Raw genomic sequence first — 128,811 nt, forward strand, 5'->3', positions numbered from 1 at the left:
CGTGGGCCACCCTGTATTTATGCTACATTTTCTATTGTTTTTAGTTAATGGTGACAAAGTGGTTAGCACTGCTGCCTGAATATCCTCAGTTCAGATCCTGCGCCCGGTCTTTATCTTTGTGGATTTTGTAGGTTCTTCCCTTTTCTTCTGTTGATTTTACTCCTCATCCCAAAATTGTACATGTAAGGTGGATAGGTGACTCTAAACGGCCTCCAGTGTTTGTGGATGTGTCCATGACAGCACCCTGCTATTCTTCTTTCAGTGAGCAGTGTTTTGTTAATTGTAGCTGATCAGGAGAAAAGACGTGGTCAGAACGGAGTGAAAAAGTGTCAAAAACTGGGAGATCGTAATGACCGGTGACAAAACTAATATGTTAGGCAAAACCCAAGTAAAAAAATTCAGGAACGAGGTTGTAACCAAAAGTGATCAAAAAGAATGTTTTATTGCTCAAAGGCATATGAGAGTTTATATGTGGACTTGTGTAGCAAAGTGTATTGTGTCTAATGTCATTTTTTTGTAGCTTTCAGTTACGAACTTCCCCAAAATCATTTGTTCCTGTATTTAGTGTGGTCATCCAAGGGATTGACAGATCATAACAATATAAATGTTGGAGCGCCAACCCAGCTGTTCCTGTTTACTTCAAATACTAGTAAAGAAAAGAGATGCACAATAGCATCAAATCCACAAAAAATGATAGCCTCCTTCAAGCTTGGGGCAAGAAATTCCGCTATTAGGTAAGAGAGGAGCGCTGTCGCTTCCTCGGTCCTGAAGTGATGGCTGCTTACTGGGCAGTTGTGCTTTTATGGCTCTGGGTCAGGAGGTGATGGAGTTAATTGCCCTCGCTGGGCAGATTTCCTGTACTGTGGGAGAAAAGCCAAGCAAAATGACACCTTTTATTGGCTAACTAAAAAGATTACAATATGCAAGCTTTCGAGGCAACTGTTGCCTCGAAAGCTTGCATATTGTAATCTTTTTAGTTAGCCAATAAAAGGTGTCATTTTGCTTGGCTTTTCTCTACATTCATAATGGCTAACACAGTACAACACCCTTGTACTGTAGGAGAAAAGGAAGACAACATAGCAGCACTCCCTCTCGCCCTAGCGTGGAACTACATACCTTGGAGGAACACGGAGAGTGATCCTCTGATGCACAAGCGTGACAGTAGTTAGTAGCATACCAAGTGTGTGTTGTAATACGGGTAGTAAATAATGTTACACCCCACCGACCACATGCACGGGGGGTGTCTCGGTTAAGCCGCCAGACGCTGGATGCTATACGGGCATTGGCAAGAAGGTGTTTGAATGATGCCCTGTTCTTTTTTTGTTTTGCATTTAGATAGGGAAATAAAGTTCTAGTTTTGCCTCTATATGCCTCTTGTTTGACATCTTTCCAACACAAAATGGAGTAGGACAGATTCCAGTTGGTTATGATGGCAACATAAAGCACCACATCGGGCAACTTTAAGCCTGGCACGAATTAACCATGGCCATCAACCACAAGACATCCGTAGCATCAAATAGACAAAATAGCAGCAGTCGCAATATGCAAAATGGTGCCAGAAATGGTTCAGAATAAAATTGCAAAATCAAAATGAGACTAAAAAATTTCATTGAAATAAGGATTCCCTGACCTCAAAACAGCTAGAGAAAGGCTGTGTGATGATAGATGTTCTCTCCAGAAAAAAAGAACAAAGCTTGATTAAAATAATTCTTCCATAAGACCTGTAATGGGCTAGCACCTCACTCCTGCCTTGACCCTGGTAATGCACTGCATAGATCATTTCAGAATGTTGTGCCAGTGCTTCATAGGGTGACCAACCCATTATCAAGGAGATAGTACTAATTAGGACAGTGCACGAGTGTCTATTGTTTTCTACAGAGAGATGATCCATTCATTGTCCCTCATTCCTGTGGTTCTATGGTACTGTATCTACTGATTAGACACCATTTTGATTGAAAACAAGTTGGAATAATATAGACAAAGCAGAGGAGTAAGTATCTCAGGATCTTGTTCATGAGTGAAGGGAGTGGGCGATCGAGAGGCAGATTGGAGCAGCATTAGCAGTTATGTGCACGTTGTACCAGTCAGTTGTGGTGAAGAGCTGAGCTGTAAGGCAAAGCTGTTGATTTACCGGTCAATCTTTGTTGCTACTCAGACTTATGGTTACAAGCTTTGGGTAGTGACTGAAGGAAGTAGATTGTGGATACAGGTTGCAGAAATGAGCTTTCTTCAAAGAGTGTCTGGCTCAGCCTTAGAGATAGGGTAAGGAACACTGACATTTGAGAGGAGATCAAATTTTAACTGATGCTCCTTCCTTTAAAAAGGAGCCAGTTGTAGTGATTCAGGTCTCTGAAATACAATGTCTCCATAGCGGGAGGTGTTTTTGGCCTTTCCAAATAGGAAGAGATCTGAGGGTAGACCCAGGACATGCTAGAGATATTATATCGTTTAGCTCGCCTGGGAACACCTCCGTATCTCCCCCAAGGAGTTGCAGAAGGTGGAGGGGAAAAAAACATCTGGATATTATTGTTCCTGTGACCTGGACCTGTATAAGCAGTAGAAGATGAATAGACGTATGGATTGACAAAGTGGGTTAGTAATGTTAGTATATCGTTCAAAAAATAAGGGACATGCTGCTAACATGTTTTCTAAATATTTTATTCCAAACAGCTGCTTTACAAGGTTTAAACATGTGGTAATTCAAATAAAAATCAGTTGGGTTCTTTCTCCCACTGATAAATTTGCTGGCATAAAGTGTTAAAAAATCTTTATTATAAAACTTGCAGCATTTCCCTTTTAGTCACCTTTAAAATACTCTCCTTGAAATTCAGTACACTTCTCTAATTCCCACTTAAATTTCATATACTCATATTTTGTTTCCATGTCTAGAGCCTCCTGCATTTTTTCCAGGATTTCTTACTTGGTAGCAAATCTAATTTCCCTTCTGTCTCAATTTTAATTACAGGAACAAAGAAAAGTCACAGGGAGCAAGATCTGGGGCCTTACAAAAATGTTGTGTATGCCTGTTTCCATGTTGACATAGCGATGTATAAAAGCTAAATTTGGCGAAAAGCCACACACATTTTCACGTCAATTCAATCCCTTGCATACTCAAGTTCTCTGTTCAGTTTTGCAAATGGGCAGCACCCAGCGTCAAAGCAGTGCTACTGCTTCTGTGTGGTTTCCCTTTATTTTTTAGATCCACATCCCTGACGCAGCTTTATCAAATACACTGAAATTAACTGCATATTGTTTATTAGTTTAAGGCACATGGTTGTAATCAACCCATAACTATATAATGGTGTACAGAATGGCCAAACTATTCCAAATACCATCGCTGCTGTAGCGTCACTCTCAGTGCACCACTCAGAATATTTAACCCACTGTATCAGAATGTGGAATCACAGCTGTACAGCAGCTTATCGGATTATCAGGATACAGCATCTAGCACACATTGCCTAAGCCATGCACACAGTCTATTTGAACTGCTTCCATACGGCAAACACTTCAGAGCCTTTCCTGTAGGGACCTCGTGGTTCAGAAACAGTTTCATCCCAAGAGCTCTAAACGCACTCAGTCAGTCCATCAAGTGCTCCTAGTAGAACTGTTTGTACTCACCTCACTGTAAACTTGCACTACAGTTATAATATTGCACAACCTGAGCCACTTTATAAAGCACGTATTTAGATTTACAAGCGCTTTCTTCTTGGAGCTCTTGATATCATTTTTAAGATGAAATGCAGTAAAATATGTATATTGCATTATACAGATACATTTTTAACTTAATTTTAATAATGTATTTTGTTAATAATTAAATATGTGAGGACACGGTGGCGCAGCAGTAGCGATGAGCTGGCACCCCATTCAAGGATTGTTCCTGCCTCGAGGTGTATGCTTTTTTTGTGCGTATGCACATTTTTTCCATACGCCATGTTTTAGTGTGAATTCTATGCACAGCGTTATGCATAAGGCCCCAGGTTAATGACAGGGGTGTAAAGCAATAGACACAGTTTTTGGTCAAAAACTTTTTGACTGACATTGAGGTGTGCACAGGTGTGTTTTCATTGTACAGAACCCTGAGCTGGGTGTGCCACTTCTTTGGATATTTTTTCCTGACGCCTCAGCAGTTCAATGTAATGTCACTGATTAACAATCTATAAATGGGGAACAAATTATTTATATTTATTATTTATATATCCAGCAATGTCGAGAAACACGATGATTATTATCCTTTGAAAATCTGTTATGGTGCACTGGAAGAAAACAAATTGCCCAAATCACGTGTACAATTGTGATAATGTCCCAGTGCCCTCTCACACTTGCTTTCCATTCCATTTTTTATGTTGCTTAACCCGATGCTGTTTAAAGAGATGACCAATATATCATGTTTTCATGAAGAACAGAGATGATAAAAGTTTTATATTGTAGATTTTTTGGCCAGTGATGATGAGCCAATACTGAAGGACAGCAAACAATATTAAAACATCCATGAAAAAATCTCAAGTTACTTGTGTTACCTAATCCACGTATCATTTATTTCACAATGTACAAGATACATACATTTTTTGCTAAAATATTGTTGAATAAATACTTTCTGAGGATCAGAGTAGTGCACAAGTAGGATGTGTGTTCATATGGGATCTGCTGTCTGAACTGAAGATCCTTTTCTCCATCTCATTCATTGGTTAAGAGTCTTGTCTTCAATTATGCCCATTGTGACCACACCTGTTAGTGCACTTCTCTGAATTTCTGTATTTCGTTAAAAATATTTTATCAAAAAAAAAATGCACATTTTTATGTCATGAATAATTGACTGGATAACTGATAGGTGAATTTTGTGACATGGGTAGCATCAGACCTTTTCATGAAAGTTTTAATTTTGTCGTTCAGTGTTTGCTCCCTGTGAATCCGATTGTATCATCAACTTTGTGATCTCTGTTCGCCATTAAAAACGTTAATATCTATTCTTGGCCATCCTTACAAACAGTGCAGTGTAGCAGCTATGAAAACATTTTTGGACCCTCACTTGTACTAATATTTAATTGCATGAAGGCAGGCAAAGTGCATCTATTGTATTATTCATGTGCTAATGAAATATTTTAGGACTTTGTGGTTAAACAATTTCAAGTGAGATCTTGTAGTGTGGTGCAACTCAGGATGCCTGTGAAATTTGGCACTGTAAAGAATGACATGATATTTCACTGTATTTATTGTTTTTACAGTGGGCTAAATGTAATTAACTTCACTTTCAGTATTCACTTGATTAGTTTTTATCTTATGACTAGTGAACTTTGTTACATATGGTAGTCTGTTTAAAAGTACAGCATTTCATCTTTGAAGAACCGATCATACTATAACTCGGAAGGAAGATCTTAAACTGGGTAGTCCTCATGCCACAACCTGACCAATTTGTCCTTGTGCTCAAGAGTTCACAAACATTTTGGTGCAATTCTTCAACAGCATAAACATTGAGTTTCTTTCTGATTGGCCAGAGGGAGCTAAAATTAAGAATCCACTTACATAATCTCTCACGCCTGACAAACTCAAGCTGACAGTAGCCAGATTTGTTTTTTGACATGTAAAAAACAATTGGAAGATGTATTGTAATGGACAGGCTTTGGCGCAAACTCTTCTTAATACATAAACCTCTTTTCAAAAGCCAAAATGATTTTCCTGTATGCTCACATTCATATGTCATACCTTTTTTGCAAGTTTCGTTTGCCTGTTCTTGCACTTACCAGGTTTTGGGGATATTCAGTTCACAGTTTCATTGCACTTGTACTCAAGACTCGATTACCTTTCTGTCCGCTAGCTCCTTCAGTCTTCACCCAGGTATGACTGTAAATGTAGCCCTGTGTCTGGAATGTCATCCTTCACTCCGATTGCCTTCGCTAAGAAAGGAACTCAGTACTCAGGCTTTAGCGGTAGAATATAGCAAACAGGGAAGCAGGCTGAATTACTATTAATGTTTAAGTATTGTTCAGATAGTTAGTGACATAAATAAAAGCAAAATAGAGTGTGGCTATTCACACCATACAACCCTATATTTCTGTTTGCAAACAAAAAACAACAACACATCTGTCCAAGTGGTGCAGTTGCTCGTAATCTTGGCAGTGAATTTGACTTTCTCCTTCTCCTCTCTAATCATCTTTTTATATATTCTTAGATAACTATACTTAGCTATGGTCCTTTCCCTTTATGTGAAGCTCATCAAATGAAAACCCTTGTTCCAAAATCAGCTGCTTCCAGAGCTCACACTTCTGAAATGAGAAGTAGGGAGGTATGTCACGGCATGCTAGCAAAACTTGAAAACAACCTGCTGAACCATAATTAGAATACAGTCAGGTTGATAAGTATTTGGAAAAGGACACAATTTTCCATAATTTTGGTTCTGTACGCCACTACAGCCTCCCTGGAAAAGTCTATTCAGGGGTCCTGGAGAGGAGGGTCCGTCGGATAGTCGAGCCTCGAATTCAGGAGGAACAGTGTGGTTTTCGTCCTGGTCGTGGAACAGTGGACCAGCTCTATACCCTTAGCAGGGTCCTGGAGGGTGCATGGGAGTTTGCCCAACCAGTCTACATGTGTTTTGTGGACTTGGAAAAGGCATTCGACCGTGTCCCTCGGGGAATCCTGTGGGGGGTACTCCGAGAGTATGGGGTACCGGCCCCCCTGATAAGGGCTGTTCGGTCCCTGTACGATCGGTGTCAGAACTTGGTCCGAATTGCCGGCAGTAAGTCGAACCCGTTTCCAGTGAGAGTTGGACTCCGCCAGGGCTGCCCTTTGTCACCGATTCTGTTCATAACTTTTATGGACAGAATTTCTAGGCGCAGCCAGGGCGTTGAGGGGGTCCGGTTTGGTGGGCTCAGGATTGGGTCACTGCTTTTTGCAGATGATGTTGTCCTGTTTGCTTCATCAGGCCGTGATCTTCAGCTCTCTCTGGATCGGTTCGCAGCCGAGTGTGAAGCGGCTGGGATGAGAATCAGCACCTCCAAATCCGAGACCATGGTCCTCAGCCGGAAAAGGGTGGAGTGCCCTCTCAGATTTGGTAGCGAGATCCTGCCCCAAGTGGAGGAGTTCAAGTATCTCGGGGTCTTGTTCACGAGTGAGGGAAGAATGGAGCGTGAGATTGACAGGCGGATTGGTGCGGCATCCGCAGTAATGCGGGCTCTGCATCGGTCTGTCGTGGTGAAAAAGGAGCTGAGCCGCAAGGCGAAGCTCTCAATTTACCAGTCGATCTATGTTCCTACCCTCACCTATGGTCATGAACTATGGGTAGTGACCGAAAGAACGAGATCGCGAATACAAGCGGCTGAAATGAGTTTCCTCCGCAGGGTGTCTGGGCTTTCCCTTAAAGATAGGGTGAGAAGCTCAGTCATCCGGGAGGGGCTCAGAGTAGAGCCGCTGCTCCTCCGCATCGAGAGGAGTCAGATGAGGTGGCTCGAGCATCTGATCAGGATGCCTCCTGGACGCCTCCCTGGTGAAGTGTTCCGGGCACGTCTAACCGGGAGGAGGCCCCGGGGAAGACTCAAGACACGCTGGAGGGACTATGTCTCCCGGCTGGCCTGGGAACGCCTTGGGATTCTCCCGGAAGAGCTAGAAGAAGTGGCTGGGGAGAGGGAAGTCTGGGCATCTCTGCTCAAGCTGCTGCCCCCGCGACCCGACCTCGGATAAGCGGGAGACAATGGATGGATGGATGGATGGATGGACGCCACTACAATGAATTTTGAAATAAAGCAGCCATTATGTAATTGAAGTGTAGAGTTGCAGTTTTAATTTTAAAAGCTTACCAAAAATATCATATGAGCTGTTTGGGAATGACAGCTTTTTTCCTGCATGTATCTCTCCCACTGTGAGCCCTTCCTTTTCAGGTGCTCAAAACTATTTGGACATTTGACTGACAAGCTGTTCCATAGCCAAGTGGCAGCAGTTCCTTCATTATTTCATTAACTATTAATTAGGTAAAAGATCTGGAATTGATTCCAAGTGTGGAATTTGCATTTGGAGGCTGTCACTGTGAACACTCAATATGAGGTTGAGAAAAAGCACAAAGACCTTCAGAAAGAGAGCAGACAGAGGGAGTAGTCAAATAAACCATTTGGCATATTCTTAAAACGAAGGAATGCAATGGTGAACTCGGTAACACCAGTAGGTCTGGAAAGTCACAGAAGACAACTGTGCAGAATTCCCCTTCTTAACATTTAGCCTAACCAACAACACTCTCTGGGAGGTAGACCTATCATTGCCAAAGTGAACAATCAAGAGAAGACTTCATGAAAGTAAATACGGGGGGTTTACCACAAGTCGATGACCACTGTTAAACCTCAAACATAGGAAGAACAGATTAGACTTTGTCAGAAAACATTTTTTAAAGCCTGTCCAGTTCTGGACAATTTTCTTTAGACAAAGGAAGCTAAGATCAAAATGTACCAGAATGTTGGGAAGAGCAGAGTATGGAGTATGATCTTATTACCACATCATCTGTGAAACATGCTGGAGGCACTTTTATGGCATGATCATGCAAGGCCATGAATGGAAATCAGTCACTAGTGTTTATCGATGATATGACTGCTGGCAGAAGGAGTTGAATGATTTGTTGAAGTGTACTGGGCTATACTATCTGCTGAGACTCAGCCCATTGCTGCAAAACTGATAGGGCAACATTTCACAGTACAGTTGGACAATAAGCCAAAACATACTGCAAAACCAAACCAAATGTATTCCAAAGTAGTGGAATATTCTTAAATGGCCAAGTCAATCAACTGATCTCAACCCAATTAGCCATGCGTTTCACTTGCTGAGGACAAAACTGAAGGCAGAAAGTCCAACAAACAAGCAGCAACTGAAGACAGAGGCAGTAAAGGCCTGGCAAAGTGGGAACCTAGCCGTTGTTGACGTTAAAGGAATTTCAACCAAATATTGACAATGATCATTATTTTTATAATTATGTCAGTTTGTCCAAATACATTTGAGCCCCTGAAAATAGGAGGACCATGTATAAATTTGTATTTTTCTAAACTGTTCATAGAATATTTTTGTTAAACTCCTTGAAGTAAAGCTGAAAGCCTATACTTCAATCACATCTTGATTGTTTTGTTTCAAATCCATTGTGGAGCTGTACAGAGCCAACATTATAAACTGTGTCACTGTCCAAACAGTGTGTATGCTTTGTAGTAACAGTTGGACTTGTACTGTTCATTTGATTTAAACTGTTTCTTATCTCTTACAAGCAAAATATGTTTAGGGAAGTGTCATCCTACACATCAACATTTGTAAAATTCTGCACTTACACTGCTGCAAAATCTTTGACACTTTTCAGTTAAACTAATTTGTACAATATTAAGGAAATTCTGCTGTGCTGCCTGCCGATGGTTTGTTGAAATCTTTAAGTAATAAACGTAGACCTCAGCATTAACAACCATGCAATACACATGTCTCTGTTACAAGCCATTGTGTTTGGGATTCATAAAAGCAGAGTTAATTTTAGTGATGTGCCATCTGTTGGAATGACAACTGCAATGCATTTTATTACTAAAAATGTTTTTGATTCGCCATCTTTTGGAATAGAGTAGCAACCGGCCAGACATGGAATCAGACACTTCATAGACACTTCTCTATTTGTTAAGGTGGACAAAAAAAATTCTGCTCTTGTTGCTTCCTTGTACAGGAGACCCTAAGCCACTGAGATAAATTCAGAACATATGCATACCTTTGTGAATAACAACATTATAACCTTCAGTGATTTTTTTCTCCTGGTTTTGTGTTAATTTGAAAGGAAAAATAATGCTTTGGTGGTAAAACGTGAATTAAAAATCTCATAGCATACACTCGCTCTTTGGTAGATTGGTGATTTCCAAGATGACGCTGAGTTACTGGGAGTGTAAGTTTGCTGATGAACTGCTGGCCAGCTACTTGCTTTTCCCTAACCCTAACTGAAACCCTGACTATGGGGTAGGTGTAGTCAATTAATTGAACATTAATTACAAAGCACTCTGAAAAGAAATATTTTTTCTTTATATACATAGTGTGACAGATAGGGGGTGCTGTCATCCCCTTGAACCCTCAGATTAGACGCCAGACACCAGATAAAAGTCCAATAATTAATTTTATTTAGACTATAATGTGCACCAAGCACCCTCCACTCCACAATACTCAATAATTAATCAATACTCAATACAATAACAATCCTCCACTCCCAGACACATTGCCACCCTTCCTCCGGACTCGGCTCAACCCTGGGATCTCCCTGTGACGATGCGGGTTCAGCTCCGTGCTCCCATCGGCTGTTAGGGAGCCCTTGAACCCAACACCGTCGGTAATGTTACAGATGAGCTAGACAGTGAGGCAATAACATTTGAGCAAGGGGATGATGTATAAATGTGCAAACAGTGCTTTTATTAAAACAGTCAACACAGTGTCCAAATCAAGTGCAGTGCATTCAAAGTTGCAATAAATAAATAATCCTTAAAACATGTGGAGGTTTAAAATACAAAACAACAATCCTTTAAAACGAGGTTAAAACGTTCATCAGGAAGCAGTCTTTAAAAACAAATGACAAGCCCGGTGCTTCTTTTCGTTAGCGTTAGCGTCTCACCTGCTTCTCCCATATGGGCCCTGCAACAGGTGAGACGCTCTCATTTCAGCTGACCTTCTGCCTACTCCTCCTGCTACTGTTGTCAGACTTGCCTCACCGATCCTTGGCTCCGGTCGGCTCCTCCAGACAACGATTTGGGACTTCCTCACACGGCCAAGGCTCTCACGTGGAGGACACCATATCCCATGTCCAGACTCCTGCTGCCATCCGCAGCATCATGCGGAGAGTCACCCGTCTCCTGGTCACTCCCGTCCTTCCCGAAACAAACTCTGTGGGAGCGACAACCACTACTACGCCCTGGGTGTCGGCCTAACCCCAGGCTGTCTGCTCAGCTGCCGCGAGCCTACTTTCGCTTGCTCACTCACTCGTACCGGCGGACGCTCTCTCTCTCTCTCTCTTTTGTTTGCTTGCTTGCTTGCTTCCTGCTTTCTTTCGCCACCTCCCGTTCTCTTTCTTTTCTTTTACTTAATCCTCGTTCTCTTTTTCTTCATTCTTTTTTTTTCTTAATAATCCTCTAACCGTCTCGGGCTTCTCTATATATGCAGAGAGGACATGGCAGCTGCAACACATTAGCCCCAGGAACAATCACGGATATGGGCAATATCTCACCTGTGCACTTAGGTGAGAAACACCCACACCACAGATCGCCCTGAGACGCTACAGCCACCACGCCTCGCTAAGCTGCGAGCGCGGTGATTATTAATTTAAAAACAAACTGGCCTTTGCTGGGAGAGCTGTGGACCCATAACGCCACACTCCCACAGTCCTTTTTATAGTTCTTGACCTGGAAGTGTTTCTTTTCTCACCGTCCATGTGACTGGCAACACTTCCAGGTTTGGATGAAAACTCCTTTTTTCTTCAACCCGGAAGTACGTCATTTCTTCTGTCCACGTGACTGGACGCACTTCCGGGCTGTAGGGAAAATAGTCCTTGATCCTCCCTGCAGCGTCCTCTGGCGGCCCCCATGGTATCCAGCAGGGCTGTGAATAAACACTGCATTGTCCATGATTCCCTGCTGGCATTCGGGGCATCTCCATGCCGATGGAGGGCTCCATCTAGCAGCCTGGGAGTATTGGCCGGGATGAATGGCCGGCCATATACCACAATAGCTACATATAAATCTAATTTCCTGTCATTTTCTTAACCTCCTTAGAGTTATGTTTACCCATGGAAAAACAAGAACATTTTGAATTTTTAAAACAAAAAAAAATTACATGCAACAGTTGCATGTAAACTCCGTAATGTCAACATAATTACAGTAGGAAAGGTATGTGTAGTGTCCACTACTGTATTGATTCAGATTTAGAACACGTACTTCATGTGACATGTTTTGAAACAGTCACCAACGCACAGGCCAGTTTTGTAATTGGAACAGTAAAAATGTGTTTCTTTGCACGCTTTTCTTCTAATAATTTTTCTGTTGCTTGTGCATGTGAAGGCCTAATGCCTAATCTGCTCGATGGACTTGCCCATTGTGTTATTGCAGGCTACCGCAGCACAAGGCTTAGTGACTTCCATATTTCCACAGCCACGAACATTGACACATCTCAAGGGTAATTAAAGCAAACAGAACACTCCCGAACACAAGGGTGACAGTAAAGGGTCAGAGTACTTGTATGAATGAGAGAAGTCAGTTTTTGATTATTAATACAAGTTGTTTTCACTTTGTGATTATGGGTTATTGGGTATAGGTTGATGGGCAAAAGTAGCAAAATGTATCCATTTAAACTTAAATCTACAACACAATAAATTGTATCAAAAGTAACGGGGTCTGAGTACTTTTCTGAATCCACTGTACAGAGAATACATTAGGAAAATGCTTGACCTTTCTGACTTGCATGAGGAAAATATGTGTCGTGATTTTTGCTACCTTTAATTTTAAATAATTATTTTGTACATTTTCTTTGTTTACTTGTTTTCTGTTGCAAAGAGTTGCCCCAAGACAATTTCAAGAGATATCTCATGATTCAGCCCAGATATGGCAGAGGAAATCCCAGTGAGGGTGGCAGTACGAATAAGGCCCCTGCTTCCAAAGGAGATCCTTCACAATCAGCATGTGTGCGTGAGGGTCGTCCCCAACAGCCAGCAGGTTATCATTGGCAAGGACCGGGCTTTCACTTTTGACTTTGTTTTTGGACAAAAGTCTGCACAAGATGAAGTGTATGCTTCCTGCATAAAGCCCCTGGTGTTATCTTTTCTTGAGGGCTACAATGTCACAATATTTGCTTATGGACAGACTGGCTCAGGGAAGACCTACACGTTAGGAGGTGGACATGTTGGTGAGTCTTGACATTTACTAATGGTTTGTCAGTCATGAAATTGCTCTATTTAGTAATAATGCATCCCTAACTTTCTTCTAGTTTGGTCTAATTATGAGATGTTGGAATTTGTAAAATGTTTGGTTTACTCCCTGAAGTACCTCAGAACAGGTAGTCCACCTGAAGCTAAGCATGTTGGAGCCCGGCCAGTACTAGAAGAGTAGATCATCTAGGAAAAGCATAGGTTGCTGCTAGAAGAGGTGTTGGTGAGGCCCAACTTACCCTGTGGTCTGTGTGTGGGTCCCAATTCCTCAGTGAAGTGATGGAGACATTGAATCCTTCAGATGGGATGTAAAACTGAGGTCCTGACTGTCTGTGGTCATAAAAGATCACTGGGCTTCTTTCTTAAAGAGTAGGGTGTAGACCAATGTCCTCACTAAATTGCTCATCATGGCCCAATCATTCTTGCCTCCTAATCATCCCGTCTCCAGTTGGCCATCTATCTCTCTCACCACTTTTACAGCCTAATAGCTAATGTGTGGTGAGCGTACTGATGCAAAATGGCTGCCATCACCATCATCCAGATGAATGCTAGACATTGGTGGTGGTTGAAGTGACTCCCTCCTCACTCTATGAAGCACTTTTGAGTGTCTTGAATTGTGCTATGTAAATGCAATCTCTTCCTCTTCTGAAACCATGAAAGCATTTAAGCAAACAACTTGTAGACAGAAGTTTTAAGTTTCTCAACTGTTGATGTTGTCTTGCACAATTAATCCAAACTCTCCATTTGCTTTACTCTTGATACACTCAGTCACCTGTTTTCACTTAACTATATATCACTATATTCCTAAAATGCTTATTTTCCCTATCTTTCTAGTTGCTGCCTCTGATGAGGAAAAAGGTATCATTCCACGAGCAATCCATGAAATCTTCCAAAGCATCGCTGAAAATCACAACACAGATTTTACAGTAAAGGTGTCCTACATAGAGGTGCACAAGGAAGAACTCCGGGACTTGCTTGAACTTGAAACGTCATCCAAGGACATGCATATCAGAGAAGATGAGAATGGAAACACGGGTAAACAGCGTGATCGGTCTCCAGTCTGTAGAAATGTAGACTTGAATTATGAAATTATTTGAGCGAATGGCGCCCTTCTGTATAGTTGGAAAAGCAGAGGGATGTTTTGTATGAGAAGTCACCTTCATTCACCTCCTTCTTATTAGTTGTAGACCAGGGGTGGCCAACACCAATCCTGGTTGCAGGTTTTTGTTCCAACCCAGTTGCCTAATTAGAAGCTAATCCTCACCAATAACTGGTCTTATTTAATTTCATGGCTTGTTAGTGTTGTAACTCGGTAATGTCAGTTCATTCTTAAATCATAGTTTTTTTTTTCCTTTCTAATGATACATGTATCATCCAACTGATTTGAAGCCTAAAATGGATGAGTAGTTTTCAGTTCAATTTCTCTTCAGTTTCTGATTTCTTAATTAAACCAAATAGTGAATTATGAAAACACACAGGTGGAAATGGAGACAAGCTAGATGAGGAACTGTGGTTTCTTTTGTCATTTAAATTTTATTGCTAATAAGGAGCAGTTAAAACAATGAGTACAGCTGTTTAAGACTAAAATAAGCAATTAAGGGTTCAAAATCATAACAAGCGAGACAACTAAAATTAAGCAAAAAAATGTCACTTGAGCAATAAGTGCTTCATCAGCAATGAACAATTTCTCAAGAAGCATTTGGGTTGGAACAAAAACCTGAAGCTACTGCGGCCCTCCAGGACTGACGCTGCTTAGCCCTGATTTAAAGGGTCTGAGTCAAAAATAGCAAATAAATGAAGTGAAGTTAATTAGTAGCAAAAACTAGTCACTAATTAAAAAATAGAATGAAAACCTGTAGGTACTGTGGCTGTCCAGGATCAGCGTTGACTACCCCTGTTTTAGGCATTTGTTACCTCCTTTCTTTTCAGATACTGTAGCCTACATGCAGAAAGTGTGTTTTAGTTTATTTATGGCTTGTTACTTGATTATTGTAGAAGATTAAAGACAAAGGAAAAAAAACACAAGTACTTTTGCTTTGTGCCCTCCCCTACCACAACCTATCGTCTATAGGGGAGAAACGAAAGCTTTAGATTCGTTAAAAATTTCGATCTCCGGTTTTCGACGGATGTCAGTGTTTTAGGGTCCCCTGATCTCAATGATGGGTGTGTGTCCGTGTGTCACAGTTTCTTGAGACCAGTCTAGTGTTAAAACGACTGGACAGAAAAATACCAAACTCGAACCTTAAGCCTGTTATAAGATGACAATGTGCTGATTAGTTTTTGAGCCAAGTCATGTCAGAGAAAGAGGCATTCTAGTGGAACCCTCAAATACCGTAATTCTGGAATTAATTATGAATTCTTCTCATCAATTGCTATCATAATGACCTGTATTATGATCAGAAAGATTAGCATCAGAGCGGTAAATAATTGCTAATATGTTACAGAATAGTTCAGGTACCTTGGTTCCCAGGAAGCAGAGCCTACTGATACTCATGTCCGATTTATTTTTTTCTTGAACAAACTATTATGTTGATAAACTGTGGCCAAACTTAGAAGTTGAGAGACAAATGCTGTATAGAATTTTGTGATTTTTTTTTATAAAATTTTGTGATTTTTGTTTAAAGTATTGGTACTTAAGGGGATACAGAATGTACTACAGCACCCTTAACAGGCAAATTTTAGTGTAGCTTCCTGTGTTAGCAGGCCATAAAGGCAAAACTTATACAAGGAATGGACCAGAGGCCTCATTTATAAAACTTTGAATGGATTTGAGTTGAAAATATGCACATGCCAACAAAACTAGGAACAAAATGTGCACAAAACAAAAAATGGCGTATGTACATTTCTACATAATTTACCGTTTATAAATCAGAGTGACCATATAAATATGCATGTACATCCGTGAATGTGCCTCAAACGCTGCCCTGAAACATCCATAATATGGAGCTTGCTTATCAACCTTACACATATGCAGTCACAATTCTGCAGAACTTCACTGGCTGATAAAGCTCTCTCGCTCCTGACACATCGAGACCCCACCAACTGCATTCAAGAGTATCTGGCTGAGCTCTGCAACTGAAAGTGCAAGATCATACGTGGCGTTACAGCAACTCTCCTCTGCGTTTTGGGGTCAGGGAAAAGTATAAGGCTCCATCGTCTGAGCGTGGAACTGCAATTACCTGGCTCAGGTTACAATGAATAGTACAGGCCATATGTAAAAATGAAGGTTGCGCCAGTTACTTTACTAAGAAGCTGTACAGTACCATCACGTCTGTCATTGCTACTTTACTTCAAAGTAAATGAATCACGGGTTGGCCAAGACCACCGAGCCACAACATTAGTCAGTCTCATTTTGGTACCACAGATGAATTTTGCATTGATGGAATGTCACTGCTAAAGTTTAACAAAAGCAACTTCATTTTCACTAGGTGTCCTTATTGCAGTATGAGTGCAGTAAAGTACTCCAATTGTGTCTGGAGAACCAGACACTGCTGGAAATGTTCACTTAAAGAAATGTGTGGTTTTAGGTTAATATTTGATTTAATACAATTCCTATTGTAAGCAGGTGTTGTCTTGAAACTGAAAGAGTTCCAAAAGCATCAGTTCAAAAAACACTTTGTAAACTTACCCACTACTGGGAGGAAAGCATCGTCAAAAACCCCTGACTAGAAAACCAAAGGGCCAAGAACAAATCTATATAAAAATAAAAAGCATTATTTTCAAAAAAGACTGCAATACATGAAGCTCTGAAGAACACAAGGAATTGCCTGAAAAAAGGCAAGGCAATCCACAGTGAACAAAGTCCCAAAGTGGAATCCAAAGGCTGTGGTCAAAACAGAGCATCAGTAAACACAGTTCAGAAACAGAATACAAAGCCGAAGTCAAAACACAGCACAGGGTTGAAATACCAGAAAGTCAAGAAGCAAAATATAATAAACACAGTAATCTCAAGTAATAGTCCATTCCCTAGCGCATTCGCAATGAACCACCAGGAACCTTGAGACGCCCTCCCTTACATAGGATGGAGAGCCGTCCCTGTTGGTGATTGGCAGATGGCCCCAACCCTTAGGGAGCCACCCACAAAACACGAGGGTCATAACATAAGCCACACCCACTCCTTTCCCAACCCACACATAGAAAAATGTATATTATAAACAAAGGAAACAGCAATACAAAAAAGTGATACAAATTTAAACAAAAAAGAAGAGAAACACAACTGTGAACAACAGCCAGGGGTGAAATGCTGTCTGAAACATGACAGGTGCTTTGTGTGTGTTCTTTGTAAACTAATCCAAAGTTCAATCATATCTAATGGCTTATCATGGCTTATCATGAAGGCAAAGAGAAATGTTCTCGTATAGAGTTTAGTTTTATGTATAGAGTATTAAGTTCTCAAATTTATGACCTATCGATTTTGACCAAAAAGTAGATATGAATAGTGAATGGAATGCCAGTCAATGGCACCTGCACACTCCCTTGCTTCAGTTAACCTATAATGTGTGTCTCTTGGCTATGGAAGGGAAACCCAGAGGTATCAGAGAAAAAAGTTATATTGTTGCCTGGCTGGGATTTGAATCTCGGCCTCCAGTGCTGTGAGGAAAATTACCCCATAGTTGGTTTCATTTAAGCACTGCTATAATGATGCACCATTCTTCTTTGTCTTAAATGTGACAGATTATGAAAAATATTATTTAGAAATACACAAAAATTTTCTACAGATTTTTAATACAGTGATCCCTCGCTATATCGCGCTTCGCCTTTCGCGGCTTCACTCCATCGCGGATTTTATATGTAAGCATATTTAAATATATATCGCGGATTTTTTGCTGGTTCGCGGATATCTGCGGACAATGGGTCTTTTAATTTCTGGTACATGCTTCCTCAGTTGGTTTGCCCAGTTGATTTCATACAAGGGACGCTATTGGCAGATGGCTGAGAAGCTAGATTGCTTACTTTTCTCTCTCTCTTGCGCTGACTATCTGTGATCCTGACGTATGGGGATTGAGCATGGGGGCTGTTCGCACACCTAGACGATACGGACGCTCGTTTAAAAATGCTGAAAGATTATCTTCACGTTGCTATCTTTTGTGCAGCTGCTTCCTGAAACGACATGCTGCACAGTGCTTCGCATACTTAAAAGCTCGAAGGGCACGTATTGATTTTTGACTGAAAAACAAACTCTGTCTCTCTCTCTCTCTTTCTCTCTCTCTCTGCTCCTGATGGAGGGGGTGTGAGCTGCCGCCTTCAACAGCTTTGTGCCGCAGTGCTTCGCATACTTAAAAGCCAAACAGCCCTATTGATTTGTTTGCTAGAGATTGTTTTCTCTATCTATGTGACATTCTGTGCTCCTGACACGCACTCCTTTGAAGAGGAAAATATGTTTGCATTCTTTTAATTGTGAGACAGAACTGTCATCTCTGTCTTATCATGGAGCACAGTTTAAACTTTTGAAAAAGAGACAAATGTTTGTTTGCAGTGTTTGAATAACGTTCCTGTCTCTCTACAACCTCCTGTGTTTCTGCGCAAATCTGTGACCCAAGCATGACAATATAAAAATAACCATATAAACATATGGTTTCTACTTCGCGGATTTTCTTATTTCGCGGGTGGCTCTGGAACGCAACCCCCGCGATGGAGGAGGGATTACTGTACTGCCTACCTCTGGTATAGGCCCTTAACCTTCAATTGCTCTAGGGGTGCTGTACAATGGCTGACCCTGCGCTCTGACCCCAAGGGGTATACGAAAAACCAAGTAATTTCATCCATCCATCCATCCATCCTCTTCCGCTTATCTGAGGTCGGGTCGCGGGGGCAGCAGCTTGAGCAGAGATGCCCAGACTTCCCTCTCCCCGGCCACTTCTTCTAGCTCTTCCAGGGGAATCCCAAGGCATTCCCAGGCCAGCCGGGAGACATAGTCCCTCCAGCGTGTCCTGAGTCTTCCCCGGGGCCTCCTCCCCGTTGGACGTGCCCAGAACACCTCACCAGGGAGGCGTCCAGGAGGCATCCTGATCAGATGCCCGAGCCACCTCATCTGACTCCTCTCGATGCGGAGGAGCAGCGGCTCTACTCTGAGCCCCTCCCGAATGACTGAGCTTCTCACCCTATCTTTAAGGGAGAGCCCAGACACCCTGCGGAGAAAACTCATTTCAGCCGCTTGTATTCGCGATCTCATTCTTTCGGTCACTACCCATAGCTCATGACCATAGGTGAGGGTAGGAACATAGATCGACTGGTAAATTGAGAGCTTTGCCTTATGGCTCAGCTCCTTTTTCACCACGACAGACCGATGCAGAGCCCGCATCACTGCGGACGCCGCACCGATCCGCCTGTCAATCTCACGCTCCATTCTTCCCTCACTCGTGAACAAGACCCCGAGATACTTGAACTCCTCCACTTGGGGCAGGATCTCAGTCCCAACCCTGAGAGGGCACTCCACCCTTTTCCGGCTGAGAGATAATTTAATTTTATCACCAAGTAATTTCCTTCAGGATTAATAAAGTATAATAAAATAAAAAATAAAAAAATATAGGTAAAAGAAAAGCTCAAACACATCAATTATAGGGAAATCCAAACCAAATCAATTTTTTTCTTACCATATGTTGTTCTGTGAGTTGTAAATGTGATTTCTGCATTTTAGATATTAGTCTACCCTGCATCATTTAAAGGCATACATTTTTGTTGTTTTATTTTATCTTTTCAAAATAGTGATTGTTGGAGCCAAAGAGTTTATTGTGGAGAGTGCTGATGAAGTAACACACTTGCTAGAAGGTGGAAATGCAGCTCGTCACACAGGGACTACACAAATGAATGAGTATTCTAGCCGGTCCCATGCCATTCTTACAATTATAGTTGATCAGCAGGTACGGAAGATTGATGGAGTTTTGAAAAATGGTTGGGATGTCGAGAAAGGCTCTCCTACATCTGTTCATCTGATCTCTTCAAAATTCCACTTTGTAGACCTGGCAGGCTCAGAGAGAGTCACAAAAACAGGCAACACTGGCGAGCGATTTAAGGAGTCTGTCCAGATCAACAGTGGCTTATTGGCTTTGGGAAATGTAATAAGTGCCCTTGGAGATCCCAAGCGGAAAAGCCAACATGTGCCTTACCGAGATGCCAAGATAACCCGCATACTCAAAGACTCTTTAGGTGGCAATGCCAAGACCTTAATGATTGCCTGCATTAGCCCTTCATCCTTCAATTTTGATGAGTCCCTTAATTCTCTTAAATATGCAAACAGGGCCAGAAACATCAAGAACAAACCAATAGTCAATTATAATCCAGACTGGGACCGCATGAATGAAATGGAGCAGGAAATTCAAGCCCTGAGAGAGGCTTTGCACAACCAGAGAGGGGGTATGGTGACACGAGGAAGTCAGGTATCTCAGGACCTAACAGGAGAACAAGAGAAAATGCGCATGGAGGAGAGGCTAGCCCAGCTTCAGGTGGAGTGTTACCACTACCGGACCTGCACCGAAGATGCTTTTCACATTCTGTTAGAGATGAAAGAGACTGTTGACCTCCCAAAACGGCAAATTCGTAAGCTTCAAGAATGGCTGGATGCAGCAGAGGAATTTCAAAGTGAAAATTTTACTACCAGAGTAGACATTGGTAGCAGTAGCACAAATGAAGAGACCCAACGCATTACCATTCTGCAGCTGAAGAGAGAGATGAAGAAGTACCAGGTAATATAAAGACTCTTCTCATCCTGTAGTCATCATCTTAGTTACCGTACTAGTACAAGGAGGCAGAGAAGGCGATATTGAAACTCTGTTACTATTTACTTAAGTTTAATTGGTGTTATGGAAGTATAATATTATCGTCTCTAAATGGAGTTTGTTACGATTTAAAGGCTTTGGACACTGCAAATTAATTTTTGCATTACTATCTCTCTATTATATAAAGAAATCCTGGGACATGATGAGACTTTTTCACAGAGATAATTTCAAGTCCCACGAGAACACAGTTTGTGGCAAGAGATTTAACCACACCCGGGGGCGGAAATAAAAGACAAAGAGTAGATGACAAAGTAGAATGTCATAAAGAGGTTCAAATACACATGCAGAGCAGGTTAGAGGTAATGAAAGTACTAAAATTCGAAAGTCTCAAAAAACTGATAGTAAAGATCGCATTAGCGCAAACAAATGGAAATTATTGCTCGGTGAAATAACAGAACAGCGAAAAGAGAGTGAATATATGGACATAGGTGATATGACAGAAGTATGCAGATATTGTTCCGCTTTAAAGTTTAAGTCGGAGACTTGCAGATCGTCTAATTCGTGTTGCCATCAGGGAAAAGTAGTGTTGCTTCCCAATGAAGAGGCATATCCACGAGAAATAAAAGATTTGTTATTTGATGAAAGTTAAATCCACAAACACTACAGGCAAAATATCCGAATCTACAATAATCTGTTTGCATTCACATCATACAATGCTCAAAACATAGATTTAGATGATTCAGGACCATACGCTATGAGAATCTGTGGTCCCTCAGGTCAGGTTTATATTTATGATCACGGACAAGCGATGCAACATAGAATCGAAAGAGTTAAACGATTGGACGTATTAGAAATTCTACAGCCAATAATGGATACAAATGCATACGTCCAAAAGTATAACACTTTACACAAAATTTACCTGAAAAACGCAAAGACGTTTTCTTGGATTTCTATATGATTCCAAAAGATTACGCTCGCATATATAATAAACTAACATGTGACGAATTGTCAGCGATAATAGTTTCGAAAGACAGTGATAACAAAGACAGAGTTGATATTCGTGTTTATCCAAAAGCACAGCACGATTCGGCGCAAGTGGTAGATCCGGGAAATGACTAGCACGTAGGGCACACACGGGGGTTGGTGAGCAAAGCAAGCAGGGGGCCGAGCCCCCTAGTATTCTATATTTTCATTTTCATTTTTTGAGTATGTAAAGTTTTTTTTATATGGTCACAACCCTATTATTGTTGCTGCTTTGTGGTGACTGGAAGTTGCGACATATAATGCCATTGGATCGATAATTTTTAAGACGACCTTGTGCTACCCTTAGTATCCAGTAAAAAAAAAAAAACTTTTGAGTGATTAGAGCTAAAGTCCATCTAGGAATTAGGAATTTGACATTACAGTAATTATAATGTCTATCGTGCTGGATTGTGCAATTTGTGTATTGTTATCTTTCTAGCTTTTGATTCTGCTTTTTATTGACTTAATACCCTCTGTCGTACTAATTATCTTGCCTTATGGTCTGCCAATTTCTGTTCTTTTGCCAGTACAGAATTTTACAAATGAGAGAAGAACATTTAGTCATTTAAGCATGTTTCAGAGGCCAGTATCCACATTTTCTCAGTATGTTACCCAGATATTGTCTCCACTTCATCCAGATTTCCATGATCACTATACTGTATGTGATTGACCGCACTGCTATTTAATTTCCAGATGTATCTAACTGTTTTAACTAAAAGAATCCAACATTGTTCTGTGATGGACTGGCACCCTGTCCAAGGTTTGTTCCTGCCTTGTGCCCTGTGCTCACCTGGATAGGCTCCATCACTCACCCCCCAAGGTGACTCTATTCAGGACAGAACAGTTTAGGAAATGTCTGACTGAATCCAATGGTTTTGAGAATGTTTAATACTTTGATTATGTCCTCATACATGCAGTCCCTGTTTAGTCTAGAAAGAAGTGGCAGGAAAAAGATTAGGCAGAAGTCAGGACCATGAAATGAAGACTGAATTCTTAGACTAGTAAATATACAAGAAGTATCGTTGACAAAACTTCCTAACCAAAGTTAAAGCCACCAACAGAGCTAAGATTCTTTAAAACCAATTTTCACCTCTGTGAATTTTTTTCCAAAAACTTGGACAAAGAAGGAAGCATGTTGCCATCATGCACAGTCACTGGTGTCACATGATGATCAGGTGGCAGCAATGCCACATCATAGCTAAAATAAAATGGCTGCAGCCATTTGAAAAACATACAAAATGTGCATTCTAACAGGTTATGCATCACAAACATTAGCATTGCTTTTAAGAATCCCGTACCAAATGTCATATCACAGACAGATTAATTGCATGATGCACTGCAAATGTTATCACTGAGGTCTATGTTGATTACTTAGACTTTAACCTGTCTTTGACGGGTGGCACCAGTAGTCTACTAATAAAGCAGTATTTTTTTAGGATCAGTTTTAGTTAACCTCTTGTTACAATTCAGAACCCACAATTGCCTATTTTAGTTTTAAACTGCTGCATTAAGGTTGTAATTGCTGCCTGTGTTCTTAACCAATCATCAGTTAATAGTGAGATGCAAATGACAAAAAGAACCAGCAGCTGTCCAACTAATGTGCTTGCATTTCAACCTGTGTACATGCATCATGTAATATCTGTGTTAATAAAATCTTTTGAAATAAATGAGAGAGAAAGGAATGACCACAAAACATGGATAAAGTTCTCTGAAAACAAACAAAAAAAAAATACATTTTTTTTTCTTGGAAGAATGAAAGCACTAGCATGACATATTAAATAGCAATTAAATGCCAAGATGCATTATCATTTAGGCCTGGCATCTAATTACGAAACTAGACAGCCACTGCAGTCCTCCAAGTCCATAATTGAGTTCCCCTGCTTTAGAATATTCAAGTGAAACAATCTGCTCCATCACAAACCCATAATGACTCAACCCAAACACAGCTGCACTGAGAATTAAATCCTCCATCATGGGAATTTATTTGCTTCTGACTCGTATTAACTTTTTTAGTCAACAGCTAAGAGTTTTCCTCATTAGATATATATGAAGGAAAGACCTGTGTGTGTGTGCATGTGCATGCGCGTGTGTGTGTATAAAATAAAAACATGTATCTACTGTATAGTGGGCGGCACGGTGGCGCAGTGGGTAGCGCTGCTGCCTCGTAGTTAGGAGACCCGGGTTCGCTTCCCGGGTCCTCCCTGCGTGGAGTTTGCATGTTCTCCCCGTGTCTGCGTGGTGTTTCGTCCGGGCACTCCAGTTTCCTCCCACAGTCCAAAGACATGCTGGTTAGGTGGATTGGCGATTCTAAATTGGCCCTAGTGTGTGCTTGGTGTGTGGGTGTGTTTGTGTGTGTCCTGCGGTGGGTTGGCACCCTGCCCAGGATTGGTTCCTGCCTTGTGCCCTGTGTTGGCTGGGATTGGCTCCAGCAGACCCCCGTGACCCTGTGTTCGGATTCAGCGGGTTGGAATATGGATGGATGGATCTACTGTATACATAGACTCAAAAATTAATGAAGTGTTTTTTGAGTCAACATTTAAAAACAATAAGAGCATCGGCAGTTCCATAATCTCGAGACGAAGCGACTGCCAAGGCACAGCCCCCCTTTACGTTTTAACTGCAATCGAGGGACCCCCAGTTTTGATGGAGGATCACAGGAATCGTGAGAAAGAGGGGTCCTTTCATCGGATTGGCTGTCCCAACACTGTTTCAACCGTGGAATGGCCAAATGGGGGAGGCAGCTTGATGGATGAGGTCTCCAGGAGTCTAAAATTATCCAAATCTTATTATGTGATATCATCTACTGTTAAATTCTGCTCCGTACTTCTAAAAAATTTTTATTTTTTATTTTTTATTGATTTGTTCTGTTCTGTGTATTGTATTGTATTGACCCCCTTCTTTTGACACCCACTGCACGCCCAACCTGCCTGGAAAGGGGTCTCTTTTTGAACTGCCTTTCCCAAGGTTTCTTCCATTTTTTCCCTACAAGGGTATTTTTTTGGGAGTTTTTTCTGGTCTTCTTAGAGGGTCAAAGAAAGCTGGGGGGCTGTCAAGAGGCAGGGCCTGTTAAAGCCCATTGAGTCACTTCCTGTGTGATTTTGGGCTATACAAAAATAAACTGTATTGTATTGTATTTTATAACTTGTGATTCCACGTTTATTGGCAAGTGCTGTAAGCTTTTAGAAAGCCTTACAATACTTTTAGGTGGACCAAACAAGATCACGTGAGATTTCTTTTCAATCAGCTAGAGAAAAGTGTTTGGCAACCAGCCTTTAATCTCCTCCAAACAGCCAAAAAGGTCTTGAAAGAGCAGACATTGTTTGGTTTCACTGACACATAGAGCTGAACATCAGTCAGTCTAAAAATGAAAGGAAATATTGTTTGCTAATGCTCTGTCCTAGAGGTAGCATTTAAAAAGAAAAGAGAACAGGCCCTAAAATAGACTTTACATGAAGCGACAGCAGATTAGATGAACTGATTTCCAATGTTGACTGAAAAGGTTCTGTGATTAAGGCTGGAGACAAATCACTGGTTGCCAACCCAACTTTTATGGTGGTCAAGTAGTATAATATGACTTACCGTATCAAAATGTTTATTGTGAGAACACAGAACATCAGTTTACTAATTCATCCATCCATCCATCCATTATCCAACCCACTATATCCTAACTACAGGGTCACAGGGGTCTGCTGGAGCCAATCACAGCCAACACAGGGCGCAAGGCAGGAAAACAAACCCCGGGCAGGGCGCATACACACCAAGCACACACTAGGGACAATTTAGAATCGCCAATGCACCTAACCTGCATGATTTTGGACTGTGGGAGGAAACTGGAGCACCCGGAGGAAACCCACGCAGACACGGGGAGAACATGCAAACACCACGCAGGGAGGACCCGGGAAGCAAACCCGGGCCAGTTTACTAATAATTGCATTAAACCCCTGAAGGATTGGCTATTTAAATACAGCTGTCCTTTGCTGCTTTTTTCCATTGCTGTCTGTACAGTGTATTCATTTTCTGTCTGCTCTCTAAGATTTAACATGCTTTTCCAGTTCTTTGTCATCTTCCTTTCTGTATAACAGGTTTCGATCAGGCATTGCCTTTTTGAAATCCCTGATTGCTTCAGGCTTGTGTGTGGGTCTCTGGCTACTTTTACTGTCCAAGTGATTTGGTGACTCTAAATTGGCCTTGTGTGAGTGAGTGTGTATAAACATGTCCTACAATGGACCGGTGATCCATATGATGTTAAATCCTGCCTTGTGGATGGTGCTGCCAGGAGCTGAATTAGATTAAGAGATTTAAATGTGGACGGATGGATACTTTTTAAACAAGTTCATATTTTTGGGTTAACCTTCTTGTTCCTCTGGCATATGAACATTTTACTGAAATAAAAAATACATTTTTCTTCAAGCTAAATGTGTTTGTTCACAAGTATATGATAGTTTTGTTAATTTTGTATTCTTGTACACATTTCTCCACCAGTCTATTTACTTCTCCTTTGGAGGTTGCTGAGTGTATGTTATTTATATGTACGGGAGATTTTCTGTTGCTCACACTTTAAAACTAAACTTCTTGACTATTCAGCTGCTATATTCAGCAAAGATAAAATTGCTTTAGTGTCTGCCGTAAATGAAGAATGAACAGTTCCATATTGTTGAATACATAAAATTACAATTTAATACTTAACTTTCTTTAAAGGATGCCTTGGCTACAGATGAGAAGATCTTTAGTCAAAAGGAAGCTGAAATGAAACAATTACAAGAGCAGATTAACACACTTCTCCAAGAGCATAAAGTTCATTTAGCCATTCTTGATGAGGAGAAACATAAGCAGATGCTTCAGGTAAACTACATCCTATAGTACAGAGCAAGGTGCAACATTAAGTGTTTGGAAAGTTGTGCAGTCATGTGGATAGCTCTGTTGTCTATACAAACCCTTTTTGGTGATTACCTGTGTAAATTAAGAAATTCTATGAACTCCCATTTTGATCCAATGGCTATTGAAGCAAATATTTTGTTTCTGCTTCAAAAGATTCCATAATCTCCATCTATTTGTATTTTTTACTTTCTCCATATTTGTTTATGCAGCAAACTTTTCCTACAGGCTTAGGAGAAACAGCTATTTACCGATTCCTTATTCATTTTGTACAACTCTTACACATCAGATTCATAGTTGTCAAGTTTACTAATAATTTTTTGCACATCTGTTCATTACAATAGCTGGAATTTCCATGGTCACCTAGCAGTGGTAGTGGCTGTATTATTATCTGGAGTGTTGCTTTAGATGACATTATTTGGAATGCAATCAGAGCAGCTAACGCCAATGTCTCATTACACGACTTCTAGTCAGAGGGAATGTCAGACTAGACAACTGTAGTTGCTGATTCCTGAGAATGTCATATTACAGTCTAATTAGATGACTGCAAAATGTTTCTGCACAGTTTTCATATTTTATAGAGCATTCAACTGAGCCAACACTCACACAATCCATGCATTAAAATTTAATTTCATTTATGATTTTTTAATAATAGAACTGAGTGAAATGAGTGAGGAGAATTTGAGAAAAATTCATATTCACCTGGGACATAAATACACAATGATTTCAGATTGTGAGCATAAAAAATTGCCTTCTGTGAGAAAAATACCAGACAAAAATAGACTGTTATGTTTAAGTTAAACGTTGTGTCGGTGTTAATACTATAGCACATTTAGATTATGGCAGAGTCTCATAAAATTATATAAATAAATAGATGTTAAAGCACACAAAGCTTACACTACCTATTACAGATGGAACAGTAACAAAAATATTCCTTTCAAGTGGGGTGACATTTCCTATAGATAAATGAAAGTCACTTCTATCCTGGGCAATTGGAAAGAGTCAAACAAAGAAATGGTTTTGGTCTTCTTTTTCCCAACTAGCCTTTCTAAGAATTATGTATCCTCTACATTTGCAGAATGAGAAACTTGTAGAGCAGCAGCTATTAACTGAACAACTCAGAGAAGAGCTACAGACAAAGAATAGGTTCCCATGCAAGACTTGCTTGTCTGGAAAGTCGGATGTGGAGTTCAGGAGCACTCGAAGGCTTCGCACCGTTCCTGTGCCCACAAGTCAATCTGAAGGTTACACAACACGAACGATTTCCCAGAATACCCTCAGAAAGGTAGCATGGCAATCCATTTCTTTATTTTATGTATTTCATTCATATCTTTCAGTACTGTAGTAATATACCTGTCAAAACAAAAAAACTGAAGATATATGAACAATGGTAATATATTCCTGGTTTTTGTGGTAGACTCTTTTAATAATGCAAATTCTGCAAGTAATAATTTAGTTTATAAGTATTATTTTATATCATGTTATTAACAACATGAATCTTCATAATACAATTTATAGGACAAACCAATATACAATGCAAGGTTGAAAAACAAGTACAGAGATAAATGCAAGAGTTTGGAAAAGACTTAATATCAATTACAGAGTACAATGCATTGTGGAAATATACAATTCAATTTACAGTGTCTGTAGCATAAAAAAGTTTAGTAGGGTCTATTTTATTTTTAAAAAACAAGCGAAAAAAGGAGACTCTTAAGTGATTTAAATATTACACGTTTTTAAGACACACTCGGACACCTCAGTTATCCAGTTGTTTGCTGAATATGCAAAATACATGCATTTTAGTTGAAGTATTGTTGAATAAATTGTTCTGGAAAAATCAGCACATATCATAAAAAGGGATTGAGTTTCTGAATTGAAAAGGGGACTCTTGATCTAGTTTATGATGTGCACTGCTTTTTCCAAAAGACGTGAATTATGTGACATGAGATGTTTTTTTTTTCTTTCCTTTCACTGATCGTTTTAGTTTATCCTTTGCTTTGGTCCATTGGTTTGAATTATATCATAAAACCCTTTTTTATCTTTGTTTTCAATGAAAACAAGAGATTAAAAATTTCTCTGTCATAACTACGAACAACATGGGGTAAGTAAAATAAAAATATTTTTTGGGTGGAGTATTCCTTTAATAAAGAGAAAAAATGAAGACAATCAATAAAACCAGTCCTTGAAGTGGACCAGTACTCATTGGTATGTAGCACCAGCACTTCTTCCAATATCAATATATACCACAGCTACCCTATCGTAGTGTATTAGTGAGTACCGGCACCTCTTCATTCATTTTCATGAGGGACCCAACCCACATCAAACCACCAAACTCTTAAGATCAATTGCAACAATGCAATGATCTAAACTTCACCGTACCAGCAGCTTTCTTTAGATTACCAGTAAGTACCAGCACCAATTCAGAAATCATTACTGGAGACTTCCCCCAAAACTATTTGATTGTCTAAAATCTTGAGAGTTAATCCATAATCAGCTTTGAAAAGAACATCACATGAGGTAATTCCCTGGATCCCACTCCGGTAGCCACAATTTAAATAAACCAAGGAGACAGCAACATCAGAACATTAATGTGTGGTGTTCTACTCATTTTATCTTATCTCTCTATTATAAAAAAAAATCTTGGGAAATCTTGGGAGGGAGATGAGACGTAATCTTCTTGGAAGACAATTTGACATCCTGCGAGAGACACTTTAATGTCACGTGAGACAAGGACAGCTGCAGTACAGGCTTTTAAATGATCGATGCGCAGTGCGACAAGCAGAACACGTACCTCGGCAGCAGTAGCACAAAGCCAGCCACTGATCCGTTTGCATCTCCTTAGGGAGCGTTCAGCTCCCCCCCACTTCACAACACGAGTGGTAGAGACGCGAAGTGGCAGTGCGCCTCCAGAGGGGTTGAGCAAAGTGATTGAGACGTGATCATCTCGGAGAGACACTATGACGACAGGCAAGACTAGAAATTACCACCTTAGGAAGCAAAACTCATGAGACAGTGACTTTTGCACGTCATGCCCTACTTACAAACAATTTAAAACAAGTTCATGGACATCTAACCTAGCAGTTGTTGGAATGCACTTCATGTGCTCCCAGCTCTTAAAAGAACGAAAAGCGACAAGCAGAACACGCAGCTTGCCAGCAGCAGCAGCTGCAAGCCAGCAGATGATCCGACCGCACCTCCTTAGCGTGCGTTCAGCACCCCCCCCCCCCCCCCTCTTCACAACACGAGCGGCAGAGACGCGAAGTGGCAAAAGGACAGCTGCTGTACAGGGTTTTAAATGATTGATGCGCAGCGCGACAAGCGGAGCACACAGCTCGCCAGCAGCAGCAACAAGACAGCAGCTGTTCTGACCGCATCTCCTTATAATGCGTTCAGCCCCCCCCCCCCCCTTCACAATGCGAGCAGCGTTATACGTCCCGCGAGAAAGAGATTTAACCACACCCAGGGCCAGAAATAAAGGACAAATATTATTTTAACAGAAGTTTTAAAGTAAAAGTGAAAATAATGCATATGCAACAATTCCCATGAAAATAACAATCTCTTTAAATTGTATATCCGGTAAAGCAAACCCGGGGGTGGGTGAGCAAAGTGAGCAGGGGGCAGAGCCCCCTAGTATACAATAAAAATACCCTTTGTAATGTTTCACCAGCTCTGGCTACTTATGAACAGAGTCTTATTGTGTATAACAGCTTTCCTGATTGCTTTTGAAATTAACTTTTCCTTTCCATTATAAATTAACTATAATCATTATATTGCTCAGGTACACACTAGCCCTCCTACGTATTCACTTGAAAGGGTGATAGCAGCCTTCCGGACCAGGAACCAAATGCTACTATCAGAAATTGAAGATCAGGACGAAGTTCACTGTCGACAAACTTGTAATAGTGGTGATGAGGACAAGAATAATCCATTGCTAAGGTCAGTACATATTTTGCAGAAATGAGGATAAAGCTGGTTTGTGTTTATGCAGTTCCCTTGTTTACTTGTAAAGTATCTTTCTATGGAAGCCTCCCTTTGTTTTACTTTGACAAGTGAATCCACAATTAATGTTTCTAAGTAAATTATAATGTGCATAGTCTGAACAAATCTTTCTATGGAAGCCTCCCTTTGTTTTACTTTGACCAGTGAATCCACAATTAATGTTTCTAAGTAAATTATAATGTGCATAGTCTGAACAAGTGGTAGAGTCGGATACATTTTCCAATTAAATTCCATAATATTTCCATAAATATTTGTTAAGACAGTTATATCTGATAAAAATGAATGTTTTTCTTATTCTTTAGGAATCGCACCTGGACAAGAAAACAAATTCCAATGAACAGTTGTTATGATCTCCAAAATTTATTCCGAAATATGAAAACAAATTCATGTGACAGAAGAGGTAACATTTAAGATAATTTAGTTATTTTACATACTAAGCTCTGTTACTCGAATTGAAAACTGAACAGAATGATGCTGTTCTGGTTCCATTTAAAAGATAAAAGGAAGAAGCTTCTGTTCTTTTTAATGTGATGTCTCTGCCCAAAACTGCAATATGTTACAGAACGTCTTATATAGCAAAAGCAAACTAAAATGGGTGATTGGGTTTGGGTACCAAAAGAAAAAACTAACATAGACTGCATGAAAACAAAACACACAAAGAATTTGAAAGGATTGGGTTAACTAAACATGCACTGCAGTGTATGTTATACTTGTGTGTCGTCTTGTACATTGGGTCAACAAATTAGAGCAACTTCACGTCTAATTGGGGTTTATTTGATGGTAGAGAAGATGTAGGTGTGGGTTTGCTGACCTCTTACCAGATTGTGGAAGAAGAAAAAAAAAGTTACTAAGACTGTGTCATGGCCCCCGTACATCCCTCAAACCAGTCCATGTCTGGTTTTCTTGGGACTGAATTAATATTATCTTTGGCCAGAGAAGTATAGTACCCATGATCATGTTCCAAATTCCATTCTCTACCAGTCAGAAAATATGATGTAAAGTAAAAGGCACAAAATAATAAAGAAGTGTTGAGGTAACCTCATTTAAATGACACTGGCAAGGCAAAATGGCCAAATGATAAAAAGAAACCAAGTATGAGATGGTTGTAGTGGCCTCAACACTGCTGGTCCTAGATTGACAAGGACTTTCTTTTTCCTGGGTCTTTCATTTATTTATTTATTTATTTATTTAGTTAGTTAGTTAGTTAGTTAGTTAGTTAGTTAGTTAGTTAGTTAGTTATCTGTTTGTTTGTTTATTACATTTGTATAAAAAGCAAAGTTTTCCTCTGGGGACTAATAAAGTCTATCTATCTATCTATCTATCTATCTATCTATCTATCTATCTATCTATCTATCTATCTATCTATCTATCTATCTATCTATCTACATTAAATCATCAGGTGAGAAATGTTAAAAAAAGATACATTGGAATAAAATATTTGCATAATTGTGGTATATTACTCTAAGCCTCCCATATGAAGCCAGAAGGACAATAAAACGTAATATAACCAATCCAATGTGTTTCTATTACTTTAACAAAATAGTTTTTAGTTAATTTTTTATAATTATAATGAATATAATCTTGATCTCTTAATTCTATAGGAGTTAGCAATGGAGTAGAGACAGTCTTGGCCGAAGAAAACCAGCTACATAGAAGCCAGTCTGTAAATCTACAAAGACTTAAAGATGCAGAATTGAAGCTTATGCAAGCCAGTCAGAAAATGAAAGATCTGGCAATGAAAATTAAAATGAAAGAAGAGCTTATTAAAGAACTAGTAAAAACAGGTGAAAAGTTATTTCTATTTTTTTATTACCATTAAAGGATGTTTTTTATTCATTGTGGTATATAGCAGCCATACCACACGCACTTCAGAAGCGGTCATCCACCTGAAACTAAGCACGTCCGGGCCCAGCCACTACTTAGATTGGAGACCAACCAGGAAACGCGTGGGTTGCTGTTGGAAGAGGTGTTGTGTTGGTAGGGCCAGCAGGGGGCGCTCACTCTGTGGTCTGAATGTGGATCCCAATGCCACAGTTCAGTGACGGGGGTACACTGTGCTGCAAAAATAGCACGGTCCTTCGGATGAGACATAAAACCGAGGTCCTGCCATCACATCATCCAGGTGGATGCTGTACATTAGTGGTAGCTGAAGTGGCTCCCCACTCACTATGTAAAGTGCTTTGAGTAGTGAGAAAAGCGCTATATAAATGGAAAGAATTATCATTATTATTATTATTATATATAGTTTAGTGCCAGAGCCCAATTTAAAGTTTTAAATTAATTCTCACTGAATTCTAATGTATCTTATTATTATTATTATTGTTGTTCTGAAAGAGATAAATCTGACGATTTTCTTTCACTGCATTGAAATTAAGATTTTTCTGATGGAACTAGGAAAGGATGCTCATGCTGTAAACAGACACCATTTTATGAAAATCTCCCAATTGCAACAGGAGGCAGACCTGGCAAAGAAAGAACTGGCAGATACACAGAAACAATTAAAGGAGGTGGAGAACAGGGAGATTCGAGATGGTGCAGAAACCACAAGGCTGCAGAAGGAGTTCCGAAAGAAGGTGGAGACGGCCAAACTCAAAGTGCAAGTAGGTGTTTTTTTTTTTTCCTTGAAACAATGAATCTTTAGCATCTAATGAAACTTGTGTAGTTCACATGGAGTGTGGGGTTTGGAAGCACACTTCATTATTGCTCACCCAAAGCCTTGCACACAAAAGTACTGTAAAATAAGCACTCTCTGCAATGAAAATTTGTATCACTTTTCCGCAAGTCAACATTTTTCCTTGAGTCAGTGCATGCTGTTAATGGCACGATACAAATAAAATCAGACCCATTGATACATTTTATGTAAGCAAGATTCTTGCATAACTGCATGCATTAATTTCTTACTAGCTCTCTCTGAAACACTCATCAGTAAACATGAAGCAAGGCTTAGCCAAGCTGAAAGAAACACTTTTACAGGTGAGTAAACCTTCTCTTCTTATAGGCTTTGTCTGAGCTTTGTATCGTGGCATGGTATATTTCAAGTAAATTGTAATAAACCTGTTTACAATCAACAAAAGAACACATTAGGAATGCAAATAACGTAAAATCAGGAAAATCAAATTGTTATTTGAGCTGCACTCCTTCTGACAATGTTAAACAAAAAAATGTCTCATTTTAGCACATTCACAGATCGTACAATAATGTTATTATTTACTTGAGGATTATATGGATTCTTATATAAAATGAATGAATGAATGCCTTTTATTGTCACTATACACATGTACAATGAGATTAAAAGCAGCTCCTTCAGTGCAGACATATATGTAGAACACAACAAGTAAATAAACAAATAAACAAATGGTGCAAAAAGTTGCAAAAAAAAAGTTCTGCAACGCTATATACAAATGGAAAGAATAATAACTAAATCGAGTTATTGCACATTATTTAAATACTGGAAAGAATAAATAACTATTGCACTATTGGGTTATTTAACATAATTTAAATATTGCACAATAAAAAAGTCAATATAAATGAAAAGAGTTATAATGTTTAGATTTTGTAAATGGTTGTTTGAATAATAAACTATAAATAAGCAAACTAAAAAAAATTATTATTATAATTATAGTCCGGTTTTAGGGATGACATTTTATGCGTATTTGTCTTTTTGTTAGGTTCTGAAAAAAAAACAGCAAGACACAAAAAGACTGGCCAGCCTTTCTGCTCAGAGTGAGAAACGTCTTGCTGAGTTGGAGCAAAGTGTATGTCATATGAAACATCAACAAATGCAGCTTCAGAAGAGGTTAAGAGAGGAAACAGAAAAAAAGAAAAAGCTTGAAAACGAAATTCAAAAAGACCAGTATCGCATTAAGGTGAGACAGGGCACATTTCCTGTTGGCAAGTTATTGTTTGGAAAGCTTATCTTAGGTTAATATTCTACCAAAAGCAACATAAAACTTTTGTGAGTTAAGGGGCAGGTGATTGACTGGGCCCCTTTGGGGGGGGGGGGGCAGTGTTTGCTTATAATAGTTCATATGTGTGCTAGCATTTTTAGTATTCATACATTTAAGTTCTCTACAATAATGTAGGTTTTGGATTTCAAACCATTGTTAACACTGCATACATGTACCTTAACTTCACAGATTGATTGCTACTACTACTTCTTCTTCTTTCGGCAGCTCCCATTAGGGAACACAACAGTGGATCATATTTTCCATATCTTCCTGTCCTTTGCATCTTTCTCCATTACTTCCACCACCTTCATGTCCTTTCTCACCACATTCATAAACCTTATCTTATGCCTTCCTCTCTTCCTCTTACCCAGCAGCTCCATCCTTAACATCCTTCTCCCATTATATCCAGTATCTCTCTTCTGCTCATGTCCAAACCAATGCAATTTTGGTTCTCTGGCTTTGTCTCTAAACCGTCCAACCTGAGCTGACCCTCTAATGTACTTACTCATTTCTAATCCTGTCTATCCTTGTCACACCCAGTGCAAATCTTGATATCTTTAACTCTGCCACCTCCAGCTGTGTCTCCTGTTTTTGGTCAGTGCTACCGTCTCCAACCCATATAACACAGCTGGTCTTACTACCATCTTGTAGTCCTTCCCTTTCACTCTTTCTGGTACCCATCTGTCACAAATTACTCCTGACACTCTTCTCCACCCTGCCTGCACTCTTTTCTTTACCTCTCTTCCACAGTCCCCATTACTCTCTACTGTTGATCTCAAATGTTTCATTTCATCTATCTTCACCAACTCTACTCCCTGAATCCTCACAATTCCTCTGACCTCCATGTCATTCATACACATGTATTCTGTCTTTGTCCTACTGACCTTCATTCCTCTCTTATCTAGAGCATATCTCCACCTCTCCAATATTGATTACTGATATTTCTAAAACTGATCATATGCAAGATCTCACAATACTAAGGTCAGGAAAAGAGATTATTAAAAACACAATTTTATAGCCACAAGGTAAAAAAAAAACTGGAACAATTGACAAAATTAATATTGCACTTGGAACTAAAATTAAATGAGCTGAAAGAAATAATTATATATTTTTAGGAATATTCTAAGATGTTGGAATCATTTCAATGATGTCTTTCAGTACTAGGGTGTTGTACCGTGTTAGCCATTATGAATGTAGAGAAAAGCCAAGCAAAATGACACCTTTTATTGGCTAACTAGAAAGATTACAATATGCAAGCTTTCGAGGCAACTCAGGCCCCTTCTTCAGGCAAGATGTAATACAGAAACTGAAGTTTCCTATGTTTATATACACACTCTAGGACAAGAAACAACATTGGTAAATCTTTAAATGAGAGATTTTGTATGTAAAAAATTAATAGATTCATTCAGGCTAGGGTTAATTTAGCAAGAGAGAAAAGAACAATGTATTGTCAAGATCTCTGGATAAGATAACTGTCCAACAAAGTCTTTTGAAGTTTGTAATGAGTTTTTCAAAACAATGTGGGTCTGTAGACAGGTTGTCTGTCATTCTGAGAGATGTAAACAATCCTCATATCTGGCCATAAAACTCTTGTCTTTATTCAATCCATGTTGTAAAGTATTAAATTTTAGCATGAGTTTAACTTCCCATTCTTTTCTCTCTTGCTGTGTTTTGAAGTTGCCCATAAGCACTGTGACCTTAAAGTCCTTCTCACAGTGTCCATGGCTGTTGAAGTGGGCCGCCACAGGAACATCTGTGTTGCCATGTTTAATGTGGAACCTGTGTAAGTTCATTCTCTGGCGGAGTGTTTGTCCAGTTTCTCCCACATAGAGTGCAGTGTCAGGACATTTCATGCAGAAAATTAGGTAGACTACATTAGATGATCTGCAGGAAAATGATCCCTTGATGTGATGTTCGAGTCGGCAGTGTGGTATAACTATACGGTCTGTATCATAGATGTGGGCACATGTTTTGCATCTTTTCTGTAGGCATGGAGATGTGCCATTTTCTGTTGGTTCACTTAGGGAGCCTCGGACAATTAATTGTTGAAGGTTTGGTGGTTGTCTGTATGCCAGGAGGGGAGGTTCAGGAAATACATTTTTCAGTGTTTGGTCATTGTTTAGTATTGGCTGAAGTTCTTTTATAATTTTTCGAAGCGTTTCAAGATGTGGGTTGTAGGTGACAACAAGGGGGATGCGATCCTTGTTGTCTTTGTTTTTATATTCCAGAAGGTTGTCTCTGGGTATGGCAGTAGCTCTTCTTATTTGAGTGTCTGTTGTTTTCGGGGTGTAACCTTGTTTGATGAAATCTTGTCTGAGCTCCTGCAGTTGTTGATCCCGGTCTGTTGGGTCTGAGCAAATATGATTGTACCGTATTGCTTGGCTGAAAATAATGGAGCGCCTTATATGCTTGGGGTGGAAGCTATCATTTTTCAGGTAGGTCCGTCTGTCTGTCGGTTTGTGAAAAATAGAAGTTACAAGGGTGTTGTCTTTCAGTTGAACGGTGGTGTCAAGGAAGCTGACTTCTGTTTTTGAGTAATTCAGCTTCAGCTTTATGTTGGGGTGAAAACAATTATATTCATTATGAAAATGGAGGAGGTCCTTTTCACTGGCAGTCCAGTTTATGTCTTTCATAAAATTGAAATCCCAATGCTTAATGCAAGGTTGAATAAGTCATTTGGTTTCTTACAAAGTGGGAAATCTGCAGGTCCAGATGGTTTTCCAGCAGAATTTCACAAAAAGCTATTTGTTAAATTAGCTCAATTACTTCTATCTTTATATAAACATGTTCGAGAGGATACTATAGGATACAAGCATCAATTATTAAAACCGATTACAGCATACTGTAGTTTTAACTACTGGGACTTCTGCTGGTAGATCACAAGTTTCCATGGTTTGTTATGGTAGTGGTGGTGCACAATGGGTTACGAGTGGGTCACCATTCTGATGACCACCTCCCAACACCCCCAAAACTGACTCTTGACAATCACGCTCAACTAACCAAGGAGAGTCCCCACACTGATGGCTCATGAAAACATTTACATGGAAAAAAGTGGTTCACAACACCAGAAAGATTTAGAAACACTGTATTAGTGTGTATATCCTAAAACCCCTTCATGTGGGAAAAGGCCGACTCGCATAAATAAGTAGAGCCGAATAATGTAGTCAAGGAGGTAGCACATTTCCGAATGTTTGGGTACTTTTCCTCTGTGAGTAAGTTCCAAAACTGTCCATGAGCCCCGATGAAACCAGGCACCGCACATCACCTGTGCAACAAAATTACAATGGCTGTTTTTAAGAATGGGGACTGGGAAACTAGACAGGGCTAACAGAAAGCAAAGTACAAAAGATATCCTTAACAAAAACTATTACAGAGCGCTCTGGACCTCAGACTAGGCTGAAGGTTCGCCTTCAAACAGAACAATGACCCTAAGCACAAAGACCACATAGGAATGGCTTAAGGACAACTCTGGGAATGTCCTTGAGTGGCCCAGACAGAAACTAGACTTGAACACAATCAAACATCCCCGGAGAGGATTTAACTTCTTGATTAAGTTAAGAAGACTGTCAAGGGATATCGGGGAAAGGAAATTCAGACTGAAAGAGCAGGGGTGATCAGCCCTGGAGAGACCTAAAAAAGCTGACTGAGGGTCTCAGAAAAATATCAAATTGTGGTGTTGTGTCACATTCAAGAACATTCCAGGCTGCAATCACTGCCAAAGGTACTTCAACTAAGTGCTGAGCAAAGGGTCTGAATACTGGAGCCAGTATGTTATTTCAATTTTTTTTTATTGTTAATAAATTTCCAAATTTTCTAAAATTATACATTCACCTTGTCGTTCTTGAGTATATGAATTTGAATGATTTAGTACAAGGCTGCATCATAGGAAAATGTGAAAAAGTGAAGGGGTCTGAATACTTTTTGAATCCACTGTATGTTTACAGTATGACATTATTTTAAGAAAATGTAGTGTTATCTAAAATAGGGGATAAAAAAATTCTTGTGAATAAAATTATAAAATATGGTTAGGAGTACGTCAGGACACCTAAATTTGGGCTTATATGTAGGACTGCCATTACCTTGAGAAAATCCCACAGTTCCAAACATAATGTCTAAATCCAGCACCTCTGGATGTTCGATAGCTGGCAGAAGATTTGATTGACAAGTGTGCCCATAGATCGCTTTCATTTGTTATTGTCCTCAATTCTACATGTATGGTTTAGAATCCCTTTTTTATATATTCCAGTTTTCATTGCAGAAACATTTTCTGGATCTCACGCACTTAAGAAAGTGCATTTCTTCTCATACAAAGCCCCCTTACTTGATCTCTGCTATGCTTGAGTCCTTAGTGAAACAGCAGCTTAATCATTATTACCCACCTTAACAAAAGGATGTGCATCTGTGTGTCTGTCCAGTTGCTATGCCCCTCTTATCCAATAGATGGCTCATCACACACATTAGAACTGCTTTTACAAATCTCATACCAAATGGCATAAAATAGAGACACATCAACCCAATGGACACAGGAACTGCAAACATTCTAAGTGAATACATCCAACAGAGAATAACTGCTAGATGGACAGAAATTAGCTTATCCACCTTAATAATGTCTGTGTGTTTGTGCATCTGTGTGTAAGTGTGTGTCCAGTTGCTATGTCTCTGTTATATGTCATTTGGCATGGGATTCATAAAAGTATTAATGTTTGTGAAGCGTCATCTGTTGGAATGGCAAATGCAATGCATTTTACTACAACAAATGCTTGTGATGTACTATGTGTTAGAATATACAAAATGCAATGCATTTTATTACGTCATGCATTACAAAATACACTCCAGTATATGGTGCACTGCAAACATTAATGCTGGGTTCCACATTGATTACTTAGATTTCAAGCCATCTCAGATGGGACTTCCTTCTTGTAATGTAATATAAGAATAAAAGAGCACACTGTCCTATTGTTTAGTTTTCTCCTAATATTCCCTTATGCTAATCTCATCAAAAAAAGGCAGAATTTCTCTTTTAACAGGAGCTGCAATTAAAGACTGAGCAGCAGCAGAAAATGTTGAGACTAAAATCAGAAGAACTTGCATCATTTAAAAAGCTAAAAGGTGGCATCAAATCTTTTGATGAACATCAGGTATGTTCCATTGTTCAGATTCTGTAGTTGTTTTTTTTTTTCTTTTATCAACAATGTCAAGTAATATAAATTGTATTATGTGATATCATCTACTGTTAAATTCTATCCTGTACTTTTAACATTTCTATCCTATTGTATTGAGGATTACTTGTGTTCTGTTCGGTGTATTGTGTGTTGTATTTAGCCCCTTTTTTTAGCACCCACTGCACGGCCAACCTACCTGGAAAGGGGTCTCTCTTTGAACTGCCTTTCCCAAGGTTTCTTCCATTTTTTTTCCCTACAAGGTTTTTTTTAGGAGTTATTCCTTGTTTTCGTAGAGAGTCAAGGCTGGGGGGCTATCAAAAGGCAGGGCCTGGATTAAAGCCCATTGCTGCACTTCTTGTGTGATCTTGGACTATATAAAAATAAATTGTATTGTGTTGTAAGTGGATATTGTCATCTCATTAGTTTGTACAGGGCTTTCCAAAGACTATCAGCAGTGAAATCATAATTTAGTGAAAAGTATTTTTTGTCCAGCTTGAACTGTGTCATGAAGGGGAAAACAAGAGCATACTCGCTGTGGGTGATGGATCCTGTCATTGGCACACTTAGCCCGTGCTGTCACATGCAAGGCAGTGACACAGTCCTCCATCTGGTCATTTTTACACGTCTCTAAAGGGTATAGTTCCACTTCATAGAGGAAACCTGATTTGCGTCAGCTAACAATAGTCTACTATTGTTGAAGAAATTGTTTTTATTATTGTTTAAAGGCTTGTAGACTGCCTGACTGCATTTATTTTAAAGTTAAAGATGGCTAAAGTCATGTCAAGTATTTGTTACATTTAACACTAGAATTACCAGAGCCTACGAAAAAACTTGTAAATCCGTCCCACCTTAAATCGCGTCTTAAAGCCGTTTGCACATCTCCGCCAGAGTCTTTTGTCATCTAAATGTGCTGATAAACAAAAGCTACTAGCAGCCAGCTATTCCATCCCCCCACCAACGTAGAATGAACTCCTAGCTCATGCCTTGCCTTGATTTGATTATTTGGGATTGAAGTGGAGTTTTACAGTGGAAATAATTCGAGCGTTATTTGGAATACACGCATTTCATGTGTGTTCCGTTTCTACAGTATAGTAGTAGTCTGTGCAAACACATTTTTAAAACAGAAACGTTTTTCATATTCTAATAGTAAATGACAAAATGTAGGCATAAACTATATAACGTATGAAGCCTGAAGTCCATATATCAAAGAAACACTTTCACAAAAGGTACAAATAAGAGAACACGTGCGCTCTTCTTCAAAAGTATAACTGCACAAAAAAAAAAAGCCGCGTTAGCATGCCATATTGACACTCTTACTACAACTGCCACGGTGGCGTAATGGTATCAGCTCCTGACTGGGGATCAGAGAGTGGCGAGTTTGATCCTGCACGGCTCTACTTCGAGAAATGAACTGCTCTCATTCTTACATTTTTAGAATAACAACATAAATTTCATTTCAGTCTGTAACAGCCGGTGTAACTTATGATACTGGTAAAGGTTAGCTTTTTTTTTTTTTTTTTAATTCACTTGTCATTCTCGCAGTCGATGCATACTAACGCCCCGCCCCCCAAAAGGGTTCTGACATATAAACGCTGGCGAAGCTGCCTTCCTTCGTATCTCACCGTCACTTGATTTTCTTTTTATTCAGTGTTATTGAGTGTTCCTGCCAGTCCCCCACATGTTGCTGTATGCTGTTTCTTTTGTACTCCAGGACATGCAGAGGAGAGAATGATTTCACATTATTTATGCTGTTTTCACATAAAGACTGCAGTATACTCGTGACTGCATTCTCGTACCAATGCACTTTTTCCATCACCTTTTCCTGTAAGAAGCAATGTACTCACTTCTCTCTATGCTGTGGTTTCTATTACACACCTGAAAGAGACAATATATGTGAAAACTTCATCGCACTAATGCAATATTATTTGAAAACGAACAGCGTCAGATCAGGTGTGAAAATTTTATGTGAGATACGAAGAAGGCAGCTTCGCCAGCGTTTATGTGTCAGAACCCTTTTGGGGGGGGGGGGGCGTTAGTATGCATCGACTGCGAGAATGAAAAGTGAATTAAGATGCACTGGCTCTTGGTATTGTGTGCTGCTAAAAATGCTTGCGACAGTGTTTCAGCAAAAATAGATATGTCAGTACTGGGTGAGAATGTTCCAGCAAGGTCACTTGCTGAGATACGTTAGTGGTGGGTGGATGGTTTCTTATTTTATTTGAACCATGGTGGGGTAATGCCTAGCACATTCCAGTTTGATTTAGGGAGCCTACATTTTTTTCTTTTTTGTTTATGTAGTTGTGCATAAAAGGACTGCCTGTTGATTAATCAGAACAGTGATCTGACTTAACACGGTGTGTGATTTCTCTTGTTCAATAAAGCTGTTCTATTGATCGACCTCATTTTGACTTGGTTCTTTGCCTCCACACCATGCTAAGGAATGCTTTGGTATATACTATGTAGTTAATACAGGATTCAGTCCAATCTGGTAACAAATGCAGGTCTCCTGATCTGTAAAAATGTTTCTCACCAGCTTGGTCTCTTCTTCTGGTAAGATATTTGGAACACATGTGTCTATCAAATTTCTTTTGTTTATAGTTTAGTCTCTTTACCAAGTATTCCTCCATGTTTCAGTACTTGATGTTGTCAAAAATTGTCTCCAGTTGGCCATAAATTTCTGTTCTGCTTAATGGCCCTGACTACTGCTGGTTTATCTAAAATGGAAGAAAGACACTTGGCATCGAAAACCCAGATGACTCATTTTGCATGGTAGCAAGTAGTACTTAAAAGACCCAGAAGGAATCAAAACATTTCAGTTAGAAATATGTGTCCCCAATTTCAGAATGAGCTGAAGTGCTTTTGATCAGGCAAACAGCACGTGTGAGTTCACATTACTCAGTACCTGTTAGCTCTGGAGTCAAAGATGGTGGAATGCATGGTCCCATAAGGGAAACCAAGCAATTCCTCACAAGAACTGAAAAAGCTATGACCATGAATCTGCCAAAATACAGGGTGGTGCAGGGAAGCAGGAAATTTTGGAACTAGTTGTTGGCGACCCTGGGGCTTCGGTAGTTGTTTGGGACCAATGTGACCTCATTTAGAACCCCTTCCAATTAGTTATAATGGAGCATTGGAGTCGTGCACAATGAGCATTCGCTGTGAAAGCCTTTTATAAGAATGGTGATAGTGTGGGGCAGCACGGTGGAGCAGTGGGTAGCGCTGCTGCCTCACAGTTAGGAGACCCGGGTTAGCTTCCCGGGTCCTCCCTGCATGGAGTTTGCATGTTCTCCTCGTGTCTGCGTGGGTTTCCTCCGGGTACTCCGGTTTCCTCCCACAGTCCAAAGACATGCAGGTTAGGTGCATTGGCGATCCTAAATTGTCCCTAGTGTGTGCTTGGTATGTGTGTGTGCGTGCCCTGCGGTGGGCTGGTGCCCTGCCCGGGGTTTGTTTCCTGCCTTGCGCCCTGTGCTGGCTGGGATTGGCTCCAGCAGACCCCTGTGACCCTGTAGTTAGGATATAGCTGGTTGGATGATGGATGATAGTGTGACTGCTGCGCAAAGGGAATTTCTGCGTCATTACCAGATAGGACATCATGATCATGTCCTGTCTGCTCATAGATAACAGCATGAGTGCATAATTCTCAGTAACAGGTTCAGCCTTAAAAAAGATGTCCCCAAGTGGAGCCACTTCACATACTGCCCGACAATTGATGGCAGCTATTTGATGATTTTATGCAACGGTGACATCCCATGACCTCTGAGATCCCCAGATCTCACTGTTTGTGATTTTTTTTGGGGGGGGGGGACATCTTAAAATCCCAGTGTACCGCAACTGGCATCTGAAATCGCTGGCATTACTCTTAACATGTTACGTCAAGCATTGCAGAATTTCCACAACAGGCTGTCAGAATGTGTACAGAGAAATGGACAACACCTTCATGATATTTTCTTCAAAACATAAAATAAATATTGAATAAATATTGATTACCATCATTAATTACATATCCTCTACAATACATTTCATCAGTAAGTGTATTTTTCAATGTGTTTATTCGTGTATTGAATGTCAATTGAAAATTACCCATTTCCCTGCGCCACCCTGTATTAGAAAACTTGATGGACTCCATTCACCAAAGAACACCATCCTCTCACCCCTCAAAGATGGACTAGCCTAAGTGCTCACAGCAGTGTAGGTGGTATCATCTGATACCAGGATGAAGCCAAAGAAGAAATGTAAATAGCATCCATTTTATAGCAAGAGAAGTCCAGCTTGTGTTTCAGATCTTCTGTTAGCTTTTTAAGGGACCTGCCAGGCGAGGTTTAACCAAGCTGGAAGAAATTTTCTTACAGGTCAGTAAATCTTCAATATGGCTGGAAAAAGGTCACATGAATTTCTAAAACAACTTTTTAATTAATATATAGTGCAAGGAGTTGGTAAAAGTATTATGGGAATAAAGTTGTCTGTGCATGATAGAACAGCAAATCTCGAAACCAAAATTAGGTTTAGGCAAGAATGAAACAAAGTGTTGGAAACTAAGAATAGGAATACCATTTAACAGCAAAAATTAATTAAAGGAAATCTTCCCTTTAAATTTGAATGTTAAGTCTGAGGGGGCCTCACAAATGGAAAGTTCCAGAGAGGCGAAGCTGTAAAGATGAATTGGCAGGTACTGGAAAGAGGGAGTGAAGGCATTCTAATATGTAGAAGGTCAAGTTCAGAAGCTGCCAGCTACCCCACGAATGCTGTATGTACGGGATAAGCAGACTAGACAGGTACTGGAGTGTGGTGCTTCACACATCTCTGTGATACCCCCAACACCCTGGTACTGTCACATGTTACAAGCCAATGAGCACACTGACAACATTGCCTGTGTGTTTTTATGTAGAAACTTAAACAGAAGAGAAAGTGGCTAGATGAAGAAGCAGGTAAGATCCTTCAGGAACGGCAAGCTTTGGCTAAACTGGAGGAGGAACTGAAGAAACGGGAAGAAATTGTTGCCCAGAGGGAGGCTTTTGCGCAAGAAACGTGTGAACTGGAGATAAAGAAAATGAGATCCAGCCAGGTTTGATGAAATAATTTGTTAAAAGTATTTTTCTGATACTTCAGCTGCTGTATTATTTTACAAATTGCATGTAGAGAATGTCATCATAAAATCCTGTTAATTTAAGCAGTCATCTTTGTTTCTATATGTATTCAGTAATGGTTCAATTCTGCTTCCAAATGGCAAAATTAAAACTGTGTTTTCTTCAAAAGATTTCATAGAAATTGCCAGACCAGAAAGGCCGAGTGGCATCACTGGTCTAGTATTGTACTAGGGAAGAGTTTGGAATCCCAAGAATCACTGCAGCAGTTGGGGACCGGGCAGGCTGTTGACAGCTTAATCCACGCTGCCGCATTGAATCGTGGAGTTTTGAGCTCTACCCTTAGCACAATACTAAACCAGTGACTCCACTGGAACACTCTTTCTTATATGAAAACGACTGCAATGATATTTTAACACATTTTTTTTCAAATCTCCCACATGAAAGAGTACTTTTTTCTGTTAAAAGATAGAAAATTGTGACATTTGCCCCATTCTTAAAGAGGAACAAGCAAATATGGGAGTTTCCCTATTGGTATTTTACCTGTTTAATTTGAACTGTTACTCAGTCATTGTAAACCAAATAGTTAATACTCCCATTTTGGTCCCATTTGTAACATTTGTTGAGGGGACATTGCATTTTTGCCCAACTGGAACTGTCCATTGCAGTCAACAGCAGCTTATAACAAGTGTTAGAATTGATTCCAGAGATCACATTATTAACTAAGTAAAAACTAACCAAGAAGACTTCTCCTGGTGCTTTGGTTTTCCTCCACATTAGATGTATTTGCTGGTTAGGTTAATTGGTTACTCCAAATTGGTTTCATGTGTGTGACTGCTACTGTTTGTTTGAGTGTATTCTGCAATAAATTGCCACTGCGATTACGGCTGGTTAATGCTAAAATAGATAACTGGCCCACCATGAACAGCAACTAATGGTCCATTAAGTGGCTTTGAGAACAGATTCATGGATTTTTAGTTAAGTTATTGCTTGATAATAATACATCTGCTTATAGATGATTATAGTTATGAGCAATTAACAGAAATGTTAAGAAAAATATTATACAGCCTCAGGTTGCTCCAGTCAATGTCACCTGAAACACTGCAATTGAACATTAGATTTACAGAAGTAATAGCAGCTGCAGGGCCATGTGCGTGTAGTACAGTGAAATTCTTACTTGCATGTTTGACCAGCATGCAACACTTTGCTACTCTCCAGCACCATAATAAACAAGAATGTATTCGAATACATAACTTCATTTTATTTAGTAGAAAATACAAATTATCTTACCTACATGGCATTATACAACTGAAATGACAGAACTAAAGATTAGGATTGGAAATTAGAAGACCTCCATTCTTCTATTTATTGTCTGAACCTGCTTTGTCCATTACTGGTTCACTCAACAGCTAGAGTCTTACGTTTGCAGCATCTGGAGCAAGGAATGAACTAACCCAGACAGAATGCCTGGCCATCATAAGTCAGACACATTCATTGGCACCCCTCCAATTTAGAGTCATCTTAGCGTCATCTAGTTATCTTAGCGTGCATGTCACATCTTTGTCAGGTGCTGTGAAAAGGAGCAACCAGAGGAAATCCTGGCATACCACACACAGGCACTGACTGAGACTGGAAATGAATACAAGTGCACTGCTAACGATTTGAGAGTCATTTAAAAAGAGGCATTTTTATTTTATTGAGTGATAAAGAACAACAATGAGGTGATAATATACAACCACATGGCAACTGACAACTGGCACACAATGATGTTCGGCTTGATTGTTTTTAGTAATTAACAAAAACAACAGTCGAAAATATAATAAGGGCTTGATAAGATATGTTAATTAAATATATGCAGTTATTTTTATTTTAAGATTTGCTTAATGCTCAAAAAATAAATAATTTTTAAACTATTCTCTTAAAACAGTCTGATCTTTTTACTGGAGCTATTCAGAACATCCTGAATTACAATATTTTTGTAAAATTTTCACATACTGCTTATACCCACATACAGTTAGGTCCATAAATATTTGGACAGAGACAACTTTTTTCTAATTTTGGTTCTGTACATTACCACAATTAATTTTAAATGAAACAACTCAGATGCAGTTGAAGTGCAGACTTTCAGCTTTAATTCAGTTAGGTGAACAAAACGATTGCATAAAAATGTGAGGCAACTAAAGCATTTTTTAACACAATCCCTTCATTTCACGAGCTCAAAAGTAATTGGACAATTGGCTCAAAGGCTGTTTCATGGGCAGGTGTGGGCAAGTCCGTCATTATGTCATTATCAATTAAGCAGATAGAAGACCTGGAGTTGATTTGAGGTGTGGTGCTTGCATGTGGAAGATTTTGCTGTGAACAGACAACATGCGGTCAAAGGAGCTCTCCATGCAGGTGAAAGAAGCCATCCTTAAGCTGCGAAAACAGAAAAAACCCATCCAAGAAATTGCTACAATATTACGAGTGGCAAAATCTACAGTTTGGTACATCCTGAGAAAGAAAGCAAGCTCTGGTGAACATCCACGGAAGACAACAGTGGTGGATGATCGCAGAATCATTTCCATGGTGAAGAGAAACCCCTTCACAACAGCCAACCAAGTGAACAACACTCTCCAGGGGGTAGGCGTATCGATTATCCAGGTCTACCATAAAGAGAAGACTGCATGAAAGTAAATACAGAGGGTGCACTGCAAGGTGCAAGCCACTCATAAGCCTCAAGAATAGAAAGGCTAGATTGGACTTTGCTAAAGAACATCTAGAAAAAGCCAGCACAGTTCTGGAAAAACATTCTTTGGGCAGATGACAGTTATTTTCAAGTATATTCATAGATTTCCAATTGCAGTACATTGTTTTAAAATATTTACTGATATCGCTAAGGATGGGGAATTATTGTTCCAATTTAAGTATAATGGTTTTTATTGTTTTTTTTTTTAAGGATTTCAGCAAACATATTGACAAACTGTCCACTCAACTGAGCCTTTTGGAAAAAAACAGACAGCTCGAAAGTGACAGTGAAGCGAACAAGAACAAAATGAACACAGAACTGGAACTCCTGTATGAAGAAAGAAGCCTGCTGTTAAAAAGGAGGGACAGCTTGGATGACAAGTTACAAAATGATTGTGCTTTGACATCTGATGTGAGTGAATGAAGGACATTGTCATTAAATCTTATCACTTAAAACTATTATGGGCGGGTGGATAAAAATTTCTTTCTAGTCCATCATTTATGCGGCAAACAACTGTATCGGTGTATTCTCCCAACAACCACCTCTTCCGTCATTTATGATTATTTTAAAGGTAACATTTATATATGGTATTTTTCAAAAATATTCCACAATGTATAAAGTTCACTAAATGGATACTTGTAAAGTCAGTGGTAGAGCTAGGGGAAGCAAGGGGGGACATATGTCCCCGGGCGCAGAATCCAGGGGGTGCCAAATTGATGTTACGAAACTTCCCCATTGCATTTTGGCAAACAGGATGGGGTGTGAAATCTTCAATTGTCCACGGGCGCTGAAAACCCTAGCTATGTGTCTGTGTAAAGTAAGATCTTTTTTGCATTAACCAAAAAGCACACTGGTAGGTTTAATGATATTATTGTATTTATAATGTAATGGTTAAACATTATAAAGTTAAGAATAAAAGATTTTACTGATTCAACAGACAACTCAACACAAGATGCCTGATCCATTTATGATCCATTATATATTCCTGAATAAAATTAAATTTGCCTAGTGAACATCAGTTATTAAATTAACACTGCTCATCATCATCATCATTACTGGTGAACAGGTAAAATGACATTGACAATGCCCATGAAGGTGTTTTTTTACCATGGCTGAGGAGTCCACAAGCTGGCTTTTTGGGCTAGTGGAGGCAGGAGGCTCCATTTAGTTTCCCCTCTCCCTTTTGTTTGCACTCGAGAGCAATGAAGGGTATGTTTGGTGGCTAATAGAGTCTGACCTTTTGTATATTATGCCTTCAGAGTTTTTGAATCGCTTCTTCTGGCCTGCCTGATTCGCTGTTCTTGATTCTGCAAGATTTAAAAAAATAAACTTGTCTGGGTAGACAGGAATCAGACAAATTAACACAGTAGGCTGTCTAATGGGAGCATTCTGTAGAGTCTTGGCTTTGGTGCTTTTGCTTTGATGAATAGGCTGAAATTGGTGTTACAATTCTCAGTTCAAAAGGGGAATTTTCTGGAAACAGTGGTGATCGGATCCTTCAGAGTTCTAAGGTGACCCAGGTTTTCATATCCTGCAGAGCAGACTGTCTTGTATACCATTAGCATTGTTTTCTTCTTGACGTCATGGTTCTCAAACACGGAGGTCTGCTGGAGCCAATCCCAGCCAGCACAGGACGCAGGGCAGGAAACAAACCCCGGGCAGGGGCGCCAGCCCACCACAGTCTTGTCATAAATGTTCGATGAGATTCAAACTAGGTGTCATTGCTCACCACCCTATAGCAGTCTAGAACTTTCTTTAATATCATTACTGGGTGCCTTAAGAACTATGCTTAAAATCATTATGATGCTGAAGAACTCAAAATTATCCAGTGGAAGACCTTGATATTGATCAAATTTAATGATAAAGGCCAGAGATAGAAAAGCCTTTCTGCGCCATTAAGGGTCCTCTGCAGTGTTAGGCTGTAGGGAGAGTATTATTTTCTTTGTAGGCCTGATTTTGTTATTGATAAACAAAGGTCTCATTTGTATTTCTAATTAGTTTTGTCTAATCTGTCCAAAGAATGTTTTCCCAGAAAGAATTAGGCTTGTTTAATAAGTTCTTGGAATGTTCATTTTAAATTGCTAACATACCAGTAAATGTAATTATAACTGTAAATATCAACATGGCTTGGATTGAGATTACTTTGTGAGCCCACAAATAAGCATATAGAAATACCATATCAGTTTCTTGGTCATTTGTATATTTTAGTAAGAACATTATACAGTCTGCTTGGTTTTTGGGCACCTTTCACTTGGTTGCTGCTGGCAGCAAGTGGGTTGCATTGCTCAGCAGCTTCTGTTTGGAGGATAGCCTGACTGGTGTATGTTGGTGGCCTTTAAAGATGCATGAGCTGCCATCTGCTTAAAAGATTGACTAAAACTTAGATTTACCATAACTAAATAACGTGAAGGTACCTATGCCAGTACATTTATATATTTATATGTAAGAAATCTCCACTGTTCTAGACATTTTGATGGGCTATAGTGACCAACTGTTGAAAAGTTGACAGTGTATGCCAAACCAATCTCAAACCTGCTTAATCTAATTTGCTATTGCAGGAGCCCAGAGCCCATACCAGCAGCATTGGTCACAATACCGGAAACAGCCCTGGACAGGGTGGCAGTCCACCACAAGGCCCACTCATGCACACACCCACACTAACCTGCACATCTTTCGGAATAAGGAAGGAAAACCCACGAAAACACAGGAGATGGTGCAGACTTCATACCAACAACATCCAGGCGCAGGATTCAAACCCAGGACACTGGATCCGAAGGTGGTGGTGCTACCCTCTGCACCACTGTTGGTTTATTTTGGAAAACAAATATTAAAGCCATGAGCTTCATGCACCATATTGGACATCTGGTGTTTCCTATTATGTTATGCTCTGGTGTTAGCGATAAATATGGAACCAGGGTGCAGATATAACTCCGATGGAAAGATTTTGACAGACAAATGCTTCTGACAGGTAAAAGAGCCATTGTAACTGTAAAATGCAGAAGATGTCAGGATGATCTTGCCAAGATATTTTGAAATCGGCATTAAACGAAAAGACCAGTCACATTACATACATTTTCCAGTGATTATCAATGAAGAGACATCATTAGTCATTAGTCAAAGGCAGTCGTGTAATCTGATTTACCCAGTGACTCAGTTCAGACAGTCTGCGTCTGGGCCTGAGAAAATTAAGCAGGCTTGACTTTATCTTAAGTTGTAGGGACAGGCTGTGCATCTATGAGTTGGGAATCAATCAGCAGTTAGCTGGAAGCATAACACATATGATGCAACTACATATAATAAGGAATACATGTGCTTTGGCCCTCACAAACAAGAGAGAAGCTCATTTGACTGATGTCTCGTGTTTTATGTACCATAACACAATGGGAAAAAAGCAGAACTTGTGGCTGAACTCTCCATTCCTTAAAAGAATTTACACAGTACCAGCGCTGTCAGAAAAAGGGCCAAGTTTGTAATATTTTGGAAATGTGAGGCTGTGCTGAAAAGTTGTCGTGGAGTCGTGTCATTTATCATACCCTGCCAAATCCAATCGCCTAATCTGACATGCTTGGGGTGAGACAAGGTCAGCAACTGCAGATGTAAAATTTGATATCCCCTCTGCTTAGAATTCCTGTGATGTGCACCAGGAAATAAATTTGAAATGATCTAGTCTGTAGTAGAAATACATTTAATTTATTTGCATATATGAGATGTTGTAAATGGAACATATAACACATAACTGAGGTGACAGATGTGTTTCTGAACAGTCCTTTACACCAAAAGATTATTTAAAGATGTTTCTTGCAGTTTATATGAACTGACTTTTTCTACACTAGAGAATTTGTTGTTGACCTTCAATAATAGTGATTTTGTTACTACAGTGCTCTATCTGTTTCTCCACTTGTTTAATGACAATTTTCTGGATTTCCACAGGTTGGCTTGTTGTCCCTTAAATGTTGAGGATGATACTACAGAATTTTTTATGGCCATCCTGTTGCCAGCATCCTTTAGACCAAACACACAAGACCGAATGCAACTTTATTTTAACCCCAGATCATGGGATATATTATATTACTGTTGTACATATGTAAAATACTCAGCCTTGAAAAGCTTCCTATTATGAGAAATGTGGCCTCTTGAGCTAGTGTTACATTACTTGGCATCTAGTTGGAAGGGATGTCAAATATCCTGTTATCCGAGAATGTCAGGTTACACCACTAGAAAACACCAGGGGCCTCATGTATAACAGTGTGCGTAGAATTCACACTATAACATGACATACGGAAAAATCCAGATGTATAAATCTGTGTGAACACCAACTTCCACGTTCTTCCGCTACATAAATCCCGGTCAGCGTGAAAAGTAATGCAACGCACATGTACGCGCCTGCTGTCCCGCCCCAACTCCTCCCAGAATTACGCCCCTTTGAATATGAAGATCAATATAAATAGCTCTTAAGCTCAGCCTTCTGTGAAAAGACAATGGCAGAAGCATGAGGAAAACAGAAGAATTTCAGCGAATACCAAGTGGAGGCAAGGAAAAACGTATTATTTGTTGGTTTAAACAGTGATATAATCAACAAAAGGAAGTTCATTGAGTGCCATAGAGTGTCAGAGAAACTTGAAAGCTCAAGTTCACAAAGTCGCACAGTGGCCGAAATAAAAAAGTCGCCGTGAAAAGGCGAGTCGTAGCCCACCATCTGAGTGTCATATGAAAGCTTATTAGGGTACAGAGAAAAAAAATAGGCACACAGTGGGGAAAAAAAACATGAAATGTCTTTAATCTCTAAATTTCCACTTTAATCACATAGTTTATTTTGTCATTAAAGTAGAACATCATAAACTTAATCTTAAAATCGTTTAATTTACTAGTTTCAATCACATAGTTTATTTTGTCATTAAAGTAGAACATCATAAACTTAATCTTAAAATCGTTTAATTTACTAGTTTCTCAAATCCCATTGTAACTAAAGTAGCATGTTAAATGCTTTGTTTTGTATTTGATCTTCTATGTGCACTACCTGCTTCTTAAATAGGCTTTCTCTTCCTCCAATAGGACACAGAATCCATTACATTCATGATATTACAGCTCTCTGAATAATTAAAATACTGAGATGTATATATGATATCATTTTCATGATGATAGGAGTTAAAGCATGTTATTAAACATGGGAACACGGTGGCGCAGTGATAGTGACGAGCAGGTGCCTCGTCCACAGATTGTTCCTGCCTCCCGCAAGATGCTTGCTGCACCATGCGCGACCTTTGATGAAATAATTTATTGCAGCAGTACTGTCTCTTTCAAACGTACTAACCTCCAATTCTTGTCCTTCCTTTTCTTTCTTCAAGTAACCAATCGCCACACAATCAGCTCTGTAATAGACGTTAAGCCACCTGTAAACTTAGAACGCTGATTCTTCAAAACTTTTAAGGAACATTGAAATATCTTCGTAGTGCATGTTTATTTATTTTTCTATCCATTTGTCTTTCCACAGTGTCATGCCAGTCCAAGCAAGAATACAGCGCGAGGCAGGAACAATCTGTGAACGGAGTGCCAGCTCCTTGCTAGCACTGCAGCACTGTGTCCTCGCATTTTTAATTACTAACAATATAGATTATATAAATGAAGTTAAAGTTTTATCTGTGTAATATAATAAACATATTTTGCTGCATTTCATCTTAAAAATGATATCATCATCATATGTAAATATGCGCTTTATAAAGTGGCGCAGGTTGTGCAATATTATAACTGTATCGCAAGTTTACAGTGAGGTAATTGTACTTATAAGTACAAACAGTTCTATAAGGAGCACTTGATGGATTGATTGAGTGTGTTTATAGTTCTTGGGATGAAACTGTTTGTGAACCACAAGGTCAGTACAGGAAAGACTCTGAAGCGTTTGTCAGATGAGAGCAGTTCAAATAGGCAGCATGGCTGAGGCAGCGTGTGCTTGATTCTGTATACCGATAATTCCCTTTCCGATCAGCTTCTGTGAGTGGCGCAGTGGGAGTAACAACGCTAAAGCAGCTATGGTATTTGGAATAGTTTGGCCATTCCATGGACCATTATATTGTTACATGTTAATTACAATCAGATGCCTTAAACAATAAACAATATGCAGTTAATTTCAGTGTATTTATAAAGCTGTGTCAGGGATGTGGATCTGAAAAAGAAAGGGAAACCACACTGGAACTGTAGCACTGCTTTGACGCTGGGTGCCTCCATTTTGCAAAATCGAGCGGAGAACTTGTGTATGCCAGGGTTTGAGCTACTGTGAAAATGTGTGTGGCTTTACGCCAAGTTTAGGTTTTATACATCGCAATTTGAGCATGGAAACGGGCTTATGCAACAATTTTGTGCATACACACCGCTTATACATGAGGCCCCAGGTATGTCAAATTAGCACAGTTTCGCATTTCTAAAATATTATGGGTAAGCCCCTTCATCTGACAGCCAATATCATGCTGCCTGTACAAATGCTTTACAGGTACTGCCAAAATATTTGTCTGTTGTCATATGTAAAACACAAATCATCAGACCCACGATCCTCTCTTCTGTTTGCAAGGTCCAAATCACCCACGGTCCGTATTCCTTGTAGCTGCATTAAATGCACTGTACTTCCATGTGAGCCCTCACTGGTTCTCAACTCTCACAAACATACAAGCCTGCCCATAGAATTTAAGAAAAAATAAAGCCGTATGATTTTGACGCCAAAGGTTGCTGACTGGTTGAATTGAGTTACTTTGTTTGTTATACTACACAACGACAGTCAAGGTAGAGTGCTGCAACTGCATCTCACTCACGAAGAATAAAAATGAAAGTTCGAAAAGCCTTGTAATAGTGGTAATTTGTCATAATGTAGTATCATAAGGATTTTAGACCACTTACAGAGGACTTATTTGTTTGCCTCCTGCAACTTCCCTTTTATGTATATTTTTGAGTAATTTGTTGAAAGTAACAACCATTATAACTGTTTTTCTTGCTTCTTAGGAGGAGCATGTTGTTTTTCAGCTGGAGGAAGGATTAGAGGTCATGGATGCTGCTATTCAGTATAAAGAAAAGATCATTCAGAATTGGGGGAACTCTCCCTTATCTTCAGCCGACTTCATAATGCATAATGAGGCTGGAGCCTTGATCAAACTAAGCACACTTTCTTCGCTGGAACTTAAAGCTCTGCTCTTCAAATACTTCAATAAGGTAAGCAATAAAGCTGGTTACGTCACAAAATGCATAAGGTAGTCATGTTATTTTTATATGACAAACAAGAAGTTTTATCATTTAACTCTGGAAGAATAGGACTGTGAATGGCAAAGGTTAAATCTTACTTTATACTCGTGCTGTAGTTGTGCACACTTCATTAATATAGGATTTCATAGCAACAGTATTGTTTCTATTTTAATTTTAAGGTGTCTCAAAATTGTTTCTGTTGAGAGGATGAGAGACACCTACACTGAACCAACTAACTGTAGAAGAAACAATGGCCATCAGTTTCATTGTTGCATGAATTCATCTTGCTCAAGAGATTGAAAAAAGTAAGCTTCTGACCTAGTGAACTTAAAGAGCACATTTATGAACTGGACTCCTCAGAAATGGCCCATTACATATTCTGGGTCATGATTCATATTAATCTGAGCCCATAATTACTGCTCCTGAGTGCACATACTTGGTGTTTTACAACTGAGTGTTTAAAGGGCCTTTATAGTTTTTATTAATAGGAACTCTTTTTCCTCTTCATGGTGTCTAATAGGTAATTGCCTATGCTGTACTGTGTGTGTTAGGTGAATCAGAAACTTAGCTTATTCTGATTATGTTGGAAACATAGTAATAAATGTAGTCAACCATGATGGGTCATAGAAACCAAAGACAGGACAAAACTGAAATTTAAATTTTTGAAGAAAGAGAAAAATATGGACTGATTCAAAAAGTTACTCTGAGATGGAAACTGAAGCTCAGACTTAAGTGTCAACTGTTAATTATGTACTTTAATTTTCTTATGGCTGTGATTTTGTCAGAAAATAGTTGTGACCCTCCTTCAAAATAAAAATGAAGGTGGCCATAATCCAAAAATGATAAGGGACTTCATAGCAAATGCCACAGCAAGAAAGCACACGTCCATGAAGTGTCATCCTTCGACACACCCATTATACTTGCCAGGAAATTTTTGATGAAAGGTGTTGGGTTGAGCAGAAACAAGCAGATCACCAGGAGTTGCTCAAGTAAGACCTTCTGGATAACACCTGCACTAATCTGGAAAGTAATGGAATTCACCCCCAAAAATACAAGTGTTACCTATTTTTTGGACTTCATACCCAAGTCAGCAGATGGATTGGGAGAGTATGGAGGGTCATGAGGTCGCTGGAAAGGGGTGTGTGTCACTCCCGATATCTATGCAAAAGGACAAAGGTTCAAGTCTTTAGAGTCCTGGTGCTTCCTGTCTGGCTATATGGTTGCGAGACATGGACGCTATCCAGTGACTTGAGACAAAGACTGGACTCCTTCAGTACTGTGTCTCCTCGGAGAATCCTTGGTTTGATTTTGTGTCGAACAAGTGGTTGCTCATGGAGTCCCAAATAAGGCACATTACTTGCATTGTGAGGGAGCGTTAGTTACGGCACTATGGCCATGTGGCGCAATTCCCCGAGGGTGATCCGCCTCACAGGATCCTCATTGTTGAGGACCCGAGTGGCTAGACCAGGCCAAGGAAATGCCCACGTAAGACCTGGCAGTGGCAGATAGATAGTCATTTCCAGATGGTAGGATTGGACCGTGTGTCTGCCTGGGATGTTGCCAACCAGGATCCCAAGCGTCATGTGGTGGGTGCAGCAATGCGCTGTACCAGTGCATGCTCCCCAACCTGATCTGATACTCAGGTGAATCAGTTACTTAAAGAGGAAGATAAAAGAAGGAGAATGGGAGACTGGCACCATAGTTTTTTAAAGGTACACCTTTTAGGAGGAATTCTAAAGAGGTTCACAATACAAGATAATAGGGGTTGGTGATAAATAATTAAAAACAACATAAAACAAAGAACTCACACAGCAACTGAATGTTCATTTTTATTATAAAAAAAACGAAAAACACTTAGGTCGGTGGAAGGAATATTGAAACCTCCGTCGCACGTCTCAATTATATTGTAAAACATGGAATAATGGTTTGTGAACAATGCTACCCTTGCTGGGAACTTGGCAGATCATATGAATCATGTCTGCCCTTGCTGTCCTCTTCATCATGTACTCTCTCATTTTGTTCCCTTTGACTCAGTGGTCATTTATGCATGAAGGACATGAAGGGAATCATCTTGTGGGATGGATCTACATCTGAGCCACATCCACAGTGGAGTAAAGCAGGGTTGTATCATTGCAGCCCACTCTTTCTGGCATTTTCTTTGCAGTTTTGCTAAAGCATGTCATCAGAACAACTACAGAATGTGTCTACTTCCACACTAGATCAGATGGCAACTTTTCAAACGCAGAAGGCTCAGGGCCAAATCTAAATTGCAGACAGAAATTATTTGCAGGTAATGCAACTATCGCCACCCAATCACAGCAGAACTTACAGTTTTGTGAATGCCTAGAAGGATTTTGAACCTATCATCAACCAGAAAAAATCCAGGCGATGGGTCAAAATGAAAGAGCAGGGATCTCAGCGTTCAGCCTCCTCAAGCAGAGGTGCCTACACCTGTTTGGATCATATTTTTCCCATGACAAATAGTTGCTTTCCAAAACACCTTCTCTACAAGGAACTCGTATCTGGTAAGAGACCAACTAGGAGACCACAACTGCTATAAGGACAACTGTACATGTGAGCCCTTGACCCCAACATGTGGCAAATGTTTGTATCTAGCAGATGTACTCGAGGACTCTCTTAACTATATGAAGTCACCTTGAGGTAGTATGCAGAAGAAAGGAGAGCTAGTAGGAAACATTGTCCATTGGTGTTCATCTGCACACAGTGCAGTAAACACTGCCATTCTTGCACTGTAAGCTGCAGCCACGGCCAATTGTGGCTTCTGCTCAGTTTGTGATTTGTTAAACAATGATACAATTCCATAATCGGGGATTAATGGATTCCTATTACAAATGGTTCCAAATTAATCAACTCCAAAGGCCTCTGAGACTAACGGACAAAATGATTTGGAAAAATCAACTATGGATTTCCAAAATCTGCAGCCCCACATCCACCTCTGGAAATTATGAGAGCCCTGAATCACCAGATTGTAAAAAGACATCCATAAGGCACACTCCTTGCTAAGGTCAAGTTAGTGATGCTGCTAACACCCTGCCACAACATGGTGCTTATGGGGACAACATACCCACCATCAGATCAGTTAATCCCAAGCAATAGATATAAAAAATGAACATTCAGAAAGTGTCCATGCATCAGTGTCAAAAAGTTCATAAGAATTTATGCTTATGATAGACCGTCATGTGAAATAAGTACACCCCATGAAATATTTTTTCTATTTTAATACAGTACTAGGGGGCTTTACCCCATGCTCGCTTGCCAACCCCCCCGGCCTGCCCTACGCACCAGCCACTTCGTGTCTCTGCCACTCGCGTATATGGATTTCACTTTCACCAAACAAATCTTTTAATTCTTGCAGATACGCCTCTTCATTGGGAAGAAACACTACTTTTCCCTGATGGCAACACGAATTAGACGATCTACAAGTCTCCAACTTAAAGTTTAAATCCGAACAATATATTCAATCTCTTTTCACTGTTCCATTATTTCACCAAGTAATAATTTCCATTTGTTTGTGCTAATGTGATCTTTACTATCATTTTTTTGAGACTTTCAAATTTTAGTACTTTCATTATCTCTAACCTGCTCTGCATGTGTATCGCACCAACGTTTTTGAATTCTTTACAACGTTCTACTTTGTCATTTACTTTTTGTCTTTTATTTCCAGCCCCAGGCGTGGTAAATCTCTTGGCACAAAATCTCATCTCGCGGGACGTGAAAGTATCTCTCTGAAAAAGTCACGTCTCGTCCCAGGCTAAAAAGTCTTGTCTTCTCAGAGGATTTTTTTATTATAATAGAGAGATTTTTCTATTCTAATGTATGTGGACATTTAGATTTTTTTTCAATAATATTTTTAATATTCTTTGCTGTTGTCCATCACTACTTACCATTACGGTTTATAAGAAACTTTGTTATCTCTGGTCTGCATGAGATTAAAAGTTTTTCTAATCCATCACTTCAAACTACATAAGTAACAAAAAACAAAAATACCAGTTTACTTCCATGTAAATGAAAGTTTGGCGATAGTCAAATTTGTCCTATTGAGTTAAGATGAGGTTTAGATTCTACAAATTTCAAAATGTCGAGAAAAGTTGATTTTTGCATGATGTCAGTACGTGTGTGTGAGTCTGTGGAAACTTCCAATTGATCTTCACGTCTTCAAATCACAATTCTTCTTGGAAAATTTTACTTTTATGCATTTTATTTTATTTTTTTTAGTGTATTGTGTAGAGGTACTGGATAACTATGTCCCAGAAAAGACTATTTTTTTCAGCAAGCATTTTCTTAGATATCTGCCCAGAATGGCAAGACATATGTACAATGATAACATCTGAAAAAATCGACTTACCTTCTTCAAACGAGTCATCATGTTTATCTTGTTACAGGCTCTAAGCCTATTGTTTAGATCCAGTTTCATCCAGTATTTATCCCTACATTCTTCAAAAACAGTTTCACCTATGTCCAGCGATAACTGCTGTTGAAATTGTTAAATATAACTGGGATTTTAGCATTCTGCTCCATTTAGTCATTTGACCATGCCTATTAATTTGCAAGATTTTTGCACAAGTAATTTTGAGATACATAATTTATTCAAATATACACGTATGTACACGGATATGCACACACGCTGGTACATGCAAACTTATGGACACACACCCACACCCACTCAAAGAAATTCATAAGTGAAGATGATTGATAGCTTGTTTTCCCTACTAGAACATATACTGGATGATGAAGAAAAAGAAATTAACACACTCTCACACACACACACAGACAGCTTTAAAGGTGGACATGCACAAAGACATTAAATCACCCTGTACCCGTCTGTTGTTTACTTCATTTGTCAATTTCCTATTCTTTTTAGTCTACATAATAAATATCATATAAATTAATGTACTTGCTTCTATTTATTTTATTGTATTGTAGAATCGGTTGTATTGTAAAATCTTCCATTAAGTGATTTCCAGCATTTACAGTATAATTTACATGGATATATTATGTGAGCCATTCCATACCGATTTTTTGGGTGGAGTATTCCTTTAAGCCTAATGTCAAAGTGCAATGAAAATGACTTTAAAATGAGGGGTCTCAATTAATGGGCTGCATCTGAATATGTGAAAATACATTTACCATGTGCAGGAGCAACAGTGATGCTTTATCAGTTTAACAAATAACGAAAAAGGAAAAAAGTGAAATAAAAAAAACTTGATGTAAAATGTAGGACGATTAGTTTGATGATCCTGGCATTTCCTAATGTAATTTAAGATATTCACACAAGACAGTGAAATACCTTTGAACTTTGGTTCACTCCAAGGCTGAAAATGTTAGGTTGCACATGAGCGTACCCTGTGATGAAATATGCAATGACAAGATATGCTCCAGCTATGTTAGGGAGGATAAAACATGTAACACAAGTCAACAGAGTGGAAAAAAATTACATTTAAATTAAAGTATTAAATAACCAATATCACAACACTTTTAACTCAAGAGAAATGAAACTAGTTTTTTTTTTTCACAATTTATTTTAATAGTGTGTTTTTGTTTAGCAAATAGATCAGGAATGCCACAAACCACTGGCATATTTAAGGGCTGTATGTCCTTAGGCTTTTATTACAAAACAAAACAGCATCCCAGCTCTTCCATGATGATAATAATGATGTGTGGCAAGATGGAAAAAGCAATTTACTACAGTGAGAACTAAGGCATAAAAAACAAGTACTGGTTTTTGACGGTTGAAACATTAGTGAATGGTTGTCAACATGCACCTGGACAAAATATTTGGAAAAGATCTTTATACCTAAATATTTTAATGGTTGTTTTATGCTGTGTAAGCCATTTTCTTGCATCACTTCATGGTTTATTTCAGCATCATGTTCAATATAACTAGTAGTTGTTGAGGAATAATTTATATTTACAATAGCCTTTCTCATCCATCTTTAATTTTTCTGATTCCTCTCTTCCTACCAGATTAAAGGCTCACAGGAATACTGGGCACAAAGAAGGAAACCATTCAGAAAATGTTGTCAGCCTACCACAGGTCCCACTCACACACATACTTATCCATCAGTTTTCCAAGCTTTAACTGGCCCATTTAGAGATGCCAAATGACCTGGTAATGACTTTAAGATGCAAATGGAAGGTAGAATACTAGATTAGGGAAAGAAAAACACACACACCCACACACACACACACAGAGTCTGGGTCCACATCACATAACCCACTGGAATGTGAATGCGGTATGTTAAATTTGAAAAAAATCAATGATTCAATATGTTTTATAAACTTGCAAGAATTAATTTATGTTGTTGTAAAATAGCTTGTCAAGCCCTTGCTTGATCTTTCAACTGTTTTAATATCTATGAGAAACCACATTGGGATTTTTTGTCATATATCTCTCTGAAGTGGAAAGGAAAAGGAAGTTATGATTTTATTTTTTTTTAACATGTTTTTTTTATTATTTATTAGGCACACCACACACACACACACTTATATGCATATGTTATCGGTAAAGCCCAAAAACCTGGGTAAAGCTTGCATTATCCAGCAGACCTGGATAAAGCTACAATAACATATGATCTTGCCTGAAGAAGAGGCCTGAGTCGCCTCGAAAGCTTGCATATTGTAATCGTTTTAGTTAGCCAATAAAAGGTGTCATTTTGCTTGGCTTTTCACTACATTCATAATGGCTAACACGGTACAACATTCTAGTACTACTAACTTTACCTGGGTAATCTCTTTGGACAATGCAAGCTTTACTCGGGTAATGCTAGGTTTATCCAATTTCTGGCTTTACCCATAATGTTACCCATAAGTTTTAATTATATTTGTTGTCACGAAAACTACAATTTTTTCAACAAAATACAGTAGCAGCATTGAATATTTAATTCAAGCAGCACTGAATAATTAATTATTATACCAAATTATGAATATTACAAAAATCTGTAAATAATATTAAAATGATTATGATTTTTTGGGTAGAATGTAGTGCATTCTGTAAAATATTATTTCTATCCTATTATGGACAGATTACTGTTTGCATTTTATGCATTAGTTAACTTAATATGACTATATTCAGCAGATAAGGAACTAAGACATTTATTTTTTACTGTAATAGGGGGCTCTGCCCCCTGATCCCTTCGCTTGCCAACGTCTGTAAGCAGGCGTTGGGTGACCACTAACTTGCAGTGAAGCAGCTTGAAGGGCTCCATCAGAGAAAGCGATTGTATTTAAGGAGATGGTGTACAGAAGAGTATGCAGGGCGCGGGAGCAAGACAGTTTGATCCTTAGTTATTATAGAGAGAAAATCAGTTACCTGAGTATTTCACTACAACTGTCTATTTTAAATACCAATGATTAATAAAGCGTAGTAAAAGGTACAAAAGTAAAAGTAGAAGTAAAAACGTAATAAAAAGCAAAAAATTAAATTACATTAATGCCTAGTCAAAACCAGTATTACGAATCACTTTATTCTCTAACTTGCATTCTATAAATGTGGCTTTTTTGCATTGCTGTTCGCACATTGTTTGGGACTGTGTTCTCATTTTTGTTTATTGGACAATTCTCTTTGTTCTTGATTTTCATTATATGCAGCTCTTTTTTGTTCATTTTCTTTTTTTCGACGTCCATTATCAGCTCTTGCCGCTCTTTTCTGTCACAATCTAAAATTTGACGTTCGTGAATAGATAATTTGCTTTTCTGCTTTGCCATTATAACCAACTGCATTGGAGGGTGAGTTTGCACTGAGTGTGCCACAGGGTGGTACAGAGGATGTGCACAGTAGGAATAATGATTGGACAAGCGTTGTGAAGGGGAGTGGTCAAGCCTGAATAACGTGGATACAATGGAAAACTTTTTTAATATAATAGAGAGAAATGTCAATACATTTAATGGAGGAAAATGAAAAAAACTGAGCAAAGATGTCCATAAAGCGTTAATAATTTCTTGCTACATGTTTCTTTAGGTTGTGTGTCTTCGAGAAGCTGAAAGAAAATTACAGTTAAAGTCTGACAGAATGGAAATTCAAGTCAAAGAAAAGGAAAGTGTTATACGACAGCTGGAGTCTTCTCTAGTTCGTCTCAGTGTGGAAATCAAAAGGAAACTGACTCTTCAGCAAAAGGAGCATGAACAGAGAATGCAGTTGCTGCTTAGAGAGGTCAAAGGTATTAAAATGCTACTAATATTAAATACAACCAGTCTGAAAGGTGGTTTTAGCTTTAAACATTTTTCATTTACTGTATATACAGGATATTAATACAAGGTGTTATCAGGTTGATAGATGGTATATTTGTAAACTGCATATGCTGATTTTCAGAAATAAGCAAAGTGTTTTATTGTCTCATTAATATTTTATATCTGTGTCCATAAAAAGTTATTATCAAAAAGTTATTCTTTTAAATTATAGAGCAAGGTGGGGAGAATATTTCTGAAAGCATCCAAGGATATGAATCAAAAATTCAAATGCTAGAAAAGGATGTGTTCTTCTACAAGAAGACAAGCAGACAGCTAAAGAAGAAACTGAAAGAGCATGTAGAAAAGTCACTATCTCGGCCTTCTTCTTCAAGTGGTAATGACAGCATGCCATACTAATCAATGGTAAATGGTAGCCAGCATGATGTCAAGATACTGCTATTAGGTGTTTTCTAAGTCAGCTGGCCATTTTTGTCTTGACATCATTATCTTCCAGTATTAAGCCATATTTATTAATTGTTTATATCTCTCTATTATAATAAAAAAATCCTGCAACGAGATGAGACTTTTTGGAAGATGAGACAAGACATTTTGGAAGATTTTTTCAAGTCCCAGGAGTTGAGACCTTGGCCATGAGATTTTTGCAAGTCAAGCCCTCCTCTCAACTATTCAGTAATAGTAATCTCACAAAGTAGAATGTCATAAAGAGGTTCAAAAACGTTGGGATGATACACATGCAGAGCAGGTTAGAGATTATGAAAGTAGTAAAAATTGAAAGTCTCAAAAAACTGATAGTAAAGATCGCATTAGTGCTAACAAACAGAAATTATTACTTGGTGAAATAATGGAACAGCGAAAAGAGATTAAATATATGGACATAGGTGATATGACAGAAGTGTGTAGATATTGTTCAGCGTTAAAGTTTAAGTTGGAGACTTGTAGATCGTCTAATTCGTGTTGCCATCAGGGAAAAGTAGTGTTTCTTCCCAATTAGGAATTGTATCCGCGACAATTAAAAGATTTGTTGTTTGGTGAAAGTGAAATACACAAACACTACAGGCAAAATATCTGAATCTACAATAATCTGTTTGCATCATTCAATGCTCAAAACATAGATTTACACGATTCTGGACCATACACTATGAGAATCTGTGGTCCCGCAACAATTAAAGGTACTACAAGTTTAATTTCAAAGAAACCACAATTCGGTCAGGTTTATATCTATGATCACGGAGAAACAATGCAACATAGAGTCGAAGGAGTTAAACGATCGGATGTATTACAAATTCTACAGCCAATAATGGATACAAATCCATATGTCCAAAAGTATTGCACTTTACACAAAATTTATTTGCAAACCCCTCACATGCATTTATTGGTTGCTTAGCAAAATGAATTATTTCCTCCTGATGATGTAGATCGTTTTATCTGTCCTGAAATTCCAAACAGAGAAACCTTTCCTGAATTATGGAACAAAGTCATTAAACATATGTCTCACTGACTTCATTTAAAAGATTCAGTATGTTGGGAATCAAAAGAAAAAAAAGAGTTTAAAGAAATTTCCTAAACCTGTCGTTAATTCAACAGATATGACTATGGCTGGCTTTCCTGATTTTTGACGCAGAGATAATCGTCACGAACTCACATATCATGGAAAGAAAGTTGTTAAAATTGTGATGATCGCTTATTCAATGATTGTACTGTATAACCCGTATTTGCTCAAAAGATTCGATGGTCATATTAATGTGAAGTATTGGGCATCGGTTATGAGTATTAAGTACATCTACAAGTACATTCATAAAGGCCACGGGTATGCGTGAATGTATCCAAAGAACAGTCTCAAGATGAAGTTCAAGCATATTTAGATACTCGGTATGTCAGCGCAATGGAAAGCAGGTGGCATTTAATGGAATTGCCAATGCACGGTCGAAGTCATTCTGTTGAATTATTACAAATTCATTTACCAGGTCATAGTATGATTCAATTTAAAGAAAGTGAAGAAGCACAAGCTTTACAGGTAGCAAAACAAAATATATAATTGACTTATTTTGAACTTAATAAAAATGACGTACAAGCAAAAGCATATACGTTTTCTTTCAATTTATTACGTTTGAATATTTTATACCACCCCCACACCTGCGCTACTCACCAACCTCTTCGTGTCTCTGCCGCTCACATTGTGAAGAGGGGGGCTGAACGCACCCCAAGGAAATGCGGTTGCTACTCCGACACCCCCTCTTAAACGGTGATACAATGGGAAAGACAGTTTTTTTTACCTCCTCTTTGTTCGATCAGCTGCTGCATTGCTGCCGTGCCACGTGCATTTCACGCAGCTCACTTCTGTCATATCACCTATGTCCATATATTCAATCTCTTTTTGCTTTTACCTTTTTATCAATATCACATTGAATTTTCATTCCGTGTTTGGAATTACATTGTGACAACGCAATGTATAACTGCCCGTGAATGAATATCATTTCTTTCTCTCTACAAGAAATGTGTCTGACATAACCACGCAGGACTTTTCCAAATCTCTTTGCATAAGCTCTTGTCTCGCGGGAGTTCTGGCCCCGGGCGTGGTTACATTGCTTAGCACGAAGACTCATCTTGCGCGATGTGAAAGTGTCACGTCTCGTCTCCTTCCAAGATTTTTTTTTATAATAGAAAGATGGTATATATACAAACAGATTATAAACAGATAACATTAATATACATCAATCTAGCCCTCTTCAGATAATTAAAGGGTAACTGGTAATTATATCATCTCCCATTATTACCGGCCACAGGACTGGAACTAATTTTTAAGCAAGGCACCCGTCCATTGAAAGGCAACAGACTCATACATGTATTCAATCATAGCAGAAAAATTGGGCATCCAAATGCTCAAAAAGGTAATGGACGTCTATGCAAACTCCACAGACCATTAGCAGGCCAAGATTCCAAACTAGTCTCTTGAAGATATGAGGTAAAAGTGGTAGCCAATGCCCTGTCATACAAGGTTTGGATTAAGTGAGAGAAAGAAGGAAAATTATAGTATTAGGAAAGCAAATTTTTAATCATCTCATCCAAAAAAAGCAATGGCTTACAGTAAGTATGATAAAAACTATAATGACTTGAATTCCACAAAATTGAATATCAGGGAACGCAGCCAAAACACATCTTTCTATAACAGCAAATAATAGAATCCAGACATTACCTAGCCTGCCTAAAGAGAAATGAGAATATAATGATGGAGTACTCAGAAACATATTCAGTATAGGATAATTATTTTGATTTTGATATACTTTGTTAATCCCCTAGGGGAAATGGTCATTTTATAATACTTTCTATATGATAACATTGACTATCTCTCAATGTCATAGCTGAAAGATGTGCTCCCCTAACACCAAGAGAAAAAAAAATGAAAGTATGCTAAAATTAGATTTTTCCCATTTGTTTTGCATTTTACTAGTCTAAGTTAAATACCATTTTACATAATGGCTTTTGTGTTACAGAAAATACTGTGAGCCTGAATAAAAATAAAAATCTACAGAGAGATGAAAAAAGTACCACTACATCTGAAATTGGCAAGACAATGAAGAGGAACACTAAATGCAAGGTTAATCCTTCTTTAAATAGCCCCAGCCGTCAGCAAAGCAGCAATTTGTGCAAGGAAGTAGTGGAACTGTCACCTGCATTTCTGCCCATAGTTCACAGCAAGAAACGGGCAACCGTAAATAGAAAGAGGACATTTGAAGACAAGGATCCAAAGATTAGACATACCACCACACATTCTCGAGTTACTCATGTGAGAGTGCTTAGAAAAAAACTGAAGGAAATTTCTGCACCACAGCTGTGCATGAGAAACTGTAGTTTTGGACCTCATTTGGAGGAAGAATGCACTTTAGCACCACATTCATCTACAGAAATCCAGCAAGTACATGCACTTCATTAAAGGCAGGACTAAACATTTTCAGTATAATGTGGCAAACTACACAAAGATATTAATTATGTCATATTTTGAATATTGCATTAAAAGTACTTATTTTAATAAAAAATAAATGTAAAAGGGTATCTTGGTCATAAATGGGTTAGTAGGATTAAGGACAAAATCCTCAATGGCATACAATGATGACAAGAATAATAATAATGTAACATTGGGATCCAAACTGGACTGATACCATGTATTCAGCTACGAGAAGCTTTTTATTCAGCTCAAGGTAAGAACTTTTAAAACTGTTTGCCTCCATCCATTTTCCAACCCGCTGAATCCGAACACAGGGGTCTGCTGGAGCCAATCCCAGCCAACACAGGGCAGGAACCAATCCTGGGCAGGGTGCCAACCCACCGCAGGACACACACAAACACACACTAGGGCCAATTTAGAATCGCCAGTCCACCTAACCTGCATGTCTTTGGACTGTGGGAGGAAACTGGAGCGCTCAGAGGAAACCCACGCAGACTCCACGCAGGGAGGACCCGGGAAGCGAACCCAGGTCCCCAGGTCTCCCAACTGTGAGGCAGCAGCACTACCCACTGCACCACCGTGCCACCCTGATTGCCTCCTGTTGGGTAAAATATAACAAATTAAGATTTAATCTTTCTGACAACGCATTTTTACAAACCTGCTAAGCAGCAAATTCCTGTTGCTTCACGTACCATAACATGAACAGCTGCATGGGAGCTTAAGGTATTTGGACTCAAATCTGCTTTCATTCACATACTGTTTTGGGTATTCTGTTGCAGAAATTTCATACCAAGTCAAGTCAAGTTGGAGAGCGACGAAACAACTCGGGATCCCGGTTGGCAACCCCCCAGGCAGACACGCGGTCCAGTCCCACCCTCTAGAAATGACCCTCTACCTGCCGCAGCCAAGTGTTATGTGGGTGACCCCTTGGTCTGGTCCAGACACTTAGGTCCCCAACAATGAGGATCTTACAAGCTAGATCACCCTCGGGGAATCGCGCCACATGGCCGTAGTGCCGTAACTGACGCTCCCTCACAATGCAGGTAATGTGCCTCATTCGGGACTCCATCAGCAACTGCTCATTCAACACAAAGTCAACCCAACGGTACCCAAGGATTTTCCGGAGAGACACAGTACCAGAGGAGTCCAGTCTTCATCTCAGGTCACTGGATAGCGTTCATGTCTCGCAACCATATAGCAAGACAGGAAGCACCAGGACTCTAAAGACTTGGACCTTCATCCTTTTGCGTAGATATCAGGAGTGCCACACACCCAGCGACCTCATGAACCCCCCATGCTCTCCCAATCCGTCTACTGACTTCATAAGAAGAGTCACCAGAGACGTGAATGTCACTGCCAAGGTAAGTAAACCTCTTGACAAAGTCGACACTCTCTCCGCAAACAGACGCACACTTTCGCAACCATATAGCAAGACAGGAAGCACCAGGACTCTAAAGACTTGGACCTTCATCCTTTTGCGTAGAAATCAGGAGTGTCACACAGGACCTTCATCCTTTTGCGTAGATATCAGGAGTGTCACACACCCCTTTCCAGCGACCTCATCAACCCCCCATGCTCTCCCAATCCATCTACTGACTTCATAAGAAGAGACACCAGAGACGTGAATGTCACTGCCGAGGTAAGTAAACCTCTCGACAAAGTCGACACTCTCTCTGCAAACAGACACTGCTGATGGCTGTGCCCAAGAGGTCATTAAAGGTCATTAAATTTCATACCAGTGTAAAAAAATACTTATTTGAACAGTAATTCACCTAACACCAAAAGGTTTAAACCTATAACACTGTAGACATTCAAAAACATGACTATACTTATAACATGGGAGTCTGCTAAAAGTTATTTCAGCTGTTCAGCATAACTGATCATTTTAGGTGAAAGCTACTGGAAGCATCTTAACATCGGTAAATAACACACTACATTAAGCTTGAAATAAGGGGAAAAGAGATTTGAAAATAAGTTATTATGTACAGTAACTACCCCTACAATGTTATAGCAGAAGATTTTTAATTTTTATGTGGTCAATTTCAAGTACAAACCCCACTGTGCCTATGTAATACACAAGAAATGAAACTGAAACACTTATCTTCCTAAACAAATACCATCCTTAAATGCATTAGTTCAGGAATATAGGGTAATTAAAACAGCAGTGTTGCTGGGTGGAGAGTTTAGTAAAATGAAGGAAGTGAACTCGGCCTAAGGAGGATCTGTGAAATGTAGAAAACCACCTTTGGACTCTGATTATGGTTACTGTGTGTTTGTCTGTTGCTTGGAAATGTTTTATAAGTAACTTCCATTTTCACTCCAGGTAAAAGCTAAACAAACACTAAGTCTTAGTGCAAAATCATAAAAACAGTCCATTGTTTTTTAAGTTTAGTGTGTCATTCCCTTGCAGTATAACTTTTTTATGTAAGGATTGTCTGTAATTCCTACTGATGACGGAGAATTTAATCATATTCTACTTTGAATTCATCTACTAGTATCAGCATGGCATTTTCTTAATATGTCAAACATACAAGCGGCCCATTTACTGTACCTATGAATGCAAAACAAAGAAAAACAATTTTATAGCACTGCAGTCAATGGCAAGTGATGTTTAGTATATTTGACGTCCAAGACAAAGCCATTTGCTGTCATCTAGTTAAATTCAAATGCAGGGTATGCCAACATATAATAATGATGTCTTGTACAGAAGCCTCAAGAGTGTGCTCATCCAGATGATACAAGTGAGTCACTAGAGGAATTTTTTAAACTTTAGAATCTACACATCAGTTTTTAAACCCTTTAAACTTATCCTCATCATAAAGTTTGAACCTAATTGATAACTTTCTAATCCACACAGAAGAAAATATTGTTTTAGAATCCTAGAAACATTGTTTGGACACCTAGTTTTGGGTTACAGCTTGTAACCACCAGGGGGCGCTCCAGATAAACAACACAGCAGACACACGTTTATTTACAGTAGGACACACTTTTCCTGTGTTTCCCACCAATACACAGGACCAAAAGCACAAATGTAAAGCACACAGCACTTTTTTCTTCTCTCTGTCTTTCCATCTCTACTCCTCCTCCTCTGGCAAGCTTCATCCTCTTTCCTCCCGACTCTGGCTCCTTGAGTAATGGCAGGTAGCTCCTTTTAGGCGATTCCCAGAAGTGCTTTCAGTATCTTGAAGGCTTGACCCAGGAGCAGTTGAAGGTAAGGTTGGAGCCCCAGTCCCTGCAGCGCTCCCTGGTGGCACCCACATCACCCAACAGGGCTGAGTCACCAAACTCCCAATTCCCATGAAGCCCTGTGGGAAACCATGTTGCTGCTGCAACTCAGGGGGACTGCCATCTATCACCTCCTGTGAACTTTCTCTCTCCAGGTCCCCAGTGCAAAGGGGACAAAGTACCTCAGCCATCTGCCACAGGCTATAATAATCACCTCATCATGTTATCAGTAGATGATCTGCTTCAGTGTTGATCTTTAAAAGGATTAATCAGATTGATACTTTGATTTCATCTTATGCTGGTTTCATTTTCGTGGTGATTCTTGTTAGATTTTCTGTTGGATGCTGACAAACTGTGCCACATATTTGATAGTCTAACAGAATAAAAGCTTTTATCTGATAATTCTGAATTACAGACGTTGTTAATTCTTGAGCTGGTGGATTCTGCTATTCAAAACTCCCAAGTCCTCAGTTTACATCTCAGGCCAGAGACAGCACCCTCCAGGGCCCGTTTCTTGCACCTTTTGCTGTTCGGATAAACTGGACCCTATTACTCTAAAACTGGACAAACAGGATAAATTGATGGATGTATTTTTCAATGTACATATTGCTGTAGGTATCCATCCATCCATCTATTCCAAAGTAATTAACTTTCTGTGTGGTGTGTCAAGCCTGCATTTTTGCATGTTTTTCAGTTCTTCATGCAAAACATATTCACAGACTGAAAGAGGTTTAAAGTTCCACTATCAGGGTCCTGCCGTGTACCAAACAACATAACAACATAGTCCTGTATCCCCCAAGTTATTACCCTTTTCTGATACTTTGTGCTATAATGCTTAGTCAGCTATTTGCCTTTCAGGTTAATAGTACTAGGTTGTTGTACCATGTTAGCCATTATGAATGTAGTGAGAAGTCAAGCAAAATTACGCCTTTTATTGGCTAACTAAAAAGATTATAATAAGCAAGCTTTCGAGGCAACTCAGGCCCCTTTTTCTGGCAAGATTCTTCAGGTTAACAACATTGTAAAAATTCAGTTTGTTTAAAAATATTTTCTGCTTTTTATGTAGAAATTCAAGCTTACTAGAAGTTCATCTGTCAAATTTTCATAGGAGCCTGAACCATCATAATGTCCTCTGTACTTTTATCCCACCTTCTACTATCTTGGCACCTGTTTAACTCAACTTATATCTGGATGACCCTCCAAATTATACAGTGTGAACACCAGCGGGCGCCCCAGCGCCCCAAAACACCCAACACAAACAGGCACAGAAACAAAGTAAAAGCACAAAGTGTCTTTTATTGTGGGAAAACCCTTCTCAATAAGCGCTTTCCACCACCACAGCCACAAGTACAATAAATACATTACAATATAGTAACTCCTTGCAAGCTTTGTCCACCTTCCACCTGACACTGGCTCGTTCTTGTAACTCCTTTTATCTTTCACCCGGGAGCACTTCAGTCTTCTGTAAACATGTTCAGAAAGCACTCCCGGGTGAGGACAAAAGCTTTAACTGCTATAATACACCATGCTGCCTGCTAATAATATTAGCCTGTTAAAATAAAACCACCACAAATATTGTTTGTGATGCATGCTCACTGATCCATGTAAGAAAATTTTAAAAAGTTGATTCTGTTCATCTAGACATAGTTCTTTTCCAGGGAGATACGTTACGCCACTCATCCAAGTGACTTCCTCAGTCTCAGTTGACTGCAGGTTTCTCCAACCTTATAAGCAGTACCTTTGCATAATGACCGAAACTAGCACCATTGACTAACAATGGGCCTTGTGATCAATGATATGCAAATTGTCCATTGATTAATGGCCATGAGTACAATTCACAGAGAGTTGGGGAATGGCTGCAATCACAGCATTGTAAGATGGTGAAAGATGTACCCTCCTCGGTTCAGAGATAGTCGTTCCTTTTTCGCGTAAAAGGCCTCCTTGACTCCTCGCTCAAACCAGTGTTCCTCCCTGTCCAGGATGTGCACATCTTCATCACTGAAAGAGTGACCACTGTCCTGTCCTGTAGATGTAAATAGACTGCGGAGTCTTGGCCTTACGAGGTAGCTCTTCTGTGTTGTGCCATCTGCTCTGCTTCGCCAGTGGTTGTTTGGTTTCCCCGATGTATCATTCACAGCAATCCTCTTGGCACTTAACCGCGTAAACTATATTACTCTGTCTGTAGCGGGGCACCCGATCCTTGGGATGGACCAATTTTTGCCGTAGTGTGTTTTGGGGTTTGAAAGCCACCGAGACCTGGTGTTTTGAAAAAATGCGTCTCAGCTGTTCTGATACTCCTGACACATAAGGGATCACCAAAGGTTTTCGCTTAGGCAGTGGTTGTCCTTCCTCTCTCCTGTACTGCTTAGAGCATTCTTTAGGTGTCTTCCCTGCTTTGACAAAAGTCCAGCTGGGATAACCACATTTACTAAGGGTCTTTTTGATATGATGTTCTTCTGCTTCCCTGGCCGCTGTGTCTGTGGGTATGGTGTTTGCTCTGTGTTGTGGAGTCCTGATGACACCTATTTTGTGCTCTAGTGGATGTTGAGAGTCAAACCTTAAATACTGATCCATATGCGCTGGTTTACGGTACACATCAACTTTCAAATGTCCCCCATTGCGGATGGAAATTTCACAATCTAAGAAAGCTAGCCTGTCACGTTTCATGTCCTCCCTGGTGAACTGGATGTGTTTGTCCACTTAGTTGATGTGGTCAGTGAATTGTGGTACCTCCTGGGATTTTCACCCAGGTGTCGTCCACATACCTGAACCAATGACTCAGTGGTGTTCCAGGATAGGATAATAGCGCCCTCTTTTCCACTTCTTCCATATACAGATTGGCCATAATAGGTGAAACTGGGGAACCCATAGCACACCCATGTTTCTGCCTGTAGTACTGGCCTTTGTATAAGAATTATGTGGATTGAAGAGACAGTTCCAAGAGCAGACACACTTGGTCGGTGCTGAGAGTGGTCCTATTACTGAGTGTGGGGTCATCCTGTAATCTCTTACGGACCACCTCCACTGCTTCAGTAACTGGAACGCAAATGAATAGAGATGTAACATCATACGAAACCATAGTTTCCTCTGCCTCCATAATGACATCTCTCACCTTCTCCACAAAATCCAAAGTGTTCTGAATATGGTGTTTTGAGCTGCCTACCAACGGGTTGAGGACAGTGGCCAGGAACTTTGAGATGTTATACAGTATGTAGCCAAATTGATCATGCAGACAATGGGTCTTAACGGTGCATCCTGTTTATATATCTTCGGTAAACCACACAGACTTGGTGTAGCTTCCCCTGGGTATAATCTGTGGTATGAGGTCCGGTCAATAGCGTTGTCATGCACTAACTGCTTGAGACAATCTATCACCTTTTTCCTGTAACCACTACCTGGATCTTGTTTTAGGGGTTCATAAGTGTTTTTGTCACTAAGCAGAGACAATATTTTCTCATGATAGTCCTTCTGGTTTAGCAGCACTGTGCACCTCCCCTTGTCTGCCGGAAGGATGATGATGTTGTCGTCCTTACTGAGTGCCATGAGAGCCTCCCTCTCCTCAATTCTGATATTGAGTGCAGGAGGCTTAGCATTGCCGAGACATGCCAAAACTTTTATCCGCAGTTGCTCCACTTCCACATCTGCAATGTTGTTGTTTCTGATTGCCGACTCTGGCTGTGATCAGTTCCACTATCAGGATTTGTTTCAGTGTGACAGCAAAGTTTAACCCTTTAGCAAGGACATTTTTCTCTGCTTGGTTGAGTTGTCTGTCAGACAGATTCTTCACCCACTTGTCCACATCCTCAGTTTGTGTCTGACATCCTTCTCTCTGTTGGCTGTAGAGGACACTCCCTATCGTATGCTGATGTTTCTGGCACATCACAAGTAGATCAAACTTCCTCTGCTGCCTGGTCTTAGATATTTTGTGCTGTGCCAGACAAGCCTTCTCAGTGAATTCAATCACCTGTTGAAGCATTTTCTTATCTAAAAGTGATAAAAGCTTTTGTCGGATCTGCTCCTCTTTAGGTTTCAAAACATCAATAGTAAACTTAGTTTGTCTCACCCGTTCGTTTAGCAGCTGGCTCTGTGCCTTCTGTAGGATTTTTGTAGCTTGGAGACCCTTCACTGACGATTTCATCTGTAGACTTTTAGGTGTAATTCCGCTCTGTCTACATCTGAGACTGAATCTCAGGTGGTTCCTGTAGTCTGCCATCTTATGTGACCACAAATATTGTATACAGTATATAATATAGCCAAAAGTTTGTGGACACCTGACCACACCTATACAAGCTTGTTGGACATCCCATCCCAAATCCGTGAGCATCAATATGGACTAACAACCACCACTCTTCAGCAAAGACTCTCCATAAGATTTCAGAATGTGTCTGTAGGAGTTTGTGCCCATTTGGCCAAAAGATCATTTTGGGAGGTCAGGTACTGATGTTGGACGAGAACACCTGACTCACAATCTGCATTTCAAATGATCCCAAAAGTGTTCAATAGGGTGTGCAGGCCACTTGTTTTTGTCCATGCCAAACTCATCAAACCTTACCTTTATGGACCTGGATTTGTACAAAGGAGCACATTCACGCTGGAACAGAAAAGGGCCTTCCTCAAAATTTTGCAGTAAACCTGGAATTGCCTACAATGTCTTTGTATGTTTTAGCATTACCACTAGCCATCAATGGAACCAAAAGAAATATTCCAAACCAATAACCAAACTGATATGGACTGGGTAATGTGTTAGGAACGAAAGGATGCCATATCATTTGATGGAAATGAAAATTATCAACCTACAGAGGGCTGAATTCAGGCACCACGAAAATCAAAGTGAAGAAATGATGCGGCAGGCCAGTCCATTTTGCTGAAATTTCTTTGCAGCAACTCCAAATTGTACTAAGTTATTTATATGGCCCCCACGTGCTTGTATGCATGCCTGACAACGCTGGGGGGGGGGGGGGGGCATGCTCCTAATGAAACGATGGATGGTGTCCTGGGGAATCTCCTCCCAGATCTGGACCAGGGCGTCACTGAGCTTCTCGACAGTCTGAGGTGCAACCTGGTGGCGTCAGATGGACCGAAACATAATGTCCCAGAGGTGTTCTATTGGTTTAGGTCAGGAGAGCGTGGGGGTCAGTCAGTGGTATCAATTCCTTCATCCTCCAGGAACTGCTTGCATACTCTCATCACATGAGGCCAGGCATTGTCGTGCACCAGGAGGAACCCAGGAGCCACTACACCAGCATAGAGTCTGACAATGGGTCCAAGGATTTCATCCAGATACCTAATGGCAGTCAAGGTGCCATTGTCTAGCCTGTAGAGGTCTGTGTGTCCCTCCATGGATATGCCTCCCCAGACCATCACTGACCCACCACCAAACCGGTCATGCTGAAAGATGTTACAGGCTGCATAACTTTCTCCACAGCTTCTCCAGACTCTTTCACATCTGTCACATGTGCTCAGTGTGAACCTGCTCTCATCTGTGAAAAGCACAGGGCGCCAGTGGTGGACCTGCCAATTCTGGTATTCTATGGCAAATGCCAATCGAGCTCCACGGTGCCAGGCAGTGAGCACAGGGCCCACTAGAGGATGTTGGGCCCTCAGGCCACCCTCATGAAGTCTGTTTCTGATTGTTTGGTCAGAGACATTCACACCAGTGGCCTGCTGGAGATCATTTTGTAGGGCTCTGGTAGCGCTTATCCTGTTCCTCCTTGCCAAAAGGAGCAGATACCGGTCCTGCTGATGGGTTAAGGACCTTCTACGGCCCTGTCCAGCTCTCCTAGAGTAACTGCTTGTCTCCTGGAATCTCCTCCATGTCCTTGAGACTGTGCTGGGAGACACAGCAAACCTTCTGGCAATGGCACGTATTGATGTGCCATCCTGGAGAAGTTGGACTACCTGTGCAACCTCTGTAGGGTCCAGGAATCGCCTCTTGCTACCAGTAGTGACACTGACCATAGCCAAATGCAAAACAAGTGAAAAAACAGATGAGGAGGGAAAAATGTCAGTGGCCTCCCTCCACCTGTGAAACCATTCATTCCTGTTTTGGGGGTCGTCTCATTGTTGCCCCTCTAGTGCACCTGTTGTTAATTTCATTAACACCAAAGCAGCTGAAACTGATTAACAACCCCCTCTGCTACTTAACTGACCAGATCGATAGCCCAGAAGTTTAATTGACTTGATGCTATACTGTACTCTGATTAAATAGTGTTCCTGTAATTTTTTGAGCAGTATCCAAAACATACTCTTAATATCTAGTAATATAAGGTGCCTTAAAAGTATTATAGTGTTGGCACCAAAAGCCACAACGAATAGATTCTCTGCTCTTTGCATGGCTCTTTGAGGTGTCCTTAAAAGTACTGCTTGCCTTTTGCAGCACTAGTTGGAAAATCGTGTGACTGTGCAGAATTGCGGTTTTTATAGGTTCTCCTGCCATAGATGATGTCATGGCAGCTCATTCTTTTGGTGATTTGTCCCTGGCTGATGTAACCTGTCCAGCGCTTTTGCAGTATGATACACGAAAAGACCAGTTACAAACCTTTGGCAGTAACACCATCATTCAGAAACTTGTTTTTAATCTGTTCCTATAATAAAAGTTATATTGCTAGCACTAGAAAAACAGAAAAGAAAGTGAAAGAAAACAGGTATGTACTTATCCTCTTGATGTGTCATCTCATGTTCTGATTACAGTAAAGTATGAGGTCATCGCTATAGAGATAAGTCATAGTATTATTAGTATATCAGATGTGAAAGGCGAATTAGAAATTAGACCAATTGTGCCTTTACGGAGAACTACAACAATACTTCATGAACAAGAGCTATATTCCCAGAAAGCATTCGAGGGGAAAACCGCGACGGTACCATTGTATTCGGACGCTAGTAGTCCCCGCTCTTCGCATCCCGTGCTGGTGCGCAGCGCTTCGCGTTTTGTACTTCCGGGCCACCGTAGCTGAAGCCAAGCCAGTCCGGACTCGCCTGTGGTGAGAAGAGTGTGCCTGCTGAAGAAGCCTTGATCAGGTTCTTGATATTTTCTTCGCCCTATCCAGTTTAAGTGTTAAATAATTTTACAGTCGTATGTTTTTGCTGGTGTATATGTGTAATAGCCAAATAAGTGTGTTCGTGTTTTAGACTAAGATAGGATGGAATTAAAGAGGACCTCTGGCACTTTTCTTTCTAACGAGACCCTAACACAAAAGCGCACACCGCCAGTTATATAATTCGGAGAGGTGAAGTAGAAGGGACAGTCTGTAGTGTATTACTTGCATGTTTTTTTGTACTTCTTTTACTTATCCAAGTAATGGGCGTTGATAATGTTTTTGGGACAAGTTGAAGTTTCTCTAGTTGGTTCTGTTTTTCTTCGTTGATTTGATTTCATTTTCTAGGCAGCAGGGGGAAACCGTAGGGGTTGATGTTAGAATTTCATGACGCGTTACGTGTAACTATACTTGTGTTCATTGTGCGAACTTAATTAGGAGGGCAACGGAATGTAGATGGACGCCGACATTACTAATACTTTATTGCCTCTGGGATATAAGGTCTTCTTTACTCGATTACCTTTATATAGAAAGATCTCGGATACTTGCGGCTAGACTGGAAAAAAGAGAAGAAAAAATAACAAAAGTAGAACTTGATCCAGCAAGGAATTGGGCTACATATTGGTAATGTGTAGTGTGAACACGACCAAACGATGTGAAACGTCATGGACTAATAATAGCAAGTTATAGCAGCTCTTGTTTTCGGAGTGAACTGGGAAGATTTTCGATCATTCGATCGCCCTTCTGTAAGCATAAACAGTGAACAACAGTTCATTTTACGAGGCCGAATTTAGCTACTTATTTGACTGGGTGCTGATTTCGCTTTTGGCTACTTATTCGCGAGCGGCCAACTAGAATTCAGACGATTTAAGCAAACCTGTAACACAAAATATTCTACAACGTATATATTAATTTGCGTAAACCGATTAGTCCATTATTTGAAACAATAAATAATCCACGTTTAGTATCTGTATGAGTACAAAAAAGTACTTGAGCCACCCTAATTTTAACAGTTTGGGAAGAAAGACAGACTCTTTTGTGTAAACTGCAGTTGTATTGCCATGCCCAACGCGGTTACCTCGGTGAAATGGACTAGCAAAATTGGCATACTCCCATATCTATGAATGGGATTTACTGTGATGTTTAATTAGCACTGCAAAGGTTTAAATAGTGTTAAGTCACCCTACTTTACGCAGTTTCGAGAAAAGGCAGATGTCTTTTTAAATTTGCAGTTGAGCTTTGCCCGGCCCAACGCAGGTAAGTGGGTCAATTGGACTGGCAACATCAGCATACTCCCCATATGTATGAATGGGATTTACTCTGATGTTTAGTTGGCACTATACACGGCGCTTATTTGTACGTTATATCAGAGCAAATTTTATTTGTGACATACAATTTTTCATTCAGTACAATATATAGTAAAATGTTTAGTTGCTAAACTCCAAGACTGTGCATTAAGTAGAATAGAAAAGGATAATAAACAATAATATGACTTTATAAATACCAATCAAAATCATTATATTAAGTGACAGTAGTCCTATTCATTATATTAAAATTTAAAAAATCTAAATAAAAAATAAGTAACTTAATAACAGGGAATTAACAGTAGGGCATCATGTAGCTCAAGTTATTGTACTCATTCAGGATGCAGGTTAACTGTGGAAAGACGCTTCTCAGTCTCTCATAACTCGTTTTCAGGGAGTGGCAGCAAAACATTAAGGCTTGCCATTCTAGCGATTATTTTTCTGAAAACCGTAAAGTAAAAATGAAAGTACTTAGAAGGTGATGATGAAAGAAAGATGTTCTACCACAAAACATTGCACATTGATCAGTTTTATTTAAAGGTAGCTTACGTTTTTGTTATTTTTTATTGTAAGGCATGTTCAGTGAAGCGCATAGAATAATTTCATGTGTTTTTAGAAAGTCTGAGAGCTTGTTATCAGATATTGGCACTGGTTGTTATACCTCATTACTGCAGAAACTACCACGGTGATTCTTTACGTTTTGCCTTACCATTGTAAGATGCAATTTTACTGTTTAATAAAATTTATCATTATTTAAGTTTTTAAGAGTCCAAATGATTTTTCTTTTATGTAAGCTCATACAAATCTTACATACAGCTCTTTGCAAAGGTGTTTGCCCTCTCCCTCAAATAAATGATTGTCACTGGGATTTCATTAGTTTGACAGGATTTTTTTTGTTTGTTTGTAAATTGCACACTCTTGTTTATTATGCTGCCATAAAACAAAGAATTATAAACCGATAAAATAATAAATTGTAAAAACTGAAATGTCAGTTTTCAGTACTTCATTCAGTTGTCTCTCATAGCAATTACAGCAAGTGGTGTTTTCAGATAAGTCGCTCTTAATTTGGCACAGTATGAAGGAGTGGGATTGGTCTGTTCCACCTTTGAAAAATTGCTCAGGCTGTGCCAGGTTAGTTGGAGAGCAGTGGTGGACAGAAGCCACACATGTTTGATAAGATTAAGGTCCGAACTCTGACTGAGCCAGTCAAGGACATCAGATTTTAAACCAATCCATTGTTGCTCAGGGGATGTGCATTTGGTTATTGTCCTGTTGAAAGACACATTTCCTGTCCTGTTTAGGTTTTCCTGCAGGGGGGAGCAGATTTACCTTCCAGGATCAGCCTGTATTTTGAGGAATCATGTCGTTCCTAACAAGATTGCTAAACCCTGATGCTAAAAAGCGTCCACACAATGTGATGCTGTCTCTTCCAAGTTTTACAGTGATTTATGCCATACGTTACAGGGGTGTGGAAATCAATTTTTTTTTCTACTTGTCCACGGACAAGTAAACTTAGAAAATCCACTTGTCCGCCAGTTAAATTCACTTGCCCATAAACAAATAACAAAAGTGAAAAATAGTTTATTTTTTCGGATCTCTTTTATTGATACCAAAACTGCCTTCCATTTTTAAAACTGAAAAAAGTTCTTTCAGGGAGTAGTATTTTGCCACCTTGCTCTAGAACATTATATAAAAGATTCCCTTATCGTTTTAACTCACTAATAAACAATGCCTTCATTATAGCTACAACAGTTCTGTTTCACATATTACAGTTACATAACAGAACACTGTCCTGATTCATTTTCTGCCATGTTCTTCAGCTTTTGTCTTGCAACATCTTTTCCCCCAAGAATCTTTACCATCTCAGACAGCATGGGTTGAATGCTGTTCATTTCTGCTTGAGTTGAACTGCATGGTTCCTGGACTGATGGTCCTGCAGAAGTGGATGCTGATGACTTTTCAGTTTGTTTGAGTGGTGTGCCTGTTGACAGCCAGAATTCCACAGCTGGTAGTGGGTCAAACTCTTCTAAAGGTTTGCCATCAACAACAATGCACATCTGGTTTTGAAGGTTTTCCTGAGTCAGGCGGGTTCTTAGAGAACTCTTTACTAAATTCATATTGGAGAATAATCTCTCACATGAAGAAAAAATAATCGCGTCTAAGTGAAGATTTTTATAAATATTTCGTAACATTTGGAAACCATTAGAATGTCTTCTTCTTTATTTTTAATAAACTGACAGCGCGAAACCAACTTGTTTTATATGAAAAATTCTCTAATCAAAAATGATCTATAGACAGCTCATCAAAATTGATGTCACGCAATAAATTTCTTAACTCCTCAATATATCACAACCTCCGCGAAATCGCAAATTTCAGGAAAGATTAACAGCCTAACAAGCTTTGTTATGTGGTGAAAACATTTGCATTGTAAGTAAAATGACCGTGTTTTTGTGTAGAAACAATGAATTTTATCAGTCTTCTTATATAATACGCTACTGTGGTTGTTCGTTTGTCTGTCCAGGATTTTAAATCACATGTAGCTCGCAAACCGTTTCACCTATTGACTTGAAATTTGGTACACATATACTACGTGACGTCTACCATCCGCTTTTGGGGTGATGATTTGTATTACTCTTTTTATTTTTATTTTATTTTATTGTTGACTCTCGGCACCGCGCAACAGGGCGGTGCATGCGTATGGGTGCCGTTCTCATTCCCCACCACCTTCGCTAATCATTCTTGAGGCAGATTGAAAACTTAAGTGCCAGCTTAAGTGAAAAATTAAGGAAAACGTACTAAGTAATTGCAACACAAAAACTAACTTAATCAGTTTTAACACGAAAAGATGCCAACAAAAGAAGAGAAGCAGCAGGCCGCTAGGGTGGAGAAAAGAAGAGCTACTCAGGAAGCAGCAAGCACATCAACCTCTGAGCAAACGAATGCTAAACGTACAGAGAAAGAGGATGAAAACTAGGAATGCTCAAATCAAGTGTATTCGCTGCACGTTATCGTGCAGTATGCCATTACTGGTAATATATAGAAGTTATCGATTGTAATGAAAAATCATCAGATTACATCATAATGTCGGCATGAAAAAAAATGACCGCATCTCCAAAGCGTGTAAATAGTAGGGTAAAATATTTATGTAAGACCGTAAGAGTGCTTCCCCTTTGAAAAATCAGCCGTCATTTTGTAAACAATATTGAAGACCAATTTGAGACATGAAGAACATGCCTAAGTAGACTGTTTCCACACGAAGTACGTACCCAAATGTTTAAAATTTGAAAGTAGTGGTAAAAATGTGCCCTGCACAGTATATATAATTCTTTTTTCTCCAGAAAATTGCACTTGTCCGCGGACAACTGAAACCAGAAAAACTCGCTTGTCCGACGGTCAATTTACCCGTGTTGGACGAGTCGAGCGTTGGATTTCCGCACCCCTACGTTACCCTTAGTGTTAAAGCTAAAACGTTCCACTTTAGTCTCATCACACTACAAGTATTTCTGCCACATCTTTGCAGTATCTTCCAATCGATATTGTGCAAAATCTTTACATGCAAGTACATATTTTTTGTTTTCCTTTATTGTTAGGGCTTCTTCCTTGCCACTGTTTCTTGAAGTGAGTTTTTGTGAGTTGCCTTTTGTGAACTGTGAACATTTGCTGCTGTTGCAGTCACTGACATCTACAACTCCAAGTGTCATTTGGTGTCACAGTAGCCTTGTTTGGCGATTATGTTTATAGAGGGGAAGCCTAAACTGGGCAATGTGGCCATAATTTCATGTTGGTTTTTTTTTCCCCTCTCATCTGTATGATGGACTGCATTGAGCTGTGAGGTATATTTAGTACCTTTGAGACGATCATATACCCATCTGAAAAGCTCCACATCTCTATTATCATATCCCTGACTTACTTTGAATGCTCTTTTGTCTTCATTTTGGTTTGCTTTGTAGAACGTTGGATCTTAGTGAGAGATGGTGGATTTATCTGAAAGCAGGTGATTCCCATCATTTAGTACACAGGTAGAGACCATCCACTAATTGCTCCGATACCACGTATTCCCTTACCAACTCAGCCAAAGTTAGCCTTGTATTTACAAAGGAGATGGGTACTTTTTAAATCTCGCAATTCTGATCTTTCTTTTTTAGCAAATTATTAAAAGGTTTGGGGCTTGTTTCTTTTGATTTGGCAGTGTGTACACTTTTGTGGATTAGCTCGAAAAATTCTTACATTAATTTATTGTAAACTTAGAATTTTAGACCATAAAATGTGAAAATAGTTTCAGGAGCTGAATACGTTTTCAAGGCACTGTATACCTGCACCCACTTGTAAAACATTTGTTTTAATTGCCCAGTGATAGACTAGAGACCCATTCAGGATTGGTCTCTGAATTGTTCATGGATAGCGTCTAGCTTTCTTTGTGACAGTTAATTGGATCACCATTGTACCTGCATGCAGACAAGAACAAAGTGCATAATCCAGGCATGACACCACAGCTGGGTGGGATACTTATGGAGAGGTGTCATTTGATGTTTTCAAATGAGCTACATATTATCGTTTCTGTGATTTAATGGTTATATTTGAGAACAAGTTTCTGATACAAGAATGCCCTTCTGTTGCTTTTCTATTGATATTGTTATTCTTATTTTTAAATGTGATTTTAAGACGTGATTGGGCACTTAGAGTATGGGTAGTGCAGAAGACATTAGTCAAACCCATGAAGAATATGGAGGTGATAGGTTAACTTGAAGTGGTCATTATTCATCCTCGGGAAATGAAGATGTCAAACAATCAGTTTCTTTAATGCATGATACTAGTGAAAAAAAATTAATCAGAAGAAAATGTGTGCATCACTTGTAGGGGTGTGAATTCGCTCGCCAACCCCCAGGTGGGCGCTATGCGCTAGCCACTTTGCAGCTCTGCCGCTCGCGTGTGGGGAAGCAGATGTACAATTTAAACAGATTATTATTTTCATGGGATTTATTACATATGCATAATAGATCTAAGTATTTTATACTACAGCGAGTAATTAACCATAGTAAAAAATAGTAAAACATAATAAATTGAAAGAAAATTGTTTCATGTTGCGTTAGAGGTATTCGTTGCGTTATACGTTTTCATTCTGTTTGGCTTTGAAATTAACACGCAACTACTTTTTAAACTTTCATTTTTACTGTAAAACTTCAGTAAAAACAATATTTGGCATTAACTTTTTGTCAATATCGCATTGAGCTTTGATTCCATGTTTGGAGTTACATCGTGACAATGCAATGTGTAACTGCCCGTGAGTGAGTATCATTTCTTTCTCTCTAATAAATAAACCGACTTTTTTGAATGTTTGTTCCTGTGATTTGTTAATTGTCATAGCAAAAGCTATTCTAACAAGAAACTGTAAACGTTTTAATATGAATGGCATATCAAGATCTCGTTTGGTGTCTAATGTTATTCGCGGAAGATGTACTACATTACCTTTCTTGTAGCTTGTTAAAATTTTACATTTTAGAATTGTTCGACCAATTTTGAATACAACTAATCTTGTCCTATTGCATAGCCCATGGCTCATAAATAAATTGCGCAATAACATTATGATACATTCTTCTTTCAACAATAATTTGGACAGTGTTAACGGTTGTAGATATTCTACAGGATATTGATATTGTAAGTTGATGTTTTCATCTTCCTCAATATCACCACCAACTGTTTCAGCATAGTCTATTGATGCGTATTTAACCAATTTGCTGTGTAACCGATCGACAATTTTCACGTTAATTCATTTGACTTCATCGTTTCTCGGTGCTAGGATTGCCCGTGTACTCATTTTGTTCTGTTGATAACCCTTCGTGATGAAATTCTTCAATAAGATTTGGACATAATAAGTCTTCTTTTATTGGGAACTTAAAGTGAGGAAAACATAAAAATTTATAAGAGCTGAGAGTGCAGGAACTGTGTCTGGCAAAAGCATTCACACGAATGAGAAGTGAGAGGACTGTGGGCGTGGTTGAAAAATGGCTGAGTGGAGGGTGGGATTTAACAAAAGTCTCTTGGCAATAGTCTCGTCTCAAGATTTTCTTTTATAATAGAGAAATTTAGACAGGTTGAGGTTGGAAAACTTTTAATAAAATAAAAAAAAGATACCCAAGTCCCAACCACTCTTACCCGTAATCACATGCGCTTTACAGAGAAAACAAAATTTGGTCAAATTTCTTCTTTAAATCAATTTTGCACAACCAGATTAAATCAAGTGTAATAACAAATTGACCTTCTGGCAGAGCCAAGTAAAATGGGTTTTGGAATCCTTCCTCACTGGTCCTTCTGAGTTTGTGTGCCGAGTTCTGGGGAATTTGGAAGCCAAGTGAACTGAACTGTTGAACTGTTTGTCATGTTTCTTATACCATTCCTGAACAATTTTTGCAATGTGGTAGGGCATACTATCCTGTTGAAAGAGGCCACTGCCATCAGGGAATACCATTGTCACAGAGGGGTATATGTCGTCTGCAACAATCTTTATCTAGGCGGTATGGTTCAAAGTAACATCCGTGTGAATGCCAGAAACCAAGGTTTTCCAGAGTATTTCACTGCCTCTGCCAGCTTGTCTTCTTCCCATACTGCATCTTGCTGCCAACTCTCCCACTGATATACAACACACATGCACCCAGGTTTCCATATGATCTAAAAGAAAGCATGATTTGTCAGACTAGGCCACCATCTTCCATTGCCCCAGTTCTGACACTTGCTTGCCATTGTACTGTAGGTGCTTTTGGCAGTGGACTAGGTCAGCTTGGACACTTTAACTGGTCTGTGGCTATGCAGGAAGCTGCACTGCACTGTGTGTTCTGACACCTTTCTCTTTGACAGCATTGTTTTTCAGCAATTTGTGTTAGGGTAGCTCTTCTGAGGGATTGGACCAGATGGACTAACCTTCCCTCCACTCACGCATCAATGGGCACCCATGACTCTGTCACCAGTTGTACTTCCTTGGACCACTTTTGGTAGGTGCTAACCACTGCATACTGGGAACACCCCACAAGACTTCCTATTTTGGAGATGTTCTCACCCAGTCGTCTAACCGTCACGACTTGGCTCTTGACAGATTTGATCAGATTCCACATCTGACCATTTCTTCTACTTCCAACACATTACCTTCAAGAACAGAGTGTTCACTAGCTGTCTGATATGTCCCACCCTTTTACAGATGTCATTGTAATGAGATAATCGATGTTTTTCACTTCACCTTTCAGTGGTTTTAATGTTGTGGCTGAGCAGTTGCAAGGTCTAGTAACTAACAAACAGATTAAAAGTAATTTGTTATCTTGCTCTCTTTGCTGCCAGACGTCTAAGAGATGGTTATTTTTCTGTAAATGTAAATTATAGCCTTTATGTAATTAGCTGCCCTTACTTTACTTTTTCTTCATTTTAGTGCAAGCTTCTCTTCTTTAAAACTATTTTATGGTGATTTTTATGCAGATGCTGAGTGCCGATATTTTCTCACACTTTTCATCACTCTTTTAGGTAGCTCACAATCCTGAAAGGTTTTAAAAGGTCCCCTGAAGCTGCTCATTTGCATGATGGAGTGTCATCTCATACTGTGGGTGACTGATCCCCAGACTAATGCGTCTTGTCAGAAACGTTAAAGTATTTTTTATTCAACGTCTGTTTTCCTAACCTGCTTATCCTGGGCAGGGATGCAGGGAAACTGGAGCCTGTCCTTTTGTTGTTGCATTTTACATAACCTATGCAGTGACTTTTATGTGCCAGAAATGAAAAGTGTTGGTGCTTGTTTGGTCTTGCAGGCAGTGCTTTAAGTGGGCTGGTACCAACTGTGCTTGAAGCTGAAGGGGACCTCCCAACCTTGTATCGAATGTTAGTGTATCATGGCACTCAATGATTTAAGAGGCCACATCCCCCCCCAGTATAAGAACTAATATACGTGCACTCTGACCACAAAGGGGGACCCATCGTGCAAAAGTAATAACGAATTGGGAGGAAGAACCAGACTCAAACGAAAGTCCTGCAAGTAAGCAAGCAGTGATTGAAGGCAAATAGGAATATAATTGGACAGTGTGCACAAGATAGAAAATCTGAAATAAACTGATTATATTATATCTCAAAGCAGTGTCTTACATTTATAAAAAGCTAGTGCCATTGCCCTTTTGCATGCACATTGTACATTGCAAGCTTGCAATACCAATCAACACTCAGTTATGCACCTTTTGTGGCATGATAAAGCAAAAATATGCACTGTAGACAAGCCATGATGAAACACAACAAAGTATGATTTTTATCCTACCCCCAATAACACTTTTTTTTTTTTTTTTAAGATGGTAGGTAGAACAACTGAGGAAGCCGCGTTTGAGCGAGCAGAACTAATTATTAAATTCTAGTTTCCTGTTGGTAGACACTTAATAGAAAATCCATTTTCTGAGATGGCAGATCTAAGTTTATAGTTTCATGCAAATATGACATCATGATTTGTAACAATTTTAAGTGAACTTGGAATGAATCACCTTTGAATCATAATAATTGCATTACTGAGTTGCAGCAACCTGTGAGACAGTTAAACTAACTCCTGTTTCCCGAGCTAAAACACCCACACACCATTCCCCCACCACCCCATGTAGATGCTTTCTGAGATTCGTTGTTATAGCAGCCAATTATTCAGAATCCACAAGCATCTTTTCCTCTGCCCCCCAAGAGGTGAATGTATCATGTATTATTGATGTTTTGAAATGACAATGGGACCTTTTAAGACATTGCACAGCTCTAACATGGTGTGTACTTTTAAAACTTATCTGTATGAATATGTACACATATTTAACTAGAAATGGCAATTTTTTGCTTCAACCTTATAGCTACAGTATTTGGAATGGTTCTATTTATAAGATGTATACATGTGACTAATAACATTCTCCTACTAATACAAAAAGCAGACTTCATTCAGCACTTTGAGTTTTATATCTGGCTTTTGCAGCTCTTCAGAGCACATGGCCCTTCAAATCCTGTCTTCAGCTGGCTAACTTTGATCTATCAGGCTTACCAAATACAGACTCTTATTTTTGGCCCTTTAGTTGTGCTATCTGTAAAATCCTAACCACTACAGTTAGAAATAGAATGTGGTAAAAATAATCTGTTTTATATTGCTTCTCAAATCATTTGCTGTTAATGTGCTTTTTTTTTTTTATATAACTTTTTTAGTAATGGCCTCTGCTGTGATCTCCTCTGTTCCTACAACGGCTTCCAGATTTGCTTTGCTGCAAGTAGATAGTAACAGTGAGTCTGATTCAGAAAGTGGAAAAACAAAAGGTCTTCGGGAAACGGGCAAGTCCCGATCAGGCAAACCTGTTGGAGGAAAGTCAAACAACAACAATAATGAGAAGAAAAAGGAAAAGAGAAAAAAGAAGAAAGAGCAACAACAGAGTGAAGCAAATGAGGTAACAAGTGGGAAGTGCCAAATATGTGTAATGAATGATTGGACAATACCTGTGATCCTATTTAGTAGCATCTCTACTTCTCATAGATGTTGAAATGTGAGAGCATCTTTCTGAGAAAAATGTGCAAATCACCAGAAAAATGTTTCCATGTTGGAATGAATTTGAAAATGCAAAACAGTCATTGCAGTCTGGAATAAGCTTTGGTCAAATGATCAAGATAACATTAATTTAAAGGTTGAATGAAAAATGTTGTAGCCAGTAAACTGAAATTCTCAATGAAAGTCTTTGCTTGAAATTTTTCTTATCAAGTGTTCCCTTTATTTAAGTACAGAGGGATTCTTACTGTAGGCCTTAGCTCTTAAATGGACCACATCTGGTGAGCCGTCAGTTGAGTCATGTGTAACTGAATGGTGCAGCGCAAAAGGCATCCTTGGATGTGCAACACAACCTCATTAAAGTAGTGAATACAAAAGAACCGAAATAAATTAATGTTCAAAGAAAGAAAAACAGGAGAAATCCCCAAAAACCTACCATGGTACATTTGACTTGCTGAGGATTCCAATATACTGATAGTTACGAATGTTGTACTGGTGTTGACTAATCCATAAAATATAATTATTAAATGTATTGTTGTATTAGCTTCATAAATTATACTTTATAAATGTGTATATAATAATCAAACAGACTTGGTTGTTATAATTTAGGTGTAAATAACAATATACAACAATTGCATGCTAATTTTGATATACAGTTAGGTACATAAATATTTGGACAGAGACAACTTTTTTCTAATTTTGGTTCTGTACATTACCACAATGAATTTTAAATGAAACAACTTATGCAGTTGAAATGCAGACTTTCAGCTTTAATTCAGTGGGGTGAACAAAATGATTGCATAAAAATGTGAGGCAACTAAAGCATTTTTTTAACAGAATCCCTTCATTTCAGGGGCTCAAAAGTAATTGGACAATTGACTCAAAGGCTGTTTCATGGGCAGGTGTGGGCAAGTCAGTCGTTATGTCATTATCAATTAAGCAGATAAAAGGCCTGGAGTTGATTTGAGGTATGGTGTTTGCATGTGGAAGATTTTGCTGTGAACAGACAACATGCGGTCAAAGGAGCTCTCCATGCAGGTGAAAGAAGCCATCCTTAAGCTGTGAAAAACAGAAAAACCCATCCAAGAAATTGCTACAATATTACGAGTGGCAAAATCTACAGTTTGGTACATCCTGAGAAAGAGAGCAAGCACTGGTGAACTCGGCAATGCAAAAAGACCTGGACGTCCACGGAAGACAACAGTGGTGGATGATCGCAGAATCATTTCCATGGTGAAGAGAAACCCCTTCACAACAGCCAACCAAGTGAACAACACTCTCCAGGGGGTAGGCGTATCGATATCCAAGTCTACCATAAAGAGAAGACTGCATGAAAGTAAATACAGAGGGTGCACTGCAAGGTGCAAGCCACTCATAAGCCTCAAGAATAGAAAGGCTAGATTGGACTTTGCTAAAGAACATCTAAAAAAGCCAGCACAGTTCTGGAAAAACATTCTTTGGACAGATGAAACCAAGATCAACCTCTACCAGGATGATGGCAAGAAAAAAGTATGGAGAAGGCGTGGAACAGCTCATTATCCAAAGCATACCACATCATCTGTAAAACACGGTGGAGGCAGTGTGATGGCTTGGGCGTGCATGGCTGCCAGTGGCACTGGGACACTAGTGTTTATTGATGATGTGACACAGGACAGAAGCAGCTGAATGAATTCTGAGGTGTTCAGAGACATACTGTCTGCTCAAATCCAGCTAAATGCAGTCAAATTGATTGGGCGGCGTTTCATGATACAGATGGACAATGACCCAAAACATACAGCCAAAGCAACCCAAGAGTTTATTAAAGCAAAGAAGTGGAAAATTCTTGAATGGCTAAGTCAGTCACCTGATCTTAACCCAATTGAGCATGCATTTCACTTGTTGAAGACTAAACTTCAGACAGAAAGGCCCACAAACAAACAGCAACTGAAAGCTGCTGCAGTAAAGGCCTGGCAGAGCATTAAAAAGGAGGAAACCCAGCATCTGGTGATGTCAATGAGTTCAAGACTTCAGGCTTTCATTGCCAGCAAAGGGTTTTCAACCAAGTATTAGAAATGAACATTTTATTTCCAGTTATTTAATTTGTCCAATTACTTTTGAGTCCCTGAAATGAAGGGGTTGTGTTAAAAAAAATGCTTTAGTTGCCTCACATTTTTATGCAATCGTTTTGTTCACCCCACTGAATTAAAGCTGAAAGTCTGCACTTCAACTGCATCTTAGTTGTTTCATTTAAAATTCATTGTGGTAATGTACAGAACCAAAATTAGAAAAAAGTTGTCTCTGTCCAAATAGTTATGGACCTAACTGTAAACTGCAACTCTGGTGCCACCATTAAAAGTGCTTGCAAATTTAGCAAAACAAAACAAACCACATATTGAATTAATACGAAGAATGCTGTAGTCATACTACATACTTTAATGGAGTTCTTTCCTATATTTGATCTCAAAGTATGTTTGTATAATTTTGCTAAAGTAATGCAGCACATTCACCAGCATCCAGTAGACTCCTAAAATAACAACACAGATGTCTCAATAATGTAAAGTGAAGTCAAATTATTATTATCCCTGAAAAAGAATAAAACAAAAACATTTATTACTATGGACAGAGTTGTAAAAATTACTCAGTAAAAATTTTACAAAGTACTTCGACTTTCTTTCACCGAAAGAAAAAGTTTTTCATTTAAAAAATACCTGAGTTAAAATGTATCTACATTCAAAAGTATTCAAGTACCAGTGTCCGCTTTTCACAAGAGAACTACTTAACAGATTTAGATCGGATTTTTTTCTATAACTTGCTTGAACATTCCGGTTGCTTTTGAGACTTCTCTCATCGTGCTGTGCATCATAGTTCAGTTGCGGTACCAACTTATTTGCGTGAATCCAAGAGACACACAGTGGGCCGAGGGGAGGGGGATGGGGCCCTACCCACTCAAGCTCCAGCCTTGGCAAGTGTACCTTGCCTCCGCTTAGCTAGAGAACAAGAGAACTACATAACAGATTTAAATCAGGTTTTTTCTATAATTTGCTTCGGCATCCTGGTTGATTTTGCGAATTCTCTCATCGCACTAAGGATCATATTACGCTTGCAGGAGTGATATATTCACGCTAATCCGAGACAGAGGCTGCGGGCTGAGAGGACAGGGAAGCGTGACGTCAGGAGTGGGGAGCTGGGCAGGGCCCTCCTTACTGTCCTTTTTCACTAGATAGATATATATATATATGTATGGATAGATATAGATATAGATATAGTTATATATAGATAATTGTTCCTGCTAGTAAACTGCTGTTTGTCTGATGACCTTAGGCAGAGATACAGATCCCTGAAATAATATTTTTTCCTTTTGTTGCAATTCCCTCCTCAGCTAAGGAATCTTGCTTTTAAAAAGCTTCCTCAAAAGTCCTCCATAAGCCAACAGACAGTTGCTACAGATCAAGTTCACCATAATTATACAGAAAAGAACACAGTAGGTGCTAACTGGCAACAATGGAAGCAAAGGGATGAGCAGGTACTGTATCTTTCTAGCTTTGTTAAAGTTACAGTGTACAAAATGTATTAAAATCGTTTAGCAAAAACTAAAAATGATTTTCACTGACATATAAACTTAAATAGCATAAGTGAATATTTAATTGAATAATTGAGGTTCCTGTATTTAAAGGCTTGCTTATTTATTTCCATTTATCCTTTTGGTGTTTAGCATAGTAATATTAAGAATTATGTTTGTTGTACAAATTATTTATTCCGATTGGTTTTGTTTAAGAGTTATGTAGCTATTATTGATTCCTGCACTTACAGGATTGTACTAAACAGTGTTGCATCTTTCGGATTAATTTGTTGGAGAAAAACATAGGTCAGCCTGCTTTTATAGAGTGAATTGAGGTCATTTTGCAATCCTCGCAACTTTAATCAGAACTGCTAGCTTTGGTGAGGAGATCAACATAAAAACATTTTTGGCTTATAAAATTCTGTACTATGTCTTAGTGAATTTGTGATATATATTTGCTGTCACCTTAATTTTTTGTTACATCTAAATTAACATTCTGCAAGGCATTAAACAGATGTTTATTATATGACATGTGTTTTGAGCTATGCTGGTAAAATGTTAGTAGCTATATAGGATTGTTTATTAAAAATGTTTTAGCAGTCTTTTCCAGTAAAGTAGAAGTAGTTTATTTAAGTTGTGTTTTGGGGTGGAATCACCTGATGGCTTTGAGCACCTAGGCTTAAATCCTTTCCCACTCACTGCATAACTGTAATTTAATTTTGTATCTGTAATAATGGGGAATTTTTGGCATCAGGTGGCAGAAAACTAGTGTTAACTGACAAGCAGTTAACTTGTTCTGTGTGACTGTGTATATTATAGGAGTGCCGTCCAGCTGAGACAACAGCTCACATTCTGTCCCCAGTTTTCCGCAAAAAAAATAAGAAGGTGATGTTATGTAAAAATACTCTGCATGCTACAAGGGCTTGCTATTTGTATAAAAGTGCTCACTAGGGTTAAAAACTAGAAATAGTTAAATACTCTGATACAGAGGTAATTTATTTAAGCACTTTCTTTATATTTTCTAAGCATAGTTTTAGTTGTAGTGCATTATGTATGACTAGGAAAAGAGAAAACGGTGATTCATGTCAAATTTCTTGAGCCCTGGTATAACATCTTATACATTTTTTTAGTACATTCTAGAGCAGATGTAACTTGAAATAGATATGCACTAGTAATGCAGCTGATATTGCACTGCTCTGAACTTTTTCAGTTGTCTGTTGCTCTTATAGTACTAGGGTGTTGTATCATGTTAGCCATTATGAATGTAGAGAAAAGCCAAGCAAAATGACACCTTTTATTGGCTAACTAAAAAGATTACAATATGCAAGCTTTCGAGGTAACTCGGGCCCCTTCTTCAGGCAAGATGTAATACAGAAACTGGAGTTTCCTATGTTTATATACACACTCTAGGACAAGAAACAACATTGGTAAATATTTAAATGAGACATTTTAAATGTAAAAAATTAAGTGATTCATTCAGGCTAATGTAGTCTACCTAATTTTCTGCATGAAATGTCCTGACACTGCACTCTATGTGGGAGAAACTGGACAAACACTCCGCCAGAGAATGAATTTACACAGGTTCCACATTAAACATGGCCACACAGATGTTCCTGTGGCGGCCCACTTCAACAGCCATGGACACTGTGAGAAGGACTTTAAAGTCACAGTGCTTATGGTCAACTTCAAAACACAGCAAGAGAGAAAAGAATGGGAAGTTAAACTCATGCTAAAATTTAATACTTTACAACATGGATTGAATAAAGACAAGAGTTTTATGGCCAGATATGAGGATTGTTTACATCTCTCAGAATGACAGACAACCTGTCTACAGACCCACATTGTTTTGAAAAAACTCATTACAAACTTCAAAAGACTTTGTTGGACAGTTATCTTATCCAGAGATCTTGACAATACATTGTTCTTTTCTCTCTTGTTAAATTAACCCTAGCCTGAATGAATCTATTAATTTTTTACATTTAAAATGTCTCATTTAAATATTTACCAATGTTGTTTCTTGTCCTAGAGTGTGTATATAAACATAGGAAACTCCAGTTTCTGTATTACATCTTGCCTGAAGAAGGGGCCTGAGTTGCCTCGAAAGCTTGCATATTGTAATCTTTTTAGTTAGCCAATAAAAGGTGTCATTTTGCTTGGCTTTTCTCTGTTGCTCTTATATAAATAGTCTGATTATCTGGAAGAATCTTTTTCTCCTTCATCTGTTAGTCTTGTTTTAACACCAACCTGTTGTATTATTTGAGAGTGAGCAAAAAACATTTTCTAATTGTAACATGTTGTTTAAAACTAAATAACATATTTTCATTGTCACTTTGATAAAAAACAGTTAAATAGCACGTTTTTATATAAATAATGCAGCTCAAAGTATTTAACAAGATGTCAAAGAGAAAGTTACAAGAAAAGAAGAAACAAAGAATATTAGGTAAGAATAATAATGAATAAGTAACGGAGGAAAAAATAAAAATCCATACAATCTTATAAAACATAGATATATAATTAGCAGAAAAGTACCATCCTTATATAAAATATCATATATAAAATATCATTGCAAGTTCAAGGATGAGTCTGGTGATAATCATATGAAATAAGCTTAACACCAGAAAAGACCTTTTCAAATGACTACTTATTTTATATATTTTTATTTCTTTTTTTTATATGTGTTATTTTCTTAAACCCTATTTTCTCCTAGTTTTAAATAATCAGAAGCAGATATGGAAATGTGTCCTCTATAGTGAGGTAGTATTTTTATGATATAAAAAGTCCAGACAATTTAGAGCAGATCTGCTTTAAAATGAAATTATTGAAAGAGAACCAAGATCTTTCACCCATATTGTAGTTAAAGTTGTTAACATAGTATGGATTGCAACATCTGTGATGTCTGCCTGTGTTTTCTCCAATTTAGTCATCTTTATCAAATGATCTACTAGTAGCTGCGACAGTTACAGCATAACAACACGTGGATTTTTTTCTTCCTCCAGCGTAAATCCCCTTTTTCCATTCTAGCAGCATGCAAGAATAGTATTGGTGGTCAGGGTAAAACAGTAATGGTGGAATAACGTGCAGTTTATCAGGAGACGACTTTGTGAATTGTGAGATTGTATTTTCTTGCTTGCTCTTACATTTTCCAGTTTTCAGATTTTGTAATCTTTGTATTGTAATATTTGCACTTGATTTATTTGAAGAATTTGTGATCAACGTATGCTTTATATTCCCAGTTAACTAGTGAAATGTATGAAGCAGATCTTGAAAAGGCTTTGATGTTAAGCAAACTGGAATATGAAGAGCACAAGAAGGTACTCTATTTCAATTTTTGATCTAAGTAAAACCTTACTGCTTTGCAAGATGATACTATAAGCATGTCAGCTCCTCCTACTTATTCACTATAGGGAGAGTTACCTCTGTATGGCACTTCCCTTTTCCATAATGCTAGCAGTATGATACATTCCCCCATTCCTCTAATCCTAAATAAAGTAGACGGAGCATATAAGGAATAGATAGACAAAGGATATGAGGAATAGACATACTTGACAGATAACCCATTCTTCTAATCATAAGGTAGACAAAGCATATAAGGGATAGATAAAGGATACGAGGAATAGACATGCATTATTAAAAGAATGCCAGTGTAACAAAGTCATGTTTTATGATAATAATGAGTTATCCACTTGGACTATAACACAAAGCAGTCATCCACAGTGCAAGCAAAATGCACCATATAACATCTCTAATTACTTAAGGTTGACTTGATACCTGCTGCATTGTTAGATAATATAAGGATTCATCCGTGAAATCCTGTATGTTGTCCTTTAGAAAATCTTCTTGATGCAGATGGTATAATAGAAGTAGATATGATTGAAAATCTGAACTTCATCCTTATACCTGTAAGGACTAGGTGTATTCTGTATCAGTTTGCTGTGATTGAGTAAACAATAGTTGCCATGGTTTAGCAGTACAGTGATCCCTCGCTATATCGCGCTTCGCCTTTCGCAGCTTCACTCTATTGCGGATTTTATATGTAAGCATATTTAAATATATATCGCAGATTTTTTGCTGGTTCGCGGATTTCTGCGGACAATGGGTCTTTTAATTTCTGGTACATGCTTTCTCAGTTGGTTTGCCCAGTTGATTTCATACAAGGGACGCTATTGGCAGATGGCTGAGAAGCTACCCAACTTACTTTTCTCTTTCTCTCTCTTGCGCTTTCTCTGATCCTGACGTAGGGGGTGTGAGCAGGGGGGCTGTTTGCACACCTAGACAATACGGACACTCGTCTAAAAATGCTGAAAGATTATCTTCACGTTGCTACCTTCTGTGCAGCTGCTTAGTGAAGCGACATGCTGCACAGTGCTTCGCATACTTAAAAGCTCAAAGGGCACATATTGATTTTTGCATGTTTGGTTTTCTCTGTCTCTTTCTCTCTCTCTCTCTCTCTCCCTGCTCCTGACGGAGGGGGTGTGAGCTGCCGCCTTCAACAGCTTTGTGCCGCGGTGCTTCGCATACTTAAGCCAAACAGCCCTATTGATTTGTTTGCTTTCTCTGTCTTTATGACAGTCTCTGCTCCTGACAAGCACTCCTTTGAAGAGGAAGATATGTTTGCATTCTTTTAATTGTGAGACAGAACTGTCATCTCTGTCTTGTCATGGAGCACAGTTTAAACTTTTGAAAAAGAGACAAATGTATGTTTGCAGTGTTTGAATAACGTTCCTGTCTCTCTACAACCTCCTGTGTTTCTGCGCAAATCTGTGACCCAAGCATGACAATATAAAAATAACCATATAAACATATGGTTTCTACTTCGCGGATTTTCTTATTTCGCGGGTGGCTCTGGAACGCAACCCCCGCGATGGAGGAGGGATTACTGTACTACAGACCCATTACAATTAAAATGCTGAAGATTATATAACATAAGAGTAATAAAGTTAAAAGGTTATTGTGTGCATGGACTAAACATATTCGGCATGTGTAAGAACTCTCTCTGCAATACATGCTCTGATTACTGATTCTAATTGAGCAACATAAATCTGGTAAATAAGAATGCCAAACAAAGACATTGTTACTGATTTGTAGAATGTTTAACCCAGAATTTTCCAGTGCAGTATTGCATGTCTGATAGTTTTATTAAAGAGGACAAATTCCTTCTGGTACAGATGAAACCTTTCAAGTTCTCCCTGTTCTCACTTATGCAAACTTGGATATAAAATAAAAACTACATTGGTTTTTCCAGGAATATGAAAATACTGAAGATACATCACCAAAGGCCAAAAGTGGAGGAAAGAAAGATAAAAGAAGAAACAACCAGGGTAAAGACAAACCATTGACAGTTTCATTAAAAGATTTTCAAACAGAAGGAAGTGTAGGTAAGGTTAAGCATTTTATGAATATATTCAGTGGAAAATCTAAGAAGTTGTATTATTAATATAAGTTATTTTTAATTTGCAGAGCACTTTAATAAAAAACAAGAGGTAAGTTTCAGCTTCCATCCATCTGTTCATTTTCCAAATCTAATTATTCCATTACAGGATCGCATGATATCAGAGATTATTCTGCCTGCATAAAGTGCAAATCACGAGTTCACTATGGATAGGATGCTGCTTGGGAAAATGCACATATACACATTGTGCTAGTTAGATCAGTGTAACATGGACGTTTTTTAGTACTTGCAAGAACAAACTGAAAACTCCACAAGGATAATTAGAAGTCTAGTCAGGTCCCTGAAGCAGCAAATGGTGCTAATCATTATGCCTAAAATATAAATTCATTTATTTATTTTTGTTTGGATTTCTTTTTCCCCATATTTTCTTTGGATTTTAGCAGAATGTTAATCCATTTGAATACACAGAGATTTATCTGCAATTGTAAAATTTAATTTTGAAATTATTTAAGAGGTTATTTATTTTTACTAATGTGAGGTTTCTGGGAAACTAGAGGAAACTGTCTCAGACATGAGGAGAGCACAGTATTCAGCTGAGCAGAAGAAAAAAAAAAATAAGGTTGTTTTAACAACTGTTTTTGTGAGTTAGTGTTTTTACTAGTTCTTGTGATTTCTTGTATATGAAATATACATTGCTTTGCAAAAGTATTTTTAGGCGCCTTTTAAAATAAAGTGTTTTCACTTAAGCATTAACATGCTTCACATCCAGATTTTGATGCACATAATGCCTTGTGCTCCAAATATTCCTGGTTTAAGGAGGTCTTTTTTTCAAATTATTATTGAAACATCAAATGGAGAAAATAGTGCTGGATTTTTTTGTAGATCATCTGTACTTTCACTGTTTACCTGTGACTAAGAAAGCTTAAGTCTGTATACATGTTCTCTCACACCCCTCCAAAAAATGGCAATACGTTATCTGCCACTGGGCATAAGATGGATATGATGAACTCAAGAAGAAAAATTTGTAAAGCAAAATTGTTTGTCATTTTGTCAGCTGGTTTCGTAAAGGGAAAGCTAAAATATTCTGCTTGCATCGGTAGTCAGGCTTTACTTATTAAAATTTCTCTTTTAAATTAGTTTTAATATTCCGCTTAGGATCATTGTTTGTTCAAAGACACTTATCCATACTTTTGTTTTGTATGTACATTGAAACAAGTTTCCTTGCAATGTTTTTTGGAGCTGTTTTCTCCCAACCTTTCCTTCACATTTAACAAAGTGTTCAGTCCTCAGGCCTTGGTGCCACCCAGCCTTACTTTATTATAAACTTGTTTCTTGAGGCTTGAGCACTTGTGGTCTCTAACTGACCGCAAGTACTTTTCCCAACAACTAGCTGGTTCTCTTTTGTGAATTCTGGCAAATCTTACAGAATTTAAGATTATATTTGAGAAATAGTGATGCTGCGTACATTTCTTACTGATCCAACAGTCTAAACACTCTTACATAGTTATGTAGTTTTTCCAGATCAATGCATTTTATCAATTCAACTCTGACTTCCTTAGAATGTTTTTTCTTTATTTTCATACCTTTCCTTCAGATTAATTTGCACGAACAGTAACTGCTAAACAGACTGGAGTTGCTATTGACAAAATGTGGCAGTGACTGTAGTGGTGCACAGACAGAGGCCAATGGTAAGACAAACTTAGCGCTGAGTAAATAGATCAGAATACTTACACTGAACATATTTCAGTTTTTTACTTTATGTGCTGACAAAACAAATAATTTTGCTCTTGAATTCTTTCTTCTTGTTGACTCGTGTTTGTGAGTTTAAAAATAAAGTTTTACACAAGAAGTGTAGGTATCAGTTGTAACTAGGAATGTTAATCATTTTATTGTTGTTCAGATAATTTACTGTAAGAATTGTAAGGGCTGACATACACTTTACGGTGAGACACCATTACATAGATACAGTACATAAAGGTGATATTTAAGCTACACTGCAAATGCAAAGTGGTTGCAGTTGTTCAGATAATGCTATATAAATAAAATGTATTATAATTTTTAATTCCATAAACGTTGTGATATCTAATTTTAACACTAATTTCATGACCTAGGTTTTTATGGCATATTTCTCTCATACAATGCAACGTGAAGTCAGCGGTGGATTTAAAATGTACACTGTATGATCAAATGTTTGTGGACACCTGACCATCACAACCTATGTGAGCTTGTTGGACATCCTATTCCAAAACCATGGACATAATATTAAGTTGCTGCACCCCAACTCTTTGCAGCTATAACTGTCTTCACTCTTCTGCGAAGGCTTTTCACAAGTGAGTCTGTGAGGGTTTGTGCCCCTTAAGGCAAAATAGCATTTGTGAGATCAATTGTCAATGTTGGATGAGAGGACCTGGCTCACAGTTTTTCTTCCAGCTCATCCAAAAGGTGTTCAATAGTGTTGAGGTCCGGATCCACTGCAGGCCACTCGAGTTCCTCTACACGAAACTTGTCAAACGATATCTTTATTTTTCCTGACTTTGTGTACAGTGGCACAGTCATGCTGGAACAGAAAATGGTCTTCCCAGCGCTGTTGCCACAAGGTTGGAAGTGCACAATTGTCTAAATTGTTTTTGTATGCTGGACTATTAACAATATTGTTCACTGGAACCAAACAGCCATGCTCAAACCCTGAAAAACAACCCCATATCACTATCCCTCCTGCACCAAACTTTACAATAGGCATTGTGCAGTCCTGAAGATACAGTTCAGCCGATAACCGCCAAATCCAGATTCATCCATCAGACTGACGGATAGTAAAGTGTGATTTATCTCTCTCTAGTAAACCCATTCCTACTACTCCCTAGACCTCAATGGCGACATGCTTTACACCACTTCAGTTGATGCTTGGCATTACACATAGTGATCTTAGGCTTGTGTGCAGTTGCTTGGCCATAGAAACCTATTTCATGAAGCGCCTAATGCTGATATTGCTTACAGAGGTAGTTTGGTGGAACTTTGTTGTGAGTGATGCAATGGAGTATAGATCATTTTTATGTGCCATGTATTACAGTAGGGCGGCACGGTGGCGCAGTGGGTAGCGCTGCTGCCTCGCAGTTGAGAGATCTGGGGACCTGGGTTCGCTTCCCGGGTCCTCCCTGCGTGGAGTTTGCATGTTCTCCCCGTGTCTGCGTGGGTTTCCTCCGGGCGCTCCGGTTTCCTCCCACAGTCCAAAGACATGCTGGTTAGGTGGATTGGCGATTCTAAATTGGCCCTAGTGTGTGCTTGGTGTGTGGGTGTGTTTGTGTGTGTCCTGCGGTGGGTTGGCACCCTGCCCAGGATTGTTTCCTGCCTTGTGCCCTGTGTTGGCTGGGATTGGCTCCAGCAGACCCCCGTGACCCTGTGTTCGGATTCAGCGGGTTGGAAAATGGATGGATGGATGTATTACAGTACACTGCAGCTCACCCTGTAGTGGATTTTTTTAACTGTCAGAGTGGGTGTTCTCAGATGCTGTTCTGACCATTAATAGACTACATAAGAAACTGACTTCTGAACACAATTTATAAGCTCCCTTTCCAAAATGAATAAAATAATTTTCAGTAATGTAAAGAGATAGTTTTGATGCAATTTTCTCAATGTTTAAGCATTCTTACACACATAATAAACCATTCTTGTATTTTTGGTATTATTAAGCCGGGTGTCACTTTTTAAAAGTGAAACATTTATTAAATGACCAGAGGGGGTTAGCTGTCAAGTACAAAATTTTGTCAAATATGCTTCCCTACCAGAAATATTTGAAAACTTTTGCAAGGCATTGTATTTTTTATATTATTTACTGAAGTAACAAAGCACAGGTCGTCTCGATTTGTTTTGTTCTCAGAAAAACCTGAAAGCCTTTTCACAAACCAGGCATGTGACCAGCAACTTTTTTGTTCTTCTGGAAAAGATACTCTTATAGGATTACTTATTTTGTGGTAAATGTTAATCCATAGAATATTTAATTGTTTTTTTTATTGTGGTTAGTTTTTGTCTTATTTTTGTACGTCAGTGTGCACATTTTAACATTTTTTCAAAGGAGTGTACTATTCAAGATAACAATATCAGAAAAGTACACATCAAATTAAAAAATCTTTGATGGCAACCTGACATCTGATGTATCAATGTAGCATCCGCATCATGCATGTCACTTGCTGGAAATAATAAAAAAAAATTAGTCCCATCAGAGCAAGTTAAATGTAATAAAATGGTGAATTTGTTCAGGATTATAGGAAGAGAGCAGCTTGTAGCCAAAAAATTAGACAAGATAGCTCACTTTAAAAGCCAGTTGTATTTTAGATAGCTACCTTTGTGCATATAACTGAATTTTCAGTACTGATGGACTTTTGTAACCCCTTAGGCAGTGTTCCTCAAATACATAATTAAACATCTCAATTCACAATTGTCTGAAGGTAAATAGAAATTAGGCTACAGTCACAGGTACTGGTTTGTCTTTTTTAAGAAACATCCACTTATATTGAATGTTCTTACACATTGATAGATGGGCTTGAATGCTGTTGTAAATGGCTTAATTCTTAAATAATGATTGATGGTTGTGCTTTCATTTTAAAATACTTTTTTTTTGGTAAGAGGAAAGTTGCAAAATAAATGTACATACAGTTACACTGTCATTTATTTAATTATTTATGAATGTATCATCAATCAGTCATTGTTAATTCTTCACTCACCCCCAGGTTTGCATGTGTCTTTTGACCTTATTTGAGTAATCTCTCTTCCAAGACATTCTTAGATGTTGTTATCTGAATAATAATTTAACTGTAGAAAATGCAAACTGTAGCTGTCATAATCATTATTTAACTTCCTTTTGAATTTTAACAGGAATTGAAATCTGGTAATACGCCTTCAAAAAATGACCGCTTTTTCAACAGACTAGAAGATGATGTGAACAAAATTTTATTAAAAGAGAAGCGGCGGGAGCAGAGCAGCTCGGGTGTAATGGATACTTTTACATCCAGTGACCAGGAACTGGTGCGTGAGAAATACAACTTACAGATCACTGTTGGACTATAAGCTTTTACTATTTTAACACCGAGTCAAAGGTATAGACACAAATTCAGTAGATATTGCCAGAAAACACACAATTGAGAAAATTATTGGATGGATGAATTGTATGTTTCTCACAGCAATAGTTAGATAAATTTTGGCCTTCGTACACATTTAAAGTTTAAGGTTAACATTACCATATATATTTGGACAGGTATTTACATTATTATAAAACAGCTTGTTATCCTTGTAAGTAGAGCAACATTCTGCATACAGTGCATCCGGAAAGTATTCACAGCACATCACTTTTTCCACATTTTGTTATGTTACAGCCTTATTCCAAAATGGATTAAATTCATTTTTTTCCTCAGAATTCTACACACAACACCCCATAATGAGAACGTGAAAAAAGTTTACTTGAGGTTTTTGCAAATTTATTAAAAATAAAAAAAATGAGAAATCACATGTACATAAGTATTCACAGCCTTTGCTCAATACTTTGTCGATGCACCTTTGGCAGCAATTACAACCTCAAGTCTTTTTGAATATGATGCCACAAGCTTGGCACACCTATCCTTGGCCAGTTTCGCCCATTCCTCTTTGCAGCACCTCTCAAGCTCCATCAGGTTGGATGGGAAGCGTCGGTGCACAGCCATTTTAAGATCTCTCCAGAGATGTTCAATCGGATTCAAGTCTGGGCTCTGGCTGGGCCACTCAAGGACATTCACAGAGTTGTCCTGAAGCCACTCCTTTGATATCTTGGCTGTGTGCTTAGGATCGTTGTCCTGCTGAAAGATGAACCGTCACCCCAGTCTGAGGTCAAGAGCGCTGTGGAGCAGGTTTTCATCCAGGATGTCTCTGTACATTGCTGCAGTCATCTTTCCCTTTATCCTGACTAGTCTCCCAGTTCCTGCCACTGAAAAACATCCCCACAGCATGATGCTGCCACCACCATGCTTCATTGTAGGGATGGTGCCAGGTTTCCTCCAAACGTGACACCTGGCATTCACACCAAAGAGTTCAATCTTTGTCTCATCAGACCAGAGAATTTTGTTTCTCATGGTCTGAGAGTCCTTCAGGTGCCTTTTGACAAACTCCAGGCAGGCTGCCATTTGCCTTTTACTAAGGAGTGGCTTCCGTCTGGCCACTCTATCATACAGGCCTGATTGGTGGATTGTTGTCCTTCTGGAAGGTTCTCCTCTCTTCACAGAGGACCTCTGGAGCTCTGACAGAGTGACCATCGGGTTCTTGGTCACCTCCCTGACTAAGGCCCTTCTCCCCCAATCGCTCAGTTTAGATGGCCGGCCAGCTCTAGGAAGAGTCCTGGTGGTTTCGAACTTCTTCCACCTACGGATGATGGAGGCCACTGTGCTCATTGGGACCTTCAAAGCAGCAGAAATTTTTCTATAACCTTCCCCAGATTTGTGCCTCGAGACAATCCTGTCTCGGAGGTCTACAGACAGTTCCTTTGACTTCATGCTTGGTTTGTGCTCTGACATGAACTGTCAACTGTGGGACCTTATATAGACAGGTGTGTGCCTTTCCAAATCATGTCCAATCAACTGAATTTACCACAGGTGGACTCCAATTAAGCTGCAGAAACATCTCAAGGATGATCAGGGGAAACAGGATGCACCTGAGCTCAATTTTGAGCTTCATGGCAAAGGCTGTGAATACTTATGTACATGTGCTTTCTCAATTTTTTTATTTTAATAAATTTGTAAAAACCTCAAGTAAACTTTTTTCACGTTGTCATTATGGGGTGTTGTGTGTAGAATTCTGAGGAAAAAAATGAATTTAATCCATTTTGGAATAAGGCTGTAACATAACAAAATGTGGAAAAAGTGATGCGCTGTGAATACTTTCCGGATGCACTGTATAATTTGATCTGTATACAGGCTGAATTAGTGGAACAAGTCAATAAAACAGCACTTATTGGGTGGAAATGACAAAGTTCGTATGTAACTTGAGGAGAAAAGTTAAATTCTATTTAGAATATGTAACTTTTATCTATCTATCTATCTATCTATCTATCTATCTATCTATCTATATATCTATATATCTATATATATATATATATATATATATATATATATATAAAATAAAAAATTTTGTTTTGGTGCTATCATCAAAAAATAGGAGACATTACATTATTTATTTATACTGAAGGAAAAAGAAATGTGTTTCAAAACTGTTACTTATGTATTTACACAAAAACTTGTCACTTTATTATAGCTCTATGACCAGAAATATATCTTTTGTAGGGAGGCATTGCAATTTGCCAAAGACATGCATTCTTTAGATGTACTTTTAAACAGCAAGTTCAGGTGGATTAATACCTGATCAGTTCACTTTTAAGAGGACCTTATTCACAGCTCAGGATACATTAAGACATATATGAAATGTAATCCGCTTTCTTTACATTACGTAATTTCCTGAATGTTACCAGAAGCAAGGGACGGGACCATTAGCATAGTGCAAGCATGAATGGCATATATGTCACTGCTGCCAGATAAGGATCAAACTGATTCACTGATTCTTGACTGTAAGCAAGGTTTCAGCAGACTGGCAGGGCAGAGGACTGTCTGTATGAATATGTAGTTCACTCTTAAGTGATCAACACAATCAAGCTGTTCCTTTTCAGAGAGATGGTTTCATATCTGCTATCTGTACTACAGAAGCTGTTGGCAAATAGCCCACATCAGTGCCTTAATATTAAGGGACACCCTCCATGCAGCTAATACAGAAAAGCAACCTGCCAGTGGCTGACTACTTATATTTCTTAGACTTTTGATTTTGCAACAGGACAGTGCCAGTCCACACAGTATGCTCTGGTCACAGCCAACCTGATGAAGAAAGCTAGTGTGCATACATTGCCTTTTTCTGCTTTCTCTCCAGATATTAACTCCATAGGGCACCTTTGGTATGACTTGGATCACATTTAAAATCGCCAGTAACATCATGAAGACCTTCTGCAGAAATAAAATATTCTCCCATAACTACAAAATCCGGTTTATTGGTTCTGTGTGCCAGAGGTATCAAGCAGTGGTGGCTGTAAGAAGTGATCACACAGAATACTTGGACAACAAGACAACTACTCTTAATGTTCAGTTATTTTTTTCTTGTTTGTTGTACTGTTTCATTTTTCTGCTGTAGTCACTTCTTTGGTGTTAATTCCACAGTAAAGTTTGAAATTTCAGTCTATCAATATGTTTACTTGATATTGGCTATTCACTCTGCCCTATAGATTTTTTTATGTTATTTTGTGCTGTGGTCCTTTACAAATGAATAATGAACACATAAAGTGCTGGCATTCTGACAATCCACACTGTAAATGGTGGAAGGAGACTTGCTTGTATTTTACATACTCTTGCTTGTAAATCATGTGCTGTATTTTCAGTTTAATGGGTAATTCAACAGTACTAGAAAAAGTCTAGAGAGGAGAAACTAGGCTGATTCCAGGACTGCAAGGTATGGGGAAAATGACAGGAAAAAATTAAAACCACTAATCCTTTTCAGTTTAAGCGAATAGAGAGTAAAGGGTGACATGAATGAAGTTTTTAGAATTATGAAATGAATAAGCACAGTAGGTCCAGGCTGTTAAATTAAAATGAGTTCAACCATAATATCAGGGACACTGTTGGAAACTTATTAAGTACTAGCTGTGTGTGCTGTAAAAAGCCCGGGCTCCTAGAAATCATGGATTCTGGCACTTCAATCAATCTGTCGCATTGTTTGTGCATTAGCGGCTAAGTGAAATCAGTCGCATTGTTTGTGCATTAGCGGCTAAGTGAAATCAGTCACATCGTTTGTGCATTAGCGGGTAAGTGAAATCAGTCGCATCGTTTGTGCATTAGCGGCTAAGTGAAATCAGTCGCATTGTTTGTGCATTAGCGGCTAAGTGAGGATCCTCTTTTCTCGGCGGTTTCATTTTGCTGATGTGCTCGCCTCGCTTGGATATTAGCAGCTAAGCAAATTTGTTTCTTTTCTTGGTGGTTTCACTTTGGTGACAGAGTCACTTTCTTTGACCTTTATGCTGTAGCCTCGCACTTCTGGGCCCTTCTTTGAGCTTCATGCTGTAGCCTTGCACTTCCAGGCCAGACAGACACACACACACACACTTCCACATGTAGACGTTTATATACAAGATAAATTTAGCAGAAATATTAAACTTTTTCTTCACAAAGAATCATAGACATGTGGAATAAATTACCAAGTAGTGTGGTATACAGCAGGGCTTCAGGGACCTTTTAAAACCTGACTTGATGTTATATTGGAGAAATTAGTTGAGAGAATTGGTATGCTTTGTTGGGTGGAAGGGCTGTTCTCATCAAAATTATTCTAATGTTCTAATCCCATTTGACTTGTTTGGAAGTCATTAACAGTTGATTGTAATACATTAAATATACATTTTGAGTAGTAGCAATGTCATTTGACAATGTTTTTGAAGTTTTGGGGACACCCGTGTTGAAGGCTCTTATTTCACAATCACTGTGTCATTCTTACTTTTAAATGATTTAATTGTTTATCAGCTTTACGTATATTTCTGAGATGTTTATAAATATTCATATTTGCCTTAGGTTTAAATGTTTGTTTTTTTTGCCATTTTTCTTTAATTTACCTGTTTCTGTCGCATTTTCTCGCTTAGTTGTGTCAAAATGCTGATTACTAGTAACAGTGTAGACACGTGTGCAAATAATATTGAAGGCTAAGGGGGATGAGTGTTCTGCCTTTTTCACATGTATATTCATTAAGAAGCCTTTCTTGCAAATGAGCAGATAGGTGAGTATGGCACTAAAATAATTGTTCCCCTTTAGCATTCAGTGTTGTTGTCATTTGGTACAAGTAAGGGAACAAACTCAATAGAAACTGATGAATTAAAAGTAAATTGCACTGGAAAGTTATGCGTTTAAAATTTTGGCAAAGCACAAATTATTTCAGAATTTCTTGGAATAGGATCGTAAAAAAAAGAATAGCGCACTAAATAATGAGATGTAAAAACCAAGAATGATGCACTGATTGTGAAATAAAAACACTAGTTGTTGGAGTAAAAACCCATAGCCACAGGTATCCTCCAGTAATGAACGTAGGATCCACTAGACTAGAGTATTCAGTGATTGACTGTTTTTCAACATGGAACTAAAAAAAATTGTCAATTTTCTCAGTACCAATGTAATTATAATACAATATGTAAATCTGCACTCTGTAACCCTTCCTAGCAGGACTGACACACACAAGTGTTACTAGGCTGTGGTGGCTAGTGTTTATTTTTTTGTCTTTCCCAGATATTTCAGAATTGGGTATGGTTTCTTTAGTGGGAAAAACACAACTGCCCTGGATTTGGCCTTGGATTAATCAGAGTAAAGAAAGTTTGGGCCAGTTTGCTGAAATTTTACTAAATATTTGTTTGGGCATTAAATAAAATGCATTTTAAAGGAGTGCTACCAATCTTGATTAATATTCAGATCACTTCTTACAGCTGAACAATATGGTATTATTGTTTAAAATGTAAACCTGTTTCCTAATTTCAGACATCTTTACTGTCTATGTGGGAGTATGTGATGTTGAAAATTTGCTGAATTTTAAACCAGTAATACACAACAGTTTGTTATATAAAATAAGATGCAGATCCTGAATCATGCTGCAGTTTATCAGTGCTGACTTTGTTTTTTATTACACTGTTCACTTCCTTATCTTTGACGGTTAAACTCATTGGAAATGTGAGTTGGATATAGAAGAAATTCTGATTTAGGTCTGCTACATTGTTTTAAATGTTCAACCTACTTACTTAGGAACCCACCTGCCTCTAGTCTAACTTTAATATGAATGTTTTTGAAGATATACTGTATGTTGTTCATGGCTCAGAAAATGGCTAGATGAATGATATGGGGAAAATATATATTTTGTTAATTTGATTTTTATTATTTTGCACTTTTTTCCTAATTTGTTTCCAAAACCTTTCAAAACAGGATGTACGAGCAGAGCAACTTAAATATGAACTTGAGAAAAAGGATTTGGAAATAGAAAGACTAAAGTGTGTTATCACTGAGTGGGAGGTAAGTCAGTTAATAAATATTCTTTTCTGAAACCTTAGGATAATGCTAGAAGTTGTCTGTTTTTTTTTTCTTTTTCTAAATATGGCAATCCAGACAGAAATTCACTTCAAGGAGCAATTGGCTCCTAAATGAAAAAAATGAGGAGCCAATAGCTTTGACACAGAGCTCAGGAAACTGCAAAAGTGATGGGCCTTTTCTGCTGATTATGACTAAATCCTCCAAGGTTGAGACATTAAGTTTTGCACTTTTGATTTTATTGTGTTCTGTACTCAAAAGCCACATTCACACTGAGCTGGTGAAATAAGCAGAAAAAGCATGATCTTGACAAGATGTAGAATATTGTGGAAATCTGTGCAATAAAGCTATTTCCCACAAACTGCTGTAAGACTTGTCTGAGAATTGGCCTGTAATCAGAATTTTTATCAATCTCCACTATGTTAGATATGAATTTGCCATTGAATTCTGCCTTGACAGCATATGCATTCTTCAACAAGCCGTCTAGATACCAGTTAAAGTGTCAGTCACAATTTCCCCAAAAGCGCTTAAATCATCTGGCTATGAATCATGATAAAAGATTGAGAAGCAACAAATGATCTCAGACCCATTTGAGCTTCCTTGCTTTGTATTACCCCTCATATTTTCAAACTGGCTTCACAGTTCTTTGGCTTCAACCTCCACTGTTTTCTCAGTATGCAATTGAAGGTTATCTCTAAAGTCTGTGAGACTTGTGACTTTCAGTTGAATATTCTGAAAGGTAATGCCTGTATTGGTACTACTCTGTGACTTTCCTTGCTTTTTAGTTTTCAGTCTGTCTGAGATCTGTGTGTTATTCTGGGGCACCATATTTTTATGCTGAGCAAAGTGATTCTAGCCCAGTGTGCTGAACAAACTCCTGCAATTTTCCATTCCTTAATGAACTGTCTGATGTCCCCTTGATTGTGACAACACATCTGTCAATAGCTACTACACTTTGAGACAAAGTCAAAGAAGGTGGGGGCACACATTTCTACAGCTCTGCTCCATCTGTGGAAATTAGTACTGCCATGGATGAGACAGAAAGCCACATCAGACAGGAAAGTGATAAAGAAGACTTTCTACAACCTTGTAAAATACATTTTGAAGAATTGTTCGCTGTTCATTTTGTAAGTAGCACACAGGGGGCACACATTTTTAAAGCTCTGTTCCAGCTGGGGTAATTAATGTCCCTTCCAGTGGTTAGGACAAAAGGGCATCGTAGAGAAAAAAGCAACAAAAGACTTCCTTTATACTTTTAAGTAGATTTATCTCAAATTTAGCTGTCCAGTGTTCGTTTTGTAAACAGAAGAGCATTTCAATAAGACGACTCAACTGTGGAAAATGAGCGTCCCCTAAAGTGGATAGAATGGAGAGGCACATTAAATATGAAATTGATATAGGAAACTGCCAACAGTCACGTAGAATACATTTTGAACAATTTTGGCTGTCCGGTGTTCATTTTGCATTTTTCATGCAGCTTACAGATATCATGCATTTCCACAGCTATAGAATTGAGTATCCCCTCTAGTGCAAGGAATGGAGGGGCAAAGTAGATATGAACGTGCAACAGAAGACTGCCTGATAAGGTTATTAAAGACACCATGCAACATTTTAACTACACAGTGTACACAGTTATCAGTGTTAATCTGTCATGGTCAACTGTGCATTTAATATACAGGAAAAAGATAATGATATAATAAAGGATAATGATACCTGCTGTGAAAATGAGATCCTTCACCAATTTAAAGGGGTGGTGATGACAGGCAAGGGATTTTATTTATTTATTTATTTTTGATAGAACTTAAATTATTTCTTATAAAAATTATTTTTTCTCATTAAATTGTATTATCCATGTTTCTTTGTTGATGGCCTCCTGTTGAAGAATTATTGATAACAATATATAGTGCACATCAAAATGACTGAAGTAACAAATAACAAAGTAGCGTTTATCGATGCCATTTTAACAAAGTTCACTGTCCGTTGTCAATCACAGAGCAACCCAATAAAATGACAATAACATGTAATATAACATAATCTTAAGGCAGACTTTGTGACATTGCTGTGTGTTAGGAAGCAGCGGGCAGGCAGCTGCCAAAGCCTATTTTTGGTCACATTTGTGACGATTTTAGTCACAGTTTGAAGCCCTGTAAACAGTGATTCATTTTAGAGAGAATTCTATGTAGTCCTATGATATCAGGAGATTTAAGAATGGTCTACAACAGGGGTCTGCAACCTTCACTATCAAAAGAGCCATTTTGCCCCCCCCCTTCCTCCAAAGAAAAATAGTCTGGAGCCGCAAAACATAACACAGCTTATAAACTTTTAAAAGTTTTAATCTTTTTTTAGATTTTACATGTTACAACCACGGAATACAACAAACAGAAGTGCAGTGTGCATGTGTAGGGCTACTTTGAAATAAATTAAATTGAACTATGCAGGCCTATTTGGGTCCTTCCTATACCTGTGTAAAATTAAAATAAAAACTAGCCCACTTTAATATAAATAAAACATTTAGCTGTAGCTTAGCAGCTTTAAAAAAGTAAACATCAAATTCCATTTCAGTGTGCTGAATCAACTGAAACACCTGAACATACAAAAAAACCTACATCAGCTCCGGGTCCGAAATGAATGTGTTTTGTTTTTCTGAAAAATAATAGCCTATTAAATGCTATTGTTGTCACCTGTTTAAAGTGACTTCTGTTTCTGAAGTTCGCTGCTGATCATCTCTATGTCGGGGCTGTACAATGTGACTTTGACCTTCACACAGGACTGCAGGCTCTCATGTGTGAGGCAGGAGCGATATTTGGACTTTATGAAGTTCATGCTTGAGAAAACTTGCTCACTTAAGTATGTTGAGCCAAAGATGGACAGGACTCCAAATGCATATTTTTTCATGTTCATATACGTTTCGGGAATGGCACTCCATGTGTCGAAAACAAATTTGTCGGGTTTGGGGAGGTTTTCAATATCACTCCATTTGTGCTCTTTAGCGAGAGTAGCCTTCTGACGGGTGACTTCTTCAAGATCCGCTGTCAGGCATTTGAACTTGGACACCCATTAATCTTTATCTGCTATGTCGTCCAGTTCAATTTCTAGATGGGGCTTACTCCTGTGAATGCGGATGTGTTCAGCAGAGATGGGTCGATGTCCAGGGGTGTGACAGGGAAGGAGAGAGTCTGTTTTTTCCTTTCTGAACTCACTGAATCTTTCTCTAAATGCAGCTTGCATTTTCTGAACAATTTCCCGTTTTTAAAGTCGGAGAATAGATGCTCTGATATTTTTATGAACGATTCTTTCATGTATTCTCCGTCTGTGAATGGCTTACCCCTCCTTACGATCTCTTGAGCTGCCACAAAACTAGCAGCTGTAGTTGACTGTGTAGAAGTGATCCACTTTTTGAAAGTATGTTTGCTCTGTTCAGCTTTCCGTTGCAGTTCTGAAATTGCTCTCTTTCGCTTATCTTCACTTGGGTATTTTTCAGTGAATGCTGAGAGCTTGTTTTGAAAATGTCTTTCAACGTTACATTTTTTGTTGTTCGATAATTTATCGCCACATATTAAGCACACCGGTAAGCCAGCGTCGTTGGCGGTGAAGGCAAATGCTTCTGTCCACGCAGAATTAAACTCTCTAAATTAGATGTTAAAATGTATAACAGTAGTAGTAGTAGTAAATAAACATATATATATATAAAAATACAAGTTAAATTAAGAAATTGCCATTATTCATTTTCATGGTTTTTATTTTTTTGTCAAGGCCAAAGGGAGCCACTGCAAGGAGGCTGAAGAGCCGCATGTGGCTCCAGAGCCGCGGGTTGCCGACCCCTGGTCTACAACATAAATATTTTTTCAGTTTTAATTTGAATAATTCAATTTTTAATAGTCTTTTGTTTTTGTTTTTCCACCTCTCATTTAAACCAACTTTGTGAAGAAGATCATATCCATATTACTAACCGAGAATGGTAAACCGGATGGCATGGACGCAGGTCTCTCGCTAAACCAGAAGGCACAGACGCAGGTGCACGGCGATGGAGCCAGGAGACATAGTGCGCAGGCGCTGAACACACAGACACGAGTCCAGATGGAGGAGTACGGAAGTGCACACAGACACGAGACCAGATGGAGGAGTACCGAAGCGTACACGCCCACACTACACGGCATAGTCAGACCCGACATAGTACGGAAGTTGCATGCGCCTACAACGCACGTCTAAAACACCGCAGACACAAAAACGAAAGAGCTCAACTAACTAACACACGACGAGCACAGACAATACGGAACCCTAACCATCCACACCACACAGCATAGTCAAACCCGACATAGTACGGAAGGTTCCGGGCGCCTACAACGCACGTCCAACACACCGCAGGCGGACCCCCGAGATGGTACAAAAGCCCCAGAGATACGGACTCCACAGCATATGTGAATCATGGAACACGACATTCTTGCAAGACACGCCTTACTTACAAAGGATATCATATAAGAGCTCACCCATCAAAAAACACTCAGTCGTGTAGTAAACTCAGATCATGTGCTCTCAGCACATATAAAGCGTATAAGGACATTACGGTGAGTAGAAACCCAAAGGCGTTGGAGAGAAAAAAAGGCAGATAACAGATTATGAAATCTGTGGAATTCGAAAGGCTCCAACAAACGATGGCGCGATACACATGCAGAGAAAGGTACAGAATATGACAGGAGTAAACTCCAAAAGTATTGTAGCGTCCCAGCCAGGTTGAGGGCTGTTTGGTTTTAAGTGACTGTTAGGTCCGATGGAGGGAGGGCAGAGTACAGCACGGAAGACTGATAGCGGGGTTTTGATTGATGCGGTAAGGGGGGGCATTGGAGAGGGTGCTAGAAAGTTGTGTTTGGGGTTAGGAAGTCGTCCACAGCATATGTGAATCATCACATCACAGTAATACAATAATTTGAGTACTCACAGACAAACGCAAGAGGCCTCGGCGTCCCACCCCACAGTCAAATCTCACAAAGTACGGAGTCCCGAGACATCCGTAAACCACAGCATAGTCAAACCCACCACGCCTCACGGCTCAAAAGCAAAGGAGCTCAACTGACGTAAATAAGCACCTAACGTAAATAAGAAATGAGGCAACGCGCCCATAGGTGACGACACAGACACACAAAAAAGAACATTCAGCCCCCCGCACCAGAGTGAAACGTGAAAAAAGCAGATAAGAGATTATGAAAGCGGTGGAATTCGAAAGGCTCCAACAAACGATGGCGCGATACACATGCAGACGAAGGTACAGAATATGAAAGCAGTAAACACCAAAAGTATTGTAGCGTCCCAGCCAGGTTGAGGGCTGTTTGGTTTTACGTGACTGTTAGGTCCAATAGAGGGAGGGCGGAGTACAGCACGGAAGACTGATAGCGGGGTATTGATTGATACGGTAAGAGGGGGCATTGGAGAGGGTGCTAGAACGTTGTGTTTGGGGTTAGGAAGTCGGCGATTGTTCAAGTAAAACATTTATGACACTTTATCATGTCATTCGCTACAGTATCAGAGAAAAGATAGAAACGATAGCATTACCGCAAACAAAAGGTGATTAATCATCACAGCCAGGTGTAATTGAAAAAATACCAGGACAAATCAGGGTCACAAATAAAAGGCAAAGAGTACACAACAAAGTCTTTTCGCATTGGCATCATTCAATGCACAAAACATGGATTTACACAATGATGAACCATACGCTATGAGTATCTGAAAAAGTCAGATTATTTATAGAGAAACAGAAACAATATTCACTTACAGGCATTGTCACAATGTGTCTCCAAACAAAATTGTTTTTAATGAAGCTTTAAAGTAAAAGTGCAAATAATGAAATTGAAACAATTCCAAAGAAAAAAAAAATGTACATTGTATATCAGATTAGCCAAACACGGGGGTTGGCGAGCGAAGCCCCCTAGTTACTATATAACACATTCTGTGAAAACAAAGCTCTCTGAATTGTGTGTATTTTTCTCTGTGAATGTTGTTTACTGTAGAGTCCTAATGAATATTTTTTGTGAAGTTTCATCCCAAAACTTAAGTTGTTCTTATTTTACACTGAATGTGTATTTGAAATGGAACTCTTCATAGCTTGGTCCTACATTTTGAGGTTTGAAGGATTTTATTTTTTGGGACTGTTCAAATTAATTTTATGAGTGGTCCAATTCTGATATTAGTGTACGTAGATCTATATATCCTGACTGTATGCTGCATGTGCATAATAAATATACAAGACTTTTTCTCAGACAGTGCCACCTAATGGACAGATTCTGATTGCTGCACTACTTTACATTGTTTTAGTTCAGAAGCTATGCAAATTTATCAGTTCATTATGGCAAGGAAGAGCAACAAGATTTGCTCATCTGAAACTGTAATTTTCCTAATGTTCTTAAACCTGTTTAGTCTAAATCAAAAAGCAAACAATAAGTGAAGATTTTTATAATTTATTTTATTGAAACATGTTTTCATTTGACATATTGTTTAAAGGCTTGATACTCATTTAGTTATTGCCATATTGTTGTAGTTTTGTGAAAAAATGCATGTTTGTCATAGTATAATAAAAAAATGTACACCATAAATTAACGGCAGTTTTTTTTTTTTTTTTTGCAAAAACCTGTCTGTTCAAACAGTTTTGAAGAGTTTACAAGGTTGACTTGAAAGTACATTGTCCGATTATTGTGAAATAAATGTGCGAGCATTAATATGTATAAGTGCTTTATTTTTCCTACTAAGATGCATATAACTTGATACTAATAGTATATTCTTATTTATGTTAAGACTAAATATAAGGAGGTGAAGGCAAGAAATGCACAGCTGCTGAAAATGCTTCAGCAAGGGGAAAGTGAGTATTAAATTTTATTATTTTAATGTCTTTTTTTTTTTTTTTTTTGCATCTTTGCCATCTGGTGCATATTTAATCTCACTCTTAATTGTTCACAATTTTCTGTTACTCTTGGAGAGGAGTGAATTTCACAAATATGACTGATTTATTGCAACTGTTATTTCTGATTCATCAAAGCTTTCATTTCCTTATTTCAGTGAAGGATAAAGCAGAAATACTTCTGCAGGTTGATGAGCTGCTAAACATCAAGCAGGAACTTTCATTACAGGTACAGCAAATATGCTTTATACTGTAAGTCTATTCTGAGACTAGTGAGCCTTTGGCAGCTCCTTACCTATAAACTCCATGTGCAGCTGTCCATTTAACATCATGTAGTTTTTATTTTCAATTATAATTTTGTTCACACATGTGTAGCTTTCATTATGCATTTAAACTAGTGCTCAAATATAAGTACTGATCTCAGGAAAAAAGGTAATGTTTTTGCCATGGTAATTGTCATGAACTGTCAATCATTGACTTAAGACGTCATGTTGGGATCTAAGAAGAATAAAGCTAAGCATAAATATGAAGATGATCAGTTGGGAGATCTGGGGGCCTGGGTTCGATTCCCGGGTCCTCCCTGCGTGGAGTTTGCATGTTCTCCCCGTGTCTGCGTGGGTTTCCTCCGGGCGCTCCGGTTTCCTCCCACATTCCAAAGACATGCTGGTTAGGTGGATTGGCGATTCTAAATTGGCCCTAGTGTGTGCTTGGTGTGTGGGTGTGTTTGTGTGTGTCCTGCGGTGGGTTGGCACCCTGCCCAGGATTGTTTCCTGCCTTGTGCCCTGTGTTGGCTGGGATTGGCTCCAGCAGACCCCCATGACCCTGTGTTCGGATTCAGCGGGTTGGAAAATGGATGGATGGATGGATCACAAAATATTTTTAACAGTTTGGGAGGATTTTTATTTTTTGTGGAACATAATGGAAAACCTTTATGCTTGATATGCCAGACGTTGTCACATTTTAAGGTTTCAAACCTCCAGATCAACCAGGAATTGGTACTGAACTTTAGAAAAACAAGCAAAATAATTTGATACTATAGTCATTCAAACAAACTCAGTTCTTCCAAAGGGTTACCAGACACTCCGAGATAGTAACACTTGCTTCGTATCCGTTGACATGGAACTTAGTTCACCCTAAAAAGTCATGCAGACAGAGAATGCAAATTTAGGTAAGGTGCCATCAGTGATGTGTTTGTCATAGCAATTTTAAGTGAATGGTATCAGATCTTCAAGCATGACAAACGGTTGAACACCAAATATCTAAGATAAATAATGCAGTTGAAACACAGTTTTCTGATCTTGAGAAATGAAGGCATTTCATCCTTTGCTTTGGATGAGCCTCATGTTGATCAGACAAGCCACAGTTGGTAATATTTGTAAGGTTTGTGTAAGAAGTGTGTGAAATAAAATAACTACTTGATAGTTTGTTTTTTTTTTAAGAATATACCTCTGTCATGGATATAAAAGAGAAACTGTTGAGCATTTTTGAGAAATCAATCTTTCCATTACCAAAATTTGGAGCAGCAGCTATGGAGAAAGTGTCATCTATGATTGGATTTGTGAATGGCCCTATGGGACTGTGAAAAACGAGAGGTTTCAACCATTTTGGACTTCACGCTGCATCATCCATCAAGAGCACTTGGTGTCTGAAGACCTGAATTTAGACCACTTAATGACACCCATGTTGGCGATGACAGTTTTATTTGTACATATTCTCTCAATTACAGACTGCTCAAAAAATCTCATTGCTGAGCTTATGGAAGAGTATGAAGACTTTCCCAAAGATCTGCCACTCCACTGCACTGTGGGGTGGCTTTCAAAAGGGCGGTGTATTCATGTTTTTTGAACTTTTGGACACAGTAAATCAGTTCTTTGTGAAGAAACACAAACACTATTCTGAGCTCCATTACAGGCAATGGATTTTAGATTTGTCAATTTTGTTGAACATGCTGTCATTTAGACAGACTGAACCTGAATCTACAAGGGAAACTGAAGAGTCTGCCTGATCTGGCGTAAATGAATTTGCTTTGTTAATAAACTTGGGCTCTTCAAGATACATTTTCAAAAGAGAGAACTAACACGTTTCCCTTGGTATTAAATGCAAGTAGTGAAGCCGCTGAGTGAGTACTGCATGGTATGTTATACTTCTCAAAATTCTTTAGTGGAGTTTTTAGGACAGATTCCATGATCTACAGCTGGAAAGGCCATTGATTGTGTTCCTCATTGACCCATTCACTTCTGAATCGGACTGCTTGAAATTCTGTGTAGTGATAGATGAAGCCCCATCTTAAAATACAGATTATTTAACTTTTTGATGACAGACTGAAATCTGTAATGAGGGAAGGCACACTGGAGTTTTGGAAAACAAAAACTGATTGAAAAATACCCTGCTGTCAAACAAGGCAGCACTGAAACTTTTGCCATTCAACGTATGTTTTTGAATCATTTTTTCTGCTCTGAAACTTGTGAAATCAAATTACAGATCTGTTCGTACTGATACATGTGGAAACGTTGTTTTGCGTCATTACAACTGAATACAAGCCAGAATGTAAAAAGGAATAAGGAAGGCAGGAAATGTCAGTAGCCCCACTAAGTGAAAAATAGCTAGTTGCAGGGTATGGAAAAGGAAAAAAGTCTTAACTATGAAAACAGACTTCCTTCACGTTACTCCATCCATTATCCAACCTGCTATATCCTAACTACAGGGTCACAGGGGTCTGCTGGAGCCAATCCCAGCCAGCACAGGGTGCAAACAAACCCTGGGCAGGGAGCACACACACACACAACAAGCACACACTAGGGACAATTTAGGATCGCCAATGCACCTAACCTGCATGTCTTTGGACAGTGGGAGGAAACCGGAGCACCCGGAGGAAACCCACGCAGACACAGGGAGAACATGCAAACTCCACAGAGGGAGGACCTGGGAAGCGAACCTGGGTCTCCTAACTGCGAGGCAGCAGCACTGCCACTGCACCACCGTGCCGCCCTGCAAGTTACTGGAACACACAAATGCCACACAACTTGTGTGTGACATCTTAAGTTATTATGTATGGATGCGTGTGCATGTACACACATAGTTACTTATGTGTTTGTGTGTGTATGTACATATATATCCATAAATAACTTAAGATGTTACACTTTGCAAGTTTTGTGGCATATTTTGGGGGGCTAAGAGTGTGTGGCTTGATGCTCAGTCCTGCTTTAGTCATTCTTTGAAGAGAAGAAAAAAAAAAAAAACAAGGCTTCAAATATTTTAGCATTTTTAGTTTGTTAATCTTCACACTGAAAATAGAAATGCCTTTCATTAAAATCTTGGGAATTTACAAAAAAGTGCATATTATACTTTTCAAAAAAATATACTCTACCATTATTCTACCATGAAGATAAAACCTTATGAATTATCTGTATATAGGATAGCCTTTCACTATTCTGTGAACTTACTGTTTTTAAGGAAACTTGGACAGATGGAATAGCATCCTTTGCTTGTATAATGCATAGACTCTTTATTTTCAAATTGGTGTAAAGCTCTACATATCCAAGATAGACAGATACTTGTAAAAAAGAAAAGAAAAATGGAAATGTAATTTTATATTTATTGTTCATTGCATTAAGTTGTGTTCAAGCAAAAACATCAGCATGCAAATGTAATTTTATTTTTCATAGGTCACGTCATTACATGCAGCACTTGAACAAGAAAAATCTAAAGTGAAGGGTTTGCAGTCTGAGCAACCAAAACATCAAGTAATGCAAAGTCTTTTTTTTCCTTATTGATTACAGTAAAATTAATCTTGACATTCTCATTTTAATGTAAAGTGTTTGTAGGATGTATGGCTTGTGTCACAGTTTGCTTTTAATTGCTCATAACTTTTTTTATTTGAAATTAGTTATACAATATATAAACATCATTTTAATCCTAATAAAAAGCAAATGTTGGAGGCTTATCTGTAGCCTTTTATGCAGTAAATAGTGCTAAAGCATGAGAAGAAGACTTTTCTAAAGACTATTACATTTTAGTAATCATACCTTGCATAGTTGTACAGTTAAATATCCTGACATATGTTTTTGTCTGTGGACTAGTTGTTGTTGCTTGGCTATTTTTATTTTGGATGAGATATTTTACAAGTTAATTTTCCCCTCTATTAATACTTGTAGCAGTTGCCACAGAGTGCACATTTTATAATTACATTTTAATTTTCCATTATTATATATTATTATATTGTAATTGCATTATTATACTGGTGTTCGGGTCAGGGTTGGTTCATTGTGTGTCCAGTACTGCCAGGATTGTTTCCCTGTAACCTAATATAAGGATGAGCAGGTTTACAAAATAGATGGAGAAATGAACACAAGTTATGGGCGGAGTGGTGGCTCTGAGGCTAAGGATCTGTGCTGGTATTAGGGAATCCATTCCTGGACACTTTTCATTCCCGGGAATTAAACTGCTGTAATTCCTGGGAAAACGGGAACGGCCAAGCTTGCATATATAGCATGTAAAAGTGCAGCTCATGAATGCCGGGACGGGGCAGAGTTCATTGACGTCTATGCTGTTGACAGCTTTGAACAGCAACTTGAAATTGCAATGCGTCAGTCTGTTGCATCCGCATTATCTGTGCCAAGAAACTTACCATCGCAGAATGATGACGAGAAACTGGATGCATCAGTAAAAGCTGAAATGGCGGTGTTTCAGAGCAACAGCAAGCGCAGGCGTTGTTTAGAACAAGTGTATCAGTATTTGATGACTGTGCTGCCTACTTCAGTGGAGGCAGAGCGTGCTTTCTCAGCGGCGCTGCACGAAGGTGCGCTCTCGCCTGGACGACCGCACGCTAGACATGTTGTGCTTTCTATGCTCTTATTACAGCAACTAAAGATACATGTACTTATGACTTAGATGAGGTTAGTCTTTTATTTGTGACAACATATTGCAGTAGTTTTATTAAAAATAAGTGTCGGTCGTTCTAAAACCGTTTACATGTGAGAAGCCCGTGCACTGTGTCATCCTCGGGAGCCCAGTATTCCCGAATTCCTGGGAATGGTTAAACCCGACCGGGAATGGATTCCCTAGCTGGTATCCCGAAGGTTGCCGGTTTGAATCCCTGTCACTGCCAAAAGAGATCCTACTCTGCTGGGCCCTTGAGCAAGACCCTTAACCTGTAATTGCTCCAGGGGCACTGTACAATGGCTGACCCTGCGCTCTGACCCCAAGGGGTATGCGAAAACTAACAAATTCCTAATACGAGAAATTGTATAAGGCGAAGGCTTACAGTGTTTCAACTGTCCAGACATTTTGATACTGTTTAAAGAGCTAAGCTGTTCATCATTATTTTCCTTGCAATATTTTAATCTGCTTGAATATATTTTTATTACCGGTATTTGAAATTCCAGTATTAAACAATTTTATTTTTATTCAGACTTTTTAATAAAAACTTTAGATGTCAATGTCAATTTATTTATATAGCACATTTAAAACAACATAGGAATGCTGTGGCCAAAGTGCTTTATAATTTAATTAATTAATTAATTTAATTTTTGAAATGCTCCAGCAGACCCCCGTGACCCTGTTTGGATTCAGCGGGTTGGAAAATGGATGGATGGAATATTTACATTACTGTCTTATTTGCCACATGTATGTACAGTATGTATATGTTGATAGTAATAAGCACATTCTGTTAACTCCAACTTGCATACAGAATGTGGATTTTAAGGCTACTGCAGATATGTGTGGTTATAGCCATATTACTGCATTCATTGTCCTGCTAAATTTCGGCATGCAGGCACGTGTACCATTTCCTCCATCTCCATTATGCAGTAAACTTTAGGTATTTTTGGCATTTTTGTCTAGTTTGTAGACAATATTGTAGCCAAGCATATGTTACTTGGTTTAGAGCAACCTTGACAGTTAAAGTTCTTGGTACAAAAAAGCAAGGAAACCTACTTCCCAATAAAGACAAAATATTGTGTATAAGGAAGTATTTTCTACTTAAATATGTAATTTAATTCAATAACAAGTTACGTAAGCATACAATTATATATACAATAGCCATTGAAGAATGCATGTATACATAGAAGCATTTAAGCATGCAAGTTGTCAGGTTTTCACATCTGTCTTTTGCGCTTACAGCCATAAGTGCCGCGCACTCTTCCAGTATTAAAGCCTTCTTTCCACAGACAGCAGGACAAAGCAGTTTCAACTACTGACTACCGGTCACTAGTCACAAGTTCCTTGTTTTGTCACCACCTAAAAACGTTGAATTAAAAAAGGAAATACCTGAAAGCCAAACTACTGCTGTTCACTTATATGTTTAAAAAAAAAAAATCTGTGTTAAAGGTTTTATATATTTTTTTTAATCTGCAGAGTAACCGGAAGAACAAAAGGAACAATGAAATGGATGTATGAAGATCTGAGCATTCATAATTTTAAAGGATGGCAAAAACCTTTTCTCTTCAGGGTCATTGTCAATGTTACTGTAAATAATTCATACTCTGTGTAACAGCATTTAATTTTGTTTGATCTTTTAAGTATTCATTCTGTTAATTTAAAAATACTAATTAAAGTCACAGGCTTTACACATTGTATACTAAGATTGACTTCATTAACGTTTGAGGTTTTGTTCTGAAAGTAAATAAAATTACTTTTACAGTAATTGGATTCTGTCCTTCTTATTGAACAGCCATCAACCTCTCTCACTCCATTATATTTATGCATTGCTTATGAAGTTTATTTACTGTAAAATTCTAAATTTAACTATAACTAAAAAATGCAAATTAATTTTTAAGCAGATGATCCATATGTATTTCTTTAAACATAACTAAATATTTTCAATAATACTTCTGAAAGAATTATCTTAGAAGTATTATCTTGCGTAAAACCTAGACGTTCACCTGACACTGTTGTTCAAGATCTTTGACATGAATGCTTTCCTAGACATTTGATATCAATGATATTCTGTGTATCTACTTATATTTTTTAATTTTCCATTATGCCTTTGATGTCATTTCACCACCATCTTGTAGTTGTTTTTTATGGAAGCAGTCAAATTATGGTTTTGCTGCTCATTGCTAGTTGTGTCACACATTAAGTTAGGAACAATCTTGTGTGGTCATCAGATTTTAATTTCTTATTTTAAATTGAATATGAATTATTACAGTTAGCCACTGTATCTGGAAAAGAACAGGAGTAATATATAAAGATTTCCTGCCATGGGTGAGTAGCCTGGCTGCTGATTTATGGATAAATTGTGAAAGACTAAACATTTTGGCAAGGAGACCAGCAGCAAAAGTATGAACTGGGACCTCTGCATCATGGAAAGTAAGTGAAGGGGAGAGACAGGCCATATTATGTAGGTGGTATAAGATATATCTTTAGTTAAGGAGTTAATATGGGTCTCAAATAAAGAGTGTGGAATAAAACATTACTCCAAGATTATGAACTGTACTAAGGAGGAGTAGGTGTAGTACCATCTAAGTTAAAAGAAAAATCAATGACCCTTGGACCCTGTTAACATGATCTGTCATATCATGATTTAACATAAGAACATAAGATGCCATTCAGTTCTTAATATCCCTGAGGCAGTTTATCAAAGAAGAAGGTGAAAGGGGACCAGTGGGATGGGTGCTTGGATATTATTTGGGTGTCGTTAACATAGAGATAAAATTGCAAACCATGTAGATGAATAGTAGAGCCCAAGGAATCTAAGTACCGTAGGTGATAAACAGAAGAGAACCTGAAGCAGTGATTTGTGGAACCAATTAGAGAAAAACCTCTTGATCCCCGGATTCACTTTGGCACTGGCATACAAAGTTCTTTTGTTATGTTGGTAATCTTTTGGCTTCCTTTCAAGGAGAAGTTCAGCACAGCTGCACTTCTTAAAACAATAATTGCTTTTTTAACACTGAAGAAAATGCATGAGACTAAAAGTCCAAGTTGCTAAAGTGTTATAAAAGATTTTCTGCAACAAACACCTTGATGATCCAGAACAGCATGACACTTCTGTTTTCCAATAGACATGACATGAAATGAAATGTAACCCGTCAGTAAATTATGACCTGAACCAGGCCAGAACAGTATCACAAATTCCAAGGCGAGAGAGAAGAATGTTCTGGTTAACTGTATCAAAAGCAGCGCTAGGTCAGTGAGGAGTAGAATCTGGATAAAGCCAGAGTACAAAAAGCAGCAGAGGTCATCTATAGTCCTGACACACCTGTGTCTAAAAGCAAAATCCCTTCCTCAGTGTAGGTCATCTAATCATTTTTGGTGATTGCTCTACAATGGTGATAATGTTAGCAAATTTAGTGGTGGAGATGGAGCTGTGTCTGGCCATACGGTCAAAGGTGAAAATCAGGGTGGTGGTAGTAATGTTTCTAACCCACACATGCTGGTGTTCGTCGGTCAGCAAATCCAAAATTCATTTGTAGAGAATGGCACTATCCCATGTGTAGGAGTTTTATTCATGAGCTTTGATGGTACAGCAGTGTTACATGCTGAGCTGTAGTCTATAAACTGGAAAAGAGTTTTTTTTTTTCCAAGGTGTACCAGAACAGTATGAAGTGCAAAGGATATGGCATCCTCTGTGGACCAGTTATGACGATATGCAAACTGGTAGCAGTCCAAGCTATCAGGAGGAATATTATGTTTAATGGTTTCCAGCACTAGACTGTACAAGCATTTGATCACAATGGGAGCGTGAGCCACTGGTCTGTAATCTTTGAGACCGCTCACTCTTGTTTCCTTTGGCACAGGGTTAAACACCTTCTTCATTTGCCCCTGGAGAAGTTAAATTATAAAATGAATGGATATTTGGATATTAAAAGAAAATCAATGCTAACATTGGAGAGGGTTCTACAAAGGTGAAGGATGGGGTTCCTAACAAATACAGTTGCTCACAATATGAGGCAAAACGGTCAGCTGCAACTATGGACGTGGCAGTAATATAATTGGAAATCACATAAGGAAAACATGTTATACAATTTACAAAAATAAAAATGTATTACATTGCTGTTGAAAACCACAGGAGGTGCATGCATATGTCTGAAAATAGTAGTGTGTTTCATCTCCTCAGTAGTGTCAAGTTCATGGACAAGCACAACACAGCTGTAGTTTGCATTTACAGGTGAACTTAAATAAGACAAAGCAAAAATGAGGGGAAAGCATGCAAAATTTTGCTCTAGGTTAGCACCGTCTTTTAATGAACTAGTTATATGCAATAGGTAGTTTTTTAGAAATCCTATCATAATTTGATATAATTAAATGTTTGTCCAGGCTAGAACCTTGATCTTTGTTCTTAATCAAACGTTTGTGACATGATGCGTTCAGGAAATTCAAAAAAATATAAGTAGAAGCAACCTCTACAAAGTGATCTTTGGGCAAGTGTTTATTATTGCACAGTAAGCGCAACACAAAGTGACATGGAGGAAAGAAAAAGAAGAGCAGTGTCATCTGCTGAGTGTCAAGCAAAATGCAGAAGGCAATTAAGTGATGCAGAACGAGAAAGAATAAGCAGACTAGACACTGAAGCACATAGACAAGCAAGAAATGATCTTGAATATACAGTTGCTTTATATGTTCTGGAAATACAAAACATTGTAGGATGCAGTGACCTGGTGGCCAGAAAAGTTTATTTTAATAAAAGCAGGGTCCTATCTATTCTGGGGGTGATGAATCAGCAGACGGGATGGAGGTGGCTGGCCTTGTGAAGTGGTGTCAGGACAACAATCTCTTTCTTAACACCAGCAAAATGAAAGAGATGATTATTGACACCAACAGAAAGAGAAGACAGCACCAACTACTGTTCATTGGAGAGACTGAGGTGGAGAGAGTAGCCACATTTAAATTTCTTGGTATTAACATCTCTGAAGATTTTGGACCTACCACATCATGGACCTGGCGGGGAATCCCCGGCAGCATTTGTATTTTCTGAGAAGACTGAAGAAGTTTGGCATGCCGAGCACTATCCTCAGCAACTTCTACAGAAGCACAATTGAAAATATCCTTACCTACTCCATCACAGTGTGGTTTGGGAACAGTACAGCATGGGACCACAAGGCTGGTAAAGTCGGCACAAAATATCATTAGAACAGCACGCTTTACACCAGAGGACATGAATAACACCAGAGTTCTCAGGAGGGCCTGTAACATTATTAAGTACACGATGCACCCACAACATGAACTGTTCATACTGCTGCCACCAGGGAGACACTAAAGGAGTATAGCAGCTAGAACATCAACTCTAAAAGATGTTTTCTCCCTTAAACTATCAGGCTTGTAAATAAAACCCATCCACAGGCTAGCACGTATCTTAAGCATGGAAGGCCATCTTGAGACTAAATACGATACAATTTATTTTTGTATAGCCCAAAATCACACAAGAAGTGCTGCAATGGGCTTTAACAGGCCCTGCCTTCTGACAGACCCCCAGCCTGGACTCTCACAAGGACAAGGAAAAACGCCCAAAAAAACCCTAGTAGGGAAAAAATGGAGGAAACCTTAGGAAAGGCAGTTAAAGAGAGACCCCTTTCCAGGTAGGCTGGGAGTGCAGTGAATGTCAAAAAGAAGGGGAACAATACAATACAATAGACAAAACAAAACACCCTCAATACAATATAATAGTAAAATAAAAATATTACAGTACACAGTAATACAGAGTAGAATTTAACAGTAGATGATATCACATAATAGGATTTGGATTTGTTTAGAGTCCCGGAGACCTCAGCCATCAAGCTGCCTCCCCCTCATACTGGCCATTCCACAGCTGAGATAGTGCTGGGCAAGCCAATCCGATGAAAGGACCCCTCTACCAGACAATTCATGCAATCCTCCATGAGAGATGTCTTTACCTTAGGCAGGCAAAACAATATGGCAGGTGGGCCGTGGCAGCAAGTGCCACATTTGAGTACTGAGAAGAGAAACAGAATAGGTGAGGGTTAGTAACAAATTCTAACTATCATGTTACTTATGTTTTAGTGCTAATGACTAACAACAGAGATGCAGTCTGTAGGCCTATAGTTAATCAGCAGCTCTAGTCAGGATATGCTAAACTGAAGTAGTGAGTCTTCAGTCGGGATTTGAAAGCTGAGACCGAAGGGGCATCTCTTATAGTAGCACGCAGACCATTACACAGTTTAGGGGCCCTGTAACTAAAAGCTCGACCTCCCACTGTTATTTTATTAATCTTTGGAATCATAAGCAGACCGGCATCTTGAGATCTTAATGTGCGCTCTGGTTTGTAAGTCATGATAAGTTCAGACAAGTAAGCCGGACCTTGGCCATTTAATGCTTTATATGTTAAAAGGAGGATTTTGAAATTTGCCCTAAACTTAACCAGGAGCCAGTGTAAGGATTTCAGAACTGGAGTTATGTGTTCGTACTTTTTTGTTCTTGTAATAATTCTTGCAGCAGCATTTTGGATTAACTGGAGGCTGTATAAAGAACAGTTTGAACATCCAGTGAATACCGCATTGCAGTAGTTAATCCTACTAAAGATACATGTAACCATTTATTTACTTCTATTTGTTTTTGGATTTCTTTTGCACCTGAGTGTTTTTGTTTATTGGTGTGCTGTGTTATTGTTGTTATTGCTGGAGGACTCGCAGAGTAAGATTTTCTTTGTACTGAGTACATATGACAATAAAGTTGAAGTTGATAGTCCCAGAAGACATAGTACATACGTGTTCAGAATGCATAGTCATGTGTGGCAAAAGGCGCTATATATGCGCCTGACCCAACACAGATTGACAACGGAGGTATGTTAAAATCAACTAAAAATTATTTATTTCTCTTCACCTGTGGGGCACATCTTCCCTGTGTCCCACAGGCAGTACACAGTCCCAAAGCACACCAACAAAACCAAAGTAAAGCACACTACAACACACTCTTCTCCACCACTCCTCTCGGCAAGCGTTGTCCCCCTCCTCCCAACTCAGCCTGCTTAGTGGTGGCTACTGGCTCCTTTTATAAGACACTAGGAAGTGCTCAAGGTGCTTGATTGCCGGGTTTTGGCTGCACTTCCGGGTGTGGTGAAAACACTGCCCATAAGGACTCAGGAGTCCCAGCTGCAGCACCCCCTGGCGGTGCCTGCGGGACCCAACAGGGCTGCAACAAACTCCAATTCTCATGGAGCCCTGCGGGAGACCGAGGCACCGCTCCAACCCAGGGGAGTTGCCATCTAGCGTCCAGGGGGAGATATTGAATAGTCCATGGCTGCCCATAAACCCCCCCAACACGAACAATTACTGAAGTATGGGCCAGCAAAGTGACCTTTGGTCATGTGTTTACAGCAAAGCAATCACAAAACCAGATGACACCCAAAATAATGGCAGAAAGAAAAAGATGACCAGCGACACTAGCTGAGCATCAAGCATGTCTCAGAAAGTGTTTAAGTGATGAAGAATGGGAATAAAGAAGAAGACTATATATTGAACCACATTGACAAGCAAAACGTAATCCTTAATAGAGAGCGATTAATCAGCAGATGAACACAAGAATTTAAGAATGCCCAAGAGACAGAACTGTACAGCAACAAATGAGAAGGTCATCAAATGGTAGAAACTTCCATCTGTATGAAAACATGTTCTTTATAACCTTAAATAAATGTTTCCGAGAACACCACTGCTTAGCAAAGTTGAATAAGCAATGTGATTAATGTTACATTTTTAATGTTGAAAACAAGAATTTTTTCCCAAAATAGAAAAGTTCAGATTTTTCTAGCTGAGTCCCCAAAAGTTAAAGGATATAGTGCATTATCACTTCTAGACAAACTGAAAGAATTAAATATTTAGAAAACGCAAGTATCAACAGCTCCTTGAATTTTATTTGCAGTTTATTTTTGGATTGTAAATCAGCTTATTTCATTAGAAATTTATATTAAAAATTGTGGAAGACGTCTCTCACCCGTCGCACATACTGTACTGTTTGGCCTCCGTCCGTCAGGTAGAAGATACCACAGCATTAGGACCACTCTGGCCAGATCCTAGTCCTGTGTCATTTATTTTGTTACATTGTATTGTTGCACAGCTTTTGGTAATGTTATGGTGTATGTTAAATGTATGTTGTTCTGCCTATCCACCGGGGACTGTAAGGAACGAAATTTTGTTCAACCATATAATATTTATGTGGATGAATGACAATAAGAGTTGAGTTGAGTTGCGTTCAGTAGGACTTTCCAAAAACACTGGTGGTATGAATTGCTGTCAGGCTGTTCCTTAACAAGGTTTTCTCACTCAGCAGATGTGGTGATTGTTCTTCTCTCTCGTCTTTTGTATTTTTTTATTTTTATGCTTTTGTCTTCAGTCCTGAAATTAAGTTGACAATATTTTTTGAACCAGTACCACGCTAACAGTGCAGATTTAAAAGGTCTCATCACTCTAATAGTTGCGTGGTGTGTTATTTTCTGTCCTTCACCCACTGCCTTGTATATTTCTAAGCATGGAACTCGTATAGAGGCAAGCAAAAACACATTAGATAGATAGATAGATAGATAGATAGATAGATAGATAGATAGATAGATAGATAGATAGATAGATAGATAGATAGATAGATAGATAGATAGATAGATAGATAGATAGATTATTCATCCCTTCAGGAAAATCTTATAGTTGCCTTCTCTGGAATAAAAAGTTACCATTAAATTATCTAGCAAACCATCTACTTTAAAAACTTTTCAATCCATTAATTTTTCTTATTACTAAGGGGCTTTGCCCCCTGTTGCTTCGCTTGGCAACCCCCGTGCCTGTGCTATGTGTTAGCCTCTTTGCGGTTCTGTTGCTTGCGAATGAGGATGCAGTTGTACAATATAAACAGATTTTTATTTTCATGGGAATTGTTACATATGCATAATAGAACTATTTTACGTTACAGCGAGTAATTAACCATATTAAAAAAGAGTAAAACATGATAATTTGAAAGTAAATTATATTTCATGTTGCGTTAGTTATTTGTTGATAATACGATTTTATTCTGTTTGGCTTTGAAATTAACAAGCAAATACTTTTTAAACTTACACTTTTACTGTAAAACTTC

General features: G+C 38.8%; 2 protein-coding genes and 1 pseudogene across 2 annotated transcripts; 2 read left to right on the forward strand and 1 right to left on the reverse strand.

Moving 5' to 3' along the window:
* Positions 1-12,533: 12,533 nt before the first annotated feature.
* Positions 12,534-66,825, forward strand: LOC114652869 (kinesin-like protein KIF27). The gene is made up of 17 exons (XM_028803176.2): positions 12,534-12,870; positions 13,727-13,927; positions 19,598-20,574; positions 26,329-26,472; positions 27,584-27,790; positions 30,284-30,441; positions 30,807-30,904; positions 32,106-32,288; positions 32,899-33,104; positions 34,173-34,370; positions 39,479-39,589; positions 44,499-44,675; positions 47,633-47,833; positions 54,410-54,616; positions 62,625-62,823; positions 63,066-63,227; positions 66,346-66,825. Exons 1-17 carry the CDS (start codon positions 12,570-12,572, stop codon positions 66,783-66,785), a joined length of 4,170 nt encoding a protein of 1,389 aa, XP_028659009.2. The 5' UTR covers positions 12,534-12,569; the 3' UTR covers positions 66,786-66,825.
* Positions 66,826-71,899: 5,074 nt separating this feature from the next.
* LOC127528028 (uncharacterized) lies at positions 71,900-74,235 on the reverse strand (annotated as a pseudogene).
* Positions 74,236-76,807: 2,572 nt separating this feature from the next.
* gkap1 (G kinase anchoring protein 1) lies at positions 76,808-121,219 on the forward strand. Its single transcript, XM_028802425.2, has 12 exons — positions 76,808-77,039; positions 87,550-87,785; positions 91,239-91,382; positions 94,652-94,729; positions 96,661-96,793; positions 96,876-96,898; positions 101,677-101,826; positions 107,811-107,897; positions 114,696-114,759; positions 114,957-115,027; positions 118,464-118,541; positions 121,153-121,219. Exons 2-12 carry the CDS (start codon positions 87,552-87,554, stop codon positions 121,192-121,194), a joined length of 1,104 nt encoding a protein of 367 aa, XP_028658258.1. The 5' UTR covers positions 76,808-77,039; positions 87,550-87,551; the 3' UTR covers positions 121,195-121,219.
* The last annotated feature ends 7,592 nt before the right edge of the window (positions 121,220-128,811 follow it).

This window comes from Erpetoichthys calabaricus, chromosome 5, assembly GCF_900747795.2.
Source record: "Erpetoichthys calabaricus chromosome 5, fErpCal1.3, whole genome shotgun sequence".
NCBI lineage: Eukaryota > Metazoa > Chordata > Cladistia > Polypteriformes > Polypteridae > Erpetoichthys > Erpetoichthys calabaricus.

What these genes read in the sequence shown, in the direction of transcription:
- LOC114652869 (XM_028803176.2), top strand. Translation starts at nt 12,570, where the DNA reads ATGGCAGAGGAAATCCCAGTGAGGGTGGCAGTACGAATAAGGCCCCTG. An exon ending in GTTAGGAGGTGGACATGTTG is followed by an intron (nt 12,871 to 13,726) that starts GTGAGTCTTGAC and finishes CTATCTTTCTAG; the next exon opens with TTGCTGCCTCTGATGAGGAA. An exon ending in ATTGTGCTTTGACATCTGAT is followed by an intron (nt 47,834 to 54,409) that starts GTGAGTGAATGA and finishes CTTGCTTCTTAG; the next exon opens with GAGGAGCATGTTGTTTTTCA.
- gkap1 (XM_028802425.2), top strand. Translation starts at nt 87,552, where the DNA reads ATGGCCTCTGCTGTGATCTCCTCTGTTCCTACAACGGCTTCCAGATTT. An exon ending in ACTTTAATAAAAAACAAGAG is followed by an intron (nt 96,899 to 101,676) that starts GTAAGTTTCAGC and finishes GAATTTTAACAG; the next exon opens with GAATTGAAATCTGGTAATAC. An exon ending in CATCCAGTGACCAGGAACTG is followed by an intron (nt 101,827 to 107,810) that starts GTGCGTGAGAAA and finishes CTTTCAAAACAG; the next exon opens with GATGTACGAGCAGAGCAACT.